Raw genomic sequence first — 144,179 nt, 5'->3', positions numbered from 1 at the left:
AGTCTAGGAGAGGTGGTTTTGTGGATGGTCCGTGTCAATTTTGAGATAGAAAGGGCAAGAAAGGGCTTATTAATAGGATTTTAGTTTGACAAGTGCCCACAACTGTCTGGGTTTCCCCCCACCCATAGACTTACATGGGGTTTACATTGTAGTAACACTTCTCTGTTTATACAGCATATTTTGGGAAATAGTTTGTCATCTTAGGAAAGGGAGAAGATGTTGTATTTGCTGTGTCCCAGAAGAAGTATAAGTTATTTGTAAGTTTTGAAAAAAGTATGATTAGCACCCCACCACGCCACCCCCCCACCACCACCACCACCATTTTAGCCTACAACATTCAAATTCTCAGAATGGGAGGGGAAATAGAAGTGTAAGCCTCTGGTTGAAATAGAAGCCTCTGGTTGAATGTCAGCATCTGAACCCTTTTTTACTCTACTGAGCAACTGAAGGGAGATTCTGAGGGGACAGCATAAAAGGAGAGATACTGGGCTTCTCTACATGAGGCTTGTATTGTGTGTTCGTGATTGGTCACGCAAGGATGTTTGCAGGTCCTTTACAACCTCCAGTGTTTCTCCTGTGTTTTATAACCTTTATCCCAGCTTTTTTGCTAAGTGTAAGCCGCTCCAAGAGCCTTTTTTGGCTGAGGAGCGGGGTATAAGTATGATAAATAAATAAATAAATAAATAAATAAATAATTTTTTTCTTAAAAGGGAAAATGTTGCAATAAATGTAACTGCACTTTGAAATGCTTCAATGGCTGGTGAATTTTTGGAATCTCACTATATCACAGTGCCATCTAGTGCCTGTATGATGGAACATTAGATTTTGCAGAGAGGAAATAGCCTGCAGTTTCCGCACCCGTAGTGTTAGGGATAAAAGGAAATCCTAAATCACTTTGGACTGGGAGCTCATGCCATAATTAACCCTAAATTAAACCCAACCCATTTGATTTACTATTACAATAGCAAGGTCTGCGCATGCATGTGCGCACACACACATATATACATGGGCAGGCATCACCAAACCTGGTTATAGGGTAGGTGTAGGCAATGTGTTTCCCTGGGCACCAATGTGCTCTTGGACACCTGCCAAAGTACCCTATCGCTCCCAAATCATCATCATCATCATCTGTGATTGCTGTGAAATAGGCTTCTATTGGTGCTGAAAACTTTGGGTTCAAAGGAGGAGTTCAGTGTGTTGGGGCTCAGACCTCTGCCTTGTACTCAGACTTTTAAGCAGATTACTTGTTTTTTTGCCAGCTGATTATAGCTTTACCATGCTTCAGTAGCTTAGACTGCCAAGACATTTGGTAGCGCATGCTACTCCATACATTAGTTATGCGGGATTCTGGGTAGAATAGGCTGGGATTGAATTGGCTCCTGAAGTCATTGCTCTGACAGTAATCAGCTTACATCACTAATGGCGTCACTGTGAGCTCCCCAGGTTCCTTTGACAGGTGAGATTCGAGGACCTTCTTCCACAGGCTAAGCACCATGTGGAAAAACAAGAACCCTACAAATGTTTTTTCAGGGAAGAAACTCTTTATTCATTCATCTATGCTACTTCTATCCCACACCTCCTCTTCTTAAAACGGAGTACACAGCAGTGATTCCATTTTATCCTCACAACAAAACAGTGAGGTAGAGAATGAGTTGCTCAAAACCACAAAGGTAACCAAAATTAGGGTGACCCTATGAAAAGGAGGACAGGACTCCTGTATCTTTAACAGATGTATTGAAAAGGGAATTTCAGCAGGTGTCATTTGAATATATGGAGAACCTGGTGAAATTCCCTCTTCATCACAACAGTTAAAGCTGCAGGTGCCCTGCCCTCTTTTAAATCTGGTCACTCTGGTATAGCTCCTGCAGCTTTAACTGTGGTGATGAAGAGGGAATTTCACCAGGTTCTCCATACATACAAATGACACCTGCTGAAATTCCCTTTTCTATGCAGCTGTTAAAGATACAGGAGCCCTGTCCTCCTTTTCATAGGGTCACCCTAACCAAAAGGGAGAGGATTCTACTTTTAATTATTTTTAAAAAAAACCACATTCACCCACACCACAATCGCACCCATCCTTCTAGATAAACACTGTTCTATGCAGAATGGCAACCTGGGAATGGAAACACATTAAGCAGCATTTCTTTCATATAGCAATGGCAGCACACCTGCCCCACTTCCAGCAAGGTGAGCTTAAGTACTGCCTACCTCTTCTTAGTAGCAGACAACCTATAACAGAAACTTGTGGAAAGCCAACAGATGGACCTTCATGCTAATGCATACTACAAGGAGATGTAGCAGACCCCAATTTAGTTCTAGTCTCATGCAGCAACTAATTATGCTTGATTACTAGTGGGCTTGGAAAAGAAATGCAATCCCCTTCTGCCACAAAAGGTGCATCCCGCCAGCTCAGTAGAACCAAGTTGTACGTTGCCATGTGGATTCAGATCCTTATGTGTATTTGCACATTAGCTGATTAAGACAACATCACTCAGAAGGTTAGCTGCAAGGTCTGGGCAATGTTAACCAGGCAGGTGTTTTGTTTTTAAATAACTGCCAGTTCTACACATGAATCTGCTTGCATACATTCAATTGACGACTTTAGACCATCCCTAATACAGAATTCTGGCCATTATGTAAACTGTAGTCAGCCAGGTCTAGTTAGTGTGAAGAATTATATGGAATAAGGCCTAAACCACAGTAGCAATTCTGTGAATCCTAGCAATGGGAGCACATATTTTCCGCTTCGAAGAAGTGTACCTCCTTAGCAGAACATAGAATGTAATCTTTTGGAGACCACATAGGCATGGTTTTACCCAACTTTTCCTTATCTAGCATGTATGGAGGAGTGACTTTGAAAGGGGCTTTGACACCTCATGCCGGCTTCTTCACATATTTCTCCCTAACCATTGCATTACCATCTGCCCCGTTTCCAAACATTTAGAGCTTTTCTGTTCCGTTCTCTTTTCCATTCCCCAAAATGTCATCACATTTTGCTTTACCTCATGCCTTGCTTTTAGCAACAGATTGTCTGCTTGGACATGATTGGGCTATTAACAGATCCCTGGAGAGCTCTGAGTTAACCACACAAAGCACCAACTCATCTCAGTCAGTTCACATCCTGGGCAGAGGATCCAACTCTCCAACCCTAAACATCTCAAGTCCCGCGAGAGAGGTTGCATCTGTGTAGCACTTTCAGCAAGGCGCCTTTTACTTCCTTATTCCTTAGACTGTAGATCATGGGGTTGAACATGGGAGTGACAACACTATAGAACAAGGAGACCATTTTGTCATGGTCTGGTGAGTGGCTTGACCCAGGTCTCATGTACATGAACATAGCACTTCCATAAAATAGCGCCACCACAGTCACGTGGGAGGCACATGTGGAGAAAGCTTTGCGCCTGCCCTGGGCAGAACGGATCTTCAAAATGGCTGCTAGGATGCGGATGTATGTGGTCAGTATGAAGAAGAAGGGGCACAGAAGCATAAGAACACCAACCACAAACACCATGATTTCATTGAGGTGGGTGTCAGCGCAGACCAGTTTCAGCAGCGCCAAGATGTCACAACAGAAGTGATTAATTACATTGGGGCCACAATAAGGCATTTGTAGAGTCTGGACTGCATGAACCATGGCAAGGAGGAAGCCAAAGATCCAGGATGCTGCCGCCAACATGACACAGACTCTGTGGCTCATAATAATTGAGTAGCGCAGGGGGTGACATATTGCTACGGACCGATCATATGCCATCACTGCAAGGAGGACACATTCAGTTAGGCCTAGGGCTAGATAGAGATAGATCTGAGCACCACAGCCAGCAAATGAGATGGTCTTCTTTGGGCTCCAGAGGTTGGTCAGCATCTGAGGAACTGTACTGGTTGTGTACCAGATGTCCACAAAAGAGAGGTGGCTCAAGAAAAAGTACATGGGGGTGTGGAGTCGAGAATCCAGCCAGATAAGTGTCAATATGATCACGTTGCCTGCTAACGTGATGCTGTAGACCACTAAAAAAATCCAAAAGAGAAGAAAGCGCGTCTTTGGGACACTGGAAAGACCCAAGAGGAGAAATTCGGTCACTGTGGTTTGATTCGCCATCTCTTCTTGACACTATAGTGGAAGAAACAGACACCATGTAAAATATAACAGTATCAAAAAGACAGACTACAATTTATCATTCCTTGATCCCATGGCAAATACTGAAAGCACCATCACTCTGACAATACATACTTCAGGTTCAGTGCCAAACCTCAGATTGTTTTGTCCATTTTAATTTTAGAAGGAAAAGAGATCAGAGACTCAAAATATAAGTACATGTAATCCAATTGTTAATTAAAGCAATGTAAATATTCAGAACAGTGCCTGTAGATGATAGCAGCAAAAACCTACGAGGCATCTTAGAGACAAGTAATCCAAACCTAAACATATATACATAGAACTAATCCCACTGATTTACTTTACAGCAGCCTTCCTCAACCTGGGGCGCTCCAGATGTGTTGGACTGCATCTCCCAGAATGCCCCAGCCGAGCTGGCTGGGGCATTCTGGGAGTTGTAGTCCAACACATCTGGAGCGCCCCAGGTTGAGGAAGGCTGCCCTAGTTCCTTGAGTATTATGTGATATAGCTATGTGAAATCAGTTGTAATAACTCACATATGTTGTATTCAAATGTTTAATTGTTTGTTCTGTTGTTATGTCTTGAAAATACAATAAAATATATATTTGCAGAAACACACACTAAAACAACTACATCCTGGAAGCTGGGAAGCGAAAGCCAAATAAAATATGTCAAACATTGCTGGGACATCGTATTGTATCATTCAATGATTGCTGTAGTACTAAAGAGAAGGCAAAAGCTCTTTACACGGCATGGGCAAGGATGCCTGTGTTATATGCCGCCTTCAACACTCTGTAAAAGCGATTGCCCAACACTGCTCCAGACAGAATGTCAAACGAAACGAAGACACCTAATTCTTTTATGCAGAAAATAGTTGGGGACTTCTGTTTCAAGAGAATCATACTGAGGGAAATCATGAAGGGCATACAAGAGTAAATCAGCCATGATGCACATTGTTAACGGACTATGGTGGCACTTTGAAAATATGATTTAGGAGAAAAGCATATCCATGCAGGAACTCTGCCACCATGCAGCATTAATTCGAATGAGATCAAGATACAAGGCACTATCCATCAAGAAATTCATGGTTGTTTATTTGTTTAGATAGCATTTTAAAAACAAGTCCGTGAATATATCACATCCCACATTCAGTCCTCATATTTAACCAGGCAAATACGGACAGATGGATTCCTGCATTGAGAAAGGGGTTGGACTCGATGGCCTTTTAGGCCCCTTCCAACTCTACTATTCTATGATTCTATGAGTCTATGAAAAACCCAAAGAAGATTTCTCTAGGAGAAATTTTAAAAATGGACCAGATCTAGCCATATACTATGGGCATGGAAGTTCCCCTATGAAAGCCCTATTGAAGCAGCTGTGACCTGCAAAAGAACATTCTATTGGGTTTAGGTTAGAGTATGTGTAACATTCCCAAACTGGTTACAGAGCAAAACATGCTATAATAATTATATCTGTAGCGGGAAAGAAAGATTTCTGTTCCTCAGAAAAACAACTGCAGAAGATACCTCTTGTTCATTCTCAAAGCTCCAGCCCAGCCTGCCCCAAGCTGTCATCCCCAGAAGTGTTGGGCTACATGTCTTAAAACCTCCAGTCAGCATGCTACCTGGGGATGATGAGAGTTGTGCTCCATCACATTTGGAGGAGAACAGGTTGGAGAAGACTGGGTTAGCCTATCTAGTTTTAATAGCTACACACAGTGTTTCTTTAAGTAGCTTTCCTAGATGCCTTTGGACTCCAAACTCAAAGCCATCAGCCCATCCTGGGGCTACAGTAAGTATTTGCAGAATATAGTACAGAAACAGGTGTGATACCTACATCAGTCCTCAGTTATTCTAGAAGAAGAAAAAATGTGTCAACATTGGCTTTCTCATCACATGTCCAGATTGCTTGAAAGAAATTGATGAGTTCTTTCCCCTTTTTGGATTTGTTCTACTGAGGACATCCACCAAGACCATAAAACCTTGGTTTAGCGTTAACATGGCAATTATGAAGAGCTTGTTAGCAGTAATTCATAGTGTGATTATGTGTAACGCACACACACACACCACCTTCTGTACTCACCCAAATGGGGATTAAGAACAAATTATCTGCAGGGGAACGAAAAACAATGAGGACAGAGTAGATCAACAGAGACCCTAAGGGATTATTTTAAAAGTTTTGATATTTGGAGTAAACATCCTACCACTTTAGAAGAGCCTCAGGGGTTCCATCTCAAACTATTTTTTTTTTGTGATAGAAGTTTGAGTTCACCAGGCATTCAGGGACTGCAGTTACCATCAACTTTAATCTAAAGCAGGGCTGGAGGAACTCAGGCCTGGAGGCCCACACTCTCTTCCCCGAATCCCCATCTTCTTTCCCACAACCCCCGTTCATTTGCTTATTTCCTGGCTGACGTGTGGTTTTCCCCCACTCCAACTGTTGAAATGCCTCTTCTAAGCAGGGCCGGTGCTACCATTGGGCCAACTAGGCAGCCGCCTAGGGCGCAGACCTCAGAGGGGCACAGTACTGCCCTTTAAGGGTCACAGTTTTATACAAATTAGCTGTTTTAAGAAAAAAAACATTTAAAAAGGAAAATATAACTCTTCTTGAACAGCTAAATCAAAGTTGGCAATTTGGGGGGTATGTGTGCAAGTAGCTTGCCTTGCCTAGGGCGCAAAATAGTCTGGCACCAGCCCTGCTTCTAAGGCTTAGTTAATGACAGCAACAGCTTTAAGGTAAAGGCTGGGTTCACACATAACACTAAGCCATGATGGGTTGCTAACTACTATGCATCACGGATTATGCAAACAGCCCGTTCTGTAGAGCGTGGCTTCTCAGAGTTGGGTGTTTCAGCCGATTAACCCATCATACGTGGCAGAAACATCCCACAGACAAGACATGAATTGCCAGAAAATAAACCATCATGTCTTAGTGTGTTGTGTGAACCCAGCCATTATATATTGGATTTTTTTACCCTACCCCTTTTGCCTTTTTCTGGAATATTTGCAGTGTGTCAGAATAGGTTTATGCAATGCAGATCATTGAGACAATCACCTATATTAAGTACACCTTTTGTGTAAATAGTAGCTTTTACAGGTAGGGTAATCAAGTCCTTTGTTTTAGGGCAAGCGTTTACTGTTTTTAAGTTTTGTAAACCGCCCAGAGAGCTTCAGCTATGGGGTGGTATATAAATATAACAAATAAATAAATAAGTAAATTTGCAATACTTGGACAGGTTTTGCAAGTCTTTCGTTGGGTTTTTCCCACTGGTTGCAACATCAATCCCATGGTTTAAGAAGTATTAAAAGCCAGGCTTTTAGTAGCAAGGTGTGTCATTAGCTGGGTTCAGACCACATGATAACCCACACTCAAGGGTTGAATATGGGTTTAAAGGTTGTCGTTGAAACGTGGGTTGTTGTTGAAACATGGGTTTTCGTGTTGACTGAATCCACAAACAACCCACAGTTCACAACCCAACGACAAACCATTGGTTCTCTTTATGGGTTGCTCGTGGGTTAACAAGCATCCATTTACTCTTGTACAAGCCCAGCTAGAGAATCTCAGCAAAGATAATGGACACTGGAGTTCTATCCATCACTCCCTTGCGGCTTTTAATCTACCAGGCTGACAACAGTTTGGCAGGATAAGTCTGTGTCTCTCACAAAGGAAACCTGAGCCTAATTTTTAAAAGGGCCACATTTTTCCTATGCTGCCTCAAGCTCAAGGTTGCACTACTCTCTAGTATCCAGTCTTCAGGAATTTCATCACAAAGAGTACAGTTCTCATGGTAGGCTTGCAGGTTCATTATTATCATTATCCTTATTTAAGGTTGCAATAGCTTTACCTTCTATGATTCTATACCAATGATTCTATATGAATTCTATACATAGATTTCTATGATTCTATACCAAGTCATTTCCCCCAAATCAGCTTGCACATTAAAAAAAAAGTCATGTATGTGCCAGGTGGCTTTCTCTTAAATAGTGTGTGTGTGTGTGTGTGTGTGTGTGTGTGTGTGTGTGTGTAGTCTCCACTTAGCCATAGACCAATGCCTATAGGTCCTTTGGTTTAGCAACTACGTGTCTGCGCAAGAGAGCACATTCAGTAACACACTGCAGATTCAGGGTGATCATGAATGAATATATGACGCTGCATTGGACCAAGTCAGAGCAAGGATCCATCTAGCGCAGCATTCCCTTCCATGACTGGCAATGACTCTCCAGCACTTCAGATGAGATTATTTCCCAGTCATACTGCCGAAGATCCTTTTAATCGGGGATGCCCTGGTTTGACACTGCAACCTCCTATATGCAAAGCACGTGGTCTCTCATTGAGTTATGCTCCATTCCGTAAACCTGACTACCTGCTCTGACTGTATGAACTTCTGAAGCCATTGAGATGTCTACCCTGTAGTGTGGTGCTGGTTATGGTTCTTCATGGGTTAAAGGGACAATTGGAAGGACAGGTGGAGTTCAGTAAAGGAGGACCTTATCTCCTCTGGTGCAGGCACTTCACTCTCTTCTTCTGCGTGGCTCCTGAGGTGGATCTACACTTATTTAAAAAAAGTTACTGAAGGGTTACGATTACTGTTTGGGACACAATGCTCATCTTTTAATGTTGTATCTTTGTTGTTTTCTGCTTTCTATCGATATATACTTTCGTTTTTCACATTGTAAAAGTGTTGCAGGATGTCGTATGTGCCCCCTTTCTTCGTTATCGCTACGTCTATCTTAAATTTCAAACCTTCAAACCTTGTGTTCTAGCCAAACGTTGACCTGGGGGCATGGTCTGTTGATTTCGGCGCCGAAAACAACAGTTGTTCCTGTGCAGAGATCTTAGAAAATGGAAAGGGGGGAGGGCGAAGGCAGGAGAACAGGAAGTGGGCGGATCACTGAAATGAGCGACGAACAGAAACTCCTAGCCCCTGTCTATACGACAACGGGATTGCTCCTCGTTGAATATAAACCTGAATTTTCATAGATTCGAATCTATGCAAAGAGTAAAGGTGCAGTGGGGATGTCATGAACACCTGACACAGGGGTGGGGCCTGATGGTCTCCCCACTCGGTTGGCCCTCCAGGTGCCATTCACTGAGCTGCAGTGCTCTTCATGCCTCTAACCTTGTGGGGATGGCCCTGTATGTCTGCCATTTTGTGCAACATTAAAAATACTATAATTATGGAGCTGCCATCTTACATAAAATTGGTGGGTCACCACCTTGCGTAAAAATGGTGGCTCGCGGGGCACTCCAGGAATGCTTGTTGCACCTTCCGGGGCTCGCACAGCCTGTCAAGTGGCAGCAGTGACTCCATGAGCACTCACCAAGTGGAGACTACATACACACACACACACACACACACACACACACACACACACACACTATGGACATGAGAGAGTCCTTCTATCCCCAATTCTATGCATGTTTAGACAGAAAAAGTAAGTTGTATTAGGTAAAAGCTTGATGCCTACATAGGGTCAGTAACGCAAAGTTCACCAACTGCTCCGTACAGTTACCACATAGGATTGGATCCAGATTTATGTTGGGCCAACTGTGCTGGTAGAAGTGGGCTTCTCTGCCTCTCCTCCCCACAGCAACCTCTCCAGCCCTGTGAAAATGTTACCGAGAGTCATGGAACCATGCGGGAATGGGGTGAGCTGTGGTGTGTGTGGGGGGGGGAAGGAGATCCTCCAAAATGAGGCAGAAGGACCTTCTGTGAGCAGCGTCCTTCCTCTCACAGAAGATCCCTTCTTCTCGCAGGAGGCCGTTTCTGGATCCAGCGCATAATAATACATCATGACTATAGCTAACCGAAGAAGACTAATTCCAGGGAAGAAACCATGTTAGCAGCAAAAACAACCAAGTCTTACACACAGTTATTAGAGAGCCTGTGAGGCTTCCTTCCTAGTAAACAAGCAGAGGATTTGGCTGAACAAGTTCTATGGAAACCTGAACAAATAAGGTTACAGCCTATACCCCAATTTCTCCACCTGATGCACCATTTTGAACTAACTACCTGAAGACAGATTTTTTTCCATCTATCTTTATGATTAGCTAGGTGTCAGGGCCTCCTTGGTGGTGAAAATGTTTCCTATGGACTTGTGCTTTACCCCTTCTGTACAAGCATTCAGGGTGCTGCTTGAAGACCTTCCTCTTCAATGCTGCCTTTAACTGAAGTCACGACTAGCTTAATTGTTTCTGTATCCTTGCCAATATGACAAATATATCTTTGGTTTCTTGCCTTTGCTATTGTCGTACTTCACTTTGTGAGGGACTTAATAAAACAAGTTGCACAAGAAACTTCCTAATGAACAATCAGCTTGCCCGTTTCTTAGAACTGGCACTGATGTGGTTCACATATAACCGTAACTCATGGTTTTTTTATCACATGGTTTGTTGCCCTACTTAGGGTTTGTCTGCCAGATGATAGAATAAACATGGTTTGTTTTCTCAATTTTGGGGTTGTTTCCCTCCTCTTTTGCCTGCTCTCTCTCTCTGGACTCCAAATGCCTATATGGTGCTCTAGTGCAGGCAAGTGGCCAGTTATTTTGATCACTCTAGCCTGGCAAAGCAACCCAGGGTTCTGAGTTCTCACATAACAACAACCTTTGGTTTAAACAACCCATAGTTTACGACCCAGCAACAAACCATGGGTTTTCTTTCTTTCTGGGTTTTTCATGGTTTCTTAGCATAGCTGGGTTTGCACAACACAAAAATCCAGAATTCAACAACCTGTACCATGGGTTAGTGTCATATATGAACTCAGCCAGTACTGAAAAGTTGGACTAAATTACTCTTTAAAGGCTCATGAATCAGAAGCTTATAAAGAGAACCAGGACTAATTAGTGCAGAATTACCTTTTCACCATTTGGATTATATTAAAGTCTGTAAGTGCCTTGATAACACCATGGATTTCCTCCTCAAATAAGATTATCCTCTTGTACCCAAGAACATAAATAGAAAGCAATATTGCACAAGGGAAAATAAGCGTACTTGCTCAAAAACTCTTTCTAAAGGGAGTTTGGGACAAGATCTCTGAGGAATCTTTTTGCTGAAAAGCTATTTCTGCCTCAGGTAAACATGTTGGGAAATAAATGGGTTGATACAATACCCTGTGGATCCATGATATGGAACACCCTGTGATCCATACTTACCTGATAATAGCAGCACCACAAATGAAGTGAAGTCTTCCAACCAGGAGTGGAGAAGACTCATCCTAGCATCGGTTTCTGTCTCATATATCCAGGTAAAGTTCTTTGTGTAGGGCCAGTTACCCATCTCATGCAAGCAAGGGTAGTCTGATGCCCCTTTTGCATGAAATGCAGCCAGGAGGGGTGCTGGGAACACAAGATTGGCAAAGAGAGCCCATCCCAGAAACAGCGCCTGTCTCTGTTTTCTCTCTCCAAATCCTTACACAGGGTTTCAAATATGTATTAAAGGGAGAGGAGGAAACCACTGAGAAGCAGAGACGTGGTGAGCAGGGGAAGGATGAAGCACTCTCTCCCCCACCACGTCCCACTTCCAACCTGGGGTGTCTTTTCCTTCCAAATGGTGGCTATCAGGGAACCATTACGAGCATGTAACACGTTGTCTTGCTTTTATTAGCCTGCAATTGCAACTGCGGGCTTTTCAACAAAAGGGCTCATCCTTCCCTACTCATGGTTGTTTACACGTTCTTTGGTCAATATTGTGACCCTGCAGTTTTTCTTCTGTGTCTAACAACACTCTGAGTGAGTGTTTTAGAGCAGGGAACATGTGGCATTTAATTGTGAAAGTGAAAGAAACCTCTTTTTTTCTTGTGTATTTGTGCTATTCTGCCACACCACATTGCTTTCTAGAGGTTATTAGGGGTGTGTGCTCCACCCCGGAATTATCTGGTAATGGTGAACATCTGTGGAGCATTCAATCTTCCAGAGTGGAGATTGGCTGCTCCCAAACCCATCGATTAATATCAAAGCGGAGATGTGCCCAAATGGAGCTTCTAGCGTCTCCGAAATTATCCAACTGTTTTTCTGGCATCAATGCTGTGTGTGTCTGTGTCTGTCTCAACTGAATATCTCCATATTTGTAAAACACTGAGTTGGGGTGAGCGGTAGCTTTGATATTGACATCTGTGGCTAACCAAATAGGAATTGCCAGAGTGATGTCTATGTCCATGTTCTCCTAAAATTGGGGGATTTGGAAACACTGGCTGCTGATTCTGGCCATGGGTGGGGGTGGGGGGAAGGAAGCGTGTTTCTGTTCAGACCCATAGAAGTCAATCATTCATATTTCCACAGTGTGAAAGTGCTGCTGGGCTGACTGGCATTGTGAGTGAGAAAGCTTCTACACCTGAGTCAGGCACAGGCAGGCTCTTTATTTCAGTTAAACTATTACTCCTGTTGGCTGGCTGGGCTTCCAGTGTGGGTGGGTGTGGGTATGTGGGTGTTTCTATGTCCAATAGATCTGGAGGGCAACAGGTTGGAGAAGGCTGGAGTAGAAACTTCCACCAGCAGCAGTGGAGCTCTGCATCAGCAAAGTAAAGGATAAAAGCTCCATCCAAAAATGCACAGGGGTGGAGTGTGTGTGTGTGTGTGTTTAAGGGGGATAATGGTTTGAGTGAGAGGGAATTAAAAAATTCCTTAAAAAATCAAGGCACAAATGGATCTGCTACAAACTTGGCATGTCTAAAGCTCTACTTAAGAGGTATCATCATGCCAAGTTTCATCTCTTTATCTGTAAAAGTAATGGCGCTGTATTTTATTAATTTCCATTGACAAGAGCGGTTCTCTAAAAATGGGTGGTTCTCTAACGGGTAATTCAGTGGGGTGGAGTAAGGGGAGCTGCTCCAAAATCGGGGTAGAGAATCACCTCAATGAAGCTCTGGCTCGAATTTCCAGGAAGAGAAATACTCTGCACAACGCTAGAGGTTATGTCGTGGGAAAGCAGGAAAGGAAATACTCTCCATGTAGTGCTCAGATCTCAATTCTGTGACAGTGGATTAACAGCCTCATGTGAAGGGGAGCGCAGGGCTGCCCTCACTGCCCCTGCCTCTCTGCTGTCCATGTATGGGATGGGGAGGTCTGGAGTAGGGAGCCTGTTGTAGGCACATAAGCTTTTAGCACAGTCTAGATCTCTGGTCCCACTTTACAACTCTAATTGCATGAGGGGAAATGCTTAGAAAGGGCTATTGTTAGCCAACAGTCAAGGTAGACAGGAAAACATTTGGTGTGCGCTTAATATCTTTTTTCCTAGATACTTCTACCTTCCACCATCCCTCCCTCTCTTTCTCACTCACCCACCCACCCACACTTACTTATTAAAGGCGCAACCCTCTGCAAGTTTAGACAAAAAGAAGTCCTACAACTCTCAGCATGCCCCAGTCAGCATACATAACATTGCATCCGAAATCTCAAATATTTCACAAAACACTTGACATTTATACATGCATAGCGTATGACTCAGAAATTAGACAATAGTGCTATTACAATGTGTAATTAAAAGACAGAAAAAGGATGAAGATGAGAGAGGGCTCAGGAAAGGAAAGACTTCCACCTGAACATTGCTATGCCTGTAAAATTATACATATTCATGTCTAATTATATGCATCTCAATATTCTGACTAGATTAAGAAGCGCCCTGCTGGATCAGACCGAGAGTCCTTCTAGTCCAGCAGTCTGTTCACACAGGGGCCAACCAGCCGTCGGCCAGGCACCAACAAAGCAGGACGTGGTGCAACAGCACCCTCCCACCCATGTTCCCCAGCAACTGGTGCACACAGGCTTACTGCCTCGAATACTGGAGATAGCACACAACCATCAGAGCTAGTAGATAGCACGCAACCTTCAGGGCTTCCAGTTCCCCCTGCATTTCCTCTGATCACTGCCGATGAACTTACTAGTATAATGCATTCTCTCTACCTGCCCTCTTGATCCTATCCCTTCTCGCGTCTTTATCAATCTTACGTCTACCGTTCTTCCCTCCCTACTCCACATTATTAACACTTCTTCGTCTTCTGGCACATGTCCTTTTGCCTTTAAGCATGCTTCAGTCTCCCCCATTCTAAAAAAATCCTCTCTTGATATGTTTTCTTTTGCCAATTATTGCCCTATTTCTCTGCTGCCATTCGTGTCAAAAGTCTTGGAACGAGTGGTTTATTCATTTTCTTTCTAGTTCCTCGGTCTTGGATCCTTTTCAGTCTGGCTTCCATCCTCTGCATTCTACTGAGACAGCTCTTACTAAGATTACCAATGATCTTCTTATCGCCAAATCTAAAGGCATGTTTTCAGTTCTTATTCTTTTGGATCTTACTGTGGCCTTTGATACGGTTGATCATGACCTCCTATTGGCTACCCTATGTGACCTTGGATTCCGCGAATCTGTCTTTGACTGGTTTGTCTCCTATCTCGCAGGTCGCTCATTTAGCGTATGTGCTAATGGCCACTCGTCTTTTTCTTTTCCCCTTCAAGTTGGGGTGCCACAGGGCTCAGTACTTGGCCCTTTGTTGTTCTCTTTATACATGTTATCGTTAGGTAATCTTATTCATTCTCATGGCCTCCAATATCACCTGTATGCAGATGATACACAATTGTATCTCTCATCTCCCGAACTTTCTTCTGACGTTCAGGCTAGGATCTCAGCCTGTTTGTCTGATATCTCAGCCTGGATGCTTCAGCGTCGCTTAAAACTAAACATGGTGAAAACAGTTTTGCTTGTCTTCCCCCCCAAACCGTCCCCTCGCTCTTCATTCTTTGTTACTGTTATAATGTCACACTTTATCCGGTGGAAGAAGCTCGTAGTCTTGGCTTCATTTTTGATTCTTCACTTTCTTTCTCTTCACATATCGAGGCTGTAGCCAAGTCCTGCTGTTTTTTTCCTATATAACATTGCTAAGATCCGTCCGTTCTTATCTGAATCTTCTGCTAAGACCCTTGTCCATGCATTGGTTATCTCCCGTTTGGGCTTCTGTAATCTTCTTTTGACTGGTCTTCCTTATGCTCATCTGTCCTCTTTGGTCTCTCTTCACCATTCTGCAGCCAAGATTATTTTCTTGGCTCGTTGTTTTGACCATGTTTCTCCTTTGTTGAAATCTCTTCATTGGCTTCTGATCCCATATAGAATTCAGTATAAGCTTCTTTTGCTGACATTCAAAGCGTGTCATGGTCTTGCACCTTCTTATCTTTCCTCTCTCATTTCACTCTGCCACCCCCCTCGTACCCTCCGTTCTTCAAATGTTATGTTGCTCTCCTGCCCAAGAGTCTCTGTCTCTCTTGCCCGGCTTCGCCCGTTCTCTCTGGCTGCCCCATTTGCTTGGAATGCTCTTCCAGAGCAACTACGTACCACGAGTTCCATTGTAGGTTTTAAAACGCGTTTGAAAACTCACTTGTTTTCAATAGCTTTTGGTATTTTAGCTTGATTTACTGTTCTTATTACTATGATTATTCTCTTATTTCTGCTTTGTGAACCCCTTCCCCCCCTTCGTATGTTTTAATGTGATTTTAGATTGCAAGCCTCTAGGCAGGGTATCGCTGTTTTAGTTGTATATTTTTGTACAAGTACATTGTGGGTGCTATATAAATAAATAAATAAATAAATAAATAAATAAATAATAGCCATGGATAGCCTTCACCTCCAGGAATTTATCCAACCCCCTTTTAAAGTCATCAAAATTGCATAATTTAACTCTGCGCTGTGTGAGGAAGTCCTTCCTTTTATTTGTCCTGAATCTCCCACCAATCAGCTTCATGGGAGGACCCCACTGGGTTCCAGTATTTTGAGAGAGGGAGGAAAGTGTCTCCCTCTCCACATTCTCCACACACTATGCATAATTTTGTACACCTCTATCATCTCTCCCCCCCGCCCCAGTCTCCCTTTTTCTAAGCTAAACAATCCCAGCTATTATAACCTTCCCTCATAGGGGAGATGCTCCAGCCCCTTTTTTGTACTTTCCCCCGGTTTTTTAGGTGTGGCGATTAGAACTGCACACAGTATTCTAAGCGTGGTTGCACCATAGATTTGTATAAAGGCAGTATGATACTGGGAAGTTTATTCTCAATTCCTTCTTCACAGCTGCTGCACACTGGGTTGACATTTTCGTTGAGCTGTCTACTACAACTCCAAGATCTCGTTCTTGTTCTGTCACTGCCAGCTCAGATCCCATCAGGTTAGGCTTGAAGTTGGGTTTTTTGCCCCAACATGCATCACCTTGCACTTGCTTCCATTGAACCGCATCTGCCATTTGGACGCCCGCTCTCCCAGCTTGGAGAGATCCCTTTGGAGCTCTTCACAATCCCTTTGTGTTTTAGCAACCTTAAATAATTTGGTGTCATTGGCAAACTTGGAGGGGATCTACATGAGGATATGAAACGTTTTTGCAGTCATTGAACATTTTGTTTTTGAACGATTTAAAACGTAGCAGTTTTTAAAATGTTTACTTACTTTTCTCTTTCCATGGGAATGCATTCCTCTTGGCCACACTAAGAAAAGAAATCCGTTCGTTCTTTCCTCCTCTGCTAATTTCCCCTCCCACTTCCTCTTCTCTCCGAGAATCCTCCACTTACAAACGATCCAGCCAGCAGCCTCCCAAAAGTGAAACTAAAACTGTCTGCACAAAAGAGGCTTGAAAGAAAAAAATGGCTCCAGCGTTGGGCGCGGAAATTACATAAACATGCCCCCCCCCCCAGGAATGCGATTGGCTAATTAAGAACTACAGGGAACCCATTTAATACGATGAAATCGGCCACATCATACCAAATAGAATGACTTATTTCAGAGAAGTTCAAAATAAAACCCGGAGAACAGACAACAATAAAACGTCACAAACTGAATGTCATGTGGCGAAATACTACCAAACGCACACTTAAAATGGTAAGACACGTTCTAACTTGACTAGTGTAGGTCCCCTCTTGGAGACTTCACTGCTCACTCCTAATTTCAGATTATTTATGAATGAGTTGAAAAAAATTGGTTCCAATACCGATCCTTGTGGGACCCCACTATTTACTTCCCTCCATCGGGAGAATTGACCATTTATTCCCACTCTCTGTTTTCTGTTCTCTAACCAGTTACTGATCCAAAAGAGGACCTCTCCTCTTATTCCATGACTGCTAAGTTTGTTCAGGAATCTTTGGTGAGGCGTTTCGGAAGTCCAAGTAAGCAGTATCTACCAGATCATCCCTGTCTACATGTTTGTTGACTCTCTCAAAGAATTCTAGTAGATTAGTGAGACAAGGCTTGCCTTTGCGGAAGCCATTTTGATTCTTCTTCAGCAGGACCTGCCCTTCTATATGCTTACTAATATTGCCTTTAATAATGCTTTCAACCAATTTACTTGGAACAGATGTCAAGCAAACTGGCCTGTAATTTCCTGGATCCCCCCGGATTCCTTTTTAAAAAATGGTGTTACATTGGCCATCTTCCAATCCTCTGGTACAGAGACTGAGCTTAGGGACATCTTGCATATTTTTGTTAGAAGGTCTGCAATTTCATATTTGAGTTCTTTGAGGACTCTAGGATGGATGCCATCCAGGCCTGGTGATTTATTTGCTTTCAGTTTGTCAATAAGGTCGAGAACTTCATCTTTTGTCACCAGTATTTGCCTCAGTTCCTCAGACTCGCTTCCTGAGAACACCAGTTCAGGCACAAGCATCTGTCCTGTATCTTCTGCAGTGAACACCATGCATAGAATTCATTCAGCTCTTCTGCAATCTCCCTGTCCTCCTTTAGCACTCCCTTAACTCCATTGTCATCCAGTGGTCCAACTGCTTCCCTAGCTGGGTTCCTGCTTCTGATATATTTAAAGAACTCTTTATTGTTGGCCTTGATAATAATAGCAATGTGCTTATCAAAACGCTTTTTTGGGGGGCATCTTTTATTGTTTTCTTGCATCACTTTTGTGCAAGCTCGTGCTCCCTTTTATTTTCATTACTTAAGCAAGACTTCCATTTTGTGAAAGTGGGCATAAACATTTATCCATTTGAAGTATGCTACAATATATCATACGTTTATGAACAGATAATTCTGAAACAGTACCCAACCATTGTTTCATTAATGGACATAGCTTCATCACATGGCATATTAGTGTTACAGAGTGCTCTTACGTGCACTGTCATGAATATAACAAACATCAGCCTGTACTTTGGATAGGAGCTCCGAAACTGACCTACACCATCATAATTGGCTCTTTGCTCTTTTAGGTGATAGAGTGAAGTTCTGACTTCTGTCCATGATAGGAAATCACATGTAGTTCTCAATAGATATCTGCTGGAATATGTACTGTTTCAGGTTTCTATGACTAGGATGAGGAAGGGCAGATTACAATCACTCCAGAGACCAAACCAAATAAATATTTAACAGGATTTACTTTGCTTAAGAAGATTTAGAGGCGCCTGGCTCCAGCACTTGTGTTCCTTCCCGGCATCTGCATGGGAAGGAACACAAGTGCGAACTTTCCCTGCTGAGTACAAATAAACTGAATAAAAACGGGGGTGGGTGGGAGGAGAAGAACACTGCCATTCCTCCCCCTTTAATTTTTTTTGTTATTATCTGTATCTATGCAGCTGCGCAGCTAAAGATAATAAAAAAATTAAAAAATGGGGGAGAAATGCCCCATTCCTCTCCTCCCCACGTTTTTATTTATTTATTTATTTATTTTACAGAGGCTTGGGGCTGCCCCCTTCCCTGTCCAGCCCATGGCAACCAATCGGGGGCACCATGGTCTCTGGCAAGCCTCTGCTGTCCAAAAAGTCGGGGTAAGCACCCGACTTTTTTTCAGCGGAGTTTCCGGGGTTTGCCCCCAGACAGCTTCCCAATGGCGGCTGCATCATGTAGATCAGTGCTTTTCAACCTTTTTCTGACTGTGGCCCCCTTCCGACCTTGTTTCCTTCCTGTGACCCCCCTGTCCTACCGGTAGAAAGGTAGCCATTTAAATATTTCATTTTTGTAAATAGAACATGTTTTATTTATAATTTTTATAATTTATACAAAACACAATTACATAAAAAATTATACCTTAAGTATTTCTCGATCAATGTGACCCTTGTGCTTGATGACCAGAAACAAGGTTTTTATATATCCGGTTCTACTGCTGTAAGGGATAACTGACGATCACCTCTGTCCATTATGTTAAGGCGATTCCGCGTTAGGCTGAGTAAATAATTCACATGACTGAAACCTGATTCTACCAAATACGAAGTAGGAAATGCCATGAAAAACAATTTTGCTTTATCCCAAAGCTGTGGAAACTTTTTAGATATTGTACTCTTTATCCAAAAATGGTGGGGGTTTTGACTGAAAGTTACTTTGGCTGCTCTGTAGCTCTATGAGCGCCTCTTGCAAAGAAACATCAGTGTCAGCAGCATTCACAGCAAATGGATCAACTACCCAGGCTGGAATATCCCTGTCCAGCAGATCACGGAAACGAACTTCCATATCATTATAAAGCTGCTTCAGGTGATCCACATACACAATTATTTCATCATCTTTCAATTCATCACTAACCGCTGCCTAAGAGGAAAACTGAGCGAATTCTCGACGCCCAATATTGGTGGCATACAGCTTGACTTTTCCAAGAAACCCTGTAATAATCTCCTTGCTTGAAAAAAGGTCACAATTCCTGCCCTGTAGTTGTTTGTTTAACAAATTGAGCTTTTCGAAGACATCACACAGGTAAAATATATCACATTTCCTATATAGGGGAATTCACAGCCATCCTCATAGTTTTTCAGCAGAGAGTTATAAATTACTGTCTCCCCCCCTTTTTTTTTCTTTTCTAAATCGAGTCTTGGCTCATGGAACTTGCAAGAAGCTGGAAGCAAGTTCCGTTGTGTTTAACAAATGTTGCACTTTTGAACTGACTGAGCCAACTGTTCCCATTCTTATAGCGGAGGTTATCTTTTCTTCCATTTCCTTGCCTCACTTCTCTGCTCACTTCACTTCTCTGTTTTCTATTTTCTTCACTTCTCGGTTGTCTTTTCTGTTTTCTTTTCTCAGTCACTTCTCTGTTTTCTTCACTTTTCACTTCCCTCTGTGGCCTCCTAGTCTCATGCCGTGACCCCCCATTTATGTGATTTTCACCTGTGGCCCCCTTGGAATATCCTGGGGGCCCCGAGGGGGCCATATGGCTCCCAGTTGAGAAATGTAGATGACTTGCTGCTACTGTGAATCCACCCTGGGGCAAACCCTTCATGTAGACGGAAGAGGTTGGTCCAAAAAGAGACTCTAGGGTTGCAATCCTAGTCTCTCTTACTGGGGACTCAATGGGACTTGCTTCTGAGTAAATACATTTAGCATTGTGCTGTACATTTTTTGTCTTTTGCTCTACAGGAAGAATTTTATATCAATAATATTCTCAGCTTAATGCCTTCATTTCTTTTCTTTTTTTCTATTTTCTTTTAAAGTGCGCGGTCCCTGCTCCTGACCTCTATACATTCAGTTCATGGTCTGTATAGATTTTGCACCTATACAACTGTACACGTGCTTTCTGCGTGATTGGGAAGTCTGCTTTCCCACACAATTCTGCAAAACTATTATTTGCCTCTAGCCCTTTTTATTAAAATCTCTCCGATTCCAGAGCTGAGATCCTAGGATGCATCACTGTAAAACCTGGTTCAAATTCAAATTTTTATCTGTTTATGAAAGACATTTATGTAACCTGTAGGGAACTGAGTAAATTTGGATTGCACGGGAAAGTTCATGCCACAACACAGCAATGAGTTTCAACTATGCTGCAGCATCCTTTGGCCTTTTGCTGCTACAAGTGGATAAGGTGAAGCTTCTTGAATATTATGATGTGCAGCCTCATATGCCTAGTGTGCTTATGAAAAAGTAACCAATAAAAAATACCTTACGGTCATTATTCCTCTTCAGATGGTCTCCTCCACATGTCGACTAATGCATGGAGGAAGGAGCACGGCAATGCCTGTTGGTGCTCTCCCTGAAACAGGTGACCCTCTGGCTCCATGGCTGAATCTACATTACTGTAGCTGTAACATTATAGATAGCTCTGGATGATGTCAGTGATCACGTGATGTGTTCCTTATAACGTTATACAGAAAAGTTTTGTACTGTTTTACCTTTCGTTGTAACACTTCTGCGTCATTAGACTTCGTTCAATGTGCTCCGTTGTTACGATGTCTTCTGTGTCGCATTGCGAAACTAATGTCACATGATCCCTCACTGGGCTTCCTGTCTGATGTAACTTCCTCTACGCACTTTCAGTAACCGTTGTTAGAACTGGTGAATGGAATGTGTTAAATCTTTCTCATTTTTTAAACATTTTTTCTGTGGCATTACATGCAACCTACCTCGGGTAAAAACTTTTTTAAAAAAAATTATTAAAGGATGCGCATATGCGCATCCTTAACTTAATTTTTTTAAAAAAATAAGTTAAATTAGAAATGCGCATATGTGCATCCTTTAATAAACTTTTTTTAAAAAAAGTTAAATTAGAATGTGCATATGCGCATCCTTTAATAAACTTTTTTTAAAAAACGTTTTTAACCAAGGTAGGTGGCATGTAATGCCACGGAAATAATGTTTAAAAAATGTGAAAGATTTAACACATTCCGTTCACCAGGCATCCCTACACTTTCCTCAAGAGACAGACAACTCCGACAATCCACAAACCACTCTCTCTGAAGAACTCCTGCCACAAAGATTTGAAATTAAGAGCATGCGCATAAAGGAATGTTAGCTAGAGAGGCACGGAAAATACAAAAACAAGGAAGTGGGAGGCACAGAGAAAGGACAGTCTGGGAATTGCAAGGATCACAGAAATGAGGAGAAGAGACAACACAGGCAACGGGGCAATGAACAGTGTGCTCCGCAACAACGTTACAAGAAAAGGTAAGTAACGCTACTGAGCAACGGTATACAAGGTAGCGATACAAGTTACAACGTTACAAAGGCTCAAAAAATCAATATAAGCAGAAGTGTAGATCCACAACATGTGTTCCGAATGACATCTACAAAGGGAAGCCTATGAGGGTACAATTGTATAATGTGCACAAACCTCAACTCAATTGGGAAACCTGATCATGTGTGTTAATCTGGTGCTAAAAGGGTTAAATTATGCTGCAAGAAGGCGGCTACTTCAAGTGAAATATGGATGATTTGATCTGGAAGTTCCTGATTGCATGGAAGTGTGCGTAGAATTCTACACATGTAGGCTCCCCCTTACAGACATATTGTGGCATCATACACTGGGACAGCAGGCAAGACTCTACTCCTTCTTCCACAAGTTAGAGTATGGAGGAGACAGTCTGGAAAGCGCTATTGTCTGCCCAAGAGGTTCATGATAATAAGTATGACCAGTAATTGTCAGTCTCCACATGTACGTCCAGATATCATACTGCCTTTTTTGTTGTTGCTTAGAAATGAGATTAGAAGGGCATCATGAGGAACCAAACGTCCGTGGCTGAATTCCTCCTGCTTGATCTCTCCAGGAACCAGAAGATCCGTCTCTTACTGATTAGTCTTTTTTCTGGGGCCTACATCATCACTCTGGTGGGCAACACAGTCATTCTGCTGCTCATCTGGCTGGACTCCCGACTCCACACACCCATGTATTTCTTCTTGAGCCACCTTGCCTGTGTGGACATCTGCTACACTTCCAGCACAGTCCCCCAGATGCTGGCCAACCTCCAGAGCCCAAGACAAACCATCTCATTGATTGGTTGTGCCATACAGATGCATATTTTTCTGATGCTGGCTATCACTGAGTGCTTCCTCCTTGCAGTGATGGCCTATGATAGGTATGTGGCAATATGCCACCCGCTGCACTACACATTCCTCATGAACAAAACAATGTCTATCAACTTGGTCATAACATCATGGACAAGTGGCTTTTTATTGCCAATTATACATACTGTCCTCACCTGGCAGTTGCCATTCTGTGGTCCCAACCTGATAGATCACTATTTTTGTGAAATGCCAGCGATTTTGAAGCTGGCATGTGCCGATACTGAAGTTATCGAAAAGGTTACTTCGGTGGGTTGCATTTTCACCCTGCTTATGCCCATCTCCTTTATCATGATGACTTACATCCGCATCTTGGCTTCCATCTTGAAAATGCAGTCTGCACGAGGCCGGTACAAAGCTTTCTCCACATGTGCCTCCCATGTGACCTTAGTGGTGCTTTTCTATGGCAGTGCCATATTTATGTACATGAGGCCTGAATCTAGCCACTCCCCAGGTGAGGACAAAATGATTTCTTTGGTCTATAGCATTATCATTCCTATGTTCAATCCCATGATATACAGTCTGAGGAACAAAGAAGTAAAAGGGGCCTTGTTAAAAGTGTTGCAGCCATGCAAACTCTGTTGATTGAGAAACTGATTGCAAAATGGGCTACGTTTTGAGGGGCAAACGCTGCTTTGCTGCTTAGCATCAGCAAAGTGGCTACCTCATGTGCCTAGTCCAGAGGAAAGTAGTCAATGTAATGCCAATTTTTAAAACAGGATCCAGGGGGGATCCAGGTAATTATGGGCTGATTTGCTTAGAAGTTGTTCCAGATAATTTGGTGGAAAGCCTTAAAGATACAGTGATCAAACATGTAGAATTAACATGGTGTCTACAAAGATAAGTCCTGACTCATTAACATTCTAGATTTTTGGGGCATCGTATAGATAGGGTTGATCGATAGACATTATATATACTTGAGGTATTACCAGGCAGAGGGCTTCCAACACTACCAATCAAAAAGACATTTTGCAGCCATCCTGTCCTTCCCTCCTCATTTCTGACAATGACCAAACACCAGGGGCTCTTGAATAAATTTTGCCATCGTGGGATTAGAGGAATCATTGGATCCCCAGTCTAATGAATCAGTAATTGGTTAAACAACAGGAAAAAGATAAAACAGGAAGTTTGCACACTGATACAGGTGTTTTAAAATTTGTCAATAAACTATCCGGAGTTATGAGAGAGCATTGAGATGGCCAAGTTTGCAGATGACACCAAATTATTCATCGTGGTGAAAATAAAAATGAATTGCTAAGAGTTCCAACCTGGCTAAATGGGCAATAAAATAGCTAATATGTGTTGTAAGTTTAATAAACTGATACATATTGGAGCAATTTCCCCCCTAATTTCACATAGACACTAATGGCACTGTAATGTCCCCATAAACTGAAAGAGATCCATAAATGCATTGCATTTATTTCATTAGTCTCCATAAACTAAAAGAGATCTTCAATTTATGGAGGCAATGCAATAAAAATGTCAGCTCCATGTGTGGCAGCTGTGGAAAAGTTGAATTTTCATGCTAGGAATTATTAGGAAACAGATTGAAGCGAGAAAACTGCCAGTGTTGTAAATTAATGCTGTCACATAAATCTGTGGTGCGGTCACATTTGGAAAATGTGTATTGCAGATCAGAGGTGGGCAGAAGGTAGGGTGACCATATGAAAAGGAGGACAGGGCTCCTGTACAGGGCTGGTGCTACCATAGAGGCCACTCAGGCGGCCGCCTAGAGCGCTGAGAGGGGCTAAGAGGGGCGCTGCGCAGCACTCACGTGTGTTGTTGGCTGTGAGCCAGGCCGGCCCGAGGATTCAGCTGGGCCTGGGCAGGCGAGATGGCGCCCCGCACCCACTCAGCTGAAGCAAAGCCAGGGACGTTGGGGGGGGGAGTGGCTCCACGTTCGGACTTCCGCCTGGAAGCCGCCCTCCCAGAGCCGCTCTAGGTGCCCAGAAGCTCCCAGAGCCGGGAGGCTGCCGCCACAACAAGAAGAAAAAGCACGTGGTGAGCTCGACCCTGGCCCAAGCCAGCCTCTGCCTTACTCCCGACGAAAGGGCACTGGGTTGCCTCGCCTCTCTCCTCAAACAGGCCGCAATGTCCAGGAAGGCGGGCAAGCAGGACTCCCTCTCCCTTCCCCCAGGAAAGCTAGGGACTTGTGGACTCCTGCAAGGCAAACTCTCCTGCTTCCCAATCCTGCCCGCGTGGATCAACGGGACTTGCATCTGAGAAAGCGTTGCACCGGAGGCACCAGTGCGGCCCGATCCGCCTATGCCTCTTTACTCAGAAGCCTTATTCCCCCGAGTAAACGTGCGGAGGGGATCGAGACGCCAGGCTGCATAGCGGGTTGCGTTTGCATGGAAGTAAGTCCCGGTGAATTCCAGACAGCTCGGTCCCAAATCGAAGTGAGCCAGTCCCAGCTCTCCACTCGGGGCACACGTTCGGACTTCCGCACAATTTGGGGGGTGTGTGTGCAAGTAGCTCGCCTTGCCTAGGGCGCAAAATGGTCTGGCACCGTCCCTGCTCCTGTATCTTTAACAGTTGCATAGAAAAGGGTATTTCAGCAGCTGTCATTTGTATATATGGAGAACCTGGTGAAATTCCCTCTTCATCACAATAGTTAAAGCTGCAGGAGCTATACTAGAGTGACCAGATTTAAAAGAGGGCAGGGCACCTGCAGCTTTAACTGCTGTGATGAAGGGGGAATTTCCCCAGGTTCCCCATATATACAAATGACACCTGCAGAAATTCCTTTTCCAATACAACTGTTAAAGATACAGGAGCCCTGTCCTCCTTTCCATAGGGTCGCCCTACAGAAGGTAGATCAGGATTTAGTGGTGTTTAATGCTGTTCCCTTTTCTTATTCTGGTAGTTATGCTGTTTCTATATGTTTGTTTTATATGGTTTTAAAACTTTATTTTGGAGTAGTTGACCTTGCTTTTAAAGGTTTCTGTGTTGTGAGCCACTCTCGAGTCTACCTGGTGGAAAAAAGGTGGGTATAAGCTTTTAAAATAAATAACAAGCCATAGTGGGTGGGGCTAAAAATAAAACCTCAGTCCAAAACAAAATCTCCATTACCCACAATTTCATGGCCAATGCATCACTAAGGTCTTAGTGGGGGGGTGGGGGGAACTGGCAGGGGTTCGTCTCTCCCAGCTGTACCCTCTTGAGTATTCCATGCAGCACCAACGTTGACTTGAGTATCAGAGAGCGGGCGCTGCTGTGGTCTAAAAGACTTCTATCTCCTTTTCAAGTGCCAATCCTGAGTGTGTGTATCTTTTGTTGAGTACCCAGGACAGATGAGGGATTCTCCTGGTGTATTGCCCACCCTGCTGCCCATTAATATCCCTGCTGGAGCTGACGGAGGTAGTCCCAGACTGTGTTGAGGACCCCTAGGATGATGGTTCTGGGGGACCTCAACTTCTACCCTAAAGCCACCGGTTCTGGAGGAGTTCAGGACTTTATGGCTGCCATGACAACCATGGGGCTGTCCCAACATGTTGTTGGCTCAATGCATGTAGGAGGAGCCACACTTGCTTTGGTTTTCTCAAGGGGACAGGAGAGGGAGAATTAACAATGAATCCCTTGTCATTGGTTGGATCACTTTCTACTGAGGCTGGCAGCAGTTCTCCTCTGTAAGGGTGGGGGTCCTACAAAAATGGTCCACCCTTGGAGGCCAATGTACTGGATGAGAGTCAATAAACTGAGACTCAATCCAAATAAGTTCTTCTGCCTGGATGAGTAATATTCAACCTGTTCTGGAGGGGTTTCTCTCCCCCTAAAGGTTCAGGTTTGTAGTTTGGAAGTGCTTGTAGATACAGCATTGTCATGGAGGGGTACAGGCTGCCTCGGTAGCATGGGGCACTTTTTATCAGCTTGGGCTAATATATTTGCCCAGTATCTGAAAACATCTTGCCTCCCTGGTTCTGGTTGATCCCCATTTTCTTCCTCCTGTGTGCAGTTGCCTTATTGTACTTGTATTTTAACAGAAAGCTCCATCCGATGAGCATTTTACTGCACACTCGTCCCTGGGCACTCACGGATTGCTCACATGACGTCGTCCGCCTCTCGCACATCTTCTGCCCCTTCTGGCCTTCGTTGCGCCACAAACCTCCCCCCCCCCAGAAAAAGTCCGGTTGCTGCTTTCTCCTATCGGATTGAATGAGCCTATTACTTCCTGTTTTCAGGAAGTGACGTCAGAGCGACAACAGAGAAGCGATGGGAGCCATGCGTTTCGACCTAGATGTGATGCGGCTTCTAAAGTAACAAAATGAAACCCAGCTTTTGTTATATTTCTCGCCTTCCTTCCATTCGTGATGAATTATGAGGACAACGTTGTCTTGAAAATGGCTAAGTTGACTGCTGAGCTAATGAATAAGACTAACTGTTGGGTTTGTAGTCACATGCCTATTCACGCTCGTGGAGTTCCTGTGATTCCCATTCCACTGAATGAAACTCAGCTAGTGTCTCCAGCAATGAAAGCAAACATGGGATGCTATGGGCAGGAATAAGACTGAATATATCCAGTTGTATGCCAAACTACTGTTATGGAAAAATAACTGATTTCCCACAACTCCCTTTGCCCATCTCTTCTCTCCCCTCCTTCTTCCAAGATCCCTCATTTCCCTTTCCCCAAATGCCATCCTTGGGTGATTCCTAAGTGATTTAGATGAGTAGAATAGACCCTCTACTCCCAGGTAGGAGAGAAAAGTCCCATTTACCTATTTGGGTAATGTCACTTACTCAGGTGTAAAGGACAAGCCCTAGCCGCTGGTTAAATCGCCAGGCGCTTGCTTGTGCAGCTGGCATACACACCCACACCCCTCTTATTTCTCTTTCCCCACAGCTCAGCGGGAAACCAGGGAGAGAAATAAGAGGTGGGAAGCTCGCCCATCGAAAGGAATGTCAGGCGCCATCTTGAGGGCTGGGGGCTTCTTCTTCACCTTCCTTTCCACACGCTCCGGTGGGAATTTGGGAAGGGAAAGTGAAGTGGGAAAGTTTCTGCCACATAGGCAAGGTGGGACAGGAATGTCCCAGGGGACATTGCGAAGTGGGGTGGGGGAACCAGGGAGGGAGTGGCTTCGTCCTTTTTCTTCTGCTGCCCCTTACGCCTGGAACGCTCTTCCAGAACACTTGAGAACTACAAACTCAATCACTGCTTTTAAAACTCAGCTAAAAACTTTTCTTTTCCCTATAGCCTTCAAATATTGAATTTGTTCTGACTCTATACTGTTAGCTTCACCCTACCCGGTGCCTGTTTACACTTCCCTGTGCCTGTTTGCATTCTCCTTCCCTCTTTATTGTTTACTACAACTTATTAGATTGTAAGCCTATGCGGCAGGGTCTTGCTATTTACTGTGTTATCTGTACAGCACCATGTACATTGATGGTGCTATATAAATAAATAAATAAATAAATAAATAATAATAATAATAATAATAATAATAATAATAATAATAATAATAATAATAATAGAATGGGGATTAGTTAAAGACAATGGAATACGTGACAGGAATGTCCCGGGATTCATTGCTAAGGGAATCATGTGATAATGGAGTTTGCAAGGTCAACGGGGTCTCTCCGCATCTGGGCATGTCAAGAAAACAGGGAGGAGGATCAGCTGTGACGATTTGAGCTAGCAACCAATTATTTGTGTACAATGTTTCCCCCAGTATAAAATGAAACGTAAACTTCTGTTCCGGGCCTTTTCCTTTACATTGGCAAGGGAGAGGGACCTTTGTGCAAAGAGATTTTTGGTACCTGAGGTGGAAAATAAACTTTCCTTTTGAAACTGCATCCGGATGCTTTTTATTTGATTTAATTGGGTTGTAATCCACAATTTTTCTAACAATGGGATGCTATGGCTGAATATATCCAGTTGTATGCCAAACTACCAGGGATGTTTTGTTGAGGTTGCAATGGTTCTGTCTTTTAGGTGGGGAGAAGTAAATGTGATATTACTTAGGACTGAAGCAAATGGTCAGTGTTACGCAGAGAGAAATGCTTAAGGAAGAGAAAGAGAAAGAAAGAGAAATTTAACTATTGATGGCAATGCAAGTTTAATGTGGTTGGTGGGCCTAGTAGGTCCAAAGGGGTATGTGTGAGAAAACAAGGCCACAAGCCTTGATATACTTGCTCTGTATGTAGGCCTCTGTATGTAGTTTGGTTCTTGCAAGTGAACTGCATGATGGGATTAGAATAATGTATGTGCCTGAATGTGCTGTAATGCTGGAAATGCTTAATTGGAAGGAAATGCTTTATTGGAATTTCTAAGACCGGGACAAATAAGCTATCTTGATAAGGAGTACTGACCATCCAGGTCAATCTGACATTGCTAGAAGAGTTATGGGCCATCTCTTGATAAAGTATAATGACGAGTTTTCTTTGATTTGTCTTTGTTCTGCTTCAGAATTTTGCCAACTGCTAATTAGTTAAGATGCTATTTTGTATAAATATACCTCCTTTTCACACTGCCAGGAGAGAAGTTCTTTGTCCGTAGGACCCTCTCCATGCAGCTGCATTAAGCTCAATAAAACAGAGTTGCCTTACAACCAAAGTGGATTTTTATCCTTGGCAAAACCTACTAAGCCCTAAATGGCTTGGGACAAAGAACAAAAATGGCCAAGAACAAATCCTGCCAGATTAACCTGATCTCATTCTTTGATCAGGTAACCCCCCTTGTAGACTGTGGGAATGCTGCAGACATAATATATCTTGACTTCAGCAAAGCTTTGGACAAAGTACCACATGACATTCTGATCCGCAAACTAGCTAAAAGTGGGCTAGATGGAACAACTATTAGGTGGATCCACAGTTGGCTACAGAACTGGACTCAAAGAATGCTTATTAATGCTACATTCTCAAGCTGGGGGGAGGTAACAGACAGGTATCGCAGGGCTCAGTCCTGGGCCCAGTGCTCTTCAACATTTTTATTAGTGACTTAGATGAGGAGGTGCAGGGAATGCTTATTGAATTTGAAGATGACCCAAAATTGGGTGGGATAGCTAATGCCCTGAAAGACAGAAACAAACTTCAAAGTGATCCTGATAGCCTGGAGCGCTGCGCTGAAAACAACAGAATGAAATTTAATAGAAATAAATGCCAAGTTCTACACCTAGGAAAAAGAAACCACATGCACAGTTACAAGATGGGGGATACTTGGCTCAGCAATACTACACGCAAGAAAGATCTTGGCATTGTTGTAGATCACAAGCTGAATATGAACCAACAGTGTGATGTGGCTGCAAAAAAAGCAAATGCTATTTTGGGCTGCATTAATAGAAGTATAGCTTCCAAATCGCGCAAGGTACTGGTTCTCTTCTATTCAGCACTGGTTAGGCCTCATCTTGAGTATTGTTTCCAGTTCACCTCACCAAGAAGGATGCAGAGAAGATGAAGCGTGTTCAGAGGAGGGTAACCAGGATGATCAGGGGTCTGGAAACAATGCCCTATGAGGAGAGACTGGAAGCATGTTTAGCTTGAGAAGAGAAGACTGAGGGGAGACATGATAGTACTTTCAAGTACTTGAAAGGTTGTCACACAGAGGAGGGCCAGGATCTCTTCCTGATCATCCCAGAATGCAGGACACGGAGTAATGGGCTGAAGTTACAAGAAGCCAGATTCCAGCTGGACATCAGGAAAAACTTCCCGACTGTTAGAGCAGTACGACAATGGAATCAGTTCCCTAGGGAGGTTGTGGGCTCTCCCAAACTAGAGGCCTTCAAGAGGTAGCTGGACAACCATCTGTCAGGGATGCTTTAGGGTGGATTCCTGCATTGAGCAGGGGGTTGGACTCGATGGCCTTGTAGGCCCCTTCCAACTCTACTATTCTATGATTCTATGATTCTTTGAAATAAGGGAGTGTGATGTATGAAAGTCAAGGATATTTTGTATGTTTATTGAATCCTAACTATTATGAGACAGGTATTTTAGGTGGCTCTAAAACCACTGATTTAGAGCCACCTAAAATACATGATGGAGAACTCCTTAGGATAGCATAAAAGGTACAATCTTCCTGGGTATTACTGATTTCTATCCATCGTCATATAAATGTGCCTAATATCATTGTTCCACCTATCAAGGTTGACAGCGTCTCTCCAGTGTGTCAGGCAGAGGTGTTTCCCAGTCTTATTACCGGAGTTCCTTTAAATGGGAATAGAAAATGAGTTTATCTGCACACAGACAAAGTGTGCTCCCTGTACGGCCCCTCCCTATAGCGACTTCGTTTTAAAAGCAGGCAGAATGAGCCTCCTTGTCCAAAAACTTCCAGCGAGGCTATGCTTACCTGAAGGAGGTAAGAGACTATTTATGCAGCTGAGATTGAAATGGAATAATCCTTACTTTACTACAAAACCAAGGCGTGAGTGAGTTATAATACTGCTCGTGTATTATTTGCTTATTTCAAACATTTATATATTGACTTAGTTCCAATGACATATTATATTGTTTTATAACCATCAAATCACCAACTACAGATAGAATAAACGGCAATACAAATAATAAAAAATGCCAGCAAATATGCTGAACCTATATGTTAAAGATGTACCATTTTTTCAGGATTTTAATTTTTTAAACAATAACAATACATTACAATAGTTAAATTAATAAGGCATGATCCAAAAAGCATACATTTTATTCACTTATTTTTAAAAGATGCTTTAGCTGAAATGTGGTCCCAGATTTTTGCTTTTTAAAAACATATTAGTTTTCTGAACAAATTATCAATTTAAATAATGAGAAAGGATCAAATGTATATTTTTGGATTAACTCCTCTCCTGATATTAGGGCTCGTAATATGAAGGACTCTGGTAGACAGCATCCAAAAGAAGACAAAAGAAAAATTAGAACTCCATTACACCTGCACGTTTGCCCTGGTTTATCCTTGAATTATCCGCCCTCATTTTCATAGCGTCTGAAAGCCTGGAGGGAATCTACACATCGTACTGAAGGCGCCTGCGTGCGCCTCCAGTGCGCCCTCAAAACGATGGTGTAGACGGAGAAAGAAGAGACGGAGGAAGAGTCGGAGGAGGCGGCGGCTGGGGAACCGGCCACGTCCTTGCCGCCGCCGCCTCCCCGCCGGCCTCCTGCTGCCAGGGTTAGGGTGACCATATGAAAAGGAGGACAGGGCTCCTGTATCTTTAACAGTTGTATTGAAAAGGGAATTTCAGCAGGTGTCATTTGTATATATGGGGAACCTGGTGAAATTCCCTCTTCATCCCAGCAGTTAAAGCTACAGGAGCCCTGCCCTCTTTTGTATCTGGTGACTCTAGTATAGCTCCTGCAGCTTTAACTGTTGTGATGAAGAGGAAATTTCACCAGGTTCTCCATATATACAAATGACACCTGCTGAAATTCCCTTTTCTTTGCAACTTTTAAAGATACAGGAGCCTGTCCTCCTTTTCATATGGTCACCCTAGCCAGGGTAAGAGCCACCCAGGTTGGAGACTCTGCTATTCTATGATTCTATGATTTCTTACGCCCTCCCTCCCTACATGGTTATTCCCTGTTACTAGGCTATGCCCATTCCCCTCACCCTGCCTGGAGGCTTTGGCATGTGAACATAGTAAAATCAGATGGAGGCTTACCTTTGAGTAAACACCATTGAACACAGAGAGACTTACTTCAGAGTAAACAGAAGTAAGACCTCAGAAGTAAGCATAGGTTGCAGAGCACTTCTTTCCACTTTGCTGTTTTAAGACTTAAAAAAGAAAGCTTCTCACTGACCACACTATTAAAAGTCAGTTCTAATTGTGTTTACTCAAAAGTAAGTCTCTCTATTCAATGGGGTTTACTCAAAGGCAAACATGCATTAGTATGACTGGGATGTAAATGCAGTTGAAATCAATGGGATTTACTTTTGAGTAAGGGAACCAGCTGATCTGTAGTTTATGAACTTGAAGATGCACAGCTTCACATGATCAAAGGAATGGAAGATCGATCCTTCGCATTAGTGAACTACCAGGAAAAGGGTTTAGGGGGGGGGATTTTAAAAAATCATTAAAAAAATCAAGGGATGACCCAATCTGATTCAAATTTGGCATGATGAAAGCCCTCCTTAAGAGCTATCACTGTGCCAATTTTGATCCTTTATCTTTAAAAATGAGGGTGCATTTTCCACATTTCTTTTAAGGTGAAAATGCCCGCTAGAGAAAAGCGTGCCCCACTCTGCCCCTTGAAAACATGCCCACAGAACATCGGTTTGAAAATGATGGATGAAAATACATGAGGGTAGCACATTGTCCTTTTGATTTATCAGAAGAACCAGACTTTCCTCGTGCCAAAAAACAGCGCTGGGGGTGCGGGGTGGAGAGAAACGAGGTCAGGGCAGGACATGGACATCATCTGAGTCCTTTGCACACAACCCACATTGACAGTGGGCTATAATGCTGGTATGATGGAGCCCTTAATATGAGATGGCAATGTTATTCATATGTCAACATTTTCTCCAAAGGGCAAATTATATTAATGTTATTGCAGATCAGTGATTGATGTTCTAGTTTACTGCACTGAAAGGTTCACCATTTGGTGTATGTCCCAGTAGCATCCAAATCTTTGAATACAGAAGATGGCTGAATAGTGCAAATTCCTAACAGATTGATGCACAAAACGTCCACTGATTGCCTTTAAAACCAAAGCAGCTACATTTGTTTGTTAGATATACATGTGCAATTGTAATATTTACTATCACAAAGTGTTGACTATCTCCATGTGCCCATCAGTTTAGTTTAGGGTGACCAAATGAAAAGGAGGACAGGGCTCTGGTATCTTTAACACTTGTTCAGAAAAGGGAATTTCAGCAGGTGTTATTTGCATGCATGCAGCACCTGCTGAAATTCCCTTTTTAAGTGACCAGATACAAAAGAGGGCAGGGCTCCTGCATCTTTAACTGTTGTGATGAAGAGAGAATTTCACCAGGTGCTGCATGCATACAAATGACACCTGCTGAAATTCCTTTTTTGATACAACTGTTAAAGATACAAGAGCCCTGTCCTGCTTTTCATATAGCCACCCTAGTTTAGTTTCAATGGTTACTAACAGTTTCTGCAGTACCTGGGGATGTTGAGCAAATCTTCAGAAGACACATTTTGGAGATGCATCTTTTGCAAGCAAGGTCAGCACCAGTGGCAGGAAAGAGAAGTTGAGTAAAAGGAGCAGAGTGGAAAGACAGTAGTGGTTTGAGAAAACAACTTTGAAAGTAAAGCTTCTAATTAGACCATCTATGCAAGAAACTACACTTTCCAAGTGTTTCCAGACTAGGGTGATATGAAAAGGAGTTTGTATACATGCAGCACCTGGCTAAATTATCTCTTCATCACAACAGTTAAAGCTGCAGAAGCTATACTAGAATGACCAGATACAAAAGAGGGCAGCTTTAACTGTTGTGATGAAGTGGGAGTTTCACCAGGTGCTGTATGCATACAAATGACACCTACTGAAATTCCTTTTCCAATGCAACTGTTAAAGATACAGGAGTCCTGGAGGGGATCTACACGTCGTACTGAAGGCGCTTGCGTGCGCCTCCAGTGCGCCGCCAAAATGATTGTGTAGATCCTGCCTGGGAGACGGAGGAAGAGGCGGAGGAGGAGGCAGCTGGGGAATCCGGCCGTGTCCTTGCTGCCGCCGCCCACCACCCCACCGGCGAAAGAGGTGGCTCTTTCGCCGGCAGCAGGAGGCCGGCGGGGAGGTGGGCGGCGGTGGCAAGGACACGGCCGGATTCCCCAGCCGCCTCCTCCTCCGCCTCTTCCTCCGTCTCCCAGGCAGGATCTACACGATCGTTTTGGCGGCGCACTGGAGGCGCACACAAGCGCCTTCAGTACGACGTGTAGATCCCCTCCTGTTCTCCTTTCCATATGGTCACTCGGTTCCAGACAAGGCTTTTATTGTGCCATCACCTCACCTCATTCACAGAATTTTAGGAAGTCGGTGGAGGTGTGTCTAGAAATCATCATCTTCTTCTTGTAAGCTCTCCTGTGTTTTCTGACTGCTTCTTTTGTCCTTTTTTCAATAGAAATTGCAGGTGTGGGCACCCAGATCTGCATCAGGCTCATAGTAGGGGGGAACCCACCAACGCCCAATTAGGGTCCCAGCCTAGATTGGGGGCCCTGTGCCTACTTTATAGCAACATTTTAACAAGTAATCTCCACTTTGGTCATACGTGAAAGTATCACAATTGGAGGGAGGAACTAAAATCTCCCTTTTTTTAGATTTCCAAAAGTTGATATGATTGAACATGCCAGGGTGGGTGGGAGAGAAATGAGGAGTTCAGTGAGCTTGAGGCAGGACAAGAAGTGCAAATGAGTAATAGGCAGCTCACCACCCAGGGGCAAGGGCTGCTTTAGGGGTAAGCGAGATGTGATCTGGGATAGGGTGACCATATGAAAAGGAGGACAGGGCTCCTGTATTATTTATTTATTTATTTATTTATTTATTTATTTATATAGCACCATCAATGTACATGGTGCTGTACAGAGTAAAACAGTAAATAGCAAGACCCTGCCGCATAGGCTTACAATCTAATAAAATCATAGTAGAACAATAAGGAGGGGAAGAGAATGCAAACAGGCACAGGGTAGGGTAAACAGGTACAGGGTAGGGTAAAACTAACAGTATAGTCCAAACAACATCAAGTTTTAAAAGCTTTAGGAAAAAGAAAAGTTTTTAGCTGAGCTTTAAAAGCTGCGAATGAACTTGTATCTTTATCAGTTGCATAGAAAAGGGAATTTCAACAGGTGTCATTTGTATATATGGGGAACCTGGTGAAATTCCCTCTTCATCACAACAGTTAAAGGTGCAGGAGCTATACTAGAGTGACCAGATGCAAAAGAGGGCAGGGCACCTGCAGCTTTAACTGTTATGATGAAGAGAGGAATTTCACCAGGTGCTGCATGCATACAAATGAAATTCCCTTTTCTATGCAACTGTTAAAGATACAGGAGCCCTGTCCTCCTTTTCATATGTTCACCCTAATTTGGGAGGGTTTAACTACATGCTACATTAAATGAGTAGCATGTATTTGTTTCTAACCTTTTTACTTTAGTGTAAGTGCATGGGGCCCTGATCCAGATTGGCCCCATGGAAGGTTTATATTCTCTCTCTCTCATCTGCATGAGGGGGACAATTTAGGTGGGAAACTGGCTGGGTTGGAAAGTTTAACCCACCACAACCATCACAATCTGTGTGTGATGGTCCCAGTCTGGATCAGGACCCTAAAAGAAAAAGAAAAAGGATCAACTACTTACTATGCATTTCACATAGTATGTTTTTAGCTCTCTGATCAATGAACAGAATATCCGGTGGTTTTAAAAATAGTAGCACCAGAGGTCTCTCAATTCAGATCAGGAGAACTGAAATGCTGGGGGAAAAGGTTGGGTTTTTTTCTTTTAAACTCCCCTCTATGAGCCATTTCCCCAGATCAAGTCCCATCCCCAAATGTCCCAGCAAGGCAAAATATACATGCATTAGTATGATTGATACTTGTATATTTTGGTGCATGGGGCAAATATCTAATGTGATCTAAAGCTGGAAAATTGTGAGCTGTAAAAGCATTAATAAATAGCACTTCTTCACCCCCTTGCAGTTGCTATTAACTCTGACACTGAGCCAAAATGACACGCCCCCGACACACACACACACACACACACACACACACACACACACTTTAGCATTCACAAGTAAAGGGGGGCACGCAGCCACTACTTTGAATATGCAATGCCCACTTTGGGATCGTCATGCTGTGTTAATCCTGTGAGCATGGTTTATGCAAGGCTAATACATAACCCAGGGTTTGTTTTAGGCTTATGCGAGGGTTGTTTAAACCTTGCAGAACTCAGGTTCAGACAACATGACAAGTCCTGAGTTGGGGTTGCCTCCCTTTCCACATAGGGAAGCTGACTGGGCAGTTGAATCTTACTTGCTTCAGTCGTACATTGGAGGCTGTGTGGCACACAGAGCTTTGCCCTCCAACAGCTCACCACCCCACCACGTCCTGACACTCCCGTTTCACGTTATAGAGGTCTCTGTTGATTTTGAGGAAATAATTGGTTTACTATTATTTTATAGAATGCCTTACCTGAAAATGGGAAAATAAGGCTGGCTATAAGCCAATATCATACAAATCTTAATAGGCTGGAGTGCTGGGCTGAAAACAACAGAATGAAATTTAATAGGGATAAATGGCAAGTTCTACATCTAGGAAAAAGAAACCAAATGCACAGTTACAAGATGGGGGATACTTGGCTCAGCAATACTACGAACGAGAAGGATCTTGGAATTGTTGTAGATCACAAGCTGAATATGAGCCAACAGTGCGATATGGCTGCAAGAAAGGCCAATGCTATTTGGGGCTGCATTAATAGAAGTATAGCTTCCAAATCGTGTGAGGTACTGGTTCCTCTCTATTCGGCCCAGGTTATTTATTTATTTATTTATTTAAAATATTTATATCCCGCCCTATATCACTAAGATCTCAGGGCAGCGTACAGATAAAAACATACAGTATAAAACAATAAATATGCACAGTTAAAAACAAATTAAACCATAATCCAAGTTAAAGCAATATATAATTTAAAAGCCAATAGATGCAGTTAAAACAGTTAGGCCTCATCTAGAGTATTGCGTCCAGTTCTGGGCTCCACAATTCAAGAAGGCCGCAGACAAGCTGGAGCGTGTTCAGAGGAGGGCAACCAGGATGATCAGGGGTCTGGAAACAAATCACTATGAAGAGAGACTGAGGGCCTTGCTAGACGAGGCCTTTGAGGCCCGGTTTCCCTGCTGTGCATCCAGATGACGCACAGGGGAATCCGGGGTCAAGGCGCACTGAAGCCTCTTCTAACGCGCCATAAGCGAAGTCCCGGCCTGCGGAACGTCTAGCGAGGTCCGTGGCTTTTTGCGGCTACTCGCTTACTTGCGAGTAGCCAGGAAAAGCCACGGACTGGGCACAGCGCTCACACGAGCGCTGTGCCCATCGGCCCGGGGGGGGACATGGGGGGGAAGACCGGACCGGCATGAGAGGGGGATGGCGGAGGGCGACAAGGGAGACGGGGATGGGAGGGAGGGAGGGCGGGGAAAGAGTGGGCAGGGGGCAGGGGGCTTAATTTAAAAAAGGGTGGAGGGTTTAAGTAAAAAAAAACCCTTACCTTGTCTGGAGTCTTCGGGCCGCACGTAGCCCCTTTAACAACAACAACAAAAATGGCCAACGCTGCAGGGCTTCCGTAGTCCCTGCGCGTCGGCCGTCTAGGAGGTGGTGCGGCGTGCGCTAAAGTTAGCGCGCCTTTGCCCCGCCTCCATGCCGGCTTATCCGGCAAGGTCTAGCAAGGCCCTGAAAGAACCGGGCATGTTTAGCCTGGAGAAGAGAAGATTGAGGGGAGACATGATAGCACTCTTCAAATACTTAAAAGGTTGTCACACACAGGAGGGCCAGGATCTCTTCTCGATCCTCCCAGAGTGCAGGACACGGAATAATGGGCTCAAGTTAAAGGAAGCCAGATTCCAGCTGGACATCAGGAAAAACTTCCCGACTGTTAGAGCAGTACGACAATGGAATCAGTTCCCTAGGGAGGTTGTGGGCTCTCCCAAACTAGAGGCCTTCAAGAGGTAGCTGGACAACCATCTGTCAGGGATGCTTTAGGGTGGATTCCTGCATTGAGCAGGGGGTTGGACTCGATGGCCTTGTAGGCCCCTTCCAACTCTACTATTCTATGATTCTATGATTCTTTGAAATAAGGGAGTGTGATGTATGAAAGTCAAGGATATTTTGTATGTTTATTGAATCCTAACTATTATGAGACAGGTGATCTGAGATACTAAATCCATTTCATTTTTACAGTAGTGTATTGTACATTCTCTACTTCGGACACACAAATCCAGATGGCAGAATTTGTCTCTCATGTACAGAAACTATGGGAAATCAAACGTCCGTGGCTGAATTCCTCTTGCTTGGTCTCTCCAGGAACCCAAAGATCTGTCTCTTATTGTTTGGTCTTTTTTCTGGGGCCTACATCATCACTCTGGTGGGCAACACAGTCATTCTGCTGCTCATCTGGCTGGACTCCCGACTCCACACACCCATGTATTTCTTCCTGAGCCACCTTGCCTGTGTGGACATCTGCTACACTTCCAGCACAGTCCCCCAGATGCTGGACAATCTTCGGAGTCCAAACAAACCTATCCCACTGGCTGGTTGTCTTATACAGATGTATGTCTTCCTGGCTTTGGCCACAACTGAGTGCTTCCTCCTTGCAGTGATGGCCTATGATAGGTATGTGGCAATATGTCACCCGCTGCGCTACACATTCCTCATGAACAAACAAGTGTGCATCAATCTTGCCATGGCAACCTGGACAAGTGGCCTTTTATTGCCAGTGGCACACGCAGTCCTCACCTGGCAGTTGCCATTCTGTGGTCCCAATGTTATTGATCACTTTTTCTGTGAAATGCCGGCATTACTGAAGTTAGTGTGTGCCGATACTGAAGTTATCGAAAAGGTTACTTCGGTGGGTTGCATTTTCACCTTGCTTATGCCCATCTCCTTTATCATGATGACTTACATCCGCATCTTGGCTTCCATCTTGAAAATGCAGTCTGCACAAGGACAGCACAAAGCTTTCTCCACATGTGCCTCCCATGTGACTGTGGTGGTGCTTTTCTACGGCAGTGCCATATTTATGTACATGAGGCCTGAATCTAGCCACTCTCCAGGTCAGGACAAAATGATTTCTTTGTTCTACAGCATTGTCATTCCCTTGTTTAATCCTATAATATACAGTCTGAAGAACAAGGATGTGAAAGGGGCCCTGATGAAAATTCTGCAGAGGCCTTATTAATCCCCAAAGAAAGAAAGATGCCTCATACTGACCCATCAACCCAGTGCTTTTGACTCTTTCTGATATCAGTTCTCAAAAGTTTCATGCAAGAACTCCGCTATCTGTGACCTGTGAGTTTTGGGAGGTTTGACTGGAGGTAATTAGGAGTTGAATCTCGGGCTTTTTGAGTGCAAAGCATATGCTCTATCACTTTGCCATGTTTGTGGATCAATTGAAATGGGCAGTTAGAACTAAGGCCTTAATTAATTCTTCATTTAAATTGAGTAATGAATTGGTGACTACTCTGTTGCTGGGGAGGTTTCAGAAAATTACTTTTCATGATCGCTCATGCCCGTGTAGAAGCAATGAAATTGAATCAGTTGCCCCTTTTACTCTGTTGTTGTTTTTATACAAAGATTAGAGAGAAATTATTATTTGACACCGGTTTAGAAATTGATGCACTTCTTCATTGCTTCAGGGCCACAGAGGACAGAGACACAATCAAGGCATTTGCAAAATTCTTTTTGAATGCTATGAGAATAAGGTCTCTCCAGAATTGGTTTTACTGCATACTTTTCAAATCTGTACGTAATTTTGCCCTATTCTTGTGCATCTGTAATGTCTAGTCAGTGACCGTAATAAAGTTGATGATGATGGTGACTGGGTAGAACTGCTGCTACCACCTCTGTCATTGCCTGTCCCAAGGTAAGTTTCTTCATCTTGGAGAAGCAGAGGGGGAGGCAACAGTAACAGGAGCTTAGCACATAGTATAGATATTTTTCTCCGCCTTTCATAATACTAGAACCCAGGGTCATCCCATGAATCATAGAATCATAGAATCATAGAATAGCAGAGTTGGAAGGGGCCTACAAGGCCATCGAGTCCAACCCCCTGCTCAATGCAGGAATCCACCCTAAAGCATCCCTGACAGATGGTTGTCCAGCTGCCTCTTGAATGCCTCTAGTGTGGGAGAGCCCACAACCTCCCTAGGTAGCTGATTCCACTGTCGCACTGCTCTAACAGTCAGGAAGTTTTTCCTGATGTCCAGCCGGAATCTGGCTTCCTTTAACTTGAGCCCGTTATTCCGTGTCCTGCACTCTGGGAGAATCGAGAAGAGATCCTGGCCCTCCTCTGTGTGACAACCTTTTAAGTATTTGAAGAGTGCTATCATGTCTCCCCTCAATCTTCTCTTCTCCAGGCTAAACATGCCCAGTTCTTTCAGTCTCTCTTCATAGGGCTTTGTTTCTAGACCTCTGATCATCCTCGTTGCCCTCTTCTGAACACGCTCCAGCTTGTCTGCGTCCTTCTTGAATTGTGGAGCCCAGAACTGGACGCAATACTCTAGATGAGGCCTAACCAGGGCCGAATAGAGAGGAACCAGTACCTCACGTGATTTGGAAGCTATACTTCTATTAATGCAGCCCAAAATAGCATTTGCCTTTCTTGCAGCCATATCGCACTGTTGGCTCATATTCAGCTTGTGATCTACAACAATTCCAAGATCTTTCTCATTTGTAGTATTGCTGAGCCAAGTGTCCCCCATCTTGTAACTGTGCATTTGGTTTCTATTCCCTAAATGTAGAACTTGGCATTTATCCCTATTAAATTTCATCCTGTTGTTTTCAGCCCAGCACTCCAGCCTATCAAGATCACTTTGAAGTTTGTTTCTGTCTTCCAGGGTATTAGCTATCCCACCCAATTAGGTGTCATCTGCAAATTTGATCAGCTGCACCTCCTCGTCCAAATCATTAATAAAAATGTTGAAGAGCACTGGGCCCAGGACTGAGCCCTGCGGCACCCCACTCGTTGCCTCTCCCCAGTTTGAGAAGGTTCCATTGATAAGTACTCTTTGAGTCCGATTCTGTAGCCAACTGTGGATCCACCTAATAGTTGTTCCATCTAGCCCACTTTTAGCTAGTTTGTGAATGAAGCTGATTGGTGGGAGATTCAGGACATTACTTCTTCACACTATGCATAGTTAAATTATGGAATTCACTACCACACAACATAGTGATGGCCGCCAATCTGGATGGCTTTAAAAGGGGATTAGACAAATTCATTGAAGACAAGGCTATCAATGGCTACTAGATGGCGATATGCTACCTCAAGTATCAGAGGCAGTATGGCTGGGAACATGAGTAGGAGGGTGCTGTTCCACTCATGCCCTGCTTGTGGGTTTCTGCTTAATAGCTGGTTGGCCACGGTGTGAAGAGAATGCTGGGCTAGATGCTCCCTTGGTCTTATCCAGCATGGCTGTACTTATTTAATGATGATAAATTCAATAATAAACCCTGCATGTCAGTTCACTGAATAGGCAAACCTACTTTAATGGAATGCAAAAGGAAAACCATAAAATTCCAGAAAACTGCTAATTATTATAGTGTCTGTAAAGTTTATTTACAGTGACCAGGCCCCCATCTTGACGGCAGCGCTTTGGCACCGCGAAGCCTCGGGCTCCTGCATTTGCGCTCCTTCCCGGCATCTGCATGGGAAAGAACGCAAGTGCAGAGTTGCTGCCACGCCGAGGATCGGGAGGGATGGGGGAGGAACGAGGCAGCCAGAGGAGGACGAGGACAAACCACCTCTCCTCCCTCTGGCTGCCCGTTGTTTCCCCCCCCCTCGTTTTTTATATGTTATCTGCGAAGCTGCGCAGATACAGATATCTTTTAAAAAAGAAATTGGGGGGAGGAAGGGGCCCCATTCCTCTCCCCCCCCCATTTTTATTTATTTTTATTTACCAGATGCATGGGGCTCTCCTGAGCTCTTGGAGGTCTGCCGCCTTCCCTGTCCAACTGATGGTGAATTCCATAATCAGGGGGCACCATCGGCTGTGACACCTCTGCGCAGACAAAAAAGTTGGGGTAAGTGCCCAACTTTTTTTCAGAGGAGTTTCCGGGGTTTGCCCCCAGATGGCTTCGCAATGGCGGCTGTGTCATGTAGATGACCTGCTGCTACTGCAAATTCACCCTGGGCAAATCCTTCATCAAGACAAGCCCTAAAATTAAGAGCAGAAATGATCAGACATATGTCTGACCCCAAATCAAAGTGCTGGTATTAACATTCAAAGCTTTAATGGCTTGGGGGCAGGTTATCTGAAGGATCACCTCCTCCCATATATACCTATCTTGACCCTAAGAGTCCCAGCCAAAGGAAGTGAGGCAGGTGGCTAAGAGGAAGAGGGCTTTCTCTGCTGTGGCACCCTGGCTGTGGAATTAGCTCCCTAGAGAGGTTTGCTTGGCCCTTACGTTGAACTCCTTTCAGCGCCAGGTGAAGACCTTTTTATTTTCCCAGCGGCTCTCTTGAGAAGGGGAAAGCCCCGGGTTGGATCCTCAGTGACGCTAGGTCATTATTATTATTATTATTATTATTATTATTATTATTTGTATCCCGCCTTTTGCCCAATACTGGGCCTCAAGGTGGCCTTACAAAATTTAAAACATGTACATTTTAAAACCTATGAAAAGAAATATACAAAAGTTTTTTTTAAAAAAATGAATATATTACAATATTAAAACATTAAACATTTAAAATACAAGACAATTTTACAAGTCCTTAACATAGATGGAGGCGTAGATTATTCGCCAAAGTCTTTCCGGAACAAAGAAGTTTTTGCCTGCTCCAGAAAGTACATCAAGGAGGGAGCCAGTTTAGCTTCCCCGGGAAGAGCGTTCCAGAGCACTGGAGCAGCCACCGAGAAGGCCCTCTCCCATGTTCCCACCAAGCGCCTGTGAAGGTGGTGGGACTGAAAGAAGGGTTTCCCCAGAAGATCTCAAAGCACGGGCAGGCTCATAAGGGAGAATACGGTCTTTCAAATAACCTGGACCCGAGCCATATATGCAGCAGCCATAGCAGAGCCATCCCAGGGCTCTCCCCCAAAGCTCCGAATTTAAAAAGTCGGGGACTTATCCCGACTTCTTTCTCTTGGAGCAAGGTGACGACAGCATCTGGCATCTGTCGCCCTTGTTCTGGAGCCGCTTCGGAGGCATGTCTGGGCAGATGGCGAACCCTCATCGGTCGCCATCTGCCCGGACCAGGGTGAGGGGGTGAGCCAGCAAGCCGAATGGCTGCTGGACTGCCTCCATGCTTCTCCGGCGTGGGGAGAAGCTGGAAAAAAGGGTAAAAAACAACAACTGGGACATGAGGAGGCGTGGGCACCCAGGAGTACGGGTCCGAGACAAATGGCCACCTCCATGCCTCCCCAAGAAAACAACAACCCTGGAGGGACTGAGGGTTTTAAATGGAATTGTTTTATGTGTTATTGTAAAGTGCCTTGATGCCAAAAATGGTGAGGCGGCGCTATAAAAATGCTTTAAATAAATAATAAATAATACTTTTATATTTTGGTTGAAAGCTTCCATAATTTATATTTTATGATGTACACCCAGCATTTTTCAGAAGGGAATTGTACGATGTTCCCCCTGTCTAAAATGCATAGGATGGCAACAAAGGAGAGCCTTTTCGGTGGTGGCCCCCCGACTGTGGAATGATCTCCCCAATGAGGCTCGCCTAGTCCCAACACTGTTATTCAGCCCTGGTTAGGCCTCATTTAGAGTATTGCATCCAGTTCTGGGCTCCACAAGGACGCAGACAAGTTGGAGCATGTTCAGAAGAGGGCAACCAGGATGATCAGGGGCCTGGAAACAAAGCCCTATGAAGAGAGACTGAAAGAACTGGGCATGTTTAGCCTGGAGAAGAGAAGATTGAGGGGAGACATGACAGCACTCTTCAAATACTTAAAAAGTTGTCACACAGAAGAGGGCCAGAATCTCTTCTTGATGGTGCTATATAAATAAATAAATAAATAAATAATAATAATAATCATCCCAGAGTGCAGGACACGGAATAACGGGCTCAAGTTAAAGGAAGCCAGATTCCAGCTGGACATCAGGAAAAACGTCCTGACGGTTAGAGCAGTACTACAATGGAACCAGTTACATAGGGAGGTTGTGGGCTCAACCACACTAGAGGCCTTCAAGAGGCAGCTGGACAACCATCTCTCAGGGATGCTTTAGAGTGGATTCCTGCATTGAGCAGGGGGTTGGACTCGATGACCTTGTAGGCCCCTTCCAACTCTGCTATTCTATGATTCTACGATTCTATGGACAAGGGTGGGAGTAGTGGGCTTTCTCTCGTTAAATGTAAGCGGTAATGCAATAATACAAGAGGACATGTAGCTGCCAGCAAAAGCGGCACCCGTGTCCACTCCACTCCTGGGCATAGGGTTGCCATATTCTGAATCTATAAAACCGGGACAATTTTTTAGGGGGTGGGCTAGGATTTTTTTTAAAAAACTGAGCAATACGTAAAGGTCTAGGGAAAGAAAGAAAGCTATCTAAGCTTTAGTTATCTAACACTGCAATCCTATGTGTGTCTACTCAGAAACAAATCCTGTTAAGTTAAATAGGACATAGGATTGCAGCCTAAAGCACTTAAGCACCTGCAAATAAATAATAGGCAAAGAACAGTTTAAGCAAACAAACAGAAAAAAATGACAGTAAATTACATTTTTCTATTAGTTCTCAAAAGCTAGAGGAGACTTCAGTATGGAGACCTACACTCCACTGAGCAGGCTCAAGGCACCATTTCGGAGGTTGGAATTTCTCCAGCCAGCTGGAACAGGAATCCGGGATTCTTGACTGAGTGGCCGGGACATTTTAGAAATGCTTGGAAACCGTGACATTCCTGGTTTTCTGGGACGTATGGCAACCCTACCTGGGTGGGATCTACACTACTGCTTTAGGGTGACCATATGAAAAGGAGGACAGGGCTCCTGTATCTTTAACAGTTGCAAAGAAAAAGGAATTTCAAGGTGTCATTTGTATATATGGAGAACCTGGGGAAATTCCCTCTTCATCACAACAGTTAAAGGTGCAGGAGCTATACTAGAGTGAGCTGGGCAGGATCTACACTACTGCTTTAAAATGCTTTATAACAGTTTAACAACTGTTGGGGCCCAGGACACACTCCATATACAGTTGTCAAAACTGTTATAAAGCGCTTTAAAGCAGTAGTGTAGATCCGGCTCAGATTTAAAAGAGGGGAGGGCACCTGCAGCTTTAACTGTTGTGATGAAGATGAAATTTCACCAGGTTCATCATATATACAAATGACACCTGCTGAAATTCCCTTTTCTATGCAACTGTTAAAGATACAGGAGCCCTGTCCTCCTTTTCACACACTCCAGACACAGTCTTCAAAACGTTTTAAAGGTGTTATAATCTGCTTAGTGTAATTCTGGCTTCTCTATGGGGGCTGGTGGCTCTGAATTTGGTGGGGTTGTGAATCCATTTTTATGATGTGTTGATTCTAATGTTGTTCCCCACCTCGATCCAAAGGGAGAGGCTGGGTAAGAATTATTATTATTATCATCATCATCATTAATATTATATTATGGGTTTTCAGTCAGAACTCTAAAGGAGCTATCTATGGGTTTTCAAAAAGTTGTGGCTGGTTCTGACTGAAACTCAGGATGGATTCACAGGCCCACCGAAATCGGAGCCACCAGCCTCCATTGATTCCCCCCCCCCTCCGGAACCTGTGGCTAAACACGAGGCGTGGGAGGCACTTTTGAATTTCCCCGCCCTTTTAAGTGACGGACAAATGGAACGTAGCAGGGGAAGTCAGAACGTCACGACGTCGGTTGTTTCTAGGCGCCATATTGAACGTCGCCTGAAAAGGGCGCTTAAGCTTTATGCCGCTAGGTGTCAGCAGCGAGCAAGAGTCTTTGGGCTGGGTCCTCCCATTTCTCACGTGACGCAGCCCAGCAGCCACGCCAGGGGCGAAGTTCGGGCCAGCGCGTGGTTTGTTGTTTGCTCTTTCGCTCCCTGGGAGGTACCTGCGTGCTGGCTTTGCTCGTGCAAATGCGCAGACCCGCCTTCTCCGTTGTCGCCCTGCTAGGGAGGACTATGGCGACCGCGCGAGAAGGTTTGGGGAGCAGCAAGAAAGTGGTGGAGTGTTTCTACGACGTCTTGTCTCCATATTCCTGGCTGGGATTCGAGGTAACGTGGGAACGGGGGAGAGAAGCGTGGAGGGGTAACTGCACCCCCCCAATGGTAGTATCCAAGTGGGAGGGGCACAGGCGCAGCCCCCCCCCCAGGAGTGACCCATCCATACATAAATGTGCGTTTATTCATGGGTCTTCCTTAGATGGTCATCTGCAGGACTTCAGCTGTGGAGCACCCAAGAAACATTTCAATCCACCCCACCCCGACCTCTTTCAACTGCTTCCACGTCCCTGCAAAGTTAGGGGAACAAAAACAAAAAAGTGTTTGCCAACCCTGTTTTGTTTTGTTTTTTAAAGTGCCCCGAGCATGCTCAGTTGTGCATTTTAAATTCACTGAAAATCAGAGCACCATCATGACCACAGGAATAAAAGGGAGTGCTGCTCTGTGGGTGGTCCTTTGGGGAGCCCCCTGGGTGCTGTTACACCTCCACTTCTCCTGTTGCACCCTGGGATCAGCAGGAAAGCAGCGTTTTCTAGAGCAAGCCCTAGAAATGAGTGAAAACGTTCCTTTCCAAGATGGGACAGGTCACCAGAGCCCCCTTCTGCAAACTCCACTGACTTGCTCTGTTCCGGAAATGATCGTTTTCAGGATCCACTATTTTCCTGTTGCACTGGCGATGGGTTCTGCTAAAACCCATGCTTTTTATGTGCTTTTTATACTGTATTTTGTGCTTTTTATACTGTATTTTGTACTTGTGCTTTTAACCTGTTGGTTGTTTTATTATGGTTTTAATTTTTGTGAACTGCCCAGAGAGCTTCGGCTATTGGGCGGTATAAAAATGTAATAAATAAATAAAACGCAGGCAAGTTGCATTCCTGGACTTTGGCCCCAAGTAGCTGCGACACTGTATATACTCAGAAGTAAGTTCCAATGGGCCAACTGCCACCAAGGCCACAGCTAGACATCAGAAGTAGTATGACAATGGAACCAGTTATCTAGGGAGGTTGTGGGCTCTCCCACACTAGAGGCCTTCAAGAGGCAGCTGGACAGCCATCTGTCAGGGATGCTTTAGGGTGGATTCCTGCATTGAGCAGGGGGTTGGACTCGATGGCCTTGTAGGCCCCTTCCAACTCTGCTATTCTATGATTCTATGAAGGTTTATCCTGGGATCATCCAGGGTTTGCCCCTGCCTGAGCACTGGATCCCCTGTGTGTCACCTAGATGAACAGGTTTGACCCCTGGACGATCCAGGGATAAACCTTAGGTCTAGCTAAGGCCTAAGTATGATTAGGGCTGCATATTTAACTGTCTGCTCCCTTTCAAGATTAAAGTTCCCATAAGTATGCAGAGAATTGAAGAAAAGGAAGTTCTTCCAGAACGTGATCATTTCACACCATATAAACAGAACACTTGTCAGCGTAATTCAGTAGCAGCATTTAGAAATGGAACCTGCAAAAATATGTAACAGTGTGGTCAGTCAGTCGTGATCAACAAAAGCATTAAAACAGGCAGGATCTGCAAACAGAGAACTGGATTTGAGACCCAGGACTCTTGAAAAGCCTCAATAGCACCTTGCCTGTCCAGAATGGAGCTGCATTTAAATTGTTTTGCAGAAATTGGCCGTAAATAAGGTCTGTGAAATCATGGCCAAATAAAACAATAAATGCTGGACTGCAATGATTTGACAGTAATGGTGTAGTGGCTGAAGTGTTGGACTGGGAATTGGGAGATTTGGGTTCAAGTCCCCACTTGGCCATGGAAACCCACTGGGTGACTTTCGGCCCAGTCGCAGACTTTCAGCCCAACCTACCTCACAGGGTTGTTGTTGTGAGGATAAAGTGGAGAGGAGGAGGATTATGTACACCGCCTTGGGTTCCTTGGAGGAAAAAAAAGGTGGGATATAAATGAAAAAAAATAAAAAAAATAATGTCCTCTGGATGTTCTGTAAAAGTGAGTGATCAATGGATGGAAAATTCCAAAGAAAAGGCCAACAGCAAAAGCACTTCTAGCAGCTTCCATAAATCCTCAGAGGGGCCACAGCTTTCCAGCACCTTTGGTCTGGACTTTGCCCCATTTATTGTTGCTGCAGAAAATGTTGCAATCTTTCAAGCTGTCACTTGTTCATTACTTATAGTGATTGTGGGTGTGTAAAGCATTGAGCCTAATACAGTGCCAAGCTGCACATTAATAGAAACATTTAGGAATGATTCATCCAAGGTTAAGCACTTTCCCATCCCATTGATTTCAATTGACCGTTAAGATTGTGTTGACATTTCTTCCAGAGAAATTAATGGGGCTTGAAAGAGCTTTAATTTAGCTGGATCATCCCCAGAGTTTGAGCAACAGTCCCCATCTTCCCTGAATATCGGCCTCTTCTGATAATTAATATGTTGAGGAATAGAGAACAAATTGAGAGCTTGTGGATCTCCTGGATTAGAACAAGTATAGGATGAAAATTGAAGAAAATTGCCTTGAAAATGTCCAAAGCAAAACAACTGTGTTCCAACTACCCCTGAAGGAACCATGAAGCAAGAAGTTTGGGTGAAATGATCATAACTATTAATTACATAACTATGGATCTGCAACAAGCAAAACTAGAGCTAAGTGCAACCACCTGATGGTTAATCAAAGGTGCTGATTAGATTCCAGCAGCCTCCTAGAAAGTGAATCCACCCACACTGTAGGCCACTATTCGGATGTGTACTGGATCACCCCTTTTGTCACCTTCCCACCATGATAGAGGAGAGGGGGTCCTGGCAGTGGAACCCATCTTGTCTGTCATCAAGACCTCTGTTGGAGCTTATTATTATTATTATTATTATTAATCAATAATTATTATCAGCACAAAAACAGGGCTGGGAATGTGTGCAAATCCCCTCTTTTAATTTTTGTCTATCCGTTATCCTCAATAGCACAATTGCACAACTGCAGCTATCCAAATAAAGAAGCAATCACAGCACGGACTGGGGGGATTTTGTCAGCAGGCTTCCATGCAGTACAATACTTTTTTTGGATAACCAGTCACAAGTTTTCAAAATCTCCAAATCTCATAATCAGACAATATATTGCAAAAGGTGTTTTTTTGTCAGGGTGTGGGTGTGGGATAGGATAGAAAACAAGTCAGTTTTTCCTCCTGTCTTCCACTAAACCTGTTTTTTGTAACATCTTCCCTGATGAAGAGATTTAGAGGGTTCAAAAGCTTGCACATTTTTTGTGATTTTTTGTTTGTTTGACCTAATAAAGTGATTACACTAATACTGATTTTGGAATTTTTCTTATCGTCAGCTCAGCTACCTTTTTCTCATTGTTTTGTGGGTGTTTTTTTTTTTTTACTTTGTAGAAACCTTATGGTCGGAGGCAGTGTGTAGCTAACACAGATGCGTATTTGGGCAGCTTGGAGAGTTCTGGTGGCCTGTGGCTCTCTAAGACATACGCCTAGGTCACAGGAAGCATGTTGGGGTTCATCCCTCCAATCTGTGTGTGCCTAATCCCCAGTGGAATGTGGATGTTTGGTTTTGCCACTTTTTTGGGCAAGGCTAGCTGGTCTTTCTCCCTTGCCTGCATCTTCTGTCTCGCCCTGCCCCAAACCAGACTGCATAACAGTTTGCACAAATAGTGAAGGCCGCTGTTCATGTTAGGAACCCCAGCAAACCTTTGTACTTGCATCCCTGTTGCTGCTGGTTTTAACTTGGGTTGTCTTTGGATGTACCTAAACATAATTCTCTGTACTACATCTTGCATTCCCAATCCATTTCTCGCATTTGATGAAGAAGGTTGTTGCTTCGGAAAGCTCATGCCACATGGTAAACCTGTTGATTCCTCAAGCACCACTTGTGCATGCAATGTGTCCTGTTGCAGACTGGCTCAGAAATCTACCTTGCCAAAGCTGCTTTCCATTTTTTAGCTGCCAGCTCCAGATCTTTCTCTACATGCATTTGAGGCTGCCGATAATTAGTTTTTCTCACCACTGTAGGTTCTCTGCCGGTACCGTCCTATCTGGAACATTGAGCTGCGTTTGCGTCCTGTTTTACTTGCAGGCATAATGAAGGAGACCGGTAGGTGCAGAATAGCAGAACTTGGCTCAGATAAAAATTAGGCATATTCCTGGAAAACGTGTTCAGCAATTACTTTTTACCGAAGGATACTGCTTCGGAGTGATGTTCTGATTGCAGAAGTTCAGTGCAGTTCACAGCAGGTGAATGAAGCCTTCCATATATGCTGATATCTCTGCTTGGGTGCCATCACACCTTAGGACAAAGAGTGCTGCCATTTTCCAAGTCACTGAGTCCAGGAAATCAAGCTTCTTCTCAAGCAGTCTCTTTTCATTGGCATTTTGCTTTAGGTATTGCTAATTCTCAATTAAGTATGTCCTTGGACTGTACAGTGAAAAAATGATTGTGGTGGGCCTTATTAAAATAAAACCAGAAAGTAATTAGAAGAGACTGCCATAATTTGCTATCTCCAGCGAAATGGACTTTACTGTTCTTTGCTCGTGTTTCTCTCTGTGGATGGGACATAAGAACATAAGAAGAGCCCTGATGCTGGATCAGACCAAGGGTCCATCTAGTCCTGCACTCTGTTCACACTGTGGCCAACCAGCCATCAGCCAGGGACCAACAATCAGGACATGATGCAACAGCACCCTCCCACCCATGTTCCCCAGCAACTGGTGCACACAGGCTTATTGCCTCGAATACTGGAGATAGCACACAACCATCAGGGCTAGTAGCCATTGAGGGCCTTTGCCTCCAGGAATTTATCCAACCCCCTTTTAAAGCTATCCAGATTGGTGGCCATCCTGAGAATGATTAGCTCCCCTGTCGTGATGGAGAAATGGTTGGGTGTAGTATTCGTCTCTGTCTGAAAACTCCCTCTTGCAACGCTCCATCTTTTGCAACAGGTAACCGGCCCCCAGCACTGCTGCCCAAGAGAGGAGAGTACATGGTGAAGGACATCATGCGGATGGCAAAATTCTACCAAGTGCCTTTGCAACAACCAAAGGATTTCATGGGGACTATGATTGAGAAGGGTAAGAAAAGGAGGCCGCTTTAATGGGGGCAATGAAGTCCCTTGGAAGAACTGGTCACTGTTTCATTTAAATGAGGGTGGTGTTTCCATGCTTTCCCTCCATTTGTAAAAAATCTTGGAGGGACTTTAATTAGAAAAAACAAATGCAGAAGGAAAGGCTTAAAAACAGCTCCCCCGCCAGTGCTGCACTCCCAATATGGTGTGTGTTTGTGTGTGTGTTCCCTCCCCATCAAAAGACTGCTATTAACCTTTTACATACTGTAGCACAGGGTGTCGTGTTTTTCAAAACCTCCTGCCTTCTTAGGAGACAATAACGAGGCCTGCTAAGTAATCCACAAAGCTTTATTCAAGCAATATACATCTCTTCCCACCTGAAGAGAGTCTAATCTCTAGGAACTTTCCCCCAGGCAAAACTATGTAAACTAAGTGAGACCATTGTCCTTTCATGAAGAATGGAAAGCCCTTTCCCAAGACGCGTTAACTTCAGAGAGACTAGTTCTGAGGCAGCTTCTGACGGGATGCCAGCCGGGCTGACTTTCTCTTGCCTTCCTTTTGCTCCACCTGTTTTAGTCTGTGGTGGCGTACTCTAGGATCGGCTAGCCTCTCTGTGTTCTCCCTCTCAGAAGAATGTTGGCTTCCCACTGACTGTGTATTGTTTGCCCTTTAGGAGATAAGCTCTGGAGAGGGTTCACTCCCAGCTGGTGAAGAGCCCGTGAGAGCTTTCTCCTCCACTGGTACAGGCTGGCCTGTTTCTGGCGCCGACTCCTCTACTTCAGAGTCTGATTCTGATTGATCACCTGAAACACCTTCTTCCAACCCAGGGGGAGCAGGGCTAGACATGACACAGGGGAGAGGAACTACTTTGGGGCTGAATTGCCTCCCTCCAGGCCCTTCATGTTCCAGATGATATCACTGGGCATCACCATGCCCACTGACACCATGAGCCTTGTCCATTTTGCCTAGGTCCATACTGTGAAGGGCGTGGAGCTCTTAGCACAAGGAAGAGACGTGACCGGCGCTGGGAAGAGTAGCTCCTTCCAGCACCAAGCACAGTAAAGCATCTCGCTGATGCATTCCTTGCCATCCCCATTGGGGTGTTGAGAGCCATGCAAAGGGAGGGTCAGCCTGTGCTGAGAGAACCTGTGTCTCTCAGTGCTGTCCAAATTGGGCGCCTCCTTTGTGCAACGCTTCCCATCCTGTTGGCAGGTCATCCTTGACATAGTTTAATTGTGATTGCAGGTGGTCAGAACTCGGGGAGCAAGAAGGCAAGGAAAGGAAGCAGAACTTCTCTGAGGTCCTTTCAAAAGCAACTTTTCAGTATTCTGATCGCTTTTCTCCTTGCCTAATACTTACGCACCTGATATGCCAGGGTGAACTAGAGGCAAAATGTCATGAAAATGTTACATGATGAACAAACCCCAAGCTCAGGCCTGTGTGGTGGAATCTGACTCAGCGATTCCCCGGCCGGAGAAGAGGGGTCTGACTCAGCCCGCCCAGGCACACGCCCCTTCGCTGTTGCTTGTTAACCCTTTGTAGTCTAGGTTCTCAAGGAAACGACACTCCAGAGATAGGGACCAAACACTTTTATTCTTCAAACTACACACCTCCGTAAGGGTCCACGCATTAAGGTAAACATGTAAGAGGTTTTGGGGGAAAACACGGACAAAGGAATGACACACTTCGGACAGCAGGGACTAATGCCTTACCCTCCCCCTTTACACGCTCAAGCCAATAGAATTTGCATGCACTCCCCACTTAACCGCCCACCAGCCCTTGCACACTTGTACCCAAACCTAGACTAAAACATATCAAACATTTAACTCTGCGACTCAACTTCTTGTTGCTCACTCCGACTTGGCTTTACGCTACTCGAACTAAGACTCTTTCCCTCAGCAGCTGCGTGGAGCTTCCGCCATTCAGCCGGCCCGGCCTGGATGCTCTGACTCACCACGCACACACTGACACCCACAGGAAAGAGACCGGACCCTTGGGTGCCTAGGCTTTTTATCCCTTTCTGGGACCCCCTTGTCACCAGACCCACCTTGACCAATAGAAACCCCATAGCAACCCACACCTCTCCTGAAAGGAGGGGGAATGCTCCCAGACATTGCACAGCTGCAACTTGTTACTCTCCCCTCGGTACCAGCCCGGGGAGGCGTTATCAGATGCCAGGCGCTTCTCGTCCAGCGCGGCCTTGGCATTTCACTTGCTACTCCCTTTTTGGACACAAAGAAACCCTTCTCCCTCTCCCTAGGATGAAGCAAAAGATGTTCTCTTAAGGGAACCATGGGCTCAGCCCATGACAGCCTGTTCTTGATGTGGTGTGGTGATCTTGGTTAGAGATACTTCCTTTCTTAGGCCTGAGTGTTGTTGTTTTTCCCCTCTGTCAACAGCTAGATTGTAAAATCCTAATGTGTAAACTTGTAAGTGTGTAAACTTTACTATGCGAAGTGTCATAATGTAAACTGATGGCACTGAAGCGTAAATGACGCGAAGCCCTTGGGAGCAGCTTCACCGCAGCTGTTGCTGAAGTTGAACGCCTCTTGCCTGACCATGGCCAAACCTGCTCTGGTGTTTGGCAGCAGTGGGGTTCTCTTTCCATTGACCTTTGTGCAACCTCTCTCACATTCTTTGTGCGTCTGTCTTTACCGAATGCAGGGAGCCTTTCTGCCATGCGTTTCATCACAGCTGTGGATATAGCAGAGCCGCAGTTTCTGGAGTCTGTGTCGAGAGAACTTTGGATGCGTATTTGGTCCCGGGTTAGTATTTCAGAACTCAAGTATTGTGCATCTTTCAAGATGATTCTGTGCCCTGCAGAATTATTTCTTCAGGTCACTTATACAAGAAAGTTGAAATGACCTGGGCGCCAGACTTATACAATTAGCAACCCACTAAGTCAAATGCAGTACTGTAGGGTGCCCCTCGAAGGACTACTTAACACTCCTGCTTTGATTGTCCCTGAAGAACGGCAAAAACTGTTTGTTGTGGACATCTTGCTGACCACCATACATGACTGGTGGGCTGTGTTCAGCTTCGTTGGTCACAAGTTGTACAGTGAACAACGAAATGAGATGTTTGGTGCCAATATAATTTGTAGGCCCTTTTTACGGAAATTCAGAAGTCCCGGCCACGCTCCATTATTCTCTCTTCCTTCATATTTCTACACTTCTGTGTAGTCATTGTATCGCTACGTTAGGTGAAGAAAACTTGGCGTTCACCTCCATGTAGGGGAATGAAATGACTTCCTTGCCTCTCACTGTTTTGTTTGTTTCTTTGTTTTTGACTTGTTAGTGAAGCAGATATTTAAGTTGACACTTTCACTCTGCACAGTCTCTTGGTCATGAGCATTTGTAACCCATTCTCGTACTCCTTGTCTCTCCAGGATGAAGATATCACCCAGCCAGAAAGTATTTTGGCCGTAAGTTTCTCCTCTGCATCCTCTTTTTCCCCCACAGTGCACCTGCACATAGATTGTGTAGGCTGGTTTGTGGAGATCTGCTGGGTGGGTCATTTTGCCATGGGGACAAAAGACTAGATAGGAAGAGATCCCAGTCTGACTTCATGGGCTTAACTTTTTAGGCAACAGTGTTGCCTGGGAGGAATGGTTTTGCAGTTGTATTTCTTCAGAGATGACGAAAAAAATACTGAAGAGGACTTATGTACTTTCATTCCCTTCTTAGTCATGGATTCTTTGGAACATCTAGAAAGATTTTCTCAATGTTTGTTTTAGTACTTCGGGGGTTGTCTGCCTCGGCGCCGAAGCTGAAGCGAGATTCATGCGCCCCAAGGCGACTCGGCCCTGCGGGTCCCTGGGTGCTGGCTGCACAGCCGGCACCCAGGAAAGCCAGGAGCAAGGCTGGGCAGAAGTCCATTGGACTCCCAATTCCCTGCTCTCCCTTGCTGCTCCCAGAGCCGCTGCCACTGGGACTTCGCTGCTCACCCGCTGCCCCCACTGCATTGCTACCACATCGCCTCTGCCGCTGTTGCCATCAACCCCATCTCCGCCATCAACCCCATTGCTGCCACAACCAGGAAATGCGGCCTCCTCCTGAGAGCCAGGCCATGATTTCAAGATATTGTGGGGGCAAATTATGGCAGCCACAAAAGGGTCATTTCCACTTTACGACTGCCATAGTTTGTGGCCATGTTTGTGGACAAAATACACGGCCTGGCTCTCAGGAGAATGCCGCGTTTCCTGGTCACGGCGGCGATGCAGCGGTGGCAGGAGGTGAGCGGAGAGAGCAGGGAGAAGGAGGTGAGTCCAATAGATTGACGGACGGTCTTGCACTGGTTTTCCTGGGGCAGCGGGAGGGAGGGCCCTGCGCTGCTACAAAGTGGCCTGAAGCGCCCCGAAGCTTTGGTACCAATCTGCTTTTGCCTCGGGCTGACCCAGAAACGACTCAGAACTGAGGCCAGGTGGGCCAAATCAGCCCGCCTTGCCTCGGTTTCAGGGATTTGGCCCAAGGCAGTGCACAGCCCTAGTTTGTTTGCCTTTTGAATTAATATTGTGAAAAATCAGCTTGGTACGAATATCACTATAAACCCCTTCCTGCAGTACCTTATGAGAATTCTCTATGCCCAGACTTTCAGAACGTCCTGCTTTTTAGTTTATGTAGGGGTGGGTGTGTCGTTCACTGGTAAGGGTGTGTGCTTTGAATGCAGGAGGTCCCAGTAAGCAGGCCTGGGAAAGAGTTCAGTCTGACACCCTGGAGGGCCACTGCCTTCAGAGGAGAAACCACTGGTGGCCTAATGGTGTGATTACAAATAAAGCAACTTCAAATGCAAAGAGAGAATGTAGTGTGCCTAACTTAAATGTTAATTAAGATAATTAAAATCCGTAAACTATAGGTGCCCCATGTATGACTTTCTTTTTAATGGAGTGCTTTCGAGATGTTTTTCACTCTCTTGCTTTGGTAACGTGAAATGCCCGCTATCGGATCTGACGGGAGAACAAGGAGAATACTGGCTAGTTTAATATTGACAACATAGGTACCACAATTCCACGGCCGCCTGGCTGTTGCACCTTCTTTCCAGTTCTAGTTAGGCCATGCCAATACTTTGGCACCCTTGCAAAGCAAGCTTATTTATTTATTTGCTTGCTCCCTTATCCCAAGTGGGTTGCATTCCTATTAGTGCCGAAGGCCTCCTGAAGTATTAATCTGATTAACCTTGGTGGTATCTGCTGCAGTATCTGCCTTCTATGTTTCTTTCTTCTCAGGTAGCAGGGAGAGCAGGGCTACCCTCAGGCAAAGCCCAGAAGCTTCTGGAAATGAGCACCTCCCCTGATGTGAAGAATCGTCTGAAAGCAACAACGGAAGAAGCGCTGAGATATGGGGTGAGCCACTGACATCGTGGGCAAGTTTACACCTTTTTTCTCGGTTTCCCCCGCGGTCCCAGGACGATCCCAAGGACCACAGGTGGTGTGGCCAGCTGTCCCGGCTTCTTCCCTGGGAGTAGCCGGGTTCATTTGAGGGAAGGAGCCGTGTCGGGAAGAGTCCAGGGCCATCAGGGGTAGGGTGGGGAGAGGGGTCGGGGCTTTTAAAAACTTTTTAAAAAACTTTTTCGCTGGAGCGCAGGTGCGCCCCAGCTCCTGTATTCTTAAAAAAAAAGGTGGGCGCAACATCCTCCTTCCTCCCTGGACGTCGCGTGCCGTGTGTGAACGCAGGGGGAGGATCTCGTGATCAGCATATTGCGGGATCCTCCCCCCTCCCTCCCGGATTGCCGGGAAGTGTAGACCTGCCCCATGTCAGCCCAGTGCTTTCATCCCTTTTCCCAGAGAGGCAGTGTCGGGAATCACAGGGAATGCAAACCCTTCAGTGCTCTGGTGAGCAACTAGACTGGCCAGTGGGGTCATTCTAGAGCCCAGCCCTGGACTTTCATCCCAGGAGGCCTTCTGGCTTATGCTTGGATACCCTCCTGGGTATTCACCATGGCTACTGCTGCTGTTGCTATTGCTGAAACATTGCCGCTAGATTCCTTATTGGGAACACGAGGTCTATTCAGAGAAAGAGAGCAGATCAACTAAGGAAACCATGTGAGTGAACCGCCTAGCAAGCCTGAGCTATTGTTGCCATTATAGAGCTAGTTCACAGTCTCACATACACGCTGACTGGGTTTGTACAACCCACACCTGGTTAGCATGTCCAAACCCTGAAGGCTTTGGTCTGGACGCGTTGTTTTTCAGAAACAACCCATCCTGATAACCCATTGGTTGTTCTGGGGTAGTTTTACCCACAATGGGTTGGCATATTGTCTGAAGCCAGACATGCCAATGCATCATGGAGTAAACACTCTGCAGAAAACCCTGCAGGGGACGTGGTTGCTCTTCGCAAGTGCAGCCAAGCTGCCTGCAGTGTCCCTTTCCTCTGGCCCGTGACAGCCCCTCCAGGGGTGCCCAAGCGGCAATTCGGAAGGCCTGTCATTGGCCCCTTTTGTGCCGACAATCTCCCCAGTCCATGCTCTGATTGCGTCTTTGTTTGGATCGCTGCAGTTGTGCTGTTGCGGATAACTGATAAACAAAAATTAAAAGTGTGGGTGGGGGGATTTGCACACATTCCCAGCCCTGTTTTTGTGCAGATAATAACACTTATTGATTAATAATAACAATAATAACAACAACATTAATAATAAAAAAGGGCTCCCTCAGAGGAGTTGATGACAGACAAGATGGGTCCCACTGCCAAGGCAGATCTGGCTAGAGGAACAACCCACGCCAAGCCCATATGTCTGTTGGCTGCCCCAACCGCTCACTGCAGGTTGTTTGCAAATCAACCCACAGTGCGCTTCGCTTCGCTGGGTTGGCGTGTTGTGCAAACGCGCCCACTATCTTTCATTGGTTGGCTGATTGGGTGAACCACCCCGTTGAAAGGCTTGTGTTTGAACTGGCGTGGGATATGCAGGGTCTGTCTGTGGGTGCTTCCAGACTAGGTCTTTCTTGTGCCATTTCCCCACCTCATTCACAGAACTTTACAGGGAGCCCAGACATCTCCTGTTTGTAACTCTCCTTCCATTTCCTACCTCTTCTTCCATCTTTTTTTCTTCCCATGGAAAACCTGTTCAAGAAGAAAAGACCGAATAGCTATACTATGCATTTTGATTGCTAGTGCTACGAGCCTCCTGTCTGGAAGCACCCTGCGATGGCTCATTCATACACGACAGCCATTGTTGCTACAGTCCATGAGTGGTGAGCCTGCCCATGTTAACTGGCCCACAACTCGGAGCGGTAGAAGAGAAGTGAGTGTTTGCCTAGCAGCTGCATCCATGATCCTTGACCTCCCTCCCTGTCCCTTGAATAAATTTTGTGATGGCAACCATCAGGCTAAAATGCTACAGCATCACCTGCTTGCAGGCTGTTGGCCAGCACGTTTGGTTAGCAATGACTCTGTCCAGTCATGCAGATGATAAGGCCAGCTAGAGGCTCTTCCTTCAGGAGTGGACTTCATGCCACGGACGTAATTTCCCAAACTCTGCTGTTGTGTCTATCGGTCTTTTTCTCTCAGTCCAGACGAACAACAAGGTTTTCAAACCACCTTTGCAGACAAGTGAGTTGTTTTCGCTTCCCAGTTTTCAGGGACAACGTATAAAAAGTGCAGAACTTATTTTGCTTTTTTTAAAAAAAAGAAAATCACATTCTACCTTTCTAAAGAAATCAGTGCAAGGTTAAACATATAACCACCAAGCATGGTCGCCAGTGTGCATATGTGAACTCTGCAGGTTCATAAAAATTACACAAAACTGGGCAGATGAAGGGCAAACTCCGCTTTTTGTCTCCCCTCCCACCCTTCAGGCCTTTGGGATGCCGTGTTTTGTTTTCCACGTTGACGGTGAGCCTCAGCTGCTCTTTGGTTCAGATCGTCTAGAGCTGCTGGGAAGTCTTTTGGGTGAGTGTTTGTTATGCTGTTGTCCTCTGCCATGTAGCAGTCTTCAGGTTCTGTGGAAGTGGAGGCCACTTTCCACGTCAACCACAAGCAGCTAGAGACGCTGTGCTCCTGAGATCAGTTCCTGGGGAATTCCAGGTCTGGCTACAAACTCCCATCTAGTTCTCACTGGAGGGATAAACCTCACTTCAGGCTGCAACTTCCGGCCCCCATGGCTGAATGCTCCTCTGCATTTTTTAAAACATGGCATGTTGGGATGAAGTGTCTTCTCCCTGTTGGGGTAGTTTCCTCTGCAAGAAACTTTTTTGGAGGAGTATTCAGCCATGTGAGCCTCTGACTGCAAGCTAAAATGATTCTGCCCAGGCACAATTTGAGTGACTCTGTGAGAATTAGGCCTCTCTCCTATGTCTTAGCTTCCTGGAAAGTGTAGAGGCTTCTAAAATCTGAGCTAGTGGTAGTGACGAAAGATGCATTAATCTAGTAATCCATCTAGGATGGGTCGCAGACATATTTAAAGTTATTCATTCCCCATTGCTGCTCTAAGTTCAAGTGCGGAATTAAATAGTTGGTTAAGACTCCTGCTCTCACCTAAATCTGATATGCTCTCTGGTACTGATTTGTTTCACAGGAGAGAAGTGGCTGGGTCCCGTTCCTACGTCTTCTAACCTCTAGGTCTAAGGAATTATGAGACATCTAAGCAACAATTTCTGTAAACCGCCCAGAGAGCCCCGGCTATGGGAGCGGTATATAAGTGCAATAAATAAATAAAATAAAATAAATAAACAAGCTAGAGTTAGGACATGTCTTCCTGTCAGCTTCCACAGGATCAACACAGGAGTGCAGATGGACAAATTGCACCTCTTCCGTCCGGAATAGGGAGACGTAAGGCCACCCCACACCAGCACTATTCCTGATATTAAGAAAGCAACACAGCAATCAACTCGACATGCAGTGGAACTCATGCACACTTGTATGCGCATAATATGCCTTTGACCTGTGGCGTAGCAGATATGTGGATTTGAATTACTGTAGTTCTTCGATTGTAAGACGCACCCCGTTTTTAGAGATGTTTATATGGGGGGGGGGGGGGGAATGCGTCTTAGAATCGAAGAAATACGGTAATATAGCTAGAATTTAATGGGGAAGCTTCACTTGTACTTGCTTCCTGTATAATTTTGTCATCTCTTTTTCCCCTTTACCCTGCACATGCAACTGTATGAATAATGTAATCTGTGATCCATTGGCAGCAACTGCCATGATCAGGGAATATACTAAATGGGTTCTAGAAATCGGGGTAGATGGGCTGGGATATTAACGGGCCCCTTGCTCTTTTTGCTTGAGGCTACTTGTTTGGAGGCATAAGCAGTAGGAAGTTGGGTGTGAACTGGTCTTTACTTTCTCTGGAATGGCGAGGCTTTGGGGAGGAGAAGTGTGCTGATGTGTGCAGATGGTTTGGGTTGTATAGAAATGCACGAAATATTCAGTCAATGGAAATGAGTAGCTTTCCCACTTGGTCACCAGAGGCCGTATTAGTTCTGCAGTTCTTAGCGATCCGGCGCTATGGAGAGCCATTACGAGGCTTCCTCCTTGCCTTAATCCCCACCCCCACTCCCAGGTGTTTATTTTAGACTGTAAGCCCCTTGGGCCTAGAAGTTTGTCAGACCTGTTCTTTGGATAGTGACATGTATATAAATGGCGCGAGAATCCCTTCCCCAAATTGCCTTCCTTTCGTGACCCTGCCTCACCCCTGCTGCTGGAGCCGCTCTTCCTTCCTTCCTTCCTCTCCCAACACCCCACCCCGCGAACTTTCCTCCCGCTCTGCCGCCACCATGGAAGCAAGAGAAGAGGGCCCCACAGGCACTGCGTTGCCAACCTCCGCCCCAGATCAACAGCATGAGATGCTTATGGGCCCCCTTGAACTCAGTGGCTTCAAACAAGGACGCTCCTCCTGACCTTGCACAGGAGATGGGATTTCCCTCTAAAATCGTTAAGCAAAACTGCCCCATTTGTAACTCTTGAATATTAAGTCCTGTTCTGTAACCACAAACTTCTAAAGTCTTCAAATGAATGCCATTTGGTTCTTGAGGTTCTGACATTCAAATGTGTTAGTACCGGAGGTCAGACTATTTGCCCATCCAACCCAGTACTGTCTTAATTCGTAGCCACTCTGCCAGGTCTCAGAGGGGGATTCTTTCACCTCCCCTGTACTTGTTCCTTTTAACCAGAGGTGCCAAGGGTTGAACCCTTTTGTGAACCGTCCAGGCTGCTTCAGCTACTGGGCAGTATAAAAATGCATTAAATAAATAAATCTGGGATCTTCCGCCCCTGAAAGAGGGTATTATCTACAGTATTGCTTCCAGTTCTGGGCTCCACAATTCAAGAAGGATGCAGACAAGCTGGAGCGTGTTCAGAGGAGGGCAACCAGAATGATCAAGGGTCTGGAAACAAAGCCCTATGAAGAGAGACTGAAAGAACTGGGCATGTTTAGCCTGGAGAAGAGAAGATGGAGGGGAGACATGAGAGCACTCTTCAAGGACTTAAAAGATTGTCACACAGAAGAGGGCCAGGATCTCTTCTCGATCCTCCCAGAGTGCAGGACATGGAATAACGGGCTCAAGTTAAAGGAAGCCAGATTCCGGCAGGACATCAGGAAAAACTTCCTGACTGTTAGAGCAGTACGACAATGGAATCAGTTACCTAGGGAGGTTGTGGGCTCTCCCACACTAGAGGCCTTCAAGAGGCAGCTGGACAACCATCTGTCAGGGATGCTTTAGGGTGGATTCCTGCCTTGAGCAGGAGGTTGGACTCGATGGCCTTGAAGGTCCCTTCCAACTCTGCTATTCTATGATTCTGCCATTGAGCAACAGCCCTCCGTCTTTTGTTTTACTGTCACTTCTTCTGTGTTTACAGCGTCCATGAAAGCCTTCAGTAACTTAAAACAATACTTTTGGATAAAGCAAGTTGAGGCAAAGTCGAGTAGACGGGGGCTCTGATGTCAGGTCACATGGGTTGAGGTGATCCCTTTTTGCTACGATAAGGCAAGAGCAGCTCTAGCAAAACGTGACCCCACAACCCATATTTTCATTCCAAAAGATTCTCGCAAGAATGCTGGTGAAACCACAATGAATGTATTGGTCACAGTAGTCTTTTATTGCAAGCCCAAGACACCACAGACAACAAGCATGGAGCAAGGGGTCACAGATTCACATTTACAGGTTCTTGATGGCACAGAGACTCGGGAAGGGGTGGTGGTGGTAAAGTGAAATAGTGGTAAAGACCAGGGGAGTCCCATGAAGGATGAAATAACACAAATCCCTCCCACTATCAAACACAGGCGCACTTTGGCAAAGTATGTCCTACCTATGCTGCATAATGCACAACTTGGATGCTTACAAACCAGATATAATCCTTGGAGCGATTAGATCTGCTCTTCGTGCCTATGGTTTTGAGGCCTGCGCACTGAAGAATGGGTATAGATGCAGCCCACCTTTGGGACACTCCACGCCTTCCACGTTGGATCTTGGATACTTAAAGTGTAGCAGTACTAAGAACAGAAAAAGCAGGGGCCCCTCTCGTTTGCTTCTGAAGCTATGGCAGATGGGAGACCCTCCCCCCCCCCTTTAGACTTAGGTAGGTTCTGCCCTCCTGAGGTTGCTGAATTGGAATGACACAGATGGATGAGCAAATGCCACATTTGGACTTCATGGTTGGTTTCCTTACTGCCTGTGGTGCAGCTGACACTGAATGAAGAAGGGCCAGGTCAGGAGTTTCTGGGAATCCAGTAACGTCTCCTCCAAACCACAGGATGAAGTGCTGTGAAGTCTCACTTCAGCAGCAAATCCTACAAATACAGACAGGAAAACGGATGATGCTGAGAACAGATTGAGGGAACAGATGTGGTGGCTAGAACTATTTCCCCCCTCCTACACTTCAGTTGAGCTTTTGATAAGTTTAGGCCGTTTCTACACCTGCCTCCCACCCACCCCCAGGGATCATCCCTGTGCATGCAAATGACACACGGGATCCCAGGAGCAGGCAAGGACGACCCCTCCATTTGCCTGGGATAATCCTTAGGTGTAGAAAGGGCCTTAATGACAAGAAGCAGCCCACTTCATGAATGCTAATGAATGACAGACAAAGACTTAAGCAGAGTGATACTATACCAGGCACCACAGCAACGGAAGAGCCAGAAGGCCTGTTTTCCAGCAGCCTACATATGAAATCCAGGCTTGTAATCAGTCACACACTAGAGGAGTAGAGCTTCCTTGTGACGCCAGACAAGAAAAAAATATATACAAAAGCTGGTGCTTTTTTTCTTGTAAGCCACAAATAACTTGTGGGAAAGTGGCCCAGTAAAGAATTTTGTGTGCATCCAGGCTTTCCTTGCAAAGGAAATAACTGCACAGAGGCTCTAGGATGCTCATCTCACTGCAGTGGGCATATTTTAATCCAGGAGAATGAGACTGTAAAGAGGAGAGAAAGCAAGAAAGTACAGCCTCACATTTAATATGGACACAACTGGGAGGGTGATTAATTCACAGACCTGTCTGGAAGTGATGAAAAGTGTCTGGGAGAGACGTTGCAAGTTTCACCACAACTTTCACTTCTCATTCAAGCCCTGGAGGGGTAGTTTGGGCTGGATGAGCTGACATGAATTTGCCCATTCAGGGACAGGAAGTTGTATGAGAGACCTCAGAAGGATTTCCGAATGGAACGTAACAGGCTTCTATAAGGCTCAACTTTATGGCACCTCTTACGGTCCAAAAAGCCAGGCGATGCAAATAGCCAACCTGAGCCAGGTACAATGGGCTGCGTGTTCATCTAAGCTCCCTGCCCTTTGAAGCTGGCACAATGAGCTAGCCCAGCCTTCCTCAACCTGGGGCGCTCCAGATGTGTTGGACTACAACTCCCAGCATGCCTCAGCGGGCATTCTGGGAGTTGTAGTCCAACACATCTGGAGCGCCCCAGGTTGAGGAAGGCTGAGCTAGCCTGTCATATGTTGGGCTTCCATAGGTCTAAATATTGTTTCTGATCAGGCAGTGTTCAGGGGGCAAGTAGCATGTTGTCATCTGGAAAAAGTTCTAAAGACATTAGCAAGACCAAAAAAGCTGCTGAGTCCCATTCAAAAACCTCCAGAGTCTTTTTGGAAGGACCTTAAGAGCACCCCACCCCAATCTTAACACTTTCCGCTTTCTTGGAAAACTGCTGTAACTAACAAAGGATGCACATACCACTAATGACAGAGGCAGATAGACAGACAAGCACACGCACACAAAACTAGCCAGTGAGCAAGGAAATGGTTCAGCAAAATAATAAATCCAGAGATGGATGGGAGAAGGGCACTGTGGGAACAGTAGTGAACTGGGGAGTTGCGCCAAGAGAATTGCAGAGCCTGTTGGGCATATGCAGGCTTGTTGGTAAGCGAATCCTGTAGGGCAGGGGAACGGAGCAGTTGTCTTGGGAAAGTTATTCAGATTGCTGTGAGGGGCCAAGGAAAATAGGACCATGAAGTGCTGTGAAACCGAGAAGAGCACAAAACCCAAGAGCTTTTACTTTGAGACCCCTCGCTCTGTTTTGCCACGAGGGTGAACAGAGGACAGCCCCTCCCTTTCCACCACATTCTGCCCACATGCCCTTATTCCCTTATCCTAGGGCACCGAGGCTTCCTAGGATGTGGATTACCTGTGAATTACCCAGCATGCACTGAGACACCCCTCCAGCGATGGCATCACACACAGCACAAAATGGAGGCCTGTGGAACAAGGAAGTGGCAGTTTCTTTAACATTCTTCCCTTTGCCCCTGGTCCTATGAAGAACCCATGAATCACCTCCCTGCTTCATTAACATCATGGGAGGAGGGGAAAAAAGCACATACTGGACTGTAACGTTGAGCATCCACTTTACTGCCTTTCCCCTTTTCCATGGAGCCTGCAGCAGTGCTAGAAGGGAGCAGCTGAGTTACTGAAACAAGCATAAAGAACAAGAGTTACATCAAAGTTTTTCTGGGCCACCAGCTTTATCCTTTTCCCCACTCGGGCTTTCCCCCAGGGATTTCTATCCCCCAGGGAAACCCCTCGGGATTTCTATGGGGGGGGGGGGGTGTCACTTCTATTCGATGAGACCTTTAAAAACAGCTTCTCAGCGTGAACCAGGAAATGACCTATCGAGAGAATGAGGCCGTTTTCTCTCGCCCTTTTTTATACAGGAGTGTCTCCCTCCCCACCTCCTTTTCCAGCCACTCTGCTCCATCCTCATTCGGCTGTTTTGGGGAGTTTTGCGCCCCTTAGGCTGGTACCTTCTTGTGTAGGAATGATGTGGGTTTGGGTGTGGTTATGTGATCACAGCAATACTTGGGTGGGAAATAGGGAGAATGAGGGGGCCTAAATGGAACCTCCAGGTTCAGAGCCAGAGGGTCACTCTGGATACTAACTGCTGGGGAGCAGCAGCAGCAGGAGAGGATTTGGGCCTTCAAGCTCTGCTTGTGAGCTTCCTGGAGGTGTCCAGCAGGCTCCTCAGGGAAGCAAGATGCTTGACCGGACGGCCCTTTGGTCTGACCAGCAGGGCTCTTTCCATGTGCCTCTTTGGTTCTTCTCCACGAAAACAGACTCCATAAAAGTTCAGCAGCAAGTACTGGAACCCACAAGTCATTGAACAAGTATACTTACAAGGCCCTGTGGTCTAGGCATCCTCATTCCTAACCAAAATTCCTTGAGTGTGGTTACTCCTGCCTGGCTTGGGAAACTGCACTAATATTTGCATCATAACAAATGGGCCCTACCTTCCCTTCCCTGAGGGCCACCAACATGGGAGGTTCCCATATGATTCAATCCATGCACTATCCGTGCAGTGAAGGATGCCGGGCCCCCAGTTATGGCTTCGCGGCAACGACGATGATGCAAAGGGAACGTATTGCTTTGCCCTAGTAAGTCTGCCCTAGAACCTGCAAGGACTCATTTCAGTCCTTACCTGGAGAGCTGGTACTGCTGGGTGTGCAGACGCTATCATCTACCCATGCGCTCTGAGCCAGGGAGTCCTGCTTCTGGGGACCTTCGAGGGAGCACATCAACTCCTGCACAAGACAAAGCGGAAACAGGCCTTAGAGGGCACTTTCAGGGATGCTGCAGTTGGGATCAGAGGATGCCTTTGCATGAAAGGGATTTAAAAGACCCCGCACTGACCGCCTCGTTCTCCTCCTCCTCTGACGTCTCATTCTCTCTCACTCCGCTGCAACAGCTGCTCACGTTGGACGAGGAACGGGACAGGGGCTGCATCACACAATACCCTGAGGTCTGACTGGAGAGGGCTCTGCTGAAGGAACACAAGCCCCAAATCATCACCCTCGTAAGCCTCAGGAGCCATTTGCCCAGTATAGCCCTTGACGTGCCCTTGTGAGAAAGCCTCACTCCACAGCACAGGTGGCAGGACAGTGTCTTGGTTTTTGCCATGCTGCCACTTCCTTAAATCTCCCCTCCTCAGAGATCTTTTGCTCTCAACTCACTTGCTCTTCCTGTTGGGTAGTTCTGGGGAGCTGGGACTGGAGGAGCCATCCGACTTGAGGTCAAAGAAGGGTCCCGGACTCTCCAGGACCTTCTGTATCTTTTCAGCAACGTCTTTGCTGGGGGGGGGGGGGGGGGAGAAGAACAGTTTACTGCACAGAACCAGGAGTGCTTCCATGATATCTAAGTCCTAGATTCTCCTCCAGGGAGTATAGACACAGCAGAGGCTCATGGGAACAGAGGCTGTTCTTTGCCCACAAGCCTGACTAGTGACTCAATGGTTGTCTGCTTTTCTTTAGCAAACAGCACATTCGAAAAAATTCTTTACCCTAAAGATATCACCGGCACCTGGCACTTTGCAGTCTGTGGCCTGTTCACTATAACTGGGATGTAAGTTAACTTGGCAGTCCCCAGATGTTATTGGACTACACTTCTCATAATCTCTGACCAATGGCCATGCTGGCTGGGGATGCTAGGAGTTAAAGTCCAATAACACCTGTGGACCCAAACTTGGGAACCAAAGCGGCTGCAAACATAAACAGGTTAAACCCAAAATGTAAAAGAAGAAGAGCTTCATATACCCCTGTCCTATGATAAGCTATACTGAATGGAGAAGAAGCCTGATTGGTAGAGACAAGGCTTATTAAATGTAGGTCAGGGTTCCCCAACCTCATGCATTCAAGATGTCTTGGACTTCAACTCCCATCAGCCCTAGCTAGCAGAACCAATGGTGAGGAATGCTGGGAGTTGTGGTCCAAAAGCTCTAGAAGGCAAAAGGTTGGGGAAGGCTGATGTAGGTCACCTAAAACTCTCCTGACTGCCAGGTTCTGCTTTCCAATTCATCAGAAGAGGGACAAATGCACTCTACATGTAGCCAGAAATGTAGGCTTTGTGCTAAGGTCTGCAAGAAGGTAAACGACACCCTTTCCCCACGCTCCTTCACGCACAGCACAGGTTTGATAACAACAAGAGAACATCAATTTCACTTTAAAGAGTCTAGATCTCATGGTACTAAGGAGAAAAAAAATCCTTTAAAGCTGAAACTGGGGCCTTAGCTAGACCTAAGGTTTATCCTGGGATCATCCCGGGGTTGTCCCTGCCTGTTCCCGGGATATCCTGTGTCTTATTTACATGAACAGGGATGACCCCGGGATAAACCTTAGGTCTAGCTAAGGCCAAAGTCCAAGTTTTGTATAGTATCTTCAACTGCAGCTCTTAGCTTTTAAAACCTGATGTTGCTTGGACTTTATACTGTTAGTTTTACCCTACCCTGTGCCTGTTTACCCTACCCAGTGCTTGTTTGCATTCTCTTCCCCTCCTTATTGCTTTACTATGATTTTATTAGATTGTAAGCCTATGCGGCAGGGCCTTGCTATTTACTGTTTTACTCTGTACAGCACCATGTACATTGATGGTGCTATATAAATAAATAATAATAATAAATAATAATTAGCCTCCCACTGTCAGTGCAGCAGTCGAAAACCGCAGGGTCATTCTAGATGTCATGTGGAGGTATGTGGAGTGTCTCCCAACAATCTATGTTCTTGTTTCAAATCTGGTCACATATTGTCGAACTTTATTAAAGCGGCAGCAGCAGCAGCATGAAGGGAGGTGGTGCTAAACTCTGGATGAGGGCCAATAAACTGAAACTGAATCCTGGCAAAGCGGAAGCCCTGTGGGTGAGTGGTTCCCGAGTCCGGGAGACAGGCTCATTGCCTGTTCTGGATGGGGTTGCACTCCCTCTGAAAGATCAGGTCCGTAGTTTGGGGGTACTCTTAGATCCATCACTGTTGCTGGAGGCTCAAGTGGCCATTTTTCCAGCTTCAGCTGGTTCGCCAACTACGGCCTCTCCTGAACAAAGATAGCTTGGCCACGGTGGTACAAGCATTGGTAACCTCAAGATTGGATTACTGCAATGCGCTCTATGTGGGGCTGCCCTTAAAGCTGTTCTGGAAGCTGGAGCTAGTGCAGAATGCTGCAGTTCGGCTGTTGTCTTTCCAGCATGTAACTCCTTTGCTGAGGGAACTGCACTGCCTATTCGCTACCAGGCCAGGTTTAAGGTTCTTCTACTAATGTACAAAGCCCTAAACAACTTGGGACCAGGATACCTGAGAGAGAGAGAGAGAGAGAGAGCCTTCTCCCTTACTAACCTGCCTGTACACTGAAGTCACCTGAGGGCATGTTCCTGGTGGTTCCACATGGACCCATGGTCTGACTGGAGTCCACCAGGAGAAGAGCCTTCAGTATAGGTCAGGCAGGCGCAATGCTGCATTGCTTCCAGTGTTGTTTCAGGAAGCTTTCCCTGAATGTCCGGCCGTGGTTTTATCAGAACGTTGTTCTTTCAAAAATGTAACTTTTAATATGGTGCCTTTATTCTATTTGTCATTCACCACTCCAAAATCTTTGGATGGGAAGTGGTTTGTAAATATTGTAAATAAAACAAACACAACAAATAACTCTTTCCCTACAAACATTTTCTGATTGAAATGCCCCCAGCCATTCGCTTTTCTCCATGTAGGAGAAAACCTATATCGGTCCCATTATCTTCTCTACTGGGGAAAGAGAAGCAGTCGGAGGCACAATTCTGATCAGAAAAGCAGACCGTAGGGAAAGGGATAAGCAATCTTCCCTGCCTACATTGCTGTTCTGATCGAACTTGGAGCCCACCATGACTTGACTTGCAAACAGCATTTAAAAATCATTGCACGGCCGAAACCCTCTGGCATGATTGCTGTCATATTTCTGAAGTCCAAGACTTTGCAAATGAATTGTTGGGCACTCCCAGCGTACCTGGTGACTGAAGTCTGTAGCCAGTTTAGCAAAATCAGGAAGGAGGGGAAGGAAGACACATCAGGCTGCAATTCTGTACACACTTACCCAAGAGTAAGCACCAGTGAACTCAATGGGACTTACTTCTGAGAAGATAAGTATGGTTGGACTATAAGTAGTCATCATGTGTCTTAAATGTTGTCACCATCCAATGCTGTAGCACAGAATGAACTAAACAGCTATGTTTAATAGCTGAGTATAGCCAATGGGAAACACCCCCTATTAAGCTCAGTGAGATTTATGCGTAGGATTTATTTTTTATTTATTTATTTATTACATTTTTATACCGCCCAATAGCTGAAGCTCTCTGGGCGGTTCACAAAAATTAAAACCATTAATAACATAATAAAACATCCAACAATCTAAAAACCCAAATACAAAATACAATATAAAAATTGCAATGTCAGAGTATAAAATGTCAGAATATAAAAAGGAGGGGCGCTTGTGGAAATGGGACTTGCCAGGAAGATGGGGGTGCACAGGGCTGGGCCCTTGCCCTACCTTCCCTGGTTTAAAAAACGGCCCTCAGCTAAAACCGATCAGAATTATACAGAACGTTAAAAAACTGAAACAGAGCAATATGTGACATTCTTAAAATATGATTAGTTCCAACTGCAGAAATTTTAAAACGCACTTAAAATTGCAATGGTAAACAGAAAACGTTTAGTACACACAGCTACAGAACTATGACATTTTCAAAATAGTTAAACTTCACAACGTTTTAGTACACTTGCTCTGGTTTTGGTAAATTTGTAAGCTCATTCTATGGCACAAGGGGGCATATGTTGAACTCCAGCACAGTGGGGTTCCAATTTTTATATATATCTATATCTGTCACAAGCTCTTTTTGAAAAACCCAAGGTGCTTCCAAAGCTCTTAGCAATTAGCAAGTGTCACTACTTCAAAAAAAAAGTGGGGTAGGGGGTAGCAGAAACAGAAAATGACTTTTTCTTAACTCCTGTATAAAATTCTCAGAATCACAGCTGCAGTCTCTGGCAGAGCTCCACATATGCTGCTCCAGTTGCTTGGGATATTGCATTTTGCCCTTAGCAGTCTTTGCACGTGTGTGTGCATGTGCGCACAACGGAGAACAGGTGGGTCCAATTTTGGTGCGGCTGTGAATCCATTCCGGGTTTCCATCAGGACACACGAGAGCTCTACTATCCCCCAAATAGATTCAGAACCTTGGACAGCTCCTTTAGAGTTCTGGCTGGTTCTGGCTGAAACCCAAAATGAATTCACAGCCCCAATGAAATCAGAGACACCAGCTTCTGCTGAGAGAGAGGTTGCCGCAGGTGTCTTAAACGTTCTCTTAAAACATCTCCTTCTACATTTTTCACCCCTTGAAATAGTTACCAGAAAACTTATAAGCACTACTAGAGCATGCCTGACATCTTAAATTTTTAAAAAGCTGAATAATATCAAAAAGTTGCTATTTTATTTAGCTTTTTTGTTCTTATGATTTATGCGTTGAATATGTTTTGGGTTTGAGTATGTATTTTGTATTTTTAAGTAAGCTGTAATATGATGGGATTTTACCCTGAGAAGTGGACTAAAAACCTATTAAATAAATCCACCCACCCACCCGCTGTGCACAAGAGTGGCACTGTGGCCCACAGCATGTTGGCAAGGAGCTTCCGTGATCAACCGTGTCCTTTCAAGGCTGTTAGTGTGGGTAAGAGTCCAGGTTCCGTGGCCAGAGTCCATCAGGGGAGTCAGCCAGAGGAGGGAAGTCAGCCAGGGTTGTTTATAGTCTCAGGATATACAGTTAGTTAGTTGATAAGGGGTTGCTGGTTTTTTGCTTTTATATAATAACTGTTTCTCCCTCTTCCATTAGACTTCAGTAAGATTTTTACCTGAACCTCATCCTGCTACTGTTTGGGAGATGTTTGCAGAACACATTTGATCCCCCTATTGTACCACCTTCACCCCTCTTACAAACAGTTGCCTATCTAAAGCTCCAGGTACTTGGTCCTTCCTCTCTGCCATTCTTCCTTTGAGTCTTCCTCCACATCCCCATTCAGACTCCCATCTTCTCACAGGTTCGTCCAAGTGCTCTCTTATCATATTTCATCTTGATCTACATCCCTAACTACAGCCAGCCAGTTTGGGAACAACGGTTCTAATCCCCTCTCTGGAGCTGCTCTGGTTTTCCTTTCAGTTTTAATTCATGAGGACCTGGCTGGGTCAAAGAAACAGCAGAGCCTATATAAAATGCCACATGACAGTTTTAAAATGGTTGATTATTGAAGGTGTAGAACTTCCAGCAACACCTGCCTGAGATGTCCAGTGACAGATGAGGTATCAAAATGGTTGACGCACACATTCTGTACCATTAACCTAGAGTGATGTGCCATTTCTGCATATTTAGCATGTGACATTTGGAAGGTGGAGTCTGAAAAAAGTTTGAACCAAAGGTCTGTTCATGGACTGGGGAGGCCTTTCTCTCAGTCCCACCAATACGCAGGAGAGGGCCTTCTCGGTGGCTGCTCCAAGGCTCTGGAACTCCCTTCTCAGGGAGGCCAGGCTGGCTCCCTCTGTGCTACACTTTCGGAGGCAGGCAAACACAGCTTTTGGAACTACTCTGGACCTGTGTTAATGTACTGGATCCCCTCCCCCTTTTGGATCTGTTATTGTTTTTTAATTTTTTAACATGTTTTTAATTTTACTGTAGGTTTAATTTTATTTTAACTTTTGTAAATTTATATTTATACGTTTTTTATTATTATTTTTATTGATTAACAATACACTAATACAATACTACAATAACATCAACAACAAGAAAAAAAGATAATAATACATAAATTGAATAACCTTATAACATTTCTAATTTAATATTTTAACATCATTCCATAACATAAAGTGCACCCCCCCCCACCCCAGGATCTATTCCTGTTTCCAAAATCTCATTGATTCTTCTGGAGGCGGTTTTCCACATATTTATACGTTTTAATTGTATATGTTTTAATTTTGTAAACCGCCTTGAGTCCCAGTACTGGGGAAAAAGGCAGCATCTAATTTTTTAAATTTATTTATTTGTTATATTTATATACCGCCCCATAGCCGAAGCTCTCTGGGCGGTTTGCAGAAGTTAAAAACAGTAAACATTTAAAAAGTATACAAAATTTAAAAACATAAAAACAACAGTATAAAAACAACAGTATCCATTTTAAAAACAACAGTTCTGGGGTCCATTAATAAACAAAATAATAATAATAATAATAATAATAATAATAATAATAATAAGTCTACAGACTCCATGGCTCACAACAGTGGGTGATGATTGAAATGATAAAGCCACTCAGTTAAAAAAAAGAAAAAGGAGTGATCCCATTTCATGCCCCAATGACCTTCCATTCCAACAGCCTGCACGTAGCTGGGTTCACACATCCAAGAGAGTTGCTGTCATTCCTCCCGCCTTCCCCCACTCCGTACCTCTTCTCCTCTTGGATGTTCTCAATGCCAATGGCGCTACTACGTCGCCCATTGAAGCGGTTGCCTCGGTTGCGTGACGGGCTTCTCCCAGGTAGGGCAAAGGACTAGAGGGGAGGAACGGACAGTAGGGAAAAGAGAGAGAGAGAAGGAGGAGGAGGAGGAGGAGGAGGAAGTAGAGAAGGCAAGAGTTGGAGGAAGAACACAAGGTGGAAGAGCAGACTCCAGGCCCTGTACTTGTATTGCTATCCAGCACTAATGGATCTAGCCTAGTCTAGGTGATCTGGGAGCTGTCAAGACTGGAAGAATAGGCAATGAGTCAAGAGAGGAATAGAAAGAGAGCAAGCAAAACAGGAGAGGCAGACTGAAAGAGAATGAAATTCATAGGTGTGACAATGGCAGCGAGAAAGGAAAATATAGACCCAGAAGAGAGAAACACATAGGGGGAAAGTGTGCAGAACCCCAGAGGGCCAAGCCAGGCCTTATGGCAAAATCTGCAGCTGCCATTAAAAATGGTGCCCTCGGGGGCTGTGCCATCCTCCCTCTCGGTAACATCTAGTGGAACGTATCTCAGGCAGCAAAGTGGGTTTCCCCTCCCACGCCACCGGCAGCCGAAGTTATGGATCAAAGAAAAACAAAAGGCAGGCAGGTGCGGAATGCTCCTTTCCCCCTGGACCTACATCCGTTTGGCTTTTCTCCTTCAGCTAAGGCCCTTCCTGCAGGCATGATATTGCCTTTCCCTGCAGAATTCCCCAAGAGGGACATTTCCCTTCCTGGCTTTCCTGGACACGGTGTTTGGAACACGCCAAATCCCCAGCAGCGATCAGAGAAAGGAAGAAATTAAGACCCTTGTCTGTGAGCCACAGATCCTTGCCGTGCCATCTTTAGAGAGCTCTTCCGTGCATCGATTAAACACTAGCGGCAACTATGAGCAAAACAGTGGACACATCTGGCTGAGCATTTTGGAACCCTGAGGGCAGCGGCGCTAAAGCCTTTAAGACTAACTGTAAGCCACAGCTTCCGATATATAGCTTGATTGCTTCTCACAAATCTTCAAGGGCAAACTCAGGGTTGAGGGAAAGGCCCTCTGTGGCAAGCTCTTTATTATCCCTGGAGGCATGGCTCAGCCCTCGAACCCAGGCTTTGCAGGCAAAAAGGCCCCCAGGCTCAGTCCTCGGTACCGCCAGGGGCTGTGCCCCGCTCACATTCAGCCCTGCCTGAGAATGAATCCGCACAAAACATGTTCTTTCCATTGTAGCGGCAACTCAAGTCCTAACTAAGGAGACAACGGGGGGAGGGGGGGCTTTTATCGCATGCATTCTACGCCTACGCAAAGTGGCAAATGCTCACTTGGAAAATCGGAAGCTACCCAAAACAAGTGCAGCACAAATCTGTTAGAGGAACATAAATGCCGAGTCGAAGAACAGCCACCAATATAGCACTTCTAGCTACTTGTCCTTTCCTTCCAGACACCAGATAATCAAACCCAGTCAGTCAGTCAATCATTGAACAGATTGACCTGGGCATGCAAACCATGCTAGTAGCAGATATAATGTATCTCCACCAAATTGCCCATGGTAGGGACGTGGGACATGTCAATACCCTTATAGAAACATTTCTGCTTCTTCTCTCAAAAATGAAATTCAATTTGGTTGCAGGGAACGGAAACTTGGTCACTCCAAAGGATGACTTAGGCCAAGAGATGGGGAGAATGCAACCCCGTTAATTCTCTTGGACCTCTTAGTGGCTTTTAATATGGTGCTCTTTCGGACAGGCTGTCTGGATTAAGAGTTGGAGGAATTGGGAGCCTGGTATTTTGGCGGTTCCATGCTTACCGAGATGCCTGATTCTAGAAGGAAGTGCCATGGAACGGCCACCTGGCAGTTTATGCTGAAGGGTTCCGTGGAGATGCATTTTGTCCCGACACCTTTTAACATCTACATCAGCTTTCCCCAATCTGGTGTCCTTTGACTGCAACTCCCATCATTTCCAGTCAGCATGGCCAACAGTCAGGAATTCTGGGAGTTGTAGTCCAAAATATCTGGAGGGCACCAGGCTGGGAAAGGCTGATCTACATGAAACTGCTGAGTGAGGTCATCGGGGATTTTCAGGGTGTCACCACTATGCTCTCTTACCCCTGAGACCCACCAGTGCTTGGGATCAGTGTAATGGAAAGCATTAGGGCCAATAAACAGGAGCTCAAGCCTGACAAGATGTAAGTACTGTTAATAGGTGAGTGGTTCATTTTCCCATGGAGCTGGTATTCACTGTGTTCTCAGTGGGGTCACACTCACCCTAGAAGGATCAGGTTCATAGGCAAACTGGGAGTGCTTATAAATCCAGTTTTATCATTGGAAACCCAAGTGATAACAGCGCCTTTCTATCTTTTCCTATTGTTTTCCTGGACAGACTGACTGGCCATGTTGATTCACATTCTGATAACCTGCAGGTTAAACTACAGCAATTTGCGGTGCCCGGGGCTGCCAGCAAGTACAGAATAGAACTGCTGGCCTACTAACGGGGACCAACTGTTGGGACAAATCTCATCAACGTGTAAAAAATTTCACTAGCTACTGGTCCATTTCAAAGCCCAGTTCAACATGCTGGTGCTTACCCTTAAAGCACTACCTACCTTGGGACCTGAATAACTGAAGAATCATTTACTTCTACCTCAACCAACTGTGTAGCAAGATAATCTCCTGAGGCTCAACTTTGGATGCCACTGCCATCTGAGGTGGGGGGCAAATGGATATTCCCCCCCCTTAACGAGGCTCACCTGGTACCTACACCGATGTCTTTTTAATGCCGGGGGGGGGAGCCCTTTTCGTTTTCCCAAGCTTTTTCCTATCTGATGTGATGTCAGAATTATTTATTTTATTTTATTTCATAGAATCATAGGATAGCAGAGTTGGAAGGGGCCTATAAGGCCATCAAGTCCAACCCCCTGCTCAATGCAGGAATCCACCCTAAAGCATCCCTGACAGATGGTTGTCCAGCTGCCTCTTGAAGGCCTCTAGTGGGAGAGAGCCCACAACCTCCCTAGGTAACTGGTTCCATTGTCGTACTGCTCTAACAGTCAGGAAGTTTTTCCTGACGTCCAGCTGGAATCTGGCTTCCTGTAACTTGAGCCCATTATTCCATGTCCTGCACTCTGGAAGGATTGAGAAGAGATCCTGGCCCTCCTCTGTGTGACAACCTTTTAAGTATTTGAAGAGTGCTATCATGTCTCCCCTCAATCTTCTCTTCTCCAGGCTAAACAAGACCAGTTCTTTCATTCTCTCTTCATAGGGCTTTGTTTCCAGACTCCTGATCATCCTGGCTGCCCTCCTCTGAACACGCTCCAGCTTATTGTATTTGTATACCACCCCAGACCCAAAGCTCTCTGGATGGTTCACATAAGATCTTGCCAAAACTAACTGAGCCTTATGAAGAAGACCAGAAGTCCAAACGTGACAGTTTTCTGCGACAATTTTTGAATTATTTTCCCATTACATAAAAACATGCCTTCCTTAGATTATGTAAATTATGTGCAACTGGGTAGGAGCATTCCTCTGTCAAGCGCTACATTTGAAGAAAAAAAAGTAATAATAATAGCCCATTCTAATGCCTTCAATGGGTAAAAGATTATCTGAGGAACCGCGTGACAAGTGACTGGTTAAAGGGCTTGCTTGCCTGACAATTGAAAAAGTGGTTTTCAGAATCTCTGGATCTGAAGGGGGTTGGACTTGATGGCCTTACAGGACCCTTCCAACTCTACTATTCTATGATTCTATGACAGATTGCCTTCAGCTCACAACCACAGGTGTATCCCGCTTCAATAAACTAAACTAATACATTGCAATCACAAGCCCTATCACATAAATTGTCATGCATCATACACGTCCAAAAATATCCTTGGCCCTTCAATAATGTTCTTGGCCGTCCCATAAAAGAGATTTGATCCCTATTCTTCAGGTTCGGAACATGAGTGCATTTGAGCTCAGACCCAGAGGACTAGGATAGGGAAATGAACACAGAGATGAAAAAGAAATATCCACAAAAACACCCAAGAAACTTTTAAGAAATTAACAGCCACAGAGAGAAAATGTCGACAAGCAGCAAGTCCATAGAAAAGAGGGGAAGGCTGAAGACAGGCTGGTCTCCACTCCATGATCGCACCTCCCCAACACCTTACCGCAGCAATGGCTTTGGGGCCCTCGGCGACACTCTGGTTGAGGGCAAGACCAGCAGTAGCCGGGCGGTTGGGTGGAGTTGACGGCTGCTGCTGCTTCTTCATGGCTATCCCCATGGTATCCAGGCTCTGGCTACGGCCCCGGATCACCCGCTGGAGAGAAGGGCAACAGGGAGACAGATACAGACATGTTCACAGGCACACAAAAGGACATCATGAAATGGTGGGTAGAGGGAGAGGAAGGCAGAAGGAACTAAGACTGGGCTCCTCCTTCTTGCTAGGCCTCAGGCTGGCGAGGCATTGATTCCAGCTTGCGAGTGGGTAAATCCCACTTGAATCAAGCAAATGCATATCAGGATCATAAGAAGTACTGGTGGTCCTTGTGGCGTTACAGCCCACAAGTCAGTTCCCCAATGTATGTCTGCATTGGTAAGTCTGTGGTGTGTTTAGAATGTTAACCTGAGCGGGCGGAGTTAGAACGTCTGGGGAGGGGGGAGGAGGGATATATAAGGGAAGGACTGAGGGGATTGGGAGAGAATTTTAGGGACTCTTAGGCCACAGCTAGACCTAAGGTCTACCCTGGGATCAGCCAGGGTTCGACCTTGCCTGAGCACTGGATCCCCTGTGTGTCACCTAGGTGAACAGGTTTGACCCCTGGATGATCCAGGGATAAACCATAGGTCTAGCTATGGCCTTAGAGTCTTTAGCTTTTAGTGCTTTAGCTCTTGGTGTGTAGAGTACTTGGGTTCTGGAGAATTTGAGGTTCAGTGTAGAGAGTGGTGTCTTTGGAGCGGGGTGTGCTGATAGACAGTTTGTGTATAATAAACAATAGTGACAATAAAGTTCAAGAGTGATTGTGTGAGAGGAAAGAAAGCACGTATGTGAGTGATTGGAGGAACGGTTTCAATTTTTTTTTGATTTGAAACAAAGCTTGTGAACTTTTAAAAATAAACTTTAATCATTTTGTTTTAACTACCACAAAACCTCCCACGTGTCTGTTTGGCATTTATCATCTGAAGTTTATTCATTTAGCACCCACTCTGACAATAATTCACCTCAGCACAGATAATTCATAGCGCATTATTCTATTATTGAAATCCTTCTCCAATAAAACCCCCTTTCTCCACATAGTTCGGAGGAAGGCGGTGTTTGTCCCTCGCCTCAGGCGTATCAAGCGGTGGTGCTTGGCTTGAGCAGGGAGTGTCCATGGCCGGGCCTGGTGTTCAGAGCCTGTGTCGTGGCAGTCCTCCTTTAAACAGGAGATGTGCCCCCATTATCAGAACTCTCTAGTAAATAACCCAACACATCCTACCCGCAATATAAACCCAGCAGGCACAAGTTGAGAGAGCAAATTCTCATTATTGGAACAAAGTTATTCCACAAATACGCAGAGTAGTGTTTTTCAGCCTTTTAAAAGCAGTTCTAGGCAGCCTGTTCCATACACGCATCACCTCTGTGTGCAGCGGCAGAATGGTACCTTTCTGAACAGCAGATGGAGAAATGACATTTGTAATGCCTCCCAAGGGAACAACAACAACAAAGAAAAAGAAACACCCAAGTAGAAAACTAGCACACTGGAGAGTGGACTGGTCTAGAACCTCCCGCTATTGTGCCTTTAAAATAAAAACAACTTGTAGACTTTTTGTTTTCTGGCAGTGCAAATACAACCATTGCTTCCAACCCTTAGAGAGGAAGGCTGCTTAACTTCCGTAGATATCTAGTTTCCACCACCGCCTATTCGTATATTTAGCAGCTTTAACGTCATATTAATGTAATATTTATCTCAAGGAGGAATTTATACATAGAGGTGCTTACCAGAAAATGTCATCAAACTGAAAAACAAACTGCAATTTTCCAGGAATGCATCTCCATTTCAACACGTGGCGGAGTATTTATTAAAATATACTTTAATTTCATGGAAACATAGTAACCTTTCCCTATTTAAAAATGAGTGTATATGCTTGCCTTACTAAATTTAAACCTAGCGACTCTTGATCCTCTCTCAATGTCATAGGAGAGTAATTGCTTTGCTTTATCTATGGAATAGCCTTCCACATAATTGTAGCACTTTCTTCTTTTGCAGTAAACAAAACTAGTTTCCTTAAACCGCAGGTGGGCAACCTGTGGCCCTCCACAAGTTTTGGCCTACAACTCCCATGATTCCTCACCATTGCCTATGCATGCTAAGGCTCTTTTTGTTCACTCACACACACTCTGTCACACACACACACCTAAAATAATTGTAGTATCACACCAGGCAAAGCACTGAAGATGGAGTTGAACCAGCAATGTATTGAATGTCTTCTCTTCATCTTGCCAATTTCTATTATACTCAAAAAATGACAGCTCTGTCATCAGCCAACAGCCTCAGATTGTCAACTTGAATACTTAGAGCTTTTCTACCTGAGCCTGTTAATCACTATATCTACTTTGGGTTTCATGGCAGAATTGAGATCCAAGCTCTACCCAAAGAGGTTTTTCTTTCCTGCTTTTCCACAACATGACCTCTGTGCTATAGCAGAATAGCGCAAATACACGATTAGGAAAGTACTTTCTTTTGCTTTCCGAAATTATATCCCATTTCTCCACTCTAAAAGAAACCAGGAAAGTACTCTTATAAAACAAAAGCAAAACTGGAGGATCGCAAAGAAGCTATAAATAACTGGGAGTAAGGTATCATGAGTGCACAGTAAAAGCCTTGTAGAAAAACTCTAAAACCAGAGAATTCCCTCAGCAGTATGAGCATAAATAATACTTTATCCTATGTTGTAAATGTAGTTTTACCCCTTATCAAATCTCCAGTTGGACAATTAAAGTTTGAATCCATATCCTAGATTAGAACAGAATTGGTCTCTTGACCTTTTTTGTTTTAATCACACATTAAAAGCAGTCCATGACCTGCTTTAATCCTGGCTTTGTTACAACTCCCAATCCATAAACATACTACAGCTTTGATATTAGTACACTACTAAATCATGAACCAAGGTACAAAACCAGAAGCCCCAACTACTGCTGGAGTGTACCATATCACTTCAGGGGGGGAATTAGAACTCCCCAACATTCAAGCCCCTTACTGTGCAACTTACAAAACCTCCACGTCAGGGGAAAGGCCAGCTTTTCCCTAACTTACTAACTCTGAATGGCCAGGGTTATCACACACACACACACACACTGAGAACACACGCATATACTACAAAAGTATATATCTGTTTTATATGAATGTTGTTGTTATGGCTTTCCCATGAAGAAACTAAAGAATTGTAGTTTGCTGAGGATTTTCTATTTTCTATCACTCACAGAACTACAATTCCATGAGTTTCTTGGGAATATGATGTAACTGTTAGACCCCTGAAAAGCTGCAATCCCAAAGCACACCCACATGGGAGTACATCCCACTGAACTTCGGAGCAGACATGCATAGGATCGTGCTGTAAGTCTGGCACAAATTTGTTCTCCAACATTACATTCATGCCTCTTCAGGCCACTCTGAAATCCAAAGTGGTGAAATTCTGCAACAGTTGCCTCAAGGAACTCAATACCTGACAGAACGCCTCTCCCGACATGAACCTACCCGTACACTGCGCTCAACATCTGAGGTCCTCCTCCGAGTGCCTACTCCGAGGGAAACTCGGAGGATGGCAACAAAGGAGAGGGCCTTCTCGGTGGTGGCCCCCCGACTGTGGAATGATCACCCCGATGAGGCTCGCCTGGTGCCAACACTGTTATCTTTCAGGTGCCAGGTCAAGACTTTTCTCTTCTCCCAGGCATTTAACAGCATTTAACAATCACTGTTTGTTTTTTAAGAGATAACAGAATTGTTGCTTTTAAATGGATGTTGTTGTTTTTATACTGTTGTTTTTAAGTTTTTGATAGTTTTTAAATTTTTTATACCTTTTTAATGTTTACTGTTTTTAACTTTTGTGAACCACCCAGAGAGCTTCGGCTGTGGGGCGGTATATAAATGTAATAAATAAATAAAGGGAAGATGTTAATCATGCTCCCCACTGCTCCCTCCAGATTGGAAGCAGGGGCAGATACACGAGGAGCATTTCCTTTCCTGCTTTCCCGCTACATAACCTCTGAAAGGCACTGTGGTATAGCGTAAATAGCACAAATATATAAGAGGAAATTGGACTTTCTTTTGCTTTCACAATTAAATGCCACATTTTCCATGCTCTAAAAATACTCGCCAGAAGTGCTGGCTAGACACAGAAGCAAAACTGGAGGGTCATCACGATGTTTAAAGGGCCTGTAAACCAGTGTGAGTAGGAAATGATGAGTGCATGATAAATGCCTCATGCAGAAAAGCCCTGGGTGAAAAGCCAGCATTAGAAACAGACTTCTCTAGCCAGAGCTATGCATAAGTACCATCACTTTCCTGAAAAAGAACTATGCAGTGCAGAATCGCATTAATTGCATTTTTTAAAGCTCTGATTAGATGTGTGAAACAACCTCAGTAGGAGGGCACATGCAAGGAGCTATTGCCACGATTCTGTACAGAAAAGGTGGAGAATTTGGTGACAATCATATGAACAGGTGGTTCTCTCTTTCTTGGCAGGGCAATATTCGTTTGCAACCACAAGGACAAAAAATACTAGAAATGATCTCTAGCTGAAATAAAGATTTCCACATTCACATAGCACACCCACTGGCATTTGGGGAGAAGGAGCTCTATTCCCAACTCTCTTTTCCCAAGGAAAAAACTGCACAGGAACTGACCATGTGCCTAGTGTAAAAACATTTATGTACCCAGTGACTGTCAAAACACATGGCCAACCCCGGGACACAACACTCCACTTGGCAACAATGGCTGATGCCAAAATTCTCATGGATTCACCCAGCACTGGCCAAATAGTGATGGAAATATCAGGCTTAAATCCCCCATTCTTGACTCTCTTCACACTTGTATCAAGTTCCACTCAGCACAGACAACAGCATACAATGAAGCACTTTTGTCTTTATGCCAAAATAAGCCATAGCTGAACTCCTGTTTTCACATCCACTCAACCATCCACCCCCCCCCCCAAAATCTATGGTGGCTGCTCCTAGACTGTTGTGGAAGAGAGTAGCCAGTGAAATAGGGCTAAGCTGTCCCAACTATTGTCAGAAGAACGTAACTCAGCTTCTTGATCTGCAATATTATTGCATGGATTCTCCCTCCTTCTGCATTTTCCTCCAATGTACTGCGTTTAATCCCATAATCAGCAGTACAGAATGCAAGGAGGAGCTGGCGGGAAGACGAGGCCCATTTGAAAACCTGAACGCAGCATTTTTATGTTGTAAATTTCCCAGTCCAATCTACTTGCCTACAGAGCCCATGTTTAGATAAAAAAATTCTGTGTGGAGCCAGGCCTTCTACGAGCAGTTTAAAAGCAGACATTAAGTGCTAGTGTAGCTCAGAGCGTTTCTACATGAGTGATTTATTGCATGTTCATGACTAGTCACTCACAGAGAATTGTGGGTCTTTTACATAATATCGTCAACCTCCAGGACATCTCCCGTGCTTTCTACCCTTTATCCCACTTTTAAAAAGATTGGATATAACTGATAAGGGTAACGTGAAATATTGGCAGCGTTATCTACTGGCTGTATAATGAAATATATAGAAAACATATAGAATCCACTGTGAAAGGGTGTCTCTGATTCAAAGCCCATGTCCGCCCATGCAAAGGACCTGATCTTTATTCCACAAAGAATCCGGAAGCAGAAGCCCCAGTAAGGATATGAGATTTTAGCCTGGTGTAGTGAAGCCCTTAGAGAATGAGCTGACAGCCAGGAAATCCCTGGTCTTCAGTAAGCCACCATCTCTCAGACTCAGTCTCACCTCACCTTTCTACAACATGAAGATAAAGGTACAGGCCTACCTGGAAGAGTAGTTGTAAAGACGATTGAGATAATGTACGTGAAATGTTTTCAATGCACAAAAAGCACAATATAAAACATTATTGGTGTTGTTATTACTACTATATTATTATCCCACAAGAGCAGAATAAAATGGGTAAAATCGATATTACACTGAAAGGGAGATTAAGTACCTGCTTCCTCTCTCACCTTGAAATTCTCAAAAAAGCCACCACCCCCATTCTCTAGTTTGTCATCTTCGCCAGAGGCCAAGCCCATCATACTGCGGCTACGAATTTGCAACTCCTCATAAAGGCTCTCCAGGAGGGCACTGCGGGTTCGCTCCTGCTCGAGAAAGAGAAAGAGAAAGAGAGAGAGAGAACGTGTGTCAAAGTACAAACAGGATACAAGCAGTGTGTGTGTGTGTGTGTGTGTGTGTATAAGCAGAGAAAGTTCAGCAAGTGTGACAGAATAGCAGGCCATTCCATAAGTAGGTCAGTTACATAATGCACTGAATCATATAGCTCCAGCCTTATGACAGCTCCAACAGCTTTTTAATTGCTTCTGGGTCAAACTCAGCCTTTAAAGCCCTAAACACCTTAGAAAACAGGTCTCCCATATAGGTCTCTGATATTAAGATCAACATCAGTGGTCTCACTCTCAGAGCCATCTGAAGATCTCTAGAGAGGGAGCACCAGAGACAGGGCCTTTTCTGTGGTGGGGCCATGGCTCTGGAATGTTGTCATGCTGAAATTTGTTAGGCTCCCTCTCTTTCACCAGAAATCAAAGACACTTATTTTGACAGACTTTTAATGTGTAACACCCTGTTTGCTCTTTTACTCTTGCTGCTGCTAAGTTTGGGATTAGCTTTGTTTTAAGTGTGAAGTTATATTTTGCTACTGCTTTCAGAAACTGCTTGTTGTGCTTGCATTTTTTTTAACTGATTATATTTCATGGTTTCATGGTTTTGTTATATGCCATTCTGGTTACTGTTAGTAGGAGAGTGGGAAATAAATGGTGGTTGTTGCTGTTCTAAAGCTTTTCCTGGACTGCATCACTTCAGGCAGCAAGTAAGGGGTTGCCTGCATGTTTGAATGCTCCTCCAACACAACGCACTCCCTGAAAACAAGAATGGCAGAGAGACATGATGGTCCTAGCAAACTCTGGCTCAAATTAAACTTGAGAAGGGAAGGGAGAGAGGAAGCAAACATGTTCACCTTACACTGCAAAGTCTAGTAACTGTTTGTTATGAATAGCTTGAGTACACACACACACACACACACACACACACACACACACACACATATATATATATATATATATATATTGTCTTTAGCAAGTTAAACTCTGTGGAGGGGAGCAAGCTATGAAAGGAACTTATGAAAATATAGCCATGTTTTCCCCTCTGTTTATGTTGTTTGTTTGTTTGTTTGTAGCTCTTTTGTTACCTCAAAGTAAAAATAAAACCACCCCATTTTTCCTCCATTTTTTTATAATCCCGAAACAGGTGAAGTTTTAAGCAATAAGTTCTAAACTCTCAGATTAGGTTGCAAAGGCTGTATGATACAACACTTGTTCCATAGGATTGTTTAGACAGAAAAAAGGCCTACAGCTCCCAGCAATCCCCAGCCAGCATTTTCTGTTTTGACAAAAAAAGTGTTACAACTCTCATTATGGCCCAGCCAGCCATGCTGGGAGTTGCAGCAATTTTTTCTGTCTAAAACAGCATAGGATTGCGGCCTAAGTATATGTTGGAAACATGTCTGACCTTTCACTGAGGGACAATTCACGCCATCCCACTTGGACATTGTTAATGAGAGTCGGTGTGGTGTAGTGGCTAGATCAGTGGTTCCCAAACTTTTTCAGGTCACCCACCACCACCACCCTGGTTCCACAAACTCATGCCCAGTGCCCCCTACCCTACACTATAAAAACCATTATTCAGAATAGCAGATTTCAATGACCCACTAAGGAAGATAATAACAATAAAATTCAAAACAGTAACAATTAATTGAATATTTATTCAAAATCCAATTACATTTTTTTAAGTTTATTCAATTAAACAGAATTGATGAACTTGATCCAGTGATATCATCTTTTCAAAGTCTGATAGTCATTTAGCAAGAATATTAGATATCACATTTAGTAACTAGGGTGGAGTACCTCACTCTTCTGTAAATTCTTAATGTGATGGATGGGCTTGATGAAGGGATACCAGTTTCCCAGTGTCTGGTTTAAAGTCACTTAATGTGAGTCTTAAATCACCATGTTTAGTAACCTGGAGTCGATATCTTTGCTTGGAGAGAAGTAGGCAGACCACACTAAAACCACATTCCACCAAATAGGATGTTGGAAATGCAACCAGGGCCAGATCTACACCAAGCAGGATAAAACACTTTGAAAACGTTTTGGAAACTGTATATGTTGTGTGTCCCGGGCCCTAACAGTTGTCAAAACTGTTATAAACCATTTTAAAGCAGTAGTGTAGATCCTGCCCAGGAGCTCCTGAACCACTCTCCATAGTGCAGGATAGCGATCAGAACTTTCCTTCTGTAACCAAAACTCCTGGTACGGAAAAGACCACCTCGAGCGCCCCCCCCCGCCGCCCCTTTGCCTCTTAATGCCCCCCTATGCAATCCCGCCGCCCACTTTGGGAGCCACTGGGCTAGAGTGTTGGACTGGTGTGAAGGGAGAGTGTAACAAATATGCTCCCCCTACCAGGCAGGCCAGTGATTCCCAGCCTGACCACCCCAGCCACCCACCTTATATCAATCCACACTGGACTTAGCACCAGGAATCCCCTGACACAAACCAAACCACTTTAAGGCACAAAGCAGTTTATTAATGGGTTTGAGGGAGAAGGGAAAGGAGGGGAATAAAAGGAATTGAAACAGATCATTTAAAAAGGATTGACTACATAAAAGCGTGAAGCAATAAAAGCACAAGGTAGCAGCATGTGAAGTAGGTACAGAGAGAGCAATTTAGCAATGCAACCAAGCACAAAACAACAAAGTCCTGGCTCACCGACACTATATATATATTACATTGGGGGGGGGGGTGTCCCACAAATCCAGCTGGACGAAATGCACCCCCGAGCCTGAGGGTCTCGGGAGAAAATGATCCCACAAACTAACCCATTTTAGGCCCCAGTCCTGGCTGGTGGGGTGACTGAGCTCCACCAATCCAGGTTTAGGCTACTCCTCAAAGCCTCCCCTTCCCAACCGGAGAACAGTTCCCACCGGAGCAGCTGTAATTAATCTGCCAATTATATATAGCCTTGAGACTCCAGCCTGCTCCAAGGGTCTTCTGATAATAATGGCCAGGTGGTAATAGTGAATGTGCTAGGCCATTTCCAGCCAAAGACAGTCTCATTAGGGATCCCTAGCAACAAATCCCACGTTTTTGCAATTTTATGGGTCTGCCTCTCTTAGCTATCAACAGCCCTGAGAGGAAGGCCATGAACATAAGCCCAGTGGGGAGACCAGGAAGAACAGAGTTGGGAAATCCGGGTTCTAGTCCCCACTCAGCTTTGGGTGACTGGGTGACTTTGGGCCAGTCACAGACTCTCAGCCCAACCTACCTCACAGTGTTGTTGTTGTTAGGATAAAATGGAGAAGAGCCTTAGGTTCCTTATGAGGAAAAAATGTGGAATATAAATAAATAAAATAAAATAAATAAAAATAGATGGCATGATGGATTTGGAGGTCTGACAACAACTTTGTCTGGAGAGATCCACTTAACTCTACGTTCTCCAGTCACGTGAATTGTCCTCAAGTAATCACAGTGGGTCTGGCCAATCCCAGATTCCATCTCTCATCAGAAACAATTGCCAATCATTTTGCCTTTTCCCAATATACATAAAATATTTGGAAAAGGGAGCCAGAGGGGTGTGTGGCTATGGCGGAGTAACCACCTTTCCCAGCATAGGGAAACTGTCATCTACCTTGCTCCAAATGCTGGAAGTGAGAACTGGGTGCTACTGCAATAAGGAAGACAGAAGTTGTGGTAAATAACCCAAGCCATCATGCCTTCTCCTTACTGACCAATGTGTTTTATTCCTCTTCTTGAGGGGCTTTATCAGTTCGTTTTAAATGGGCACTTAGTGCTTTTAATCCATTCCCGGCTTCCAGCAATTTTAAGTTTACGAGCATCAGGAGAAATTGTTCAAAGTCTCCTATGTAACAGCTATAGATAGTCCAATGTTCAATTGATTGATTCCTCGTGGACTCTGCATTTCATTTCATATCCTATCGCTTCTTTCCGAGATATTATTTCCTGCTATTCATATAGCTCTTTCTCCTAATAGACATTAATACAAATGCAAGTAAACAGACTCACCTCGAGCTTAGCAAATTTCTCAGCATGGTAGCAGCTGTATTCTGCATTGATAAGTTTTGCCAGGAGAAATTCACGGAATTCTGCACCCTGTGAGAAAGATAATGCTCACTCATCGTTTTTGGTGGTTCTGCAATACACTTTCTCAAACTTATCCACTGAAATCCAGAACCACTTTGGAATCTGAATGGAGAGCTAAAGGCTTTGCGATGCTTCTTAGCAAACCAAATTTACTCAGACTTCACGTCAATAACAAAGCCTGGGAACAGACACCCTCACATATTTCTACATTTACCTCTATGAACTGCACTTTACAGTCACAACAATCATGTTCTGCAGCCCTATTGGGGCACACCACCACCCAACAGCACTCCCCATCTTATAGAACAGCCTTCCTCAACCTGGGGCGCTCCAGATGTGTTGGACTACAACTCCCAGAATGCCCCAGCAGCTGGCTGGAGCATTCTGGGAGATGCAGTCCAACACATCTGGAGCGCCCCAGGTTGAGGAAGGCTATTATAGAAGAATACGTTAGTGTGAGGCTTATTACTCGAGATCTACCATACTGATTTTGCTGAGGCTTGATTTTGCTGGTGCAGAAAATTTTGAACGTTTGAAAAAGTTCATAGCTCAAGCTTTAATAGCAATTAATTTCCTCTGCGCCAAACAGGCAGGGCGGCCCCTCTGCCCGCAGGGTGATGGACACTTTTACCTACATGCAACACCAAGTACATTTTAGCCACTTTTTCAAATATAAAATGGCAACAGGAACATGCTAAAGGATGGGGTGGAAAGTTGCAGATGGTTTTAAGACTCCCATCAGCCCCAGCCAGCATGGCCAATAGTCAGGGATGATGGGAGTTGTAGTCTGACATCTGGAGGGCTACAGGTTCTTCACCCCTGTGCTGAAGCCACATCTGTGAAGCATGGGATTTCTCCAGCCCTGAGCAGCTTCAATTAATATACAGCCAGCAATGTGGAGAGAATGAGCAAAGTACTATTCCCCCTTAAGCCTTTATTTATTGTGCTACAGGGACCCATTAGACAAACAAACCTTTTTGAATATTGCTGGATTTGGCAGAGGGGGCCCAAAGAAGGGAACATCATCACGGGCTGTAACAGAAACCTGAAACAATCAGAAATGACAGAGTAACTCAAGAGTGGGGATAGAAGGACCATCACGCACGGCAGGGCCTACAGCCCTAGGGCAGGGAAACAGAAACCATTTCTATCTTGCTGTCTGATGAAATAGCTAATTATCACAGAGCAAATCAATTTCTGCCTATTGTGAAAAGATGTGGGCTGTCAGCTGCACCCCACATACAAACCCCTTTCTTACACCAAGCACAGAACAGGAGCCCAAGCATGAGGCCTGTGTGGCCTAGCATTTTTTCTCCCTCTCATAATACTACAACTTCAGGTCACCTCGTGAAGCTGATTCAGGACAGGTTGAAAGGAAGTACTGCTTCACACGGCGCAGAGTTAAATTATGGAATTCACTACCATACGATGTAGCGATGGACACCAATTTGAATGGCTTTAAAAGGGGGTTGGATACCATATTACGCCAGTCCTTCTACAACTTCATTGGCTGCCAGTCCAGGTCCGGGCCCGATTCAAAGTGCTGGTATTAACATTCAAAGCCCTAAACGGCTTGGGGCCAGGTTATTTGAAGGAACGCCTCCTCCCATATGTGCCTGCCCGGACCTTAAGATCATCCTCAGTGGTCCTTCTCCGTGAGCCCCTGCCAAAGGAAGTGAGGCAGGTGGCTACTAGGAGGAGGACTTTCTCTGCTGTGGCACCCCGGCTGTGGAACGAGCTCCCCAGAGAGGTTCACTTGGCACCTACATTGTTTTCCTTTCGTCGCCAGCTGAAGACCTTTTTATTTTCTCAGTATTTTAACACCTAATTTAACTTAAATTTAAACTCTGTTGTTTTAATTTCATATTTTAACCTATATCAATTTTTGCTGTGTGGTTTTATCCTGGTCGTGCTTTTTATATTGTATTTTGTATTTGTGTTTTTAAATTGTTGGTTGTTTTATTATGCTCTTCATGGTTTTAATTTTTGTGAACCGCCCAGAGAGCTTCGGCTATTGGGTGGTTTAGAAATGAAATAAATAAATAAATAAATAAATACATTCCTGGAGGCAAAGGCTATCAATGGCTACTAGCCCTGATGGATATGTGCTATCTCCAGTATCAGAGGCAGGAAGCCTGTGTGCACCAGTTGCTGGGGAACATGGGTGGGAGGGTGCTGTTGAACTCATGTCCTGCTTCTTGGTTTTCTTGGGAAGCTGGTTGACCACTGTGTGAACAGAATGCTGGACTAGATGGACCCTTGGTCTGATCCAGCAGGGCTCTTATGTTATAGCACAAAGTCATGGGCTCCTCTCATACACATATCATAAACCCATCCCATACCGATTACCTCATAAGGCATGAAAGAAAAGTTTTTATTTTAATTCTGAAAGTACCTTTGGAACACTTCTGAAGTTACACTCTGGCCCACACTGGGGCTGTTCTACCAGACCCCAAATCACACTCGCCCTTTTTTACTATTTCTATTTAACATAACATCCAGCCTGAAGAAGACTCCTTGCAGCTTGCTGACTATTTTGTAACTTTTTGTTTTAGGATTGTTTTGTTTTGTCTTTCGTAGTGGACCAGCACAACTGCAAACACTTTATAAGTAGATATTTACTTACATATATTTTGGGCCTGTAAATCCTACCAGTGGTGCTGGCTCACGCTGTCCCTGGGATCAATATCCTCAATTAGTTTGGTGCTCGGTCCCTCTCGCCAGCTGTCCCTCCCTCCTGGCTACGTATGAGGAACTCTATGACTGGTAGTTCTTTAGAAAGAGGGTCACAAATCTGTCTCTCAAATTCTAACTCCGATTTAACTGCCCAAACACACACTCTCTGTTCTAGAGAAGGGCCTCTTCACAATGTTGCTTGTTCCGCTCTAACTCTGCTTCTCCGATTGGCACCTCATTTCTCCCCTTTGGGCCCCTGGATCTCCAGGCTCTTTCACCACCCCTCCATGCCCAGACCCTGCGCAGACCAGGTACACAGGTACATTTTTTTTAAAATGTCCCGCTGCAGTCTTAGGGCCTTGCTAGACTTACCTTTGAATCCAGCCTTCAGGTGCGGCGAGCCCGTGCTACAATTAGCACACGCCGTCGCACCTATCCAGACGTCAGACGCAACGGGGAAAGGAAAGCCCCGTCGCGTCATCCATTTTTTAAAAACAGTTAAAGCGGCATGTGCGCAGGAGCGCACCAACGAAAAGGTAAGTGGTTTTTTTAAAACTAAAGGGTTTCCCGCTCCCCCCGCCCCCGATTTCCCCCCCACAATGTCTGATGCCCCCCCGCTTGCCCCCCACTCGCCTGCTTGCTTGCTCGCCTGCCCCCCCACTTGCCATGTCCGATGCCCCCTCCACCACCACCCCGGCTGCGATCTCCCCACCCTGGCTCCGCTCTTCCCCCCTCCCCCATCTCTCCTGCTGGGTCCACTCTTTCCCCCCTGGCCCCCATCACTCTTCCCCCCCCCCCCGCGATTCCCTTGCCCCCGGCCCGATGGGCACAGCACAGCTTCTCCTGGCTACTCGCAAGTAAGTGAGCAGCCAGGAAAAGCCATGGAACCAGTTATACTTTCCACAGCCCCGGGCTCAGCCCGGGGCTGCAGAGAAACCAGTCCACAAGTGGATCCGGTTATCTGCATGCACAGCAGGGAGCCCGGGCCTCCCACTGGGCTAAACCCTCGTCTAGGAAGGCCCTTAGTGTTGTCAGTTAATTGCATCAATACACACCTGCTAGTATTCTAGAGATAAACTAACAAGAATGCATCAGGTTCCAAGATGCTGAACCAGAATTGGGCCCCACATTTCCTTTAAGTGTCTATGAACAGGGGCCTCCTTGCCCCGCCCCACCCTATCGACTCACCTACACATTTCAATGGTCTTTCAGGCATCTGCGAATATAGGTGAAGAGGCTAGTCTCTTTTAAAGTGGGCAATTAAAAGGACAAGGCCAGCAGTGCAATTTGGATCACACCCTCTCACTTGCAAAGTACTTGTCAAGGCAGCGGAGGGGTGGTACTGTGAATTGTTCAACATGGAAAGCCATTTTTTGTAGGGTTGCAGCCCAATCCCTCCAAATGGCAACTTCTTTGCCAGAAATCAAACCCTGTGAAAACTCATCCAAAACTTCAGAAACTTTCCAAAACCAGTCCTTGAGATACTTTACTGTCTATTTTATTCCAACTTCAACATTTCCCTTCTAATAAAATCTGTCTTTTTAAAATTATTTTCTTACTTCCAATACTGGTGGCTACTAGGAGGAGGGCTTTCTCTGTTGTGGCACCCTGGCTGTGGAACGAGCTCCCCAGAGAGGTCCACCTGGCGCCTACAAAGAATTGCTTTCGTCACCAGCTAAAGACCTTTTTATTTTCTCAGTATTTTAATACCTAATTTATCAAATTTAACTTTTGCTGTTTTAATTCTGTATTTTAATCCTATATCAATTTCTGCTGTGTGGTTGTGCTTTTTATATTGTATTTTGTATTTGGGTTTTTGTGAACCACCCAGAGAGCTTCGGCGATTGGGCGGTATAAAAATGTAATAAATAAATACCTCTGTGTTGATTGTCAGCTGACTAATAATTTACTAGGCAAAACTATATTGCCTAATATTCAGTACTGTATGCAATACTATATGGTATGATATAGAATTTTTTTACTAAATCTCCAGGTGGTTCACAGAAATTTAAGCCAAAAGTACAGCATAAAATATAAAATATGAAAGCTTAAGACTACAATAGAAAACACAATATAGAAGTATAAAAGTAAAACAAGAATAAAACAGAGCAGCAATGCAGAGATTTAAAATACAGATTTAAAACAGCAGAGCTAAAAGACTGGGATGCTAAAATGCTTGGAAAATAAAAAGGTCTTCACCTGGTGATGGAAGTATTAAAACGCAGGTGCCAAGCGAACCTCTCTGGGTTTCTATCTGTACGCCACTCTGAGATCTTAGTGATATAGGGCGGGATATAAATATTTTAAATAAATAAATAAAATAAATAAACCTCTCTAAGTTAAACGAATATTATAAATGTCATTATCTTACTTGTTTTTGTTTCCTTTCCTGATGCATGGTTACATGATCACCATAAGAGTCACTACTACTAGTGTTATTGCTAGTGTACTCTAATACACGCACTGCACTGCAGTGATTAAAAGTGGCATACATGCTTCACGTGGTCCTTTCTCAGCAAAAGACACAGAAAACTGAGCAGGAAAGGATCAGAGCCTCACTTCTACATATATGAAGAAAGAGGACATAAAAAGAGAAAATGACTCCTGTTCTCTTCCTCCTGGCATAAAAGAATTACAGGCAAAGGACAGTTATTGCTCCGTAAATTTTGACTTACAGGCAAAGAACTGTTATTGCTCCGTAAATTTTGACTTACAGGCAAAGGACTGTTATTGCTCAGTAAATATTGACTTACAAGCAAAGGACTGTTATTGCTCCGTAAATTTTGACTTACAGGCAAAGGACTGTTATTGCTCCGTAAATTTTGACTTACAAGCAAAGGACTGTTATTGCTCCGTAAATTTTAACTTAGAAACACAGCCCTACTAGCTGGATAGTACCAGAAGACCAATGCAATAGTAAGAAGTGGGCTAAGAGATGCAGCAGGTACCATGAGTGCCTCTGTGCACTTTACCTTGTAGAGAGTCTCCCCAAGGGCGCTGTGATGGAGCTGCACTACCACATAGGCATGCAGAAAGTTAGATGCAATCATGTCAGGCACAAAAGGAGTATTTTCATCCTGGAAGACAATGGCCACAATATCGTTCCCAATGTGGCGCTTCCGCTGAAGCTGGAAGAGGACACACAAAGGAACACGTAAGAAGGGAGTTGCCCTTCCAAACAGCATGACTTACTCAGCCTCCAACATGACTTACTCAACCTTACTCAACCTCCAACCTCCCATCTTGGTTTATTTTTTAATAATAGAAATGTAGGTTTGAAAGTGTGGGTTCAAAGTGTGGGTTCAAAGGAATTTATTAATGTGTTGGGACCCAGACCTCACCTCTGCCTTGTACTCGTCTTTCGGACAAGTGACATGCCTTTTGTGACAAGCCATGGTGGCCATTTTGTGATGGCGCCCAGGACAGTTTCTCAATTTGCAAAATGTGCTCACGGGCCCAAAAATGATGCCTGTCCCTGCTCTACAGGCTTATTCAGCAGTAGACCAGTTCAGACGATCAAATCCTAGTCTAGTAAGCCAGGATATGCACAAGTTTTATGCAGGTGAATGCAGGCCCTTCACCCTGGCTTTGCAGGGAAACAAGCCAGGAAGCGGCAGTGATACCCAACCAGAGTAGTATGGTTAATGACTTCCAAACATGACATGATATGAAGCCACAATTTAAAGTTGGCTTCTGAATCCTGCCTTGTTCAGAAGCCATTAACCACAGCTTTTTCATCCAGCCCATGTGAAGGGAAGAGTAACGGGGTCCATGTAGTTGCACAAAGCTCATACATATCTCAGCCCTTTAAGACACAGCGTGGTCATTCTAATACAGCCACATTGTTCCCCCCCCCACGGTTCCCCACAAAGTACCTGTTGGGCATCTCCTTCCGTGAAGGGCAACTTGGTAGAGACGTGGAACATGATCTCTTTGCCACGGAAATTTGTGTAGACAGACTCGGCTCCTGTTTGACCTCTTGTAACATCCAAGCCACCTCGGAATCTGAACAGATCAACACGAGAAAGGCAAAAGAAGATGGGGAAAGGCGGAGCAAAGAAGAAAAAGAGACCACAAACGAAAGTAGCATTTTAACTGAGTCGGATGGGGAGTCCCAGGCCCACGGGCCAAGTCTTGCCCTCTTGATGCCCTAATCCAGTGGTTCCCAATTAGCTAAGTACTGCGGACCCCTTGTTTTTCAAATGCCAAGCCATGGACCCCCTACTTTCGAAAATTTTGTTATTTCTATGGTAGTTACCTGTGCGAAGCAATTTTTTGGAGAAAATAAGGGGTAGCCCCTAATAAGCAAAGGATTTTAGGTATACTAAAAAAACAGACCATAAAATTTGTGATATTACCACGCAAAAATGACAATGATTTCGTTAGGAATATAAAGACCAATTTAATTTTACTAACGTCTAGTTTACAATTGAACAAATATGGCATGTCTAGCAGCTACTAAACCTAAATGTGATGGGAGAAATCATGCCTCTTTTTGTCCTGAACAATCCCTTCCACATCCGGTTCAATATTTCCTACTTTTAATCTCAAATCTGGATCAACATCGAGCCGATTTCTATGCTTGTTCTTCATATAACAAAATGTCAAAAATGTTTGTTCACAACGATATGTGGAACAAAAGGGAACTAGATGTTTCAAAGCCTTTTCACCTAGCTTCTTATAATCAGGAAAAACCTTCACCCAGAATTGGTCCAGTCTATATTCTTTGACAAATGATTTCAATGAACCATCACAAGTCACGTCAACAAGTGCATCTTGCTCTTCCGCAGACAGAGTTGTGAGTTGTACATCACCACATTCAAAAGGATTCCTTCTCCATGAGTTTTCAGGATTAGGTGCAGGGAAGTAATCTCTGAAGCTAGTCGCTAAATCACGCAGGTGCTTTCGCGCATGACGTCACCGTCGAAGCAAACAGAGCGCGGGAGACGGCGTATTTTCTTTTATTAAAGTGCGGACCTTGCAGAGCTAATAGGTGACTGGTGCCACGGACCCCCTGGAGTCCGTGTACCACCAATTGGGAACCACTGCCCTAATCTGACCCTTCTCCTTGCTTGGTAGTCTCCCGGCTTTTGCACACTTTCGCTCCATTCTAAAAGGTGGAAATGCCTGAGTTAGCAGCAGCGAGAGCACGAAACGAAAACCGTCCCGGTATTTATTTATTCATTGTACTTTTTGGCACCACCCCTTCTGCCTTCGGTCCTGCCTACCCCTTGAAGGCAGTCCCCTGAGAGCTTCTTCAAAACTGAATTCATCCCTTCAGCTGAAAGGGGTTCCCTATCCCTGGTCAACTACTGTTGGCCCAAGACTTTTACTTGGATGCAAGCCTCAACTAATGGGCCTGCCTTCCCATTAGTCTCTGTATTCTTGGGGGTGGGGAACACTTCACGAGGCTGAACTCCTCACTAACCAAACTATTCCACTCAATCCTAAAATTGCCCTCCTATCAATATAATTTTTGTGAACCGCCCAGAGAGCTTCGGCTATTGGGCGGTATGGAAATGTAATAAATAAATAAATAAATAAATAAGATGGGATCTTGCCCCAAAGGGCCTCATAACTCACCTGTTTGGCAAGACTCACTATAGCCAAATGCTGGAGATCCCTGGATGGAGACTTATTTGAAATCTGGCTGGCAACAGCTCTGGGACTTAGCTCTTATGGACAAATTAATAAAGAAAACCCGGAACCAAAGAAGCAACACAACCACCACCATTTTCTATAAAACTTGGTTTAATTTTATTATGTGGTTACTAAGGAACATGGATATCGACCTCCAGCCACCCATTGTGATCTTTGGGACACCACTTTTATTAAACTGGTGGAAGACTCTTTGTTTTGTCCTTGCTATCCATATTTTTTCAGTGGTACTCTCATTTGGGGGAGGGGGGATGGAGGGAGAGAGAACTGTTGTGTACTTGTATTGTTTTATCTAAAATAATAAAATACATTTTTTTGAAAAACGGGCCAGCAAGGACAACTTTCAGAACCTTTCCCTACATTACTGGGGATGTCTGTGTGCTCGGTTTTTGTTCCATTGTGTGTATTTCTACTGCTGTTTCCTATCTCAAGAGCCTCGTGTGGCGCAGAGCGGTAAAGCAGCAGTTTCTGCAGCCGAAACTCTCCCCACAGCTTGAGTTCGATCCCAGCGGAAGCTGGTTTCAGGCAGCCGGCTCGGGTCGACTCAGCCTTCCATCCTCCCGAGGTCAGTAAAATGAGTACCCAGCTAGCTTGGGGAAAGGTAATAACGGCCAGGGAAGGCAACGGCAAACCACCCCGCTATAAGGCCTGCCAAGAACATGTCAGTGAAAGCTGGCGTCCCTCCAAGAGTCAGTAATGATTCAGTGCTTGCAAGAGAGGTTCCTTTCCTTTCCTTCATGTCTCAAAGGAAAGCAGTTCAACCTTCTTACAAATATGGAGAAGAAAATTCTAATCCTTGTACCAGGACCCTTCTGTTCATATAGGACCAGCCTGAGCCAGTGGTGCCCTTTTAAGCCTGCAATCCTAAATACATTTACTAGGGGGGAGCACCACTGAACACAGGGCTACTTACAAGTTAGCATGCAGGGGACTGCACTGTAAGAGCATGTAACTCATTTCCCCCCCCTTGGAGGTTTTCAATTAGCCAAAGATCCAAGCCTTAGTGTCCACCATTGGACTGTTTCCCTATAAAAGGTCATTCAACAGTCAATAGATGGAGAAGTGAAAACTTTGAAATACTTTGACATTCTTTGGATTATTAAAGAATGCCAAAGTATTTACATTCCCCCCACCCCTCCACTCAGTATAATTCGAGATTTGCATTCAGTAAAACTGGAGCCCGTTTGTATCTCACAGGCAGTTCTGTACTTTTCAGAGCCTCACCGAGTTAATATTACTAGACGCCTGCAACAAATAACGGGCTAGTGAGTTCAAAAGAGCACGTGAATTTCAGCCCCGCCACTATCACCGACTCTCTCCCAGCCCTCATTGCCTCCGCAGCAGAGCCAGGCCAAAAGACTGCAACGGCAAAAAGTTCACAGATGGCAGAATTCCCCTGTCATGAATTCCTAGCAATACTTTGGGGGCCTCTTACCCACAGTCCCCAGCCCTCTGGCCACCCTTGCATGCCCTCATCCTTGATGTCATGTATAGCCCCACTGCACCTGTATTGGGAGTAGGTGAGGCAGGTAATCCGAGCCAGACACCAGGAAGTTAGAGCCAGTGGAGGAAGAGGTTCACACGGGAGAGACTCCAGCTGGTAATCTGCCCCCTCCAGAGTCTATCTCTTCAAGGCCAAATTCGATGCTTTCAGGAGACAGGGAGTCAACTTCCGGGGGTGAGCATTCAAAGACCTTACTTGATGCTAGGAATCGCCAGAAACTAAAACGTTCAGCGAGGTTAGCGGCAAAGAGACAGGCGGACAGATTGCATGAGAAATGGTCCACGCGTCAACCACCTTGAAGTTATGAACTTCTGAAAAGCCTTTTCTTTGAATGGACAATTGTCTTGCTTAGTTTGCATAGTTTTTGCCTAAGGGGGTATTTCACAGCCTAGTTTGTGTTACAGAAGTGTTTATTGCTTGTAATAAAGCTTTGTAAGTTGCTTAGCACTGTGTCTCATTCGTCTCCAAGAGGAAGCTGGAGCAGCTACAGTAAACAACACTTCCTGCCAATGGTGCTTCAGCCCCAACTCTTCTTTCTTCTTGGCTCCTCCTTTCTTCAGCTCCACATCTCAGTCATCCATCATCTCCCTGCCTACTTCATCCCATTCAACACTCCCTCTCCTTCTGCTTATAGGACGTTAAACATGGTGAGATTTCTTTAGAGTCCTGTCTACCCTCTATTTTACGCCAGCTCCCCCATTCACACTAGTTTGTGGTGGTTGTACACAGTGTCATCCTAATGCAGGGCTCCACCCAAGCTTTGCAACCATTTTAGCATAATTTTTTTCCTAATGAGGAAAGTCTGGTATACCCTGAATGGCGGTATAAAACCCTGTGTGTTTCTGCAAGTCTGCTCTACCACAGAACCATCTAGTGGTTGAGTAATGGAATATATAGAAAGGCAGAGAAAGAAATCCCTGGGGGGGGGGGAACCTGTGTAAAGTAAACCGCCCAGAGAGCTTCGGCTATGGGGCGGTATATGAATGGAATAAATAAATAAAGTAGTCTAGCTTAATTCCCACCAAGAATTCAAAAGCAGAAGCCTTGGTAAAGTGGTAGGTTAAAAGCCTCATGTAGAAAAGCCCTTTAACTCCCATAACCCCACAGCCAGCTATGCTTTAGTTGAAGTCCAATACATATGGCGGGTACCAGTTTGGGGCAGGCTGCCCTAGGACCACTTTCCCATGTGAGATTGTAATTCTGCAGAGCTGCCAACTGTTTGCTTCCCTGAGCAGACAAACTTTCTGAGCTATCACACAAGTTCAGGCAGCTGATGAGTGCCAGTGGGGTCACCATCTTCAATGCAATACAGCACACATACTATCTGGCACTAGACTTTTTTATAGCGAAAGTACTCACCCACGGAAATCCTGCAGCTGGATCCGGTCTCCAAGGAGATCTAAAAATTCCAAGAAGCCCAGACTCTCCTCTGTATTACTGAAGACTTCTTCCTCTGTGGTCTGGAAAGGGAAAAAGGCAACAGACAATGGAAGGAGAGCCATTTCCCATTCGAGGTCCTGGCTATCCTGGGGTCTAGGGAAAGGGGAAGTTGGAGACAGACACCAACTCCTTTATGCAAGTGTGTGCACGCAACCACCCACCCTCCATTTTCCTACCATTTTATTCTTGCCTTGCCTCCCCTTCCTCCAAATGTAGCCTCCCACCTTTCTATAAAAACCATGTGAATCTGTTCCCCAGGATTGAAAAGGTGAAGCTCCAGAACAGGTCCAGTGAGTGGTGGGCCCTGGACCCAGTGCCAGCTCCCAGCAGTGTTGTGGGTTTTTTTGAGGGGGGGGGGAAGGTTGCTTGGGAAAGACACCTTCAAGGACTGCCCCTTCAGGTACTGGGACAAGTTAAGAAAGGCTGTGGACCTGCTGGCTACCGCTGTCCGGTGTATCTCCAGTTTCCTCCCCCTTGCCTCACCATCGGTACTTAATGACTGAACGTCTTGCCAATACAGGGCCAATGAGAAGTCGCAATGGTGGCCCTCTAGTTGGCCCATTACCCTCAGCCTCTGAGCAAGTTGATACCTGAGCAAGTTGATACCTGGCTCCCCACGTGCCATCTTGCAAAAAATGATTTACTTATTCAATTCTGGGAAGAACACATTACATAATTCAATATATGAGATGGTCTTCGATGCCCATGTTGCACCCAAGGCAGGTGCCTTTATCACGCATCTCAGTTACACTACTACTCTGTGGCCCCCACCCCAGTTGCTGGCCAGAAGGACTGACTCACTAACTAATATCACTTGGAGGAAACCGTAGTTCTGGGACTAGTAAGCAGACTATCATGGGCAGCACATGTGAAGCCCTTGGGTTCTCCTCATCTACCCACTTCTTCAGGACAGGCCTGTTCAGACAACACCCTAAGCCATGGTTAGGCTGCTAGCCCTTTTGCAGCAAATAGTTAGTGAGCATGTTCAAACCTTGGTTAGGTAGCCACCATGGTTAGGAATGGTTCACGTGACATGCTAAGCCATAATGTTTAGCTGAAAATGCTTAACCAACACGGCTTAGTGTGTCATCTGAAGAGGATCAACAGCTCTTCAATACAACTAGTTGTTGACAAAGGCATAGAAGAACTGGCAGTGCCAAGAGAGAGGCACACTCTAGGTTTGAACAACACAACGCAGCTTGCCGTGGGTTATTTAACCCACAATGAACCATGGTGCCTACGTGCACCAGGTGGCATATGTAACCCCCACTTGGGGGTTGTTGTGTCTTGTGAACCTGGTGAGCATGGGTTATGCAGGGGTTAAACAACATGGTGCCTTCCATGGTTATGATGCTTTCTGACCAAGCCAGACATACTGGGGCTGTTAAACAACACTTGTATATCCCACCGTTGCAAGGTTCACACGGCATGACAACCCCCAACCAACTGGGGATTGCATATTCAAAATTGTGGCCGCATACATCCCGCGCACACTCTAGCCTTAGTGAGGGTTAAATAACTCATGGTGGGCTTTTGTGCCATGCGAACAATTCTAGTACGTCTGGCTTGATCAGAAATCACCAAAACCAGGGAGCGCAAAAGTTAACACCTCTCTTACACCAGTATAAAGAATACTCGCCCTTTCTGGAAGATCCGTATCACTGAAGACCTTTCCATGTCATGCGTTTGTGTGTGCATATGCACATATGCTCGTGTGTAGCAAACATGCATCTGTTTCTCTCGTTTGTTACACTTAGGCCACAGCTAGACCTAAGGTTTATCCTGGGACCTAAGGTTTATCCTGCCTGAGCACTGGATCCCCTGTGTGTCACCTAGATGAAGAGGTTTGACCCCTGGACAATCCAGGGATAAACCTTAGGTCTAGCTATGGCCCCAGATAACTTATCCCTGCAACCAATGCAGTTTTAGAGAAAGACACAGCATTTTCCAGACACTCATGGCCAAACTAAATGTGATGTGGGAGATCCATAACAGGACTTAAAAGCAGCAGTTTTCAGAACCTTTTAGCTTTGTTTCATTTGTTCAGTTCACTGGAGTCTGTGTACTCACTCTCTCTTCTGGGCTGATGAGCCATTAATTTATTTTAAAAAAGGTGTAAGGGTATGAATGCCAGCAATCTGCTTTCCCTGCTCTTATGGAATATTGGACCATTAACTTTTTTTAAAAAAAAAAAGGGGAGAAAAATTGTGGAGGACAACTAGATGCCCCTGATGTTGCTGCACCTCATAAATTAAAAAAAAAAGCTTGTTTTTTCTCACTGGTCTTGTGTATCACTTCCAACTACTCCCATTTCTTGTGCAGGTTTGGGGTGGGGGGAGAGAGATTTGCCCCAAAGGGGTGACGGTGTACTAGAAAAGAAATGGAACTCTGAAATAACTGGGAGCAGAGGGGCAAGAGGAGGCAAGTTCTTCTCCAGGTCCATCCAATGTCTGCTGCCTGCCCTTGGCTGGGAAATGACATCAAGTGTGGATGTGACAAGCACTTTACCTGCCCAGTTTTCTGGTAGATGACTCCGAATTTGAAGTTGTTGCTGATGACATGCTCATCAAACGCAACAATGAGCTGGGAAGCCTGGGAGGTGGAGAAACAGCCTGGATTAGAGCTTTTATTACACCAGCGTTATACTGTGCAATCACTGCGAATTGCATGCACAGGACTCAGAAGTTTTCCAGCTTATAATCTGCTTGGATTGTGAAGTACTCCCATGCATCCTGCTTTAATTGCGCTATAAAAGCAAAAGACTCGCCGTATTTTGATAATAGTTTTCGAGCGTATCATTTTTTGTTTTCCGAGCGACCACTGGGGCGCAGGAGCAGGATTTGAAGAAAAATTAAACAAATGCTTACATCTGCGTAAGCTTTAAAGATAAAGACATCAAAATTGGCACAGTAATAGATATTAAGGAGAGCTTTAAGCATACCAAACTTGAATCGGATTGGGTCATCCGTTGATTTTTTATGATTTTTTTTAACATTTCCCCCCTTAAACCCATTTCCTGGTATGCAAAGGATCTGGCCGCCTGGTAGCAGCAAGAACAACAACGGTGACAGCTTAGTGCTGTAGGGATAATCCGAGGGAAACAGGTACGTGGGATGAAGCTATTAGAGGCAGCAGCAGCAGCAGGCCGGAAGAAGAGTGGAGGCAGTGTGGAGGGCTCTGCAGCGGGGATACAGTACCTTGGGATACAGCACAGGGAAGAAGCGGTCCACATTCACATCCTCACACAGCAGCTACAGGAGGAAAGGAGGAGGCGTTAGCACACGCAAGGCAGGGACTGGACTTGCTAACAAAGAGACAAATGCCATTACCACTGTACAAGTTGTTCAGGTATTTAATAAAGGGAGAAGACTTGCCTTTGCAGATTTAAACTTTGAAAAGTCCTGCATTTACAAGGCCTTTGTCATTTCTTTCCAATTATTTATTCTCTCGTTACTTTAATAGGCTGGTGTTCACGAATTCAAAATTCATTAAGGCTGCAATCTTATGCCCTCTTACCTGGGAGCAAGCCCAATTGAATTCTATGGGGTTTACTTCTGAGTAGAACTTTAGAGGATTGCACTATAAGTGGGCTTGAACATTCAGTATTAAATTTAGGCCTTAAATTCATGATTGGTAAAGTTATCCTATGTTGCATGGCAGGGGTGGCATAAAACTGAATTTCGACTATTTTGGATGAGTTACATACAATCCTATACTGAATTAGCTGAAAAGAAAATGGTTATCTACACACCAATAGCAATCCTCCCTATTATTATTTATTTCTAAAATTGATAAACCGAAAGGGAAACACGACATTAAAAACAAACGAATCCAATATAAAAAACATACTATTACACATTAAAAGTCAAATTAAAACAGCATCTATTCAACCAGTAAGCCAAACAACGACACAACACAAAATTCAATTAAACAATAAATTAAGTTTAAAATTTTTAATTGCAAAATGCTAAAATATTATAATGTTAAAATGCTTGGGCAAAAAGAAACATTTTGCTGCAAAAAACACAAAGCTGGCACCAATCATGCCTCCTTCGTGAGGCCATTTGCAAGATGGCGCACCACACCACGGATACGGCCTTCGCCTTCGTAAAGGCATAGTGTGGGTTTCCCACTTATGACATTCAGAGAAGGGATCCTCTGAAGATCTTACAAGTTCAGGATAATATAGGAGAGGGGGGTCCTTCAGGTATTTTGCCCCCAACCCATTTAGGGCATTAAAGGTGATAAACCAGCACCTTGAATTGGGCTCAGTGGCAAATAGGAAGCCATCTAATATGCATAATAGCGTAACATGGCTCCATCGAGAAGAATCAGTCAAAATTCTGGCTGCTGAGTTTTGCACAAGTTGAAGCTTCTGAACCGTTTTCAATCCACATGTTTCTGAAATGCCTCCTGAAAACATACCTTTTCACACAGGCTTTCTCTGGATTTTAACTTGGCTGGTTTTATGTTGCCTTTCTAAATTTATAGTAGTTGCATTTTATGGTTTTTGATTGTGCACTGCCCAGAGAGCTTTGGCTGATGGGCAGTAGAAAAATGTAAGAAATAAATAAATAAATAAATAAATAAATAAATAAATGTTGGGTATCTAAGGGTGCCAATCAATCAGTCAAAAGAAACACGCCTGGTCAGTTGACAGATAACGCCCCATTCTTAAAGCACGAACGTATCAGAAGAGTAATGGGCGGAGAGATTTAGGATGATTACTTTAGAAAACGCCATTCCTTCCTAAAAATTGTACAGGGCACCATGCCAGACTCTGTCGTAAACCCTGGGCGCTGTGAGACCTGTGCCACTGGGGTGGCAAATTATGTGCATTGGCTTCCTGCTGTCCCACTATCCCTGGGGTCCGGTTCAGAGATGCCTGCAGTTACCACAAATACAGTAGGTAGCAGGAGCAGCCATGTCACAGGGCTGCCCTGGGAAGGGAAAGGCTGAAAGCTCTCTAGGAAGAGATGCATGGTGGGTGTGCTTACTCCTAAATGGGGGAGATGTGTGAACCTAACTCCTGGAGGGATGGAGAGCCAAGGATCCCCGCTCCTGCCATTCCCGTCAAATGACCCAAAGATACAATAAAAGCTAGGCTGCCTACCATCCTCAGCCCTACATGCATGCGTTTTGTTCTTGCTTCAATACTTGTCCACACTCGACAGCCAGCCTATGTTCAAGAGTCTTTATTTTGAAGACCTTAGACTGTGCATTGACTGCCCTGCCTCTAATATGAAGATTTATTTATTTATTTATTTAATTAAATTTATATACCACCCCATAGCCGAAGCTCTCTGGGTGGTTTACAAAAGTTAAAAACAGTGAGCATTAAAAAGTATACAAAATTTAAAACCATCAAAAATATAAAAACAACAGTATAAAACAACACTAGCCATTTAAACAACAACAGTCCTGGGGTCCATTAAAATTTATTTATTTATTTATTTATTACATTTCTATACCTCCCAATAGCCGGAGCTCTCTGGGCGGTTCAGAAAAATTAAAAACATTCAAAGTATAAAACAACAGTATAAAACCATGATATAAAATACAATATAAAAGCTCAACCAGATAAAAACAGCAGCAATGCAAAAAGCAATTAATATGTTGTTAAATGCTGTTAAATGCCTGGGAGAAGAGAAAAGTTTTGACCTGGCGCCGAAAAAATAACAATGTTGGCGCCAGGTGAGCCTCATCGAGGAGATCATTCCACAATTGGGGGGCCACCACTGAAAAGGCCCTCTCCCTGGTTGCCATCCTCTGAGCTTAAGATGTGTTTAATTCACATAAATAGCTGCCACAAAGTAATGGAAAAGAGCCAAATTTGGTTATATGAATTTGTACATAAAAACAGACAGAAGAGAAAGGCAGAAAACAAAACGGAACATTAATTAGAAGATGATGCAGAAAAAAATAACCCAGCCACTGATAATAAAAGTGCTGATCCTGGAATGTACCTTTGCCATTTGCACAGCATTCGGGAACTCATTCAGGCAGGAAATAGGAATCAAGTCATGCTTGGTACTGGTTCGAACCCTGACACAAACCAACAACAACAACAGATTAAATGCTAAAAGTTAACAAAGCAATGCTTAAAGCAGTGCTGTAAAGTGCTGTTTGCAAGCAGGAGCGAAACGGGGTGGGGGGTCCAGGGCCGGTGCTACCATAGAGGCCACTCAGGCGGCCGCCTAGAGCGCCAAGCTAAGAGGGGCGCCGGGCACAGTGCAGCACTAACGCGCGTTGTTGGCTGTGAGCCGGCCCGGCCTGAGGATTCAGCTGGGCCTGGGCGGGCGAGATGGGTGGGGGTGGGGCGGCTCCATGTTCGGACTTCCGGAATGCGCCCGGAAGAGAGAGAGAGAGAGAGAGAGAGAGAGAGAGAATGTATGGGTGAATGGGGTGCATGGGGTCTTTGAGTGAATGCATGTGTTCATGCATGTGTTTGTTTGGAGTGAGTGATGCTGAGTGTGTGTGTGCGTGCGCGTGTGTGAGTTGGGGGGGGGATGATTTGGAGGTGATATTCCTACTAAATAATGCATTTTAGACCCATAGACATTCCTTTCCAATTTGTTTTCTATAGTTGGCATGACGTATTTCTTGCACTTTAAAATAAATTTAGCAGTTTCAAGTTTTGTGCTTCTTATTTTTTCCAGGAAACATATGTTCTTAAAAATCAAAGTTGGCATTTTTTTGGGTGTGTGTGTGTGAAAGTAGCTCACCTTGCCTAGGGCGCAAAATAGTCTGGCGCCAGCCCTGGGTGTGTGTGTCATGATATCATCTAAAGAACCCATAAACAACTGTGAGTAGGGAATTACGAGCGTGCGATAAATGCCTTACGTAGAAGAGCCCTGAGATTGGGTGACAGTCTCCCATCAAAGTTTTATTTTATTTTATTTTGTAACCTTCTACGAAATTCTTTTTTTCAAGGGAAAAATGGGGCATACAATTTCATTTAAAACATCAAAAGAAAGTGTGCGAGTGGTGTTTGTTTGTTTGTTGTTTTTAAGGAGAACCTTCGGAAAAGAGTGTCTGCAATGGCCGTTTAATGAACATGTATGAGGTTTGTTCCAGAGGGTAGTTTACCTCAGCAGCAGACGGAGATTATCTTGCCTTTCAACTTGTTCATACTTCACAGATAGGACCAAGTAGCCCAAAGAAGAATCATTAGCATAAAAATTTTGATGCTCCTAAAAAGGTATTGGAACAAACTGTTTACCTCATGTTACCCAGAAATAAATAAATAAATATTCAATCTTCTCCTGCTCTTAGAGCTGCTGAACAGACCGTTTTCAGCCAATTAAAGAATATTATATGATTGATCTACACATTTTTTGACATTTACATTATTTTTAAAATATTTATTTTTAAACAGATTACTTTACAAAACAAATCAGTGTGATCGCTGAAACATTACTATTTTTAGACATCATTAAATTTAGATGAATTTGCATGTTTCCAAAACAGTATTTTTGAGATAGTGAAATGGCAGTACATGCAAACATAATCAACTTTTTAAAGAAAGGCCGTCTTGAAATGTTTCATTTTTGAATCATTAGTGCAGTAAAACAGTAGTTCAAAAATAGTATGAAAAATAAGTGAGCCCATAATGTTCAGCCTAAGTGATTAAAAACTGCCCCTCACCAATTAATCAACTAATATTTAAGTTGATCAATCAACAAATTAAACCAGTTAAAACTTAAACAAAATTACAACAATTAAATAAACAAAATTACAACAACCTTAACATATTACCCATATAGGCTACACTGATCTGTCATCTTGTTTTATTATTTATTTAACATTTATATCTTATATCATGCCTTAGCAAAAAGACATCTATAGGTCGATACTGCAAACCATGTACAAGGCAAAGCAGGGAGCCGGAAGGCTTGAAGGAAGAGTCTTAAGGAACTCTTACTTTTCCTAGGAAGTGCTTGCGGTAGACCTTGGCTGTTGGGTCACACTCCAGCTTGACTTTGCCACTGCAAGGGGACGGCAGGTCGTGTAATTCCGAACCTGGGATGGGCAGGCTATGAGAGGTCCCTTCAATCCAGTAACCCCCAAACTGGGGCAGGATAATGAGGGGATAGGGCCAACCTCTCTGTAACACCTATCAAGAAAAAAGAAATGGTGCAGGAGCAGGCATGAGTGAAGCGTCAAGACAGAATTGACCTGGATCATTAGTATGAACAGATGTTTGCAGCATGTGAATTCAAAATGAATCTAATCTATAGTTTCAGAAGCACGCACACCTGGACCAGAAGGAAAACCTTTAGAGAGCCATCCTAAGTCCCCCTAGACAGTGTCTCCAACCTTGGAGCCCAGAAACTGCACTCTGCACACTCAGGTCCTCTGGGAAGGGTTTAGTCCAGTCAGCCACAACTAGGCCGGCAACTGTTACCCAGAGGACCTTTTCTTCTACCTCCCCCAGACTGCGGAATGGCCGGCCGGAAGAGATTCGTCAGCTTAAAGCTCTCTCTGAGTTTAAGACAGTCATAAAGACTAGTCTCTTCCAGCAGGCCTACAAAGATGAATTTTAAACCTAAGAATTTTAAGATGCTGTGATTATTTTAATATTGTATTGGTTTTATACGCTCTTTTAACTAGTTTTATGTATTATGTTGTGTTTGGTGTTGTTCCCCGCCTCGATCCAGAGGGAGAGGCGGGATAATAATAATAATAATAATAATAATAATAATAATAATAATAATAATAATAATAATTCCCCTGCCCCCTCGTAGCCAGTGTGGATCTGGCTATGTCTCTGCACGTTGGAAACAGAGCACGGAGATGGGGAAAGGGGACATTCCCAGGCACAGGGAGGGAATATGGGGCGAGGGCAACACAACATTTTCTATGGCTGCCCTAGCCGCCTTCCCTCCCCCTCCGAAAACCCACTCCTAGACGGGTGAAGTTGCCTGTCTAGCAGAAATGCAGGGCGGCTGGAGAATGAAGGTGAAGGCTACTCAGCAGCCTCTAAGTTCGGAGGCTGCTGACTATCTTCATCGGATTGTGGCCTTAAAACTTACTGATTATTTTTTTTTAAAAAAATTCAACACTTCAAAACATTTTTAACAGGAAAGTGCCTTAACAAAAGAAGAAATAGGCTTGAAATTATTGCAAGGCAATACTTTCCAGTAATAAAAAGATCACTTTTACAAGACACATTTCACATTTATATTTATTTGTTATAAAAAGATGTATATTTTTTTTAAAAAAATGAGGCAGGTTATATAGATCATAATTAAACCAATATCATTAGAATAAAATCACTAAAATGCCATCTCAACATTCAAAAAATAGTAATAAATCAGAAAAGAAAGCATCATCATCAAATTTACAGAGTACTAAATGTCTGAACAAAAAACCAGAAAGTTAGCCTGGCACCTAAAACTCATTAAACTGCCCAGATACTTGCTCTGTAGGGAGCACTCCAAAGTCAGAGCACTATCAAAGGAAAGGCCAGTTTCCTCAGTTGCCATTTGCATAACCTCTGATAATAAGGGCACCCAGAGAAGGGAATCCAATGAGTTGGGTAGGGTCATGTGGGACTAGTCATTTAGATACACGGATCCCAAGCCGTATATGGCTTTAAATGTTTCAACCAGCACTTCAATTTCATGCACTCACTCCTGAATTCTTTCTAGAACCAATTCATAGTACGGCTTTAACCTTTAACGCTTTTAAAGGCTTCAGACCAGGAATAGATACGTGCAAGACTGCCTTCTCCCACACATATCTACTCGCTCTTTGGAGGCCCTGCTCCAGATGCCCCTGCCAAATCAAGGAAGGTGGATGGCCACCAGGGAGAGAGCTTTTTTGATTCAAGAGGCAGCTGGACAACCATCTGTCAGGGATGCTTTAGGGTGGATTCCTAGAACTCTACTATTCTATGATTCTATGGCTGTGGTATGCCCTCGCCTTCAGTTCCAGATGAAGGCTCTTTCATTCTCCCAGGGTGTTTTTTGAAAAAAATAATCTGTGTATGTGCTGTATATTTGTTAGTTATCTATTTTTATTCTCTCCAAAGAAAGAATTATTTAAATATTTATTTGTGAACCGCCCAGAGAGCTCCAGCTATTGGGCGGTATAGAAATGTAATAAATAAATAAATAAATAAATAAATAATACTGGAAATTTTAATGCCCCCAAATTATTATTTTAGGATATTGTGTTTTTAAATGGTATTTTATTTCATTTTATCCTGTAAGCAGCCCAGAGAACCATGCTGTTGGGGAGATTTATGTAAATATAATATAAAAAGAGTAAACAAACTGTGCCTGAAAACGAACAGTAAGCCAGCGAAGCTGTTTTAAAGCCGGTGCATTGTGCTCCAACCAACCAAACGCCTGAGAATACCAGCCAGGACAAGCACAGACCGTTCCCTTACCAGATTCGTATTCCTTTTCCATCGCCATGGACATCTGCCTCGTTAATATTTCCTTTGCCATCACCCCATCCCTAGTCTCAGGCGAAAATAAAATCAACAAGGCTTTCACCTGACCTTGTCAGTTTCATCTGAGATGAGAAAAATGGGGTGGTGAAGGAGATGGAAGGAAGGTGAGCAGATAGGTAATGAACAAAGGAGGATTTGCACAGTATCAAGACTGTCTTCAGTATCAAGACACCATGATGGGTTTGCTTCTGAATCTAGTTTTAGGGCAGTGTGGGCCAGCATTTGGACCAGGCAAGTGCACTTGGTATTATTATTATTATTATTAATATTTATTTATATAGCACTATCAATTTTCATGGTGCTGTACAGAACAAAATAAAACAGAATACAAAACACCCTGCCATATGGCTTACATTCTACAATCACAGTAAAAAACAAACAGGGAGGGGAAAGGCCAACCAGCATGGGGGACAATAAAACAAATAATAAAAACTACTATCATCACACTACAGATTATAAGCTTTTGAGAAAAGAAATGTTTTCAAATAAGATTTGAAAACTGGTAGAGGGACAGTGGTGGTATTGAATTTGTGAACAGCGGTAACGTGCATTAACAAAGCATAAGAAGAAGACTGTCGTCATCGTTAAAGCATTTGGAAAGGCATGTGCAAGTTAATCTTGAAAGAAATTGAGATTGCAGGAGCACCAAAGATAACACACACAAATAGAATTGTGTTTGAGACTGATGATAGCACTCTTCAAATACTTGAAAGGTTGTCACACAGAGGAGGGCTGGGATCTCTTCTCGATCCTCCCAGAGTGCAGGACACGGAATAACGGGCTCAAGTTAAAGGAAGCCAGATTCCGGCTGGACATCAGGAAAAACTTCCTGACTGTTAGAGCAGTACGACAATGGAACCAGTTACCTAGGGAGGTTGTGGGCTCTCCCACACTAGAGGCATTCAAGAGGCAGCTGGGCAGCCATCTGTCAGGGATGCTTTAGGGTGGATTCCTGCATTGAGCAGGGGGTTGGACTCGATGGCCTTATAGGCCCCTTCCAATTCTACTATTCAATGATTTCCTACTGGGACAAAAGATAATCTAATCTTCCCTAAACTTAGAAGTTTCATAGAATCATAGAATAGCAGAGTTGGAAGGGGCCTACAAGGCCATCGAGTCCAACCCCCTGCTCAATGCAGGATGTTTAAAAAACATCCAAGCCTGAAGTAAAGGTTTATTGCTCCGCCACTCTCTTCACCCATTCCCAGCTCCACTTGAGGCAAATCCTATCCCTCAAATTCACTTCCCCACTGGAACAAGCACCTTAATTCACCCCCAACCACCCAACATCCAAGAATCACTTTCTAACACTTATTTCACACCTTCAGCCATTCTCTCCATTCGAGCAACGGAAGTGATCATAGACAGATTAATTACAAGAAATCTAAGTTTGGGAGACATGAAATGCTGTTCAGCAACTCTGAAGTACAACCATCCAAATCGATACCCGATCCAGCGTTTTTGGGTGTACCTGAGCCAGGCTCGACTTTCACTCACTGAAGACATTTGAATTCAAATACAAATCCTGGCTGGTTTTGCTGTGGCTTACCTCGTGGATGCTGGGGTATGGAATATACTCCTCTTCTCTCTGTAAACACAAAGAGGCCGTTATCAAATCTACAGGGGCAAGGAACTGGGGAGCATGATGCACGCTGTTTTGCTCTGGCTCCCACGTCCTGTCACACGCATCTCGGCCAGCTGGCTGAGCCCCTTGGGAGAAATTTCTGAGCTCAAGAGAATGATAATACTTGTGACTTCAGCTGAACTGCCCTAACCGTCCTTTTCGCCCACCGCTATCTAATGACTGGATGTGGGAGAAATGGATTTCTGAACTCCTGGAAAACATGCAGAATGCTTGCATCAAAGCAAAATCAAGGATTACTAGCGTCCAGTTCAGCCTCCTCTGCAATTCCTACTCCTTCCGAAGAGCGGCAACCTTGCCAGCCATCTCCATTTCACTCTTGTAAAGAATCTTGCTGGATTTCATTAATGCTACAGTTACTGAGTTCTCTAGTGCAAGATCATTTGCCAGCTTATCCTCTAAAAGAGAGGTGAGCAGGAGGTAGGTCTCCAGACTTTTTGGACATCAACTCCCAGCATTCCTGACCATTGCCCATGCTGGCAGGGACCTCTGGGAGTTGAAGTCTAAAATATCTACCTTCTGCCCACCCCGTTCTAAAACATCCACAGCTCTTTCAGAGAACGATGATCCGCAATACAATAAGTGGATGTCCTCTCCTTCATTCATGTCCCCAATAATGATATTTAATAGTGGTGGGCCCGGAAATGACCCTTTACAGCAGGAGTAGGAAATATTTTTCTGTGAAAATACTGTAGTGGTTTTTCTCCGGCCTGCTGTGACCACACCAGATCACCCCGGATCTTTGGGTGAATTAAATTTAGACTGTGCCAGTGTTCTTCTTTTATTGTCTTGATGCATCACTTTTTCCTCTCAGTAATTTTTTCCAGAATCCCTGCCAGGTAGGTCAGTATAAACTCCATATCACAGATAGAGGGTGTCAATCCAAGGTTGCGTTGGCGCCTCGAGCCACCACTATCCCGCACTTGCACGCCTGCTGATTATCTCCACAGCGGTTTTCCTCGGAAGGAGCCGCCGCCGCCACTTCGCCTGTGCATCGCCACACAACTGTGCATCACTACACTTTCTTTTACCTTTTTTTTTTTAACCTTTATGCACTTCTCCAGCGTGGGCATCCTTCGGCCCACACTGGAGAAGCACAGAGGTGTTTCAGCAGCCATTTGGTTCGCTGGCCCGCCCCCTTCTCCCTGTCCAGCACTGGCGACCAATCAGGGTTAGGACACGCCTCCGGCGCAACACTGGAGCATGGCAACAGACGGCAGATGAAAAAGTCGGGGTAATGGGCAGTGCCTGGGCACGGTAATGGACTGGATAAGGGCCAACAAACTGAGACTCAATCTAGACAAGACAGAAGTACTGTTTGCGGGTGGTGTGTCTGTCTGGCTAGATTATGTTCACCCTGTTCTGGAGGGGGTTGCACTTCTCCTAAAGGATTGGGTTCATAGTTTGGGGGTGCTCCTGGATCCAGAACTGTTACTTAAGGCACAGATGGACTCAGTGGCAAGGAGCACCTTTTATCAGCTTAGGCTGATATACCAACTGCGCCCTTATCTGGACAGAGATAGCCTAGCTACAGTTATCCATGCTCTGATAACCTCTCGTCTGGATTACTGCAATGTGTTATATATGGGCCTGCCTTTGAAAATGGTCCAGAAACTTCAGCTGGTACAAAACAGGGCAGCCAGACTATTAACAGGGACTGGCCAACGAGACCACATCATGCCAGTCCTTTCTTAGCTTCACTGGCTGCCAATCCAGGTCCGGGCCCAATTCAAAGTGCTGGTACTAACATTCAAAGCTCTAATGTTGGGGCCAGGTTATTTGAAGGAACGCCTCCTCCCATATGTACCTGCCCAGACCTTAAGATCATCCACAGGGGCCCTTCTCCGTGAGCCCCTGCCAAAGGAAGTGAGGCAGGTGGCGACCACGAGGAGGGCCTTCTCTGCTGTGGCACCCCAGCTGTGTAATGAGCTCCCCAGAAAGGTTCACCTGGCACCTTCATTATTATTTTTCAATACCATGTGACCTTCTTATTCTCCCAGTATTTTAACAGTTTGTCATAGCCTTTTAACCTTGCTGTTTTAAATCTGTATTTTAAATCCGTATAAATTTCTCTGTTGCTGCTCGGTTTTACCCTGGTTGTGCTTTCATATAGTATTTTTATTGTGCTTTTATATTGTTGGTTGTTTTACACTGTTGTTTGTTTTATACTTTGATTTGTGTCTGATGGTTTTAACTTTTGTGAACCGCCCAGAGAGCTTCGGGTATTGGGCGGTATACAAATGCAATAAAATAAATAAATATCCGTGCAATGAAATTGCATGAAACAATGAGGAAAAAGTAGCTGCATAGTTATCAGGCTGCACAGCGTTGGCTTGATGCTAGGGCGATGACTCCTACTCAATTCTCTCCAGAACCCCATTTTAGAGCCATTGAAGATTTTTTTTAAATCAAAAACATTTTTAAATTGGTGCTGATATACCTATATATTTTGAAAAACCAATAATCATTTCCACTATTTCATCACAGTGAAGTTGCACAAATAAAACATGGATTTTTTTTTAAAAAAAACAAAAAACGAGTAAAGGAAATGGTAAGAAATTAAAAGATGAAGGAAAGAAACAACTTCAGGGATTAACCAGTGAAAAGGTTATTTTTCTTCAGGAGAAAAATAAAACTCCAGTTTGCATTTGAGGAGGCAAAACTGACACATAGTTTGTCAGTTCCAACAGCACTACTGCCCCTTATTCCTTTCATTCATTCATTCCTTTGACTTCTAAGAGTTTTTCTAAACTAGGCATTTATTGTGAGCTTGTGATTCCTTGTTTATGGGCTCCTTAGATGACGTCATTATCCTCCAGTTTCGCTCCTGTTATTCCAGAGCACTTTCCTATCGTTGTTGTTTTCAGAAAGGGGAAAATGAGGTCTTATTTCTGAAAGCGCTGCTTCTACTTGCATATTTGTGCTATGCTGCTACAGCACAGCTCCACCTAGAGGTTATATAGCAGAAAAGCAGGAAACGAAAAGCTCTTTGTGCAGAGCTTGGCTCTCAATTCTGCGATGAAACCAAAAGCAGATAAGCGAATAACAGCCTTGTGCAGAAAAGCTCTAAGTGATCCTGGAACAGGCTTCTCTCAAAAGAACAATAAGAGGAGTCATGCTGGATCAGACCAAAGTTCTAGGTAGTCCAGCATTCGGTTTCCACAGTAGCCAACCAGTTGCCCTAATGGGAAGCCCCCAAGAAGAATACAATTACAGCACCCTTCCACTCATGTTCCCTGCAACCGGCATACGGGGCCATGCTGGCCCTGACACTAGATGTAGAAATCATGACCAGTAGCTATTAATCGCTTTATCCTCCAGGAATTTACCCAACCCCCTTTTAAAGCCATCCAATTCGGTGGCCCTCACTACATCTTGTCGTAGCAGATTTCATAATTTAACAACGTGCTGTGTGACGTTTTATCTGTCATGAATCTACCTCCATTCAGCTTCATAGGATGACTCCAGGTTCTAGTATTATGGGAAACGTTTATGAAAGGTTTTCTTCCTATCCACTTTCTCCACACCATGCATCATTTTGTACGCTTCTATCATGTCTCCCCTCAGTCACTGTTTTTCTAAGCTAAAAAGTCCAAATGTTGATCATTCGGCTGCCCTTCTCAGCACCCTTTTGCAGCTCAACACTAACTTTTTTTTGAGGTGTGGTGACCACAACTATACACAGTATTTCAAGTCTGTTTACACCATTGCCTTGTAGAAAAGCACAACTTTAGATTTGGAGAGCTGAACTGACCTTCAGTGGAGCTGGAAGTGAACATCTTTGCTCATCCAAACGACTTCTCTAGACAGAGAGACAGAAAGAGGGTGAGACCCCACAGCCCAGCATTTCTCTCCTTTCCCTCCACCTGATGCCAAGATCCTCTCTGCCAACCCCCCCTGGGGAACCATTACAGATTTCAGTAGCAGGGGCCAAGATTTTCAACAAAGTGGAAAAGCCCACTCTTGGGTATATCCGAGGTTAAACTGAAAAAAGAAAGAAAGGGTATTATCTGTTGCAGCTACTCTTTTATATTTAATGATTAACTATAGGATATTATCCACAAACTGCTCCTATATGGTTCTCCTCTCACCCAAATGATGGACTCAGTCCACGTGCGGCAGGGTCCAAACGTCAACAAAGAAGTACCCAGATACTAAAATGATGGCCCCGCTCCAATCTTTTAGTTGCTTCACTTCAATCCATCCAGGCAACCATAAGAAAGCTTTTCCAATCTACCTGATTTTCCTCCTCCCACCCTACTTCAGGTCCCCACACTTTCCCTCGGGTTAACAATGAAAAGATAAACTGCGTTCACCCAATTATCTGCATAAAAGCTAAAGCAGCATATTTGGGCGAAGCTACACATGACATTGGTCACGTTGCTTGTTCCTGAGTGCACTCTTCTTCATTCACAATTGCTAGCACTGAGGGGCTGATCCAGACTGGGACTCTGGTGTAGCAATAAGGGCCTTTTTACTCCTTTGCCCCCCGCTGCAGCCACCATCTGGATTGGGGGTGGGTGGGCTGCAATGGCAATTTGTGAAAGAAAAACTTTGCACTGGAAGGCAAACTACGCAATTAATGCTCCGTGTGTAGTTTGGCCTTTAGGGGATCTTTACATTAAAGGGGAAATTGCGTTGCTTACCTGGGGTATTTGTGCTTCCTGCTTTTTGGCGCGATTGTCATGGGCTGATTTACATGGACGGAGAGGGGCAACCAAGCAGTTTGAATTGAATACTTCCCCTCTAAGTGTGCTTTGTTCACTTCAATTGAGCAGCACTACACTAGAGGCATTCAAGAGGCAGCTGGACAACCATCTGTCAAGTATGCTGTAGGGTGGATTCCTGCATTGAGCAGGGGGTTGGACTCGATGGCCTTGTAGACCCCTTCCAACTCTACTATTCTATGATTCTAGTGGTGTAAGATCCCACTTTTTTCACATATTACCACTTTAAAAGTAGTTCTTTTCATGATGGAATTTTCAACGGATGCCGCAGGAAACATCCTGGTCATTCACAACGTCATTTAAAAGACCTGCAAACTTTTGCGAGTGGTCGGTCATGAGGGTGCAATAAATCATCCCTTTAGCCCTTATGAGAATCTAGGACAGAGGAGCACTAGACTGAGCCTAAGCAGCCACACAGCTGCAACAGCAAGAAACACAGACGGGCATGGCAGGTTGCAAAGAAGGGCATTTCACTCAACACAACCCTCATGTCAGAGTCGCTGCGCATTTGGCATTATGAGATAAATGCCACCTGTTTTCTCATACTAGCAGTTTGGCTCTTCTGGTTCTCTCACCTAAGCAACAAATCATGGACTACTGAGTGCCATTTTTAGTTCCGGCTTCTGTTGCTTTCCTGGGCCGACTGACCACGGAAATTTACCGTCCGAGTAAGGAGGAAGAGGTCCTCGACTGCCAGACTGCAGCTTCTGGAATAGTGTGGCTAAGCATACACTACTGGTGGTCAATTAATGCTAGCTAATAGAACTTCCATGGAAAGAAAGCCGTTCATTTGCAAAAAGCAAAAGAGGGGCAAAAACGTTTTCTGAAATTAGAAGGAGACCCTCGCAGGAGTCCCAGAGGAGTCGGTAGGAAGCCCAAAGATGGAACACAGAGGGGCTGGGGCATCAGAGCAGGGCCAGGAGGTTGTAGGCCAGTTGTGTGGAAGAGGGCAGGGCTGGGTTAGCCAGAAGCCCTGCAGGGTACAGGGTGGGGACAGGGGTATCGAATGCTGGTGCTGGAATGGCCGAACCATCATGTAGCACATTTAACGCATGGAAGGCAGTTCATCAACAGAAAAATCAAGGCTTAATGGAAGAAGCAAAACATACCTGCATTTTTTCAATCATTTCAAACAAATCGACTGCCTGTGAGGAATAATATGAATTAAGAAATAGGTTTGTAACGTCACAAACTTAGATCACGTTCACTGTATTGCCAGGGTGTGTCTTTAATGGGTCTTGAATTCTCTTAATATTCCATTTAATATTTTTCATTTTACATATCTCGCCCAAACTTTAAAACTGCGGGTCTCATATATCACTGATACGAAGAAGAGTACTTCCTCAGATTAACTGTCGCAGAAATAGGTCTGAGGGTAAGGCTGTTGCGTAAGATCTAATTACTCAGAAACCAGACTGGAAAACAGTACTCCGTTTGTACATACTAAGATCTCTCTCTCTCTCGCTGTCTAAACACAACCAAACTCATCAGTAATGCATTTCTTATTCAAGTACTCCTCCTCTGCTGAACTGAAGACGTGCTTCCATGCCAGCTTGGAAATTTTCCACTGTAAAACACAATATTAGAGGCTTGCTCCTAACCAGCCAAGGGCTATATATGCATTGAAACAGGCTTCTTTGTGCACCTCTTGCTGAATAGCACTTAAACAGGTGCTGCGTGCCTGATTCACCAGTCTGATCCAACAGCCAAGATTGCTTGGCACACAGCTGGCGTCCTATCAACCAGCTGTTCTGGAGAGACAAACCATCTTCTGTGAAAAGACGTCCCATCAACTATCCTCAAAAGCTTGACTGTCCTCAAAAACAGCTGTAACACTGAATGAGTAAAGCCCTAGACCAGCCTTCCTCAACCTGGGGCACTCCAGTTGTGTTGACTACAACTCTGGGGCATTCTGGGAGATGCAGTCCAACACATCTGGAGCGCCCCAGGTTGAGGAAGACTGCCCTAGACAAATAAACGCATGCGGGCTTAAAGACAGGGCGGAGTGGGGCAAGCAAGGTCTGAAATGGGATCCTAAGCGCACTCAGCGGAACACACTTAGAAACCTCCCCACGATTAGGGAACCTCGATCATGCAGGGCTCCTGACTGAGGAGTGGCTTCTAAGCACATCCTGCTAAGCACAACTAGAATCTTTCTTCAGACTTTCTGCATTGAACATGCAAAGGTTGGAGGTGGAGCCTCCAGTGCACCCACAGGGGCATGGGATGTGGGCTAAGCTACCTGCAAAGGGCTTAAGAGCTTGATATTACAACTTCGTTATTATTGATCTGTTACATTTGTATAACGCCCCACAGCCGAAGCTCTCTGGGCGGTTTACATAAGATTAAAACACTTAAAAACAATATACAAAATTTAAAACTACAAAAAACATACAGCATACACAGAAACATACATTTAAAACAACTACAAACAGCTTTAAAAACAAATCTAGGATCAGTAAAGCTCATCACATATTGCTAAATGCCTGGGAGAAGAGAAAAGTTTTAACCTGGCGCCGAAAAGATATCAATGTCGGCGTCAGGCGAGTCTCATTGGGGAGATCATTCCACAATTATGGGGACACCACAGAAAAGGCACTGTTCCTTTGTTGCCGTCCTCCGAGCTTCCCTCGGAGTAGGCAGCTTAGATGTTGAACATAGGGTGCGGGTAGGTTCATGTCGGGAAAGGCATTTCATCAGCTATTGTGGTCCCGAGGCATGTAAGGCTTTATAGGTTAAAACCAGCACATTGAATTGGGCTCAGAAATGTACAGGCAGCCAATGCAAGTGGGCCAGAGTTAGTCTAATATGTTCAAACTTTCTGATCCCCGTAATCAATCTGGCCGCCACATTTTGCACAAGCTGCAGCTTCCGAACCGTCTTCAAAGGCAGCCCTACGTAGAGTGCATTGCAGTAATCTAACATGAAGGTTAGTAGAGCATAAACAAATGAAGCCAGGTTGTCCCTGCCCAGATAGGGGCATAGCTGGGCCACCAACCAGAGTTGGTAGAAGGCACTCCGTGCCACCAAGGCCACCTGAGCCTCAAGTGACAGAGATGGTTCTAGGAGAATCCCCAAGCTATGAACCTGCTCCTTCAGAGGGAGTGACACCCCATCCACAACAGGTTGAACACCCTCCTTCCGGTTGACAGAACCACCCACTAGAAGCATTTCAGTCTTGTCTGGATCAAGTTTCAGTTTATTAGCCCTCATCCAGTCCATTGTCGCAGCCAGGCACTGGTTCAGCACATCCACATCCTCATCTGATAAGGATGAAAAGGAGAAATCGAGCTGCGTGTCATCAGCATACTGATGACAACGCACTCCAAAACTCTGGATGACCACACCCAACGGTTTCACGTAGATGTTGAACAGCATGGGGGACAAAACTGACCCCTGCAGAACCCCATACTGGAAAATCCATGGGGACGAGCAATGTCCCCTGAGCACCACCTTCTGGAGCTGACCCACCAAGTAGGAGCGGAACCACTGCAATGCAGCGCCTCTCACTCCCAACTCAGCCAGTCATCCCAGAAGGGTACCATGGTCGATGGTATCGAAAGCCGCTGAGAGATCAAGGAGAATCAACAGAGTCACACTTCCCCTGTCTTTCTCCTGACATAGGTCATCATACCAAGGCTGTTTCCGTACCAAAACCAGGCTTGAAACCCGACTGAAAGAGTGCCTGGAGCTGCCTCACAACCACCCACTCAAGGTCTTTGCTCAGGAATGGAACATTTGCTACTGGCCTATAGTTATTAAGATTTTCAGGGTCCAGGGGAGATTTCTTCAGGAGTGGTCTCACTATCGCCTCTTTCAGACGGGACGGGACCATTCCCTCTCGGCAAAGAGGCATTAATCACTTCCTTGGCCCAGCCGGCTGTTCCATCCCTGCTAGCCTTTATTAGCCAAGAGGGGCAAGGATCCAGTACAGAGGTGGCTGCACGAACCTGTCCAAGCACCTTGTCAATGTCCTCGAGCTGTGCCAACTGAAACTCATCCAAGAAAACTGGACAAGACTGTGCTCTAGATACCTAGAGCACAGTCTTACTTTGAAGTAATGGGTTGTCATCTCTGAAGTAATGGATAGCATCACATGCATTCCCTCTGGATTGCTTTCATCAAGCTGGGCCTCAGATTAGATGGCCTACAAGGCCCCCTACAAACTCTATGATGCCTATATCCAAAGGAGAAAGCAAATGCATAACGCATAACGCAACTCCTTTCCCTTCGACAGCCCAGAATTCTCAGTACTTCACAAGCTTACTCTTGCTTTGTATCCAAGGCCCACTAGCGTGCACTTTCGGAATGGCTGTGATATCCTACTAATGGCCTCTACAAGCATGCACTCAAGTAGTTCACCCAAGATAGAAATTCTGCAATATGTATCAATTATGCAAATTAAACAGATTAAGCAAATGTTTGTTATTCTGAATGTCCACAATTTACCACTTATCCTGTTTCTGTTGCTCATGGGGCAGGCATTAGAACACCACATCCTAGCCACTGAGGCTTAGCCTCTGGGATTTCACCAGGCATTGCCCACATCCGTTCAAATATTATCTCTGCAACCTTAAGGGCTACAATCTTGTAGCATTTTGTGGTGTTCTTCTTTAGGTGAAAGCATACTCGCCTGGACCTCAATTCGTTACTCTTCGGGGAAGGCACCATGCCAGGGCCGGCGCCAGGAGTAGGCAAGTCAGGCGGTCGCCTAGGGTGCCGGCCCTTAGGGGCGCCGCAGGCAGCGCTCCGGCTGGCTGAACGGACTGCACAGCAGCGGAAGCAATGAGCCAGCCGGCGCGAAGAGCAGCGGCAGACCGTGCCGCGCGCCGCGCGAGGAGGAAGACAAGGAGGAGGGACGACGACTAGTCTACGAGGGTCAGCGGCTGGAACGGGAGCAGCCAGGCTGTAGGATCTGAGCAATCAATGCTCGCACCGCCTCCACAAGCTGCGGGCGACTCCCTGCGCTGCTGCAGCAGAGGGCTGCGCTGGTGCGGTTGGTCGACGGCGCCTGAGGAGGAGGCGGGAGCCCTGTGTGGTGGTGTGGCAGCGGCTGGCCACCATGGGAAGCGCAGGATGTGGCTGAGGGTGGCTCCTGCTGTGTTGGTGTTGCCTCCGGCGAGCCCCGCTTTCTCCGAGGGGAAAGAGCTCCCCTGAGGCTGAGGCGCCCCCCTTCCTCCTCCTCCTCCTCCTCTCTTCCCTTCCCTCCCGGGTGTCTGTTGAATCTTCCTCCTCTCTTCCCAGCCTCCCTGCCTTTATAGAGTTACTGTGTTTGTGGTGCTAATCTACTTTTAATTTATCTGATTTTTCTATTTTTACCGGACTGAATGCATTATTAGCATTGTTATCATCATCATCACCGTTGGTTCTTGGGGCAGAATCCAGAACTGCCCTTGCCTGTGCAATCAGCCCCACGACTTCTGGACTGCAAGTGAGCCCTGCCACTTGTGGAACTGCCTGCAGTTTAGCGCTTCCGGGGGCCGGCTGAAGTGGGTGGGAATGCTCGTTTCTGGAAGGGGGAAGGGCGGCACAGCTTGCATCACTGAGCACCAGATTAGCACACCAACCTGTCCCAGTCCAGAAACAAGTGTTTCTGCCCGTTTTGGAGCTTTGCCTTTGGAAGGATTAAATTGCTGTTCTGTACGCAGTGGGGATGTACGAGTTTTGTGCTTATTTTTTCTACAAAACATCTGTTCCGAAAAATCGAAGTTGGCAATTTGGGGGGGGGGGGGGTGCAAGTAGCTCGCCTTGCCTAGGGCGCAAAATAGTCTGGCACCGGCCCTGGCACCATCCATAGTTCAATTGTAGAGTATATGCTTTGCATGCATAAGTTCCCAGATGCAGAACCTGGCATTGCCAAAGACCTTTCTGGTTAGAGATCTGGCTAGAAGGGCCAATGGCCTAATTCTGCAGATGACAGCTTTATACGAAACAACATTTTGCACTTGGCATGGTCAGGGCCGGCGCTGCCATAGAGGCCAGAAAGGCAGCCGCCTAGAGCGCCAAGGTAAGGGGGGCGCCAAACGCCGCGCCCGGAAGTCGCCTTCCCACTCCCAGAGCCACTCTAGCCGAGCGAGGGTAGCTTCTGGGCGCGCCGTTCCGAAGCTGCCCTCCCGCCCCCCACCCCAGCATCCTGGCTTGGCTTTGGCTGGGCGCCTGCCCAGCCAAAGCCAAGCTGGGACACTGGGGTGGGGGGTGGGGCAGACAGCTCCACGTTCTGACTTCCGGCGTGTGCTGGACATCAGAATGTGGAGCTGTCCACCTGCCCCCCTACCCCGGCGTCCCACCCAGCCGAAGCCAAGCCGGGACACTGTGGTGGGTGGGGGCGGGCAGATGGGCGGCTCCACATTCTGACTTTCGGCACACGCCGGACATCAGAACGTGGAGCCGTCCGTCCGTCCGCCCCCTCCCCCAGCGTCCTGCCCAGCCGAAGCCAAGCCAGGATGCACGTTCTGACTTCGGGCGAGGGAAAGGTAATGCAGCCTCCATCCCCGCCTGTCTCTGCCTACCGGGGGGAGGGGGTACGCTGGGGTGGGGTGGGGTACAGTGGGGTGGGGTGTGGAGTGTGAAAGCAGCTCACCTTGCCTCGGGCACAAAATAGCCTGGCACCGGCCCTGGGCATGGTCAAACAGCAAAGATGACATTCTCCAGCTGAAAATAGACCTATTTGTAGGACACCCTCCAACAACACCCGTGTGCATCTATAGCATGTACACACAGACAAGAAAGCAAAAGAACGATCCATGTGCATATACACGTGCTCCAGTTTGAGCTGACATTGAGAGCCTTGCTCTTGGGCTTCGAGTGTCAGGTTATGGCTGGGAGACCCAGGTTCAAATCCCCACTTGGCCATGAAGCTCCCTGGGTGACCTTGGGCAGCCATTCTCTCTGCCTCATGCTCCTTGGAGAAAAGCCAGGCTATAAGCGACTGCAATTAAAATGAGCACATTCCCTTGATTGGAGGCAGAGAGCAAGAAAAAGCGGCTCCTTACCTTATTCTGAACAGCTGGATTATGGGCAGCCTCAGGGTCCTGGATGGGTGAGTCTAAGGTGTCACTGATGCAGCAGCGTTCTGCCTCATCAGACCTCCTGCACAAAAAGGAAGCCAATAAAATCCCAACAGCAACAGATATGTCCGCTCTCCATTCAAAGTCCTTTTGCCCCTCCTGGGTGCTGATGTCTTCACTTATACAAGCTTTAGCAGTTCATAGGACCCCTGGGCCTCACTTTTAGAGTCAGGTGAGAACTATCACACTTCCTTTCCAAGAAAGGATCATGAATGATATGGGAAGAGAGAACAGTCCTCCTCGTTTCTGGTTACAGCTAATTAGCTCCAAGAACCTGAATTACAAGCAAGTGTTTGATTAAAAAATGAAAAATCCTGGGGGGGAAAGACACTCGTAGATTTCCCAAGGTGCTGATGGGCTTTCTGTGAAACCCCAAAAGGAATTTTAGTGGCCTGTATATGTCCCAGGTCTAGGGTGACCATATGAAAAGGAGGACAGGGCTCCTGTATCTTTAAAAGGGAATTTCAGCAGGTGTTATTTGTACATATTGTATATACAGGTGTCATTTGTATATATGGAGAACCTGGTGAAATTTCCTCTCCACCACAACAGTTAAAGCTGCAGGTGCCCTGCCCTCTTTTAAATCTGGTCACTCTAGTATAGCTCCTGCACCTTCAACTGTTGTGATGAAGAGGGAATCCCCATATATACCAATGACACCTGCTGAAATTCCCTTTTCTATGCAACCGTTAAAGATACAGGAGCCCTGCCCTCCTTTTCATATGGTCACCCTACCCAGGTCTGATGATAAAATGGCCCAGAATGGCCCAGTCTAGATCAAGAGGGTTTCCCACTCCGTAAGTGTGCATAAAATGTATGTGTTTCTGTGCATGCAGAAACACTTTGCAACACCCCAGAGGTTCCTACAACATACAGTTCTCTCCCTAAATACCTAACATCCATTATAAAGGCAGACATAGTACTAATAAAAAACAGGGGCAGAAACCATGCCATGGAATATAAATCACACAGACATACACACACACGTCCAATGAGAGCAACTCGCAAGTTACAAACCCCTTGGTGTAAGTGAGTACTCTTAGGAGCTGAGTGACATTTCCCCAAACAATGAAAAGACTCATCCAATTTTATAATAACTATCTGGGTGGGACCTATTTGCACAAGGAATGCCCAGACAGATGACCTGCCACTTCCAGGGGGCTGGATCACTCCCACACACCTTCTACCATGTATTCTGTTTGGGATTTAGTGACCAAGCAGCAGCTTAGATGTACCGAGAGTTCATAGCAGCGCCACGCCCAGGAGAAACGGTGAGAGAGGGCAAGACAGAAGCAGCACAACACTGCAAGGATTTCCTGTAAGAACCTAATCCAGAACATGTTCCCGGAACAAAGGGAAAGGATGGAAGGAACTCTGTTCAGTCATAGCTCATTCACTTAGTTCATTGGTGACTTACGCAAATTAAATGGTTCATTTCTTGCTTTGCAATGTGGATTTCAAACATCTGGGAAATCATATAAAAACAACCAGGCTGCAAGAACTCACCCATTTGCAAATCCCAGAGGCTAATTTGGAAACCCTTTAGATTAAAGGGAAATCACGTTTCCTTACCGTCGCTCTGCTTCCTGCTTCTCTTCCGCATTTGAAACAAGCTGAATTACACAGGAAGAAAGCAGCGACCAGGTAGCCTGTAATATAGTTCAATGGGACAGCACCCTCTAGTGGGCATTTTATAGCGCAACTTCAACTGCACACGGGAGGATGAATCAGGATATTTGAGAAGAATCAGGTTTTCCAAGGTTTATTTTTCAATGGAATAACAGAGGGAAGCAGGAGACACACAGGAGGCTCATGACATCATCAAAATGACCCTCTAACTTCCGTGGGTGGCCAGTCATGAGTGTGCTATAAATCGCTCTTTTAAAGAAGCCCTTTAAATCATATCAATTCTCACTCAGGCTGCCAGATTTGGATTTAAAACGTTCTAGCTCCCTGAGGCCAAAATAAGCTATGGGTGGAGCACTGGTGTATGCATTGATCAGAGTGCAGGATGGGTAGGTCAATAGTCAACCACCCCCACCACTACCCCCACCTCCATATACGCCAAACACCTTAGTGAATTGCCTCTGAAGTTTACTGGCTTTTCAAGCTCTTCAGTATAGGATTTCCTGCCAGATTGTGGTACATCAGAACAGGGTCCACACTGAGTCCCTTTGGAGTTTTGAGAGAGTGTCGTGGGTGCTCTCACAGCATGGCTGCCTTGGAGGTGCTTGCCCATTCATAAAATCGCTGCTATGCTGGGCATAGTCAGTCACAAGACAGTCCTTTCCTAGAAGGCAATCTAGTGAGACTGAAAGAAAACGAACTTACCCAAGGATCTAAATAAAAGGCAGAGGTGTATGTGGGTGGGTAGGGGTGTGTGGGTGGGTAGGGGGGTGAGCTCCAAAACACCGTATCACTCTTTTGAATCTAAAGATGCTAAGGTTGCACTTTCCTTTGCAGCATACCAGCCTCCCTGTAGTTGTTTTTTTAAAAAATGTTTTAATTTTAAAAATCCTTTAAAAATGGAGGGGGGGGGGAAATCAGGAGGAGCAGTGTATGTAGCCGGAGTCAAGAGAAGAGGCCAAGGGCCCACTGGAGCCACAGGCACCATGTTGAGAGAACTCAGCAGTGGAATAATGGCTGATTGTCAACTTTGCATAATATTATGTAAGTGCTTACTGTCAAAGCCCCCAACCTGGGTTTGGAGGTGTGTCAACCAGTTCTGGATGGGGTTACACTCCCTCTGAAAGACTGCGTTCGCAGCTTGAGGGTGCTCCTGGATCCGTCACTCCAAATGACAGCCCAGATAGATGTGACGGTCAGGAGTGCCTACTATCAGCTTCGGCTGATACACCAGCTGCGCCCCTTCCTAGAGTCGGAAGTCCTAAAGATGGTAGTGTATAGGGTGAACATATGAAAAGGAGGACAGGGCTCCTGTATCACAAGCTGAATATGAGCCAACAGTGCGATATGGCTGGAAGAAAGGCAAATGCTATTTGGGGCTGCATTAATAGAAGTATAGCTTCCAAATCACGGGAGGTACTGGTTCCTCTCTATTCGGCCCTGGTTAGGCCTCATCTAGAGTATTGCATCCAGTTCTAGGCGCCACAATTCAAGAAGGATGCAGACAAGCTGGAGCGTGTTCAGAGGAGGGCAGCCAGGATGATCAGGGGTCTGGAAACAAAGCCCTATGAAGAGAGACTGAAAGAACTGGGCATGTTTAGCCTGGAGAAGAGAACATTGAGGGGAGACATGAGAGCACTCTTCAAATACTTAAAAGGTTGTCACACAGAGGAGGGCCAGGATCTCTTCTCGATCCTCCCAGAGTGCAGGACACGGAATAACGGGCTCAAGTTAAAGGAAGCCAGATTCCGGCAGGACATCAGGAAAAACTTCCTGACTGTTAGAGCAGTACGACAATGGAATCAGTTACCTAGGGAGGTTGTGGGCTCTCCCACACTAGAGGCATTCAAGAGGCATCTGGACAACCATCTGTCAGGGATGCTTTAGGGTGGACTCCTGCATTGAGCAGGGGGTTGGACTCAATGGCCTTGTACGCCCCTTCCAACTCTGCTATTCTATGATTCTATGATCTTTAACAGTTGTATTGAAAAGGAAATTTCAGCAGGTGTCATTTGTATATATGGGGAACCTGGTGAAATTTCCTCTTCATTATAACAGTTGAAGCCACAGGTGCCCTGCCCTCTTTTAAATCCGGTCACTCTAGTATAGCTCCTGCAGCTTTAACTGTGGTGATGAAGAGGGAATTTCACCAGGTTCCCCATATATACAAATAACACCTGCTGAAATTCCCTTTTTCTATGCAACTGTTAAAGTTACAGGAGCCCTGTCCTCCTTTTCATATGGTCACCCTAGTAGTGCACGCACTGGTAAGCTCGAGGCTCAACTTCTGCAATGCGCTGTACCTTTGTGGCTAATCTGGAAACTTGAATTAGTGCAAAATATGGCAGCCAGGCTGGTCACCGGTACACCTAGCGGTGACCATATTACACCAGCTTTAAAACCTCTTCACTGGCTGCCAATTAGTTTCTGGGCAAAGTATAAAGTGTTGGTTATCACCTTTAAAGCCCTACATGGTTTGGGTCCGGGCTACCTGCGGGATCGCCTTCTCCCGTACAATCCGCCCCCCACACTCAGGTCCTCTGGGACGAATTTACTCCAGCCAACAAAAACAAGGCTGACAACCATTACCCAGAGGACCTTTTCTTCTGCTGCTCCCAGTTCGTGGAATGGCTTGTCAGATTCATCAACTTAACAGTCTTCCAGAATTTAAGAAAGACATAAAGACTGATCTATTCCGGCAGGCCTACCCAGTTGAATTTTAAGATGCCTTTTAATAATGTGCTGCATTTTAATAATGAATTAGTTTTATATGTTTTAATCAATTATATGTATTTTATGGTGTTTTGCATTTGTGTTGTACCCTGCCTCGTTCCAGAGGGAGAGGCGGGTAACAAACAAATAAAGAAAGAAATAAATTGTTGTTGTTGTTGTTGTTGTTATTATTATTATTTAATAAAAAGTATCATTTCCATGGCACTTTGTCCAAAACGAGTACACTATATAAAGTTATCCTCTAATTAACAGTGGAACTACAGGAATGGGTGTCTGGGCATTGCTCTCCCAACAGTAATTGTAGCTCAGGAGAGACACCTGGGATCTTTAATGCATAATTCTGAGCATCTCACCAAAGTAGAATCCTCAGCATCCTTTGGGGAAATCCCTGAAGTGGTATAAAACTGATATTAAGTTTGTAGTGTGGACATAGCTGCCTACGGTCACTTAGTGAGTTTGTGGTGGCTAAAACATATGGGGAAATTCTCAATGCAAATTCTGTTTATTTATTAATTTATTACACTTATATACCGCCCCCATAGCCAGGGCTCTCTGGGCGGTTTACAGAAATTCTAAAATTGAGATAAAAATGACTATACAAAATTTAAAATTCTAAAACTCAGAACATAACACACATAAAGCATTAAAAACCATTAAAAAACTAAACATGTGGGTGATTAAGATGTGCCTCCATATGCCTGGGCAAAGAGGAAAGTCAACCTGGCGCCGTAAAGATAGCAGCTTTGGTGCCAGGCGAGCATCGTCAGGGAGATCGTTCCACAGTCCAGGGGCCGCCACTGAAAAGGCCCTGTCCCTCATTGCCACACTCTGAGCCTCTCTCGGAGTAGGCACCCGGAGGAGGACCTTAGATGTTGAACGTAGTGACCAGGTATATTCACGTCGGGAGAGGCGTTCCGACAGGTATTGTGGTCCCAAGCCGTGTAAGACTTTATAGGTCAAAACCAGCACCTTGAATTGGGCTCGGAAACATACAGGCAGCCAGTGCAAGCGGACCAGAGCAGGTGTTATATGGTTGAACCTTCTGGTTCCCGAAATCAATCTGGCCGCTTCATTTTGCACGAGCTGCAGCTTCCGAACCATCTTCAAAGGCAGCCCTACGTAGAGTGCATTGCAGTAATCTAACTTGGAGGTTACTAGAGCATGGACAACCGAAGCCAGGTTATCCCTGTCTAGATAGGGGCGTAGCTGGGCCACCAACCGGAGTTTGTAAAAGGCACTCCGTGCCACCAAGGCCACCTGAGCCTCAAGGGACAAAGAAGGTTCTAGGAGAACCCCCAAGCTATGAACCTGCTCCTTCAGAGGGAGTGCAACCCCATCCAGAACAGGTTGAACAACCCCATCCGATCAGAGGAACCACCCACCAGCAGCATCTCAGTCTTGTCTGGATTGAGTTTCAGTTTATTAGCCCTCATCCAGTCCATTGTCGCAGCCAGGCACCAGTTCAACACATCCACAGCCTCTCCTGCTGAAGATGAAGGATCATTTACGCAGGAAATTCTCAGTTTACGTCGGAAAATGTCCAATGCTCTAGAGCAGGGTGGGCATCTTGTGGCCTTCCAGATGTTTTGGCCTACAACTCCGACCACCCCTTAACATTGGCTATGCTGCCAGAGCTGATGGAAGCCATAGGCCAGAACATCTAGAGGGCCACAAGTTTCCCAACCCTTCCCTAGAAAGATCTACTTTGGTATGCTTGTTTTATTTGTATTTACTAAATAACAAAGCTTTAAAAAGTGCCCCATGTTACTTTTTTGTCCCCAAACACCACAAGTATTTGATCCGAAACATTTGATGGAAGAAATTAAAGGGCCCTTAACATTACTGAAATTATGCTATGCAGAATTTTTTATTGGAATACTTGTAAAAATTAAAGACAACAGCATGTACTTCCCTTACTTTTAAGAAAAAAACAAAGGTACTGAAAACTCTTGTTACACTAATTAATTTTAGCAACCCAAAGAACTATGCATGATTTGCTGACAACCACCCATCTATTTTAACAGAGTTCAACTCTCTTGTACTAAAGGTTGTTGGGGGCCCTTCAGCTTCGCTATCCATTTATTAGTTCCGTTTCACTCTGAGACATGTATTTCAATGATATATATGTATTCTCTCACATACTTGCTAGGAATAATCACCTGACAAACGTTGATTGCAGCTTTGAAACTGCCAAGGCTGCCTAATATTGTCATTTGCAATTGGCACATGCATTTTTACTAATGAACCTATGAAATGAAACATTTTATGCAGAAAAATAAAGCACCGGAAGAAATTCCAAAGATCTGCCCCACATCACTGAGCATGAGTTGAATTGGATGGGCAGTATCCAACAGTGCCATTCCGCAAACGCAAATAGCACTAGGGCAGCCCCATTGAACCTTTCCATTCTGAAAAGGGTTGCCCAGTATGGCTGTGCAACCCATCACGTATAACTCTTGTGCAACCCTTGTGCAAGCAGGTTGCGAAACAGCTTGCACACAACTGCTTGCCCAAGGGTTATGTGTAACAGGTTGCACAACTGCGCTTGTGCAAACGTCGCTTTAGTTGAATTCTTCTCTTGAGCTACGTTCAGAACCGAGTTTCAGCTTGTGTAACGTCATTTACGTTAACAGAATGACACAGTTGAAAACTGCTTGATGATTCCTGGCTCACCGTTCGGAGCTTCAGCCACAACATGGCACCAGCTCTTGCGTGTTGCTGATGACACGTGACCCAAATTAGGGTGACCCTATGAAAAGGAGGACAGGGCTCCTGTATCTTTAACAGTTGTATTGAAAAGGGAATTTCAGCAGGTGTCATTTGTATATATGGAGAACCTGGTGAAATTCCCTCTCCAGCACAACAGTTAAAGCTGCAGCTGCCCTGCCCTCTTTTAAATCTGGTCACTCTAGTATAGCTCCTGCACCTTTAACTATTGTGATGAAGAGGGAATTTTCCCAGGTTCTCCAGGGGGGGATCCGCACGTCGCTCTCAGAGCGCTTCTATGCGACCCCAGTGCACCCTGAAAACGATAGTCTGACTTCCCTGTAAAAGAAACGAGGAAGAGCCGTCCATGCCGACGACGATGACGACGACGAGGAGAGCTCTCCGCCAGCGGAGAGCTCGGCAAAAGAAGGCGGGGTGAAGAGGCTCTCTACCCTGCCTTCTTTTGCCGAGCTCTCCTCGCCGGCGGAGAGCTCTCCTCGTCGGCGGCAGCGGCGGCATGGACGGCTCTTCCTCGTTTCTTTTACAGGGAAGTCAGACTATCATTTTCGGGGTGCACTGAGGTCGCATAGAAGTGCTCTGGGAGCGACGTGCGGATCCCCTCCTGATATACAAATGACACCTGCTGAAATTCCCTTTTCTATGCAACTGTTAAAGATACAGGAGCCCTGTCCTCCTTTTCATATGGTCACCCTACCCAAATGCAGGTTTGTATCCATAAGGGGCTGGGGGGGGGGGTTCTTAAGAATATTCTAGGCCCCTCCCTAATGTTCAGCTTCCATAGGCTGGGGGAAGAAATAAAACTGTAGCTCTTTTACTTACAGAAATACAGTATAAGGCTGAAATACATGGGTAGAATTTCTACCCAATTTCTCAGTACATAGCAACTGCTCCCAGCTTCTGGTGTCCATGAAAGCAGCAAACCACCAGGTTGAATGACAAAACTGGGCATTTTTCATTACATTTCATAAAATTAAATTTTATTATATTTATTGTAAAGTTAAAAATAAATAAATGTCTTTCTTTTAATTTTAAATAACGTTAAACACATAGGGGGACCTGTATCCAGGTTCTGGCTGTTCTACATCAATGCTCCCAGCTCTGGGTGTACATATGGCCCCCTCATCAGAAAATCCTTGGCTACTATGGGCCTGCTCAGGTCCCAGGAAATGTAAGTAGTGATCCCTGCCTTTAGCACTCGTATATCACAGAACGCCACAGGACTGATGCCCCGGTTCCCAGTCTGTGATTCGCCTCTTTTCTAACTGTTTGACTCTGACAATAAATTCCTTATAAGAAATGCAAGCTCAACTGTCCCTCCATCTTCAAAACTATGTATAGCATAAAGGGTCATATTCTTAAGATCAGGAGGGGAGAGAGAGAGAGAGAGAGAAAACTAAAAATTTACCCATTGCATCCTGGAAGGAGAGATGATCCTGAAAGGAGCAATCCTGCACATCCTTCCTTCCAACTGCACCCAACCTGTCTTGATGAAGCCCTCACTCTCCTAGAAGTTGTCCCAAATTCTCAGAAGTGCTAAGGAAATCCCGTACCTTTATTTCCTTGGAAGAAGGTACAAAGATGCAATGCGGCACGAAGAACATGCAACAGGATGAGCCAGGGCTAGTACAGATACATACCCTCCGAAGGTAGAACTCCGCTTCTGAGAAAACATCCTCTACTGCTGCAGCCTTTTTCTCTCTGCCGGCTGTGGGTTCTCAGGCCTCCCTTGTACAGGCTGTGCCAGCATAAACCCGTCACCCTGTCTCTAGAGGGCACAGCTTCAGCCCCCAAAGTATCCCTCCTCCCCACCCCAAATTAAACTGCTACTTCCTTTGCTTCCCTGAGACACACTTCAAATGAGAAAAAGAAGAGCAGCTCACAGTTTGAGCTTGGCCTAAGCTGCGCGAGGGCAGGAAACTCCTGGGGAGTGACTGCAGGTTGCCAGGAACGCTAGAGAGCAACCAAGAAAGAATAAATATGAGAGAGAGAGAGAGAAGGAAGGAGACTCAGAGAGAGAAATGAATGAGACACGTATAACAGAGGAAAGAGAGAAGGAAAACTAGAAACATAGGGCATCCTCAGCAGGGGAACTCTGGGCCTTCATATGCTCATCATCATTCTATCCCAGCTTATCGTTGATATAGCAACATTAATATGCACGGTGTTTCGTTACATGATGTGCAAAACAGGTATGTCCCAAGGAGCTTACAATCAATCGTTTGATAACGAGGCAGGAGACCAGGCAAATTCTTTTGAATTTTTCAGGCATGCCAGGAAAAGTGGGGGGGGGGGGAATGACTCAGTTGAGAGTCATTAGTGAGCCAAAGAATAGACATTTAAGGCCAAACTTTTATTTTTAGCTACTAAAGCTATGTTTACATAATTAAGATATCTATTATCATGGCTGTCTCCAATCTCTAGCTACAAGACTGAGGAATTTCACAAGATACGATGACCTAACTCCCCCCTGTTTTTCCCATTCACAATATTTATATTTATTTATTATATTTATTTGTATCCCGCCTTTTGCCCAATACTGGGCCTCAAGGCGGTATTACAAAGTTTAAAACATACGTTTTAAAACATAGGAAAAGAAATGTTAAAAAAAGAAGAAGTTTAAAATAGCCCAGTAGCACTGGTCTAACTATTCATAATAGCACTCTTTTAACCTTTCACAATATCCCAATGGTGGATGAGAGGGGAAAGGTGTGGGTAAGCTACAGGGGCTTAATTCAGCGTATCCATTAAACGTCCCCCTGAGAAGGAGAGTATGAACAGCGGTGAGGAACAAGACTCTTTCATTCTCTGAGCAGCACCTGCGCAGTTGATGACATTCAAGCGGGTCTTTAGGTACTGTATACTCTGCCTTTCTTGCTTCGTGTGCCACAAATGGACCAAAGCGATTTCATGAAAATCTGGACATAACCAGAAATTGCTTCTCATTCTGTTTCCACGTAGATTGGGCACAGGTGAATCAACAGGGTCACACTTCCCCTGTCCATCTACCAGAAAAAGTCATCCACTAGAGCAACCAATGGGATTTATGTTCTAAACTGGGCCAAAAACCTGTTCAAAAGGAATCTAGACATAATTGGCGTCACTGAAGAAAGCTAACGTGCTGGTTTTCTATTTGCAAGGGTTTCTTTTCTTTTGTATGAAGAAGTATTCAGTCATGTGAGCCTATGAGAGATGTCTGACATATGGCACAGTCCGGGTGTATATTTACTGTCTCAGTGAGAACTAGGCCTACGTTTTTCTATGGAAACGTTTAAACAACATTGGTACTTTTTGCATCCTCATTTATCAGAAGTGGAATCAAAAGCCTTCATTCCAGCTTGCTGTCTTTGAACTTCTTCAAATACTTAAAAGGTTGTCACACAGAGGAGGGCCAGGATGTCTTCTCGATCCTCCCAGAGTGCAGGACACGGAATAACAGGCTCAAGTTACAGGAAGCCAGATTCCAGCTGGACATCAGGAAAAACGTCCTGACTGTTAGAGCAGTACGACAATGGAATCAGTTACCTAGGGAGGTTGTGGGCTCTCCCACAGTAGAGGCATTCAAGAGGCAGCTGGACAAGCATCTGTCAGGGATGCTTTAGGGTGGATTCCTGCATTGAGCAGGGGGATGGACTCGATGGCGTTGTAGGCCCCTTCCAACTCTGCTATTCTATGATTCTATGATTCTCATGACAGGCACGAGGGCGATGTGTACAGGACTGCAAAGAGGTAGAAACTGGTATCTCAGTAAAGGCTTATCTAAACAAGCCTGGTGCATGACAGTTCAAGAGAAAAGGAAAGAAGGCAGATCCATGAACAAAGTTGTGGCTGTTCTCCTGAATGGTAAGGAGGAAGACAGAATGTTCTAAGATCATGTTTGCTTGTTCATATGCTGCAAACACATTTACATTCGTATCCTATGCATATTTACTTGGAAGTGAATTCCACCGATTTCAATGGCACATACTCCCAGGTAAGTGGGCATACTATTGCAGCCTTAGGAGGTGATGTTTCTTGAATCTTGTTCCTGCTGCTTAATGGTAAGATCCTTTTGAGATCATCTTTTCCTGCTGTAAATTTATTGCTCTTAGCTAGAGGCCATTGCAAAAAGTAAAAGGAGCAAAATCAACAACACATAATTAAAACCGAGACAAATCAAACCTGTAGCGGTTCATTTAACAGCAAGAAAACTATGTAAAAAACTGTTTTCCTCTGCCAGAGAGCAAGAGTGAAAACTGGTTTTAAACGTTTGAATTAGTTGTGTGTATTTTATGGTGTTTTTATTTGTTGTACCCCGCCTCGATCCAGAGGGAGAGGCGAGTAACAAATAAGTATATTATTATTATTATTATTATTATTATTATTATTATTATTATTAGGACAAGAATGATCCACAAGAAATTATAACTACAGAATGATATTTTGAATACATTTTGCTCGGGTTCTAGCTGCAGCCAAGGCAAAGGATGCTACATGATCGACTACTCTTTTGTTCAATATTTAATAAAATGTTTAGTAAAATATTAAGATTTTGAACACTGGAGAGAAATACCCTGCCAGACAAGAGTTTCCTTTGCAAAAGAAACAGAGGCCCGTTACTACCTGAACTCCACAAATGCAGAATCTTAAAGGATCCAGACCACAGTACTGCCCATCCCCCTAAAACCTGCACTGTTTGAAAATCAAGTGCTGTGTCAGCTTACCTCAAACTGAGATATCATGAGGCTGCAATCCTAGTTGGGAGTAAGCCCTGTTGAGCTCAATGTTTTGAGGAAACATGTTTAGGATTGCATTGTAAGTCATACAAAGTCTTAAAATGACAAAGCCACTGAGAGAAAAGCCAGATTTTAAGTCTGGTTTGAATGAGAGTTTTAGGTCTGCTGGGTATGTTCAAGGTAGGTCAAAATTATTGTTCACTGAAAGCAAAGCAAAGCATTTTAATGGGGACAAATTGACCCAACTGCCCCTTTCTGCATTTTTTCCAACTCTATAATGTCCTCTTTTCTTCTTTTTTTAACCAGAACTGTACAAAGCTTTCTAAGTACTGTCACACCATAGATTTGTATAAAGGAGTATAATCTTGAGGGTTTTTTTTCAATTCCTTTCCTAATTATGCCTAACATGAAATTTACCTTTCTCACTGGGTCAACATTTTCACTGAGCTGTCTACCACAATCCTAAGATCTCTTTCCTGATCAGTATCTTCCAGTTCAAATCCCATCAGTTTATATCTGAAATTGGGATTTTTTTGCCCCAATGTTCATCACTTTACACTTGCTAACATTGAACCGCATTTGCCATTTGGATGTCCATTCTCCCAGTATGGAGAGATCCTTTTGGAATTCCTCATCAATCCCTTTTGTTTTAACCATCCTAAATAATTTTGTGTCATCAGCAAACGTGGTCACTTCACTGCTCACTCCTAATCCCAAATTATTTATGAATAAACTGAAAAATATTGGTCTCAGTATGGATTCCTATGGGACACCACTGTTTACATCCCTCCATTGCGGGAATTTACCTTTTATTCCTACTTTATGCTTTTGACCAGTTACTAAGCCATAAGAGGCCCCCTCTCCTCTTATTACAGGACTGCTAAATTTACTCAGGAGTCTTTGCTGAGGGACTTTGTCAAATGCCTTTCAGAAGTCCAAGTAAACAATGTCTACTGGTCCACCCTTGTCCACATGTTAATTGACATTCTCAAAGAATTCTAAAATGTAAGTGAGACAGGACTTTACAGAAGCCATGCTGATTCTTTTTCAGCAAGGGTTGTCCTTCTACATGCTAATTTTATCTTTAATTGTGCTTTCAACCAATTTACCCAGAACAGATGTTAAGCTAACCAGCCTGTAATTTCCCAGATCTCCCCTTGATCCCCCTGTTTTTAAAATGGTGTTACATTGGCCATTCTCCATAGCTCTGGTACAGAAGCTGATCTTAGGGACGTTACATATGTTTCTTAGAAGATCAGCAATTTCATATTGGAGTTCTTTAAGAACTCTAGGATAGATACCATATACGCCCAGTGATTTATTAACTTGCAGTTTGTCAATGAGCTTGGTAACTTCATCTTTTGTCACCACTATTTGCCTCAATTCCTCAGACTTCCTTCCTGAAAACATCATTTCAGTCACAGATATCTGTTTATGCTAACCCACCCACCCCAATTACATAGCAATACATTTCTGAGGTTCAGGGCAGCCAGCCAGTCCTGTGCTATATATCACAGCAGGGAAGTTCAAGGAGGGTGAGAAAGAAAATCAGGTGTCATCTGCACGCCCTAAACAGTGTTGCATAGCTGGCTGAAGACCTAAACAGGAGCACTCCTAGAATGCCTCCAGACCAGGTTTTATTGCACCATCACCCTGCCTCATTCACAGAAATGTTATGGGAGGGACATCTCCCATTCGTAACCTCCCATGTTTTCCTTCAGTCATTTCCTTTAATGCACAAAATCCATTAGTGGTGGGGAGACAGAACAGTGGCACAAGGTCTATTCAATGGTAGCACTTGGAGCCTTCCATCTGTACACAACCCTGTTAGGGGCTATTTTGCTGCAGGTCCACATTTCTGTTAACTATATACTTAAACAAGTAGAATCTTCTTTCATAATCTCTTCTCTCCTCTTCTCCCGGGGAAAAGAGTGTTTGTAGTAATTCTAATATACAGTCTAATTATAGCCCTATTAGCTTGATTGACATATTGGCAAAATTAAAGGCCAAATAACAGATATTTGGAGGAGACAGATAAGTACCATTAGTAGAACAAGCCAGCCTCAGACCAGGGTACTCTGCCATGGGCAATTGTTTTGTACTTGAACAATTAATACACAAATAAATAAATATGTCAATGTTAGGAAGGCTGGATTCTCTGCGGCTTTTGCGGATTCAAAGGCAACTGTGGACAGAATAGTTCAAGAAACATTTTGGGAGACATTTTCTGTATTTGGGGTGGGCAGTCTTTTGGGGGTTCAGGCCTTTCGATGTGAGAAAGTGATGGGGGCCTGCACACTGCCAATAGTGGGCGAGGCCAAAGGAATGAGTGAGTGGGGACACCCTTTTTCTCTTTCTAATCACCCCCCACTTCATAAATTCATTTAGGGTGCAATCCTATTCATGTTTAGACAGGAAAAAGGCTTACAATTCCCTGCATGCCTTAGCCAGCCACTCTTTTCCATATGAGGGGCGTCTTTACATTAAGGGGAAACTGCGTTGCTTACCCGGGGTATTGTACTTTTGGGCTCAAATGTTACGGGCTTAATTACACAGGCAGAGAGGGGTGAGCGCATGGATTTAATTCAATACGTCCCCTCCATTCAGTTTCATTCAGTTCCATCGAGACAGCACCATCTAATGGTACCAGATCCCACTTTTCCCCAGAAGTTACCACTTTAAAAGTGCTGCTTTTCATGACGAAATTTCCAACATATGCTGCAGGAGACGCGCTGGAGATTCACAACATTGTTTAAAAGACCTGCAGACTTTCATGAGTGGCCAATCTTGAGTGTGCAATAAATCACTCGTTTAGAGGAGCCCACTGTCCCTCTCTTTCATGCACGTGCACAGTCTCTCCTCCAGCGCAGTGATCCTGATGCAGCCCAAAAACAGAGATCTTGCCTGCATCGGGACTGCTGGTTCGGGGGACACTAAAACCTCCCCCAGTGATCTCAATGAAGACCACTGTTAATAGCAGTCCTAAAACAGTGGCCTTTTCCTGCTGCCCGGCTGATCAACTGGGAAGCAGGGAAGAGTGGGTGGAGTTATAATGGTTTGTGTATTCTGCATGGGGAATGACTGAAGGCCAGATGTGACCACAGGCTGCCGGCTGCCCACCTGTGATAGCTGAGATAAACCAGCCTCCCCCACCCTGTCACCCTCCTGTTCTGTTGAACTGCAATATCCATAATTCTCAGCCAGCATGGCCAATGGCCATGCTGGCTGGAAATCAGGAGAGCTGTAGTCCAACACATTTGGAGAGCACAAAGCATGGGAAAGCCAAACTAGATGGCCAACTGTTGCTGTTAATAAATATTCTGTATTTATTCTAGCTATTAACAACTAGTATCCCAATGGATACAATGGACACAAAGATTAATTCTTGCTCCTTTTAAGAAAACCAAACAAACCCTTTTTATAAATGGTATCACAGCTGAACTTAGCAATAACAAGCTTTGCCCGTATCCCCACTCCCAACTTTCCGTAAAATAAAATAAAATGCTCATCCTCTCCTATTCACAGGTGGGTTGATCTAACTGTTAAAACATCCAAGGGGGTTGGACACTTTTGAACACAAAATTAAGCAGCACTGACTCATAAAATTAAGCAAGTCAAAACTATTTGAGAGGCTTGTTCTCTAGTTTAGACAACTAGAGAACACATCTGGATGTTGCTCAGCAGAAAATGGAGCAGTCTAGGGCTCAGAAATCTTGGAGGACCCAAGGAAGCAAGCAAGTAGTCCTGCACACCTTCTGTGGGATGGAGATATGGGGTGCTTCTTCCTTGAGTTGTTTTTGTTGTTGTTATTATTGCATTTATATCCCGCCTTTTTTCCTCCAAGGAACCCAATCCTCCTCCATAATCCTCCTCCTCTCCTTTTTAACCTCACAACAACAACCCTGTAAGGTAGGTTGGGCAGAGAGTCTGTTACTGGCCCAGAGACACCCAGTGGGTTTCCATGGCCGAGTAGGGCCTAGAACCCGGATGGCGGGTCGGTAACCTCCAAGTTAGATTACTGCAATGCACTGTACGTAGGGCTGCCTTTGAAGACGGTTCAGAAGCTGCAGCTCGTGCAAAATGCAGCGGCCAGATTGATTTCGGGAACCAGAAGGTTCGACCATATAACACCTGCTCTGGTCCGCTTGCACTGGCTGCCTGTATGTTTCTGAGCCCAATTCGAGGTGCTGGTTTTGACCTATAAAGCCTTACACGGCTTGGGACCACAATACCTGACAGAATGCCTCTCTAGACGTGAATATACCCGGTCACTACGTTCAACATCTAAGGTCCTCCTCTGGGTGCCTACTCCGAGAGAGGCTCGGAGTGTAGCAACAAGGGACAGGGTCTTTTCAGTGGTGGCCCCCAGACTATGGAACGATCTCCCTGACGAGGCTCGCCTGGCGCCAACGCTGCTATCTTTACGGCGCCACGTTAGGACTTTTTTCTTTGCCCAGGCACACGGCAGAACATCTTAATCACCCACATGTTTAGTTTTTAAACAGTTTTTAATGCTTTATGTGTGTTATGTTCTGTGTTTTAAAATTTTTAAATTTTGTATACTCGTTTTTATCTCAATTTTAGAATTTCTGTAAACTGCCCAGAGAGCTCTGGCTATGGGGGCGGTATATAAGTGTAATAAATAAATAAATAAATAAATAAATAAATCTCCTGACTCCCTCAGAGCCATTGACAACTGAAACTAGGATGCTCCCAGTTGAGCTGAAAATATGCCAGCATCTGTTCAACTTTTGGTTTAACACACGTCAGATGATAGCATATTCCTGCAAGCTTCTCAAGAGCAATTTCAATTGAACGTCCCAAATTGTCCTACTGAGATAGAAAATTGTTTTATTGATGCAGTCAGGTTTTCCTCTTTAAAATTACTTTTTAGTAGCCAAACTGCGAGCTGCTAAAACTGGAATTTAGCCACAGGCTCAGATATATTTTTGTGCAGTGATCGTTAATTGACAATACTAAAAAACTAAAATAAAATAAAATTATAAAGTTTCAGCATTGCCTGGAAATATCTGTAAGTCACCTGTCTTGAGAACAGCTTTTACATGGCCAAGGTTCCAACAACTGCCCTCTGCTGTTCCCAACGGACGTTATCGCAATGTTCCTTTCAATCTATATTTACAGTGGGGATGTAACAGAAGATACTCTATGCTACATGCTTTACTGTGCTATCTCTGAAAGCGAACAAATAGGTTTCGCCTATCTCTGCTGAAAGGTTGTGATTTTGGGTCAGATGAAGGATTTTTTGGATTTTTTGCAACAAAGTAGTGGCTGCTTTTTAATTCGGATCTGCCATTATCAGAATTATTTGACTGCTGATGTTGGCTCATTAGGGTACAATGTATCTGAGCAAATGTTTTGTGGATTAGAGGTTAGGACTTCACTTGCTTTGCCGTTATCTTTTTTTTTCCTGCTTTAAAATGTCATCTTAGTTCAACATAACGGCGAAAACAAACACACTCGAATTGAACAATTGTGTATGCTTTTTCTACAAAAAACCCCCTACAAAATCCAGAAGTCTAGACGAATTTCGCAGACTGATCTTCTGCACCATCCATCAATTAAATGAGTCACATTAAGGACCTGTGAGTCTGATGTGAGAGACATCATGATGTAAACACCAGCCCAGAGGGAGATTTCTCTCTCTCCCTGTACCCATGTATATATCGGCCAACTGAGGATAACACAACGCTATCTGATGGAAGAGGGCTCTCAGCCGCAAAAGTCCATGCCACAATAAATCTGTTGGTCTTTAAGGTGCCACAAGACTCTTCCTTGTTTTTGCTGCAACAGACAAGCATGGCTACCCCTCTGGAATATTGCCTCTCTCACACACCAACACACACAGCAACCGCTATACACCAAAGAGCACCAAAGCACAGACGCTCTTGTTTTTCTTTAATGCTTGAAAATGGAAGCAACCCCTGATCATACACACCAAACAGATAATATTGTCCACTATTAAATTGGGAAGCTCAGAGCCTCTTTGACTTTCAGTGATACAAAAGAGCCTCAAAGATGCAACCTCCACGCCATTATGAGCAGCTGGGTACATTTGCTACCAGCCACAGACACAAGTGAAATAACTCCTGCCAAGTGGCAGGTGATCTTGCAGCCCATTTGTGCTTACCTGCTGCTTATTTTGTAGAAGGAAAAATGCCAGGGCAGTTTTGCCTGGAAGTCAGGCTTCCTAACTTGCAATCGCACCTCCAGCCCTTGGACGATCCTAAATATGTGGGTGCTGGCTGTGGTTACTCAGTGATGACAGAAAGGCATTCTACACATGCTCAGAGAGGCACTTCACACAAAAAAATCCATAAATGTGTTCCATGGATGAGCTGAAAACAGATGCTGGGGCTAAACATTGCTGAGCCTCAAGTAAACTACCTTGTGGCGGTAGTGGTGGTGGGCCATCTCAACAGCCCTTTTGGACATCTGCCTCCTCCTCCCCCCATCCAACCTGTCCAGCACCATAAACCTGCCTGTGCTCATCTTCCTGACTGTGCCTTCAACAGTGGCATGGCAGGTAGCAAATCAACAGGTGCAACTCTCTCCTGGGATGGAGTTGTAGAGAACAGCTGCGCCTGCTGCATTTCTACCTGCAATGCCTTTTTTTTTTCAGGCTATACTAGGAAGGGGCGGGGGGGGGGCAGGCTGCGCTCTTTCCCCGCTATCGGTGAGCCTCCCTTTTCCATCCCCACCATCCTTCGGCCTGGGACGGGACGGGAGGTAATGGGGTTGTTGTTGTTTTCTCAGGGCCACCCCAGGAGCGCAAGGAGGAGGCCGGGTGAGAACAAAGCTCAGTCTCGCTCATCGCCCTGTTTCCAACAGCGGGCAGGCAGCTGCTCGCGAGAGGCTTGACGCTACAGTTTCCCCCAGCTACTGGTATTCAAAGGTAGACTGCCTTTGAAGCTGGAGGCTCCATTCAGCGGCCGCGGCTCCTACCCCCCCCCCCCACCCTCCACGGATGCCTGCTGTAAGCCCCCTCCGGCCCCCTCTCCTGCTCCCTCTTAATTGGCCTGGCGGCGGAGGCGCCCCGCGGCGGCCGAGCTCCCCTACCTGCGCGCAGCTCTCTCATCGCCGGGGCGCGCGGCCGGGGCTGGGGCGGCGACGCAGGGAGCCCGGCGTCCGGCGGCTCCTCCGCATTTGCGCGCTGCTCCCTCCCCTGCGCAGCCCGGCCGATCAATTATTCAAGGCGGCTGCAGTGGCCGCTTCTCCCTCCTCTTCCGCTGCTGCTGCTGCTGCTGCTGCTGCTGCTGCTCCACCTGCAGACGCGGAAAGGGAAAAAGAGGAGGAGGAGGAGGAGGAGGAGAAGGAGCCGCTCTTAGGCAGGCGACGGGAGAGGAGGGGAAACCATTTCCAAGGAGGACCGGCGGGCTGGCTAGCAGCCCCCACCTAGGCTTGCCATATTCTGAATCCACAAAACCGGGACATTTTGGGGGTGGGGGCTAGGATTTTTTTTTTAAAAAAACTGAGCAATATGTAAAAGTCTAGGGAAAGGAAGAAAGCTATCCAAGCTTTAGTTATCTAACACTGCAATCTTATGTGTGTCTACTCAGAAACTAATCCTATTAAGTTAAATAGGACTTATTCCCAAGTAAGTATGCATAGGATTGCAGCCTAAAGCACTTAAGCACCTGCAAATAAATAATAGGCAAAGAACAGATTTAAGCAAACAAACAGGAAAAAATGACACCAAATTATATTTCTCCACTAGTTCTCAAAAGCTAGAGGAGACTTCAGTATGGAGACCTACACTCCACTGAGCAGGCTCAAGGCACCATTTCGGAGCTTGGAATTTCTCTGGCCGGCTGGAACAGGAATCCAGGATTCTTGATTGACTGGCTGGGACATTCTGGAAATGCTTGGAAACTGGGACATTCCCGGTTTTCCGGGAGGTATAGCAATCCTACCCCCACCCCCACCCCCCGAGGCAAATGAGAGCCCCCCTTCCCCCCCCCCAATAAGATGATGGCGAGCACCAATTCTAACATAGGACCAGTTGTGCACAGTTGCTTCTAAAAAGCGCGACCTCGAGTGCATTTTCGTAGCCAAGAGCGCACCCTCCAGCTTCTGCTGGCCTGCAAGGTGGCCAGTGGTCCACTCCATTTAACTTCTGCACACGCCCCGGTGTCAGGATTTATAGCTCCCCCTGCTAGAAATGTCTGATCTGTCAGTCTGATCCTGTGCACGTTTACACGGAAGTGGACGCCGCTGCCTCTAAAGCCCTTTGGCAAAGGGCCTCTGGCGGATTCCTTCGAAAACACAGGATAAAGGCATTGGAAATCCAATGTCTTGAATGACCTTGTCCGTGTCCGGCTAGGCAGGGGAGGGGGGGCGATAGCGCATTCTCTGATTTTGTTGAACAAGAAGACCTCTGCTTTTGCTTTTTCAGGTGAGATGGGACCGTTTCATTTACTAATTTGATCGCATCTGTATTTCACGCTTCCTCCAAGGAGCATCCAGGAGCTTTACATCCAGGTTATCCCACTGCAAGGTAATTTACCTGTGAGGACCGAGGGTGCTTCCAGACAAATGGATCCCAGCATTAACAGCCAGAAGGCATTCGGCAGTTATTGATTTTTGTTTTCCTTAACTGATTTCCTACAGTAAGAAAAAAGATGGGGAAAGTGGTTGGAAACACGGGAGGGTTATGAATGGCTGAACCTCCCATAAAGTTCTGTGAATGGGGCCGGGTGGTGGCAGGACAAAAGCCTGATCTGGAAGCACCCAAGAATCTGAAAAGGTGTAAATATATATTTTCCAATCTAAGTCAACTGCTTGGGAGCACCCTACAGCCTCAAGGTTCTCTTTACCCTTTGCTCCAATGTGCAAAACCCCCTCTTTTTCCAACGTCGATTTAAAGCCAATGTCTGAAGTGGGTTTACAAACCATGGTTTGCTTTAGCAAGTTAGCAGAACACTGCAGTTGGAGCAAACCAAGGAAGCAATGGGGATTTGCATGTGAGAAAGGAAAGGCAGGAATGTATGGACTATTGTAGATCAGGAATATTATATCTGTACAAGCTATTTACACGATACTGTTCTACTTCCCAATTTGCTTAAGACTTTCGATCCAAAACAGTCATCACAGCAGGAGGTCCTTATATTATTATTATTATTATTATTATTATTATTATTATTATTATTTATATAGCACCATCAATGTACATGGTGCTGTACAGATAACACAGTAAATAGCAAGACCCTGCCGCATAGGCTTACAATCTAATATATAAATCCAGATGTGCTGCAATTTGGTAAAAAGCAGGGTGAGGATCTGATTTATGGATCCAAAAGAGTGAACAGGATAGGGGAGCTGAACCCTCCCCCTCCCATGGGTAATCTTCCTGCAGCCCCTCTCCCCAAGTGATTTCATCTTATACAGGCTCACACTCAGTATCAGAGTCAGTGCTGGAGGGGCAGGAAGTGAGTTTCTGCCCCTTTTGCTCCTTAAATCAGACCTTCCCAATAGTTTCTATGCAGACTAGCTATATTTAAGCACTCAGATCTTGTGTCTAATTTTGCTCTTA

At 44.9% G+C, this 144,179-nt stretch overlaps 5 protein-coding genes across 10 annotated transcripts; 3 read left to right on the top strand and 2 right to left on the bottom strand.

Moving 5' to 3' along the window:
• Nucleotides 1-3,157: 3,157 nt before the first annotated feature.
• Nucleotides 3,158-4,108, bottom strand: LOC134400141 (olfactory receptor 2A12-like). Its single transcript, XM_063128429.1, has one exon. It carries the CDS (start codon nt 4,094-4,096, stop codon nt 3,158-3,160), a length of 939 nt encoding a protein of 312 aa, XP_062984499.1. The 5' UTR covers nt 4,097-4,108.
• Nucleotides 4,109-13,535: 9,427 nt separating this feature from the next.
• On the top strand, nt 13,536-24,569 carry LOC134400588 (olfactory receptor 2A5-like). The gene is made up of 3 exons (XM_063129010.1): nt 13,536-13,544; nt 22,475-23,391; nt 24,539-24,569. Exons 1-3 carry the CDS (start codon nt 13,536-13,538, stop codon nt 24,567-24,569), a joined length of 957 nt encoding a protein of 318 aa, XP_062985080.1.
• Nucleotides 24,570-38,718: 14,149 nt separating this feature from the next.
• LOC134400589 (olfactory receptor 2A1/2A42-like) lies at nt 38,719-42,310 on the top strand (the record flags this gene model as incomplete). Its single annotated transcript, XM_063129011.1, has 2 exons — nt 38,719-39,600; nt 42,275-42,310. Coding segments are annotated over exons 1-2 (918 nt in total), but the record flags the coding sequence as incomplete, so codon positions are not given.
• A 4,088-nt stretch (nt 42,311-46,398) lies between these two features.
• GSTK1 (glutathione S-transferase kappa 1) lies at nt 46,399-60,520 on the top strand. 2 transcript variants are annotated; one of them, XM_063129013.1, is made up of 9 exons: nt 46,399-46,619; nt 50,539-50,620; nt 51,466-51,594; nt 54,252-54,352; nt 54,976-55,011; nt 56,812-56,928; nt 59,380-59,473; nt 60,099-60,179; nt 60,262-60,520. In XM_063129013.1, exons 1-8 carry the CDS (start codon nt 46,482-46,484, stop codon nt 60,140-60,142), a joined length of 741 nt encoding a protein of 246 aa, XP_062985083.1. In that variant the 5' UTR covers nt 46,399-46,481; the 3' UTR covers nt 60,143-60,179; nt 60,262-60,520. The 2 variants fall into 2 exon arrangements, with proteins under 2 accessions (XP_062985083.1, XP_062985084.1); XM_063129014.1 differs by lacking the exon at nt 60,262-60,520 and having other exon boundaries at nt 60,099-60,256.
• A 2,061-nt stretch (nt 60,521-62,581) lies between these two features.
• On the bottom strand, nt 62,582-141,807 carry LOC134400585 (rap1 GTPase-activating protein 1-like). Of its 5 annotated transcripts, XM_063129003.1 has the most exons (25): nt 141,707-141,732; nt 131,798-131,867; nt 122,757-122,853; nt 116,874-116,909; nt 114,792-114,839; nt 110,945-110,983; nt 106,858-107,049; nt 106,023-106,126; nt 104,900-104,978; nt 102,131-102,184; nt 101,442-101,525; nt 98,853-98,953; nt 94,207-94,336; nt 93,304-93,459; nt 88,629-88,700; nt 87,578-87,664; nt 83,450-83,584; nt 77,402-77,551; nt 73,231-73,334; nt 66,969-67,085; nt 66,649-66,778; nt 66,437-66,539; nt 65,346-65,431; nt 65,153-65,222; nt 62,582-63,311 (listed from the first exon to the last, which is right to left on the bottom strand). In XM_063129003.1, exons 4-24 carry the CDS (start codon nt 116,889-116,891, stop codon nt 65,199-65,201), a joined length of 2,013 nt encoding a protein of 670 aa, XP_062985073.1. In that variant the 5' UTR covers nt 116,892-116,909; nt 122,757-122,853; nt 131,798-131,867; nt 141,707-141,732; the 3' UTR covers nt 62,582-63,311; nt 65,153-65,198. The 5 variants fall into 5 exon arrangements, with proteins under 5 accessions (XP_062985073.1, XP_062985074.1, XP_062985070.1 ...); XM_063129004.1 differs by lacking the exon at nt 131,798-131,867 and having other exon boundaries at nt 141,707-141,807; XM_063129000.1 differs by lacking the exons at nt 131,798-131,867; nt 141,707-141,732 and adding an exon at nt 131,555-131,784.
• Between the last annotated feature and the right edge of the window lie 2,372 nt (nt 141,808-144,179).

Source organism: Elgaria multicarinata, chromosome 6, assembly GCF_023053635.1.
Source record: "Elgaria multicarinata webbii isolate HBS135686 ecotype San Diego chromosome 6, rElgMul1.1.pri, whole genome shotgun sequence".
Lineage (NCBI taxonomy): Eukaryota > Metazoa > Chordata > Lepidosauria > Squamata > Anguidae > Elgaria > Elgaria multicarinata.
This window is presented reverse-complemented; position numbering and strand designations above follow the sequence as displayed.

Coding starts and splice junctions, on each gene's coding strand:
- LOC134400141 (XM_063128429.1), bottom strand. CDS start 4,096: ATGGCGAATCAAACCACAGTGACCGAATTTCTCCTCTTGGGTCTTTCC.
- LOC134400588 (XM_063129010.1), top strand. Junction 23,392..24,538: donor GGGGCCTTGTTAAAAGTGTT/GCAGCCATGCAA, acceptor GTGCTACCATAG/AGGCCACTCAGGCGGCCGCC.
- GSTK1 (XM_063129013.1), top strand. CDS start 46,482: ATGCGCAGACCCGCCTTCTCCGTTGTCGCCCTGCTAGGGAGGACTATG. Junction 55,012..56,811: donor AGCCAGAAAGTATTTTGGCC/GTAAGTTTCTCC, acceptor CTTTCTTCTCAG/GTAGCAGGGAGAGCAGGGCT. Junction 59,474..60,098: donor GCTGCTGGGAAGTCTTTTGG/GTGAGTGTTTGT, acceptor TTTGTTTCACAG/GAGAGAAGTGGCTGGGTCCC.
- LOC134400585 (XM_063129000.1), bottom strand. CDS start 131,589: ATGTTTTCTCAGAAGCGGAGTTCTACCTTCGGAGG. Junction 94,337..98,852: donor CAGCTGCAGGATTTCCGTGG/GTGAGTACTTTC, acceptor TGATCTGTTCAG/ATTCCGAGGTGGCTTGGATG. Junction 87,665..88,628: donor ATCCAGCAATATTCAAAAAG/GTTTGTTTGTCT, acceptor TCTTTCTCACAG/GGTGCAGAATTCCGTGAATT.